The sequence below is a fragment of the Cuculus canorus genome, chromosome 1, assembly GCF_017976375.1.
Source record: "Cuculus canorus isolate bCucCan1 chromosome 1, bCucCan1.pri, whole genome shotgun sequence".
Lineage (NCBI taxonomy): Eukaryota > Metazoa > Chordata > Aves > Cuculiformes > Cuculidae > Cuculus > Cuculus canorus.
In genome coordinates, this window is record NC_071401.1 from 174572022 (window position 1) to 174716200 (window position 144179).

Consider the following 144179-nt stretch of genomic DNA (forward strand, 5'->3'; position numbering starts at 1 on the left):
AGAATCGCTTCTTTACATCTCAAAAAACATCATTACATTATACAACAGGAACATGTAGGAAATTTCTATGTAAAAAAAATAATTATTCGAAGGGCTAGATACAGTCTAACCAAATAATTGTTACCCCATGGGACATACTTAACAGTTTAGACTCACCAGACACTGGAAATTAGAAGTCACTTAATAAATATTGAATTATATATTTAACCAGTGAATGTCAATCACCAATTATGTGTCTCTTGTTAATACACTATATATATACCACTTTTTTTCCCCTTTGGCTTATGATTCTGATTATATATTCATACGATAAACTTAGTATCTCCAGGGGAATGTCTTACCTCAATTCAAGAACACGAACTAAAGCATAATGTGCTATGGCAAATTCATGCATATCAGGACATATGAAGAAGATGCATGAGAAAAAAATACATATACACATTCATATTATTAGGGATATAATTATATGTATTATATTATATTCATATTATGAATTAGGAAATTTATTTAATGGCAATGCTTTTAAGTCTTGATCAGAGGAGTAAAACTGTGGAAGCAATTACTGCTGAGCTGTAGAGGTAAATGTAACCTATTAACTTGATTTGGGACAAACAGTAGAGTTAAATGGGGTCATTACTAGAACAAAATACCATTTGTGGGAAAACAAAGTAACAGCTGACCTTAGAGACAAACTACAGATTGAGGTCTCTAACTGTCTTGCCACTGAACTATCAAAATCTCAGGAACCAATATGATAGCTCTGATTTCCCTGTCCAACAATCAGCAATGTATTTTAGTCATGCAAAGAAATTCAGCAAGGCAACATATCTTTAGGCATGCAAGTGATATCAACAGTGCTTTGAGCGGGGTTAAATATCATATCTGGTTCATTGTGCCAAAGGGACAATTTTACCACTATGCATTTTTAACTTTATTTTTATGTTTTGCTCAGTCAATGCCTGAAAATGAATTATTTATGAAAATTACAAATACTCAAATATGCTAATTTTACAAGGGGCTAGAATCTAAACAAAATCTACACGTATTCCAGCAGCTGAATCAACACTTCTATATCAAAAAATTATAGATAACATTCTTTGAAAATAGATTTTAGTTATTACAAATCTAAAAATAAAGACCATTTGCTTTCATAGACAAAGTTATCTCTTATTCAATAATTTATATCTTATGCTTCCTAGTAGCTTATTGTGCTTCTGTGTAAAGGTGTGTAGGCAGCATGGAAAGCATGTTACCGTCTCTAATATTAATATTATCCCTAATATCTCCTTAATTGCTCTAGTTTCAAATATTTAATCACATTCTATAAACACCAATTTAACTGGGGCAAGCAATTATAACTTTAAGTCAATTGATAAATACATAGCATCTGGGAATGCTTAGAAAGATTAGAAGAAATAAAATTAACTAATCTACTATTTCAAACCATATGGATAAATGAGTCTTAGTGATAAATGAATGATATTGCATACGAAACACAGAAAAACATCCCAATCAGAGTGACAGGGAAAAATCTTGGATTTTGAGAAGATATCTCAGTAATGTATGAGATTAAATCATAATTAAGGTGGAACTAAGGAATAGCAAGGGGTTGGTAGCACATTCTCTTGTTGGTAATATCTGTCCTACACAGCAAATCTTCCAGGTCTGTTTCTGTATGCAAGGAGAAGTCATTTTGAGATCTTAGCTACATTTGAATAACAAATCAATGAATATATCTATGAATATTTGCCTACTTTAAAAGTTTAAATAAGTTACTATTAAAGAGTCTAAATAAAGCAGCATTTACATCTTTTCAGAAACTTTACAGGGAAATTTTATTTTCATTTTTCCTTTTCGACCAGTTGTTTATCATACACCTTTTTCATTGTAATTTTCCATAAATATATATGGACAAACTTGACATATTAGATACTAGTAAAAGCCTGGAATAGAAGTTAATGAGCAAATATGCATTTAAATACAATGTAATGCAGTGCATAAGTGTTTTACAGGATTAGTACACATTATAAAGAAATAATTTTTGTTAGGTCAAAAAAAACAATTTGGCATCTGGAAAGAGAATGTTATCATTCACCTAGATTTCTTTGGAACATGAATAGCACCTCTAGCTAATAAATGATTGTCAAAAAAAAAACCATCTAGCCAATATATTCAAGTAAAAACAGTACAGTATTGCAAAATACAAAAAGGAAGAAAAATATTGTTAGTCGGCAACAATGGCTACTGCACATTCAATTATTGCATAGCAATACCAATTTCTGTTGGTAGACTGCAGATATGGTGAAATTTCCAAGGAGACGATAAGTGGAAAATGCACCTACGACACACTTCAGGAAGGGTATTCATGTAAGTGCTTTATGTACCACTATGAAAAAAATCCCTCAATAACTTTAAGGTAAAACTTTTAAAGAGTCAGAGACAAATGTTGACTTTTCACTGGCTTGCCTATTTGCAGACAAAATAAAAACCCCAGGACTTGGAAAAGGTATGAAAAGTTCTCAGTTTAGAGTTCAGAGTTTCCATAATATAGAGAGTTTCCATAATATAAAGAGTTCCCATAATAATTTAACAGGAATACTGTTTACAGGGTCTTGAGCATCCTCATTCTCCACATTTTTTTGCAAGAATATCATGTCCCTCAATACCACTCATGATCTTGTCGAATATACATACTACACTAGATGAAAACCCAATCTACATATTGCAGTCTGTTCAGAGATCATCTAGTTAACACTTCCACAGCAAAAACAATGCACCAACACCTCCACCAACAATGTAGGTTTTACAGTCTAACAACAATGAAAATTCTCAGCAATCTTAGGCCATTTTGATCTGAGTAATGATTGAAATACCAGTGTTATGTAATATTGTTCTTTTCTGAATGAATTTTTAATATAAATAAAACCAGTAGAAACTGAAAAATAATAAAATATACTCTTGTAGAAATTTTTTAATCTTTTCTGTCATTTGCTGAAGTAATTTATCTGCTTACAAATATGCTTCATTTATCAGGCACAGTATGCAACTTACTCTAAGACATTATATATATTTTATATATACATAAATATATATAATATATATAAATTAGAGTTTGATATATAGGGGAATACATATATATACAAACATATATGCATGTATATTCCCTTATATATAAATATAAATATACATTCCCAAAAGACAAACCATTTTCCCTGGAAAGAACAAAAATGAAGATTATAAACTGCTGAAGGAAGGCTTGAAAGGAAACAGATGATTTCCTTTGAGGTTAAACAGATTTGTTCAGATATTTATTTCAATATATCCTCTACATATTATAATTTACATTCAGAGTTTGTGTTTGACTTTTTTATTTACATAGGCTATTAAAACAATACATATTGTGCGTTAATTTAGGGACTGATTCATTAGGAATATTATACAGTCATAGCTAAATTTGCCAGCTGCAACAAATCCTGCATTTGCTGTGTTACATTTGATGCTCCTGAGACTTGATATGGAGAAAATAAGGCTGGAGCCTCCACTGAAGCCAAATCACCTCCAATGTTTGATAAAGCTCTTTGACTTTGAAAGGGGTTTTTTATGTTGGCTTCAGTGGACTTTGTACTAGGTCCTAGAAGGCAGAATGGTTTGCAGACTAAAAAAAATATCTTTGAATAAACAATCATCTCTGGTTTTGTAAAGAGCATATGAAGAACAATCATTATTTCCAACATTTTGCGACTATCTGCCTCAAATGCCCCACAAAAATGCAAAGCAAGCTAAAATTATATATTATTTCTAAACTAAAGATTTTTTTTTTCCAGGGATGCAAAACACAAAATCTTCAGCAGTATTTTTTTTTTTAAATCACATATATTAACTATGATATATTTCCATTAATCTACTTCCACTAACTTGGAAAGAAAACAAACAAAAAAAAAGAGGAGGGCCAGCATCTCACAGAAAGGGCATTAGAGTCTGGATATCTAAATGATACATTGAGTTTTTATGCCAATTCAGTGACGTAAAAGTTACACCAGTATGAGTTAAATCTTTATATTTAATAAAACTATGCCAATTGAAAGAAGAATTTGGTCATAAATATGCATTGTCTTAAGAACTGTAGGTAGATTCAAAATATTTGGGAGACTTTCTAATAGTCAGTACAGGTTTTATCATGATACTTTTTGTTAACTGTATTCTTCTAAGGTCATGAAAGTCTCCAAACTTCAGTTGAGAGGTAGATGATGAGAAAGATTTGAACTGCAGAACAACAACATGTAAATTATGTTGAAATTACATCGCAATGCTTATCCAAATTGTGATCAAAAAGGTGATAACACATGCAGTTTCTACATATATATGCACAAATATCAGAAAAGCACCCACCCCCCAAAAAATCCACAGAGCCTTGTTAAAACTGATGTCACCTCAGAAAATAATTGTTTAAAAGTTCCCTTTATATTCCTCTCTATGAGTAGAAAAATAGTAATTTATAGAGAAACTAACAAAAATTGCCTAGATTCAGTTTTGTTATAGGCAAAAATAGTCAGCATCAGTTAAAGCATGTTTGTCTATAGAAGTGGTCACCGGCTTTGTTTAGTGGAATTCTGATGGCCCTAAATCTGGCTACATGTAGTACCTGCTGCTTATTATGTATCTGAATAACATCTCCCCACTAATATTCACAACCATTCAGAACTGAAATTAACAACTAAAAATGTTGGTTAGGCATTTGAGAAAAAAGAATGACATGAGAGCATTTAAGAAAAGTCACTACCTGCCAATGCCAAACTCTTTGTGTTCCATCAAAATGGAGAACAGGGTGGCAGGGTGGAAGTGGGGAACCTTCTAGAGCAACAAGAGTAGTCCGGAAGGAATAACTATGTACACACTGCCAAATGTTTTTTTTTTAAGCACATGGGATGCTGATATGTAAACAAAAACATTACAATTCATGTGAATTTTGAATCATGATGTCAGTGAAATTGCAACCATTCACTTCAGCAGTAAGTAAAAGTTGAACTTCCTCTCATAAGGACAGCATCATTAAAAAAGAACTATTTGAAGATAAAATAAGACCTTCCCTAACTCTGTCAAAACAGTTAACAAATCACACTCCTAAAATAAAAAGATTGCAGTCTGACTACCTGTGCTACAGGATTTCATATAAAACGTTGCTTTTTCTGACTTATTGGAAATATAGAACTGACAATGTATGCAATCACAGCTCAATGATAAGAAGTGGGAGAGGTGAACTTTTGATTTGTTCCTGAAAAGTACTGATAATTATTGGTTAGAATTCCTTCTCTGGAGTTGGAAATACAGAAGAACCTTCCAACTATTAGCAAGATGATGACAAAAAGCCCTAAAACTGCTTGAAATTTAACTTTGATGTTAAATAGGAAAAATATTACCGATGTTATCACCTTTCCTACTAATTTTTACATTTTGGTATTTTTCTTGATTGATGAAATAAGAGCAAGATGATAATTAGGCACAGTGATATTCTGGCAGAGAAAGAAGATGAAGTATACGAGAGTATATATGAGATTAAGAGAAATTAAGTATTTGCTACTACTAACTGCCAGAGACTTCAGACTCCATAGTGCATAACAGATGCATCTAGTATGTGATGAAGTTTAAGGGCATATTTCTTGACTGTAGACCAGGGCTACCTCTTAGTTCTAACCCTGCTGTGGTACAGACTAGGGACGAGGTAATTAGGAGAAGCCAGGGAGATGTAAGGAGATAGTATACTCATACACCCAGGTCTTCTCCTGGAAGAAGAAATATAATGATGAAATTATTTGCAGTACAAATTACAGCTCATTGCAAGGAAGAGTGACATTCAGGGATTTGAAAGCAAGTTATACTCATTTTGCCACTTTGCTGCTCAGTGTAGAATTGATTCAAGGCAATTTATTATTACTTTTAGGAATAAGAGCTACATAAACAAGACAATTCCCCCTTTAGGACCTGTTATTTGGAAGACACAGTTTTTTTAATTCCAGGCAGTTTTTGCATAGATATGGTTTAAATTTTCTTCATTCATCTCTGGATTTTGACTTCCTTAATACTCAGAAATATCAAGGGTATCCTGATTTTTTTTATTTTGTTGCTAGTATTATCAAGAAAAGTAATGAAAGAAGTCTAAGGAAATGTTTCACTTGAATCAGTTCATATTTTATAGTGCTCCGGCTGCCTGCTGGCAACCCCATGGGATTAAAAATTACACATCGGTGAGTGGTGGTTAAGCAGCATTTTCTATTTTTTTTTAATATAATTGACAAAAGAGGAAAGAATAGTAGGTCTGCAGAGGGTTGTATTTATATAAATTTTTATTTTGTCTGCGATATTAATATAGTTTTTGTTACTGGTGGTCAGGTGTGTCTATGGCTCAAGGAAACTTGTTTTTCCCTTGTTTCCAATGCCATGTTGTATTGCATTCTGTGATCCAGCATACAACATCTAAGTTGCCTTCATGTTTCCTGGGAGCCTTTTTGTATCTTTCCTGAGTCTTTTATTTACTCAACAGCAACTTTTGACAGATTTAAGTCAAACCTTGGCACTTGTCTTCTACTCTATATTCTTAATCATGCTGGTTTTTGCAAAGAGATAATAAGCACCTAGAATTTTGCCTCAGTCGTTTTGATTCAGACTCTATAATTCATCTCTTTTCAAATAATCTCTGCCTTTCTACCACTTGCTGTCAAGAGCAGATGTTCCCGATGACTCCTCTTTAGCTAAAATTTCAGTTCATCTTTTAAAATCCAGTATTTATAACTGAAATTCCTGACTCTATGAAAGCTTTATGTGTGTGAAACTCCTCATCACTTTCTGGATCGGAGCACATCGGGCTTTCACAGATCCTGGAATTCACCCTGTATGTTTGTATAGCCAAAAACAGAGAAACTGTTTTACCTAATGGGGTTCTGGCAGGGCTATGGTTCTGAAGGAGGTGCTCTGTATTTATTTCTTCTCTGAAGTTGGAGGCTGAGACAGTAACTAATTTTACTGGGACTAAGCAATTCTCCTTTACAGAGTTGACTGCTCAGATCTGAGCATGAAACCCATTATTTCTCCCAAAACTCTGAAATGCACATATTTTGTTGCTGATGTGCCTATAAAACTACAGGACTTTTAAGTGTCTGTTTTTCCTGCATACAATTAGGCAAAAAGTAGGTATTAATTTCTGCAACATGCTGTCAGTAGATTCATTATGATTTTCCCCCAAAACTCTGCTGACATAATGAAAAAAATCAGCATTACTGTGGAAGGTCATGGCATATAAGATGATAATCCAGCAAAACAGAAGCAAGCACTACCAAAATTTTTAAAATAATGAAAATAATAACATTATACACTACTGTTAAGGCATGGCTTTCTTGAAAGCATTCATGTACCTGCTAGATTTTATCTTTTTTTTTAATACTGGCACTTAAAAATGTGCTTAACACAACTAGCTGTCTGTCCGATATATTTGCAACTTTAAGATTTAAAAGAGAGCTAAAATGAATTATATTCTTTTCCCTGAATTGAACGTATGTATATCCTGCATGAACAGTACATAAATGTTTTATGAATCAGACCCTTAATTTTCACAACTTCTGAGGCATTCAAATGCATCTCTCCAAAACAAATAGCACCTTTTCTCACCTACAAATAGAACAGAAATACTTAATAACTTCAGAAGCTTGCACTTTTAGCTTTCAAGTGCAATGCTGAATAGTAAATTGTAAAGTAAAATTGTAGTCTTACGATTTCTTTCGCCCAAAGGAAGAGGAACAATTGTGTACATTTTAATCTATATGAGTGTCTGTGTGAAACTGTAGACACAAGGCCAAATATCCTGCAGAAAAATAATATGTCAATACAAAGCTTTCAGACCGGCACTGTCAACGTGCCTTGCAGCATTTTTGGTTGAACTGGAATTATGAAAATGAAGTAGCTTTTCACTAAGTACATGGGACAGGGAGGTGAGAACTGGTATGGAGTTATCGGTCTGCAAAGACCTAAAGTTAGACCTTAACTCTCCTCTCAGAGGACCACCAAACAACCAATGACTTGCCAATAAACCCAAGCATCTACTTTGAAGTCTTTATGTGGAACTGATTCAGGCTACAAAAGCCAAGGGCAAATATCCTCTTAACATCGGTGGATTCAGAATTCAGACCCTTTACAAGGCTTCACAGTCCAACCCAGTGCCTTCAGCCCAAAAGGAACACAAAGATGAACAAACTAATTGCCACTCTACTTAGCGTTCTAAATCTTGGTTTTAAATCCTTTCATGAACAGGCAGATTTTAGTTTAGTTTGAGTCAGTGAGGTCTGAATGTACTTTGTGTTCAAATGTATATGTTGAAACACAATGCAGTCAGCTATCACAGGAGGAAACAATTTCTGGAATATATTTCAATTCATCTGTTCATTACATTTTAGAGATGGTGCCCACCAACTGTTATCTTCCAGCCTTAATTTTTACATTCGTAGTATAATTGTTTATACAGACATAATGCATCTTTTTGATCTAGTGAGCATACAAAAAAGTTTCAATGTGCTTCACTCAGGTGCTCTGTCTCTTTTGAAATAAATCTTTGAGCTTATGTTGCTTTTAGTATTAGTAGTAAGTACAGTTTGGGCAGATTATTTCAGCAGACTTTAACAATACTCTAAAGATGAACACAAAGTATCTTCCTGAGTAAGAGATACTTTTGTACTAGGTATACTTTTGAAACTAAACTATATATCATTGGAAGGCTTTATTGTCTGCTTTACCTGACTCCTAATTATCCAGAGTCATAGTTTGATGGCTTCATTTGTACAGAGTCGCTACCTCTGTAATCTCAATTTTTTATCACTGAAATAAATAAACTGTAGATAGTAATTTAACTTAGAGTCTTGCCGTGGGGCAAAAAAATCTGTTCCCATCTAATATTGTGACTGATCATTATTACCACAAAACCTGGACTGTCCCCTGGAGACATTTTTCTAATGAAAGTCATAAATGTTGCCTTCTGAGCTATATTGCAGATTAAATATTGGTTTCTCTTTCTGAAGGATCTTCAAGAGCTTTATCATCTCTGTTGGCAGCATCTTCATTCTCATTGTTTGTTAATGGCTCTGCCTCCTTCAAGTCAGTGTTCTTTTGTGCTTTCTGCTTCTCATCCTCTAGCTTCTTTTCTTTTGCCAGAAGTCTGTAGTTAATGGCATTGCCAATGAACAACCAGATACTGGACACAACCACAATCACTCCGCAGACAAAATACATGTACTGATATTCACCAGTAACGTCCACTAACCAACCTGGAATACAAAGACAAGAAGAGAGAAAAAAAATTCTTAAGAATAGAATACCTAATACATTCCAGAAATTTCTAATGGAGAAATATCTATATATTGCCTGGTTTTGAAGTTGGAGCAGAAAAGCATTTTGAAAATGTTCAAATCGTTTAACATATACAGTGGAACTCTAACAAAACCCGTATTAGTCAAGCTAGCAATTGTCATTGGAATCACTGATGATAAAATATTGAAGAACTAAGTAAGTAAAGCTTAATGAATAATGACAGACAGTTTTTTAGTTCTTTCATTTTCATTCTTTTATTGCCCTATTATTTTATTCATCTCCTAATTTTATTTCCTATTGTTTTGGAGTGACTGACGCTCACGGAGGCTGCATACAGACAATAGGATGAAGACGTATGCACCTTTTTAGGCTGCTGTCACCGTGCATCAGCTGCATGCTTTTAATTTTTACTTTGCTTTTACTGATGAGAGAGATAGAAAGGCTTGTGCCTTCAGCTATCATGCTCAACTGCAGCCTGTACCTAAAAATTACATCCACACCTCTGAGATTAATTTGGTTGTGACAAGGAAAGTAAAATATAACTGCTCTTCCACTTTATAAGCCATTCTTCCTAAATTTTCCCAACTCCCAAATCAACATTTGTAGTACTCAAGAATTTAGCTCTGAAAGCTGCTACATTGCTATTGAAATTCACAGGATAACCTGCATGCTTCAATTTAGTATGTATTTAGATGCTTTTACTGGGTTGAAGCCATAATTCCACCCTATTCACCTGATACACATTCACAAGCCATCATATTATTTTAGTCTTTTCTTTATTTCACAAGCATAGTATTAGGAAAATCTCAAACAGCACTACTAGTGCATAATTCACCTATTAGTGTAAATAGTACAATTTACTATTTTTATTGGATGACCACTCCCCTACAACTGATGATTAAAAATAAAATTCTGCATTCACATTTCTTCAGCATAAAATTTTAAAGGGTATGAACTAGTCAAAGCTGGAATTTAGCTTTTCAGTGTGTTCATCTCCCTTGTTGTCTCTATTTAATGAGATAAATCAATTATTCATATTTATAGCTCAAATACCTGCTTTTCAAAACTCCTTCAAAGATAATATACTGAAATATAAACAGTTGCATGTGCTATTGCTCCATAAATATTAGATTTAATATCTTTAAAGTTAATATCGATTTCAGAACCCAACTGAAAAGGCTGGACTGCAGCAGTCATAGGCTCAGTCCCCCCACTAGGTGGCATAGGAAGAGTCTCTGTGAGAATATATTTTGTCCTACCACTACCAAAATGAGTTTGTGTGTTAAAAGATGAGGAAAATATGGAATATCATGTGGAGTATTAAATATTTACTTGTACAAATATTATTGTACTGCAGTGAGTGGAATTGTTTGGGCATATTTAAAATTTCACTCAACAATGCCGTTTTCATTCAAGTAGCATTATAGATGGTTTTTGGCACATATAATCTTGCTGACTTTTATGGCTCCATTTATGTTGGTATATTGTATGTTCACAAGGCTGCTAATCTTGGTGTCTTTATATTTTTACACTGTTGGGCTTACACTGCAACACACGCATATATAATGGATACTTTTTAATAACATTTCAGAGTTTTTTCTATTATATCATCAGAAACCTTAAGATTATAAAACTTAGTAAAAGCATCGCTAAATAGTAACTAAAAAGCTAGCAATCAGAAATAGGATTCTTCATCATTTTTAGTGCTAGAAGCCCCAGAGTGACAAATATAGTCACAGCTATATACCTTTAAACTACCCTTACACTCAAAAGACAGAAGCTGGCAACATTAACATCTTTTAGTCAATGCAGAATGATTCACACTCTAAATTACTTTACACATACTTCTTTGCTATAGAAACAGGCTAAAGTGCTGGCTGAGAGTGAGGCTGCAGTGTGAAATCACGCCAGGGTGCAACGCTCCACAGCACTGCTCTGGAATCCCACCAGGAATGAGCCCTGCCAAGGCTGCTGACCATGTCCCTGTCCTCTCTGGCACCTCCCTACTGACTTTTTCTCTCTAGAAATGCCATTCCTCTCTGTTTAGGCAAACTGAAGTTGATATTTAAAATTTACACGGATGTTCCTTCAGATGCACTTAGGTTACATGAACTTTAAGTCACTGAGAGATCTTCACAAAAACCGACCACCGGATCCAACAAATTCAAGAAAACATGAACTCTATTAGGAAAGAGCAAAGTGGAGCTGAATACATGTAAATCAAGGCTGCAAAGTTAACACTCCATGCTATCAGGAAAACCTAGATTTATCACGTGGATTTATGGGCCAGTAGAGATATGCTCACATGCACACAATGTACGCCTTTAGATTCTCATGTGCATCTGCAGCTATAAAGTGCAAAGATAATTGATGCAGTTCACTGATGTTACATTACAGTCCTAGTCACACATCACACATCATATAACATTAAGAATAATGTTTATATTAATTCAATACTAAATGGCAAAATTATGCTGTAATGTCTGAAAAAAAAAAATGGAATAAAAGAGATTCTTACCTCCTAGAGGAGGGCCTATGAGCACAGGGCAACATTCCACAATGGTGACAAGTCCAACCGCACTAGAAAACCTGGCAGCCCCAACGAGGTCCATCAATGTCTCAAAAAGAACACTGCTAACCATTCCAAATGCAAACCCAAAAAATACAGCATATATCACCAGGCCTGTGTAATTTGTTGCCAGAGGGCATAAAATATGACAGACGCCGTTGTAGAAGACAGCAAAACTAAAAAAGTACTGAATTTTTGGCCGGATAAACTTGGAGTTTGCTACAAGTCCCATTGAAGGCCTAGCAAACATGTCTACAAAGGCTAAGATAGATAGCAAAAAAGCAGCAGAATATTCATCAATTCCCTTGTGCTTGGCATAAGGAGCCAAGAATACTATTGGAGCGAAGAAACCGATAAACATAATGACATTTCCTGACAAATAGATCAGAAACCCCCTGTGTTTGAAGAGGGACAGATCTAGATATTTATTTATAGTTTGCCAAAAAGACTTCTTGTTGTTTTTGTGCAAGGCAGAATCTCCTGTGCCTTTTTCAACATCTTTTTTCACAGGAGGGACTGTTCTCGGTCCAACAGGTCTCATAAGTGACCCAGCCACACAGCAGTTCAAAAGAAGTCCTCCCAGAATGAGAAAGCTTCCTTTCCAGCCAAATGCATTAAAAAGGAATTGATTGAGAGGTGCCAAAGTGCTCAGAAAAACTGGACTTCCAGCCATGGCCAATCCATTAGCAATGGGACGCTTCTTATAGAAATACTTCCCAATCATGGTCAAGGCAGGCTGTAGGTTGAACGCTAACCCCAGACCTAAACAAACATAAAAGACAACATTATTGAAGATCATGCACTAAAAACCATATCAGAGCTCTTTTAGGCTATTTTTAAAATGACCGGTATCTTAATCCAGTGATCCCCAATGGAGACAGAAACCAGCTAGCTTCAGAAAACAAAATACAGCTTCATTGCTGTCCATGTGTGTTCAAGCCAAGACTGTCATGGTGGCATTCTGCCATTTCCCCTGTAGCACTGCAATAAAAGCCAGAACTCCTTGTTGTGTTTCAGCAATGACAGAGATGGGGGAATCACAGAGGAATGATGGTATCATCATCTTGACTCACCAGTTTCGTATTTACTAAGCTATAATGCAATTCTCTCTTGGCTCATTTCACAAAAGTTATTAAAAGTCACCTCAGTTACAATGAACACAAGATGTGTTTAGATGCATTACTTATTTCCAACCTTATTTAAAATCAAACTTGTGTACAAAAGTGGAGTTTAAAATGGCTGATTATTTTGGAGCATTCAGCTCCACTTCCTTAAGGTATGGAAGTCACTACTAAAGGTGAAAGAGTTATGGAGACATGCATGGGAATAGACCACCCATACACATCATCCGACAGTATAAACTGAACCTCTAGGCCCTCTCTCTGTATTGAGACGTCTGGGCAAGAAGGTTTAAGTACCTATGTTTCTTATGAGTGCCACAGGAGAGAAGTTTTCGTCTCTGATTAGTTTACTCCTGGACCTTGACTTCACTCTTTCAGTGAGGCCCAGGTTTAGAATATAAAAAATTAGAGCATCAAGAAATAATCACCAAAAATAGAACAACTCCGTTAGTCCCAACATAAAAATGAACTTAAATGTAGGAACAAGTATTATCTCATTCATTTGCTACCTATCAATATTTCAGCTCAATTGCCTTCCTTATCTAGAAGAGGCAGTTTAAAAAAAACTCACAACTTTTGCCAAGGACGTTATTTGATTTACTGCCTTTATGATCACTTTAGTTCATTGTCTTAGGCAATATCCAGACCTTTGATGATATAGGAATAATTTCATTGGGGAATTGGCCCTGGGGAATTTTAAACAGAAACCTATTGAACTGAAAGTTTTCATATCTCTGTGAGTATATGTATGTACACACCTACAGAAAGCTGGTACTAGCTTTCACATTTTTACTAGAATTCTGGTAACCTCTGCCACCTCCTTCGAAGTGCAACATGATTGAAAGCCAGAAGAATGAACATGAAATGCTACACAAATGACTGTAATAAGTGCTGTCATGAACCAATCAATTTTTATACCATAATTACAGTGCAGTGTGGAACAGTACATACATACAGCATTTATCGAATAAAATCATCAGTTGTTCCTGAAATGTCCTAAGAAATAATTTAACATCATACCAGCTAATTTAAAGGATTAGATAGTTCAGGTACCTGAAATTAACTGAGCTTGCTACCTTCTTGGTTTGCACTTGTACAATGCCTTGCACAGTCGGTTCTTAATCAGTAAGGATCATTGGTAGAACAGTATTAGAAATATGATAACCTATGATAATATGATGTGATGTGAGATATGATATGATATGATATGATATGATATGATATGATGTGATGTGATGTGATGTGATGTCACGTAACGTAACGTAACGTAATGTAACATAACGTAACATAACGTAACAATTCCCTTTAAATAGGACTCTTACCTCCTACGACACCAATACATATATAGAGCTCCAGGACACTGTTGCAGAAAGAGGAAGCAATCATACCAAATGAACACAGGATGCCTCCTGCTATCATCACAGGCCGGCTGCCATACTTATTCACCAGAATGCTGCTTATGGGACCTGTTGGTAGAAAGAAAATAAACTAACAGGAAAGAGGTAACTCCATCATACATGTCTTTGTGTTTAGGATATGTTGGAATGCCTTATTCTCCCATCACAGAAAATGTCTAGCCATTTCTGTACCGATTTGTCTTAAAAACACACTCTGCAAGTTTGCAGACACATGAGCCTGGATGAGGATATATTGCCTCCATGACAATATAAATATTGATTAGTCATGGAGATGGATCAAAAGATTAAAGACATCGGACCAGCAAGAAGGATTGTTACAGTTCACAAGCAATCAATACTGAGATCGGTCAATGGAAGTTCTGAAAGTGCAAGGACTGAAGAATTTCAAGTATGAGACAGATATCAAAACTCCACAGAGCAGGAGGAAAATCCAAGCAAGCAAATTGATAACTGATTTTAATATCGTAACGTGTCCTTCACCCCTACTTAAAACTACACACAGACTTAAAAAAAATTGTCAAATCAGAATATAGAACTCTGGCCCCGAGGCTCATTTTCCCTTACCTCTTCCAGAAAGGAGTGTTAATGGGAAGTAAGATGTCTATAGGTTGTCTGAGAAAATCTAAGATGTGGTTTAGCATAAAGACCTATAAACTTTGAAAATATCACTACAGGTCCATTTTTCAGTTTCAACTGCAGTTCAGTTTATGGTGTAATTACATCCATACTAAACAAATAGCTAGTGTGCAATTTAGCATGACATGCATTATATGGTTTTTAAACGACCATGACTAGAATAGATGGTGTGCTACATATCAAGATTAAGAGGTTGTCAAAGCTCTTTAGGTAAACCTGCATACCATCTGATTGCACTATATTTGGCCTAAACCATTACGAATAGTCTTGCTTTTGCAATAACTAATCTTATCCAATTCAAAATTAAAAAAAAACTATAATAAAAAGCAATAAATTTCAAACTGAAGATAAAGCAGACACCTGGCATAAAATAGAATGCCAAGCTCTGCATCTGATTTCACTGCACATCATTCACTGTACTAGTAATAGTTTTAAGTCTCTTTATAAATATCTAAAGGAATAAATGCCAGAAAGTCCATGATTTAAAAAAGCCAAATCTAACCAAACTTAAAAGTATATTTTCATTGCTACAGTGTTATTTTAGACTCCATTGTTTGAATTACCTTAAATGCATTAAAATGTTATGGATGTACTGTAAATTTTAGTTACTACTTGCTTATCAACAACAAAAACCTTAAGCATATGCCAGACAATCAATATTTAGCTTACTTCCTTACGGAAATAAGCTTTTTACAATAATGTTGCCCAGAGCATGTCCATCTTTTGCAGCAGCTCGTGGATTCAGAGATCAGTTTTAAATTAACTTGATTGAAAAGCAAAGATTTGAGTGATGTTTAGATCTTATGGTTTGTATATTCATTGAATTGCTTGGGTCACAAGGAATCTTAGGTGGTATCTGTTGAAAGAAGGTGGTCCCTGTTCAGGCAGCACAGACACTGTCCAACACACTCAGCTTTCCACCAGTAAAAGTAACCTTTCTTGCCCAGGCAGCTCTACTGTTCAAGACAGCGGATGAAGATGTTTTACTTGGAAGGTAAAGGATGCTCAGACTGAAGGTATTAGGATTGATCTTATAGACACATAAACATAGGAGACCAAGCTCTGCTGCTCGCTGAACTGCAGTTTAAGTATAATCATATATTGAAACCAACAGACTCGAAAATCCACAGCATGGAGTGGCTCATCAAATACAGCGTAGCCCGGAGATTTATTTAAAAAACTCTAAATCACATATGAAGCACTAAAACATTTCACTGACAGCTTTTATTATGAGATACTTAATGCTTCTTTATTTCCATTTGGGGGCAACCACTGAGCAGAACAGTGACAAGGTGGAGTTTCTCCTTTGAGGTCATATGGAAAAAGTAGTGAAACATGAAGGACGGACAAATTATGCTCCAAATCCTTCCAAATATATCATGCTTACTTCTCCTGTCTTAATAAACTTGTGCTATCACAGCTATGAAGATGCATAACTGTAATCACAGTGGTCTTTTTATTTATAGAGTTATGTTTGGAGTAGAAGTTTGGCTCATGTTTGATTTAGAAAGTAAGTCCTTTTGAAATACGTGAACAATACAAACATTTCCTCTGGGTCAAAGTGACCCTTTTTAACTTGAATTCTTTGTTTAACTCAAAGTAGAAAGTTTCAGTCCTATATCAATTAATATTTATAGTTTTTCAAAATAAATTAAACACAATTTTCTCAAAAAAAAGTTTTAATTGTTATGATTGCTGAAAGCAGTAACAGTATTTCACTCCAAACATGTCAAAATAATGATTTTTAAATTTATTTTCAGTTTCTTTTTCTTGTGATAAGAAGGAAGTATTCACAACATTGTAAATGAAAATTTTATGTAGTTAACAGAATGTTAACATTCTGACCTCCCCCTGAATTTACTGCTGTTACAAATATTACCTTGCTGTAGTCTTACCTAAAATGTTCCTCACCTGATCCTTAGAAAAAGATGTAGGAAAGAGGCATCATAGCAGGTAAATATTTGACTATATTATTTACAGATTTAGTAACTTCAGGCAGCACCTTGAATTCTACCCTTACATAAATACTTCAGTTATGATGTCGATAGCCCTCTTAACAGTCTGTTTCTTTTCTCATTAAACAAAGACTGCATGGAGAGACAGAAAAATAGGTGTGAGACCAGATCAAGTAAAACCACACATAGCAGACTATCAAGTGTTGGAAAGAGAGGAATGTAATTAAAAAAGATTGTTGTGCACTATTGCTATACGTTAGCACTTTAAATAAAACCATAAGTAAAAAGACAGCACTGCACAGCACTGACAAAGTTTTCCAATTATAATCAAGGAAAAAGACGACCTCTGCTGTAATATTCACCCCATAAGAGTATTTACTAGAATAATCATATTCTCTAATATTGTTCTATCAATCCATCCCTCCTTCTCCTATAGAACAGGAAAATGAACTAGGTTCTTGTTTGTTTATGAATGTGATGAAAAGGTTTGGTTTTAGTGTTTGGTTGGTTGGGTTTTTAGGGGGGTGTCCAGAAACTCTCAGTTTTGTAGTATAGTCCTTGAGAGAGATCATTCTACAAACAGTTCCTCATTAGAAACAAGAAAACTGGACCTCTTTGGATCTTAACTGTGGCATTTAGGCCAGGATAGTAAATTACAGATCAAAGCATGCAATGCTAGCTGCACCTACAAGATCTGTTGGGTAGAAGTCAAATATGGAAATATTAATTTAGGTAGAGAGCAGATGAAGACGTTAGAGGAAAGACAAAGCTGTCTGATGGATGTGAGCTCTGTAATTTCAAATTACCTAAATTTGGAATGTATTATGAATTTAAAATTCCTTTAAAAAAATTATTCCCTTTGAGATGTTTTCCTGAATTTAATGGTATATATTTACCATTACAGTTTCATTTAATTTGGGAGTTTTTTTGTTATTTTCCTGTATTTTGATTTAAAACTAGTTCATGTGGGAAATATTAATTGTTCTATAAACTATAAAGTTAATTTAAGCTTACTTCTTTAGTTATCTCGGAATCCTTCCAATCTAATAAGTAGTTTAAACATTTTCCTGTGACATCTGTGTATACCTCATTTTGGAGTCTCATAAAACGATGCATATTCATACCTTAACATATATGAATCTATATAAATCCCAGCTGTTTGCCTGCCATGATACATTTGATAGCCATACACAAATTTCATTTAACATCTAACAGCTTCTACAATTATTTAAGCAATGCTCACATACCAGCATGTGTGTATATTCCTTGCATATTTGTTCTTTTTAGCAGAAGGAAGATTAAGCTGTTTAAGTACTGTAACACTGCCAAAACGATGCTATATATTAATGCACGTTAATGCACTAAAGGACTGCTGTATTTCTGAGTCTATATTCCCAAAGCCTGAAGTAACTATTATAGCAGATGTTAAGCCAGGAAGCCCACAAGAATATTTACTCTGATCTGTCCCTTAGCACCTACAAAGCATCATCCACCAAAGACTATACATTACCTAAACCAAATTTAAGGCCATTATCATAATATGCTAACAATCTCCTGGCTGTATGTTTGGTTTATTCCTTTCTATTTGAAGCAAATGACCAGACTATGAGAAGGAATAAGGCAGCAACCATAACCAGTGCCACTAAACAACAGTTTCAAGAAGGGCTGTGCGGCAGGATACAAATTATTTGGAAGACAACAAAGGAAAATAGCAGCTTTTCACATTCTTCATTATTTGCCAAGGGAGAGATGGTAAAAGTAATTTCAGCTATGTGAGCAAAGACTGGATCATGCATGTGGGAGCTATTTATGATGTTTTATATGAAGCTTATAATAATGTGACACCTATGTCCAGCTTTGATGGCTCAGCAGAACATTCACTTGCACATCCATATTGTGCAAAATGTGAGGGCAAAGCTGCTTTTGCTGGTCTCCAGTGAATACCAGGACCTCTCAGTAGAAATATATTGCTTAAAAATGAGATTATTTCTTATAATAACAAAGGTAGCAATAATCCATATTTACCTCTCACTTCCAAGTTTAACTTTTCAATCACCATTCAAATATTCCTTCTTCTGCTAAGCCATACTTATGTAAATGAAAAGCAACAAAAAAGATTACACAAGTGAATAATAACTAGAACTAAGAAGCAGATGTTTGAAAAAATAATCACTTTTTTTCTCTTAAAAGATGCTTATTGTGCTAATATGGTTTAAAAATAAACACTAAGGTTTTTATTTAAATAAATGTACTGCTGCTATTTTTGTAGAAATGAATAGCAGGCTCAAACTATGAACTGTAAATTTAAAGTTCTTTCTCATATAGCTACATTCTCAGAGTTATACACACACACATATACACACATTTATCCATTTACTCACTTTTTCAGCCCTGAGAAAACATACACTTCAAAAAATGATCTGATTCTGGATACAACATAACAATTTTATATCTAGTATGTCTAAAACCAGATGACAATATTTCCATTTGAAAATACCTTGAGGTAATAGTACAGGCAGATCAGTTTTAAGGCCATGAAGTAGAATAAAGGAAGATTTATTTGGCATAAAATTTATATCTTGCTCAGCTTTCAGGTAGAATAACATTTAGAAATCTAAATGTATTAGGTACACTCCATTAATTTAAAAGAAGAAGAGAATTGAGGACACTAGAATTCCTGCTGTGTTTTGTCTTTCACATCAATTTTTTTTCTTACAAAAATGAAAAAAAAAATATATTTACTTTACACGGCTCTCCCATGAACAGACGCCACTTTCTGTGAGGTTTTCTGCAGCTTAAACGTACAACAACTAGTTAGAATGCACCTTTAGCAAGTTTGTGGATGACATTAAGCTGGGTGGAAGCGTGGATCTGCTGGAGGGTAGGGAGGCTCTGCAAAGGGATCTGAACAGGCTGGACCACTGGGCTGAGACCAATGGCATGAGGTTTAACAGGACCAAATGCTGGGTCCTGCACTTGGGGCATAACAACCCTATGCAGTGCTACAGACCAGGGGAAGAGTGGCTAGAAAGCTGCCTAGAGAAGGACCTGGGGGTGTTGGTTGAACATGAGCCAGTAGTGTGCCCAGGGGGCCAAGAAGGCCAATGGCATCTTGGCTTGTATCAGAAACGGTGTGACCAGCAGGTCCAGGGAAGTTATTCTCCCTCTGTACTTGGCACTGGTGAGACTGCACCTTGAGTACTGTGTTCAGTTCTGGGCCCCTTGCTCCAAGAAGGATGTTGAGGCTCTGGAGCGTGTCCAGAGAAGAGCAATGAAGCTGGTGAAGGGGCTGGAGAACAAGTCTTATGAGGAACCTGAGGGAACTGGTGTTGTTTAGCCTGGAGAGGAGGAGGCTGAGAGGAGACCTTATTGCTCTCCACAACTGCCTGAAAGGAGGTTGTGGAGAGGAGGGAGCTGGCCTCTTCTCCCAAGTGGCAGGGGACAGGACAAGGGGGAATGGCCTCAAGCTCTGCCAGGGAAAGTTGAGGCTGGACATAAGGAAAAAATTTTTCACTGGGCACTGGCAGAGGCTGCCCAGGGAGGTGGTGGAGTCACCATCCCTGGAGGTGTTTAAGGGATGGGTGGATGAGGTGCTGAGGGGCATGGTTTAGGGATTGTTAGGAATGGTTGGATTCAATGATCCAATGGGCCCTTTCCAACCTAGTGATTCTATGATTCTATGATTCCATGATTTGTTTGTTGTCATAGTTGTCTTTAATGTCCATAATGAGGTCATCTTTGGGTCTATTGTATATTTATATTCACTGTAGGAATTCAATTTTCTTTAAATTATGTATAATCCAGTGTTTAGTATTTAATTTATTTGTCCTGGTTTTACTTCTCATTGCTATAATACGGTGATGTAATTAAAGATAATTCACATGTGTAATTTGTTTCACGTATAGTCATTGTGTTCATACTTATTATTTTGCTAGTCATATTATTTTTATTATGGAAGTAGAGATGAACCTTCTTGATATAAAGTTAAGTTTTAAAACATACATTGACAAAGTCATACAGTGTTTGTAGTGTCATTGATCCAAAGAAACCTGAAATGACTCAATCTGAAAAATACGACATTTTTTTAAATAAAGTGAATTACTGAAAGGAGTTGAAAATAAGTGCAATAACAATATTTCAAGTTGCAGTAATGCAATATTGTAGATTGCATCCTGTCAAGTCAAGTGATTTAAAAACAAGTATATTTTCAGCCATCTGCTCTGCAGAGTCAATGCAGCTATATTTCCAGTTCAGCTTTATTTTTTTATTTCTCTTTCCTACAAGCTTTTTGGAAAAGCCCTAATAGCTCCAAAAATTAATATTAGGATAAACTACTTGCTAATACCACTGAGATTTTTTTTATTTCTTCTTCTTTTTTCTATTTTGTCTTTCTTTCTCCTTTTCATTTGTCCTTTTTCTCTTTTTTACTTTTTCTTCCTTTCTCTTTTTTCCCTTTCTTTTTAAACAAGTACTGATATTGGAGTGTCATCTCTGGCATCCAGAGGAAAAAGCAGCTCAAAACTGATTCTGATCATGCTTACAACCTGTTTCTTGAGTTGGAAAATGCTTTGAAAAATATGCTGCTTTTCTCCAGCAGGACTAAGTCAATATACTGAGCGTTTTGTGACAGTCTTATCTCTAGTTCAAAAACCTTTCACTAAATACTTCTAGTACTCTTGCACAGGCATTAAGAGAGGACAGACAGAAAGAAATCCAAAAAAGTATTGATTAATTTGAAAATTCAAATGTCATGCAAGTATTTTTGTGTTAGATTCTCTATCACATTTCTGGGAATGTTAACCTGTGTTTCTGATACACAAACCTGTGTGTTTGTGTAACAGCAATGAAGGTAACATAGTTAAACAGTCTTTGGAAAGCTTTCTCTGCATTTTATGCATGTGGCGGTATTTTTTCTCCATTTTATATAACATTTACAACTGGCTGCACTGATTTCATAAATCTAGATAATAAACTAAACTTGACAGAAAACAAAGAGAAAAAATATTCTTGGAATAAATACCACCAAAAAGAAATGGCTAACATTGAATTAAGGTGCTGAACTATGAGTTAAGATAGCTCAGCAGCTGAAAGCTCAGCATGCAGTGGAATAAGCAGTCAGTCGTTGAACCATCCATCACACTTTGCTCACCAGTTCTCCTCCTCTAACCGCATTTCCTCAGTGTCATTACCCTGAAAGCACACATTCTCACTTGTGTCCTGAAGGATCCTTGAATTCTATTACATGTCTATCGTTTGATTATTACTGATTAATTTGCCCTTCAGATATTCCTTAGGACTTCTGTAAGAAATACAGTAATTATGTGTGTGGCAAGTCATAGGAGCTGGCTGATGGTAGAACACCTCAGCACATTGGCTGCCTCTTCATAGTTGCTCCTTCAAAAATAGTTCCTCCTGATAATTTAGAACTGCTGTGCTCAAGTCAGAAACATGTATGTTTGTCTGCAAATATGAGCTATTCTTTTCCTGAAATGCTCAGAAGAAACAAAATACATGATCAGTGGTGCTGGTGCTTGCTCTAAATGTATTTATTTTATGTAGAAATTAGAGAACCTTGATCCTTTTGGGTATTTTGAGGATTTAACCAGTGATACATGAGAGGCATGAACCAAGGGCTTTATGTATTTTGATTAAAGCTGTTCTTTGTCTTACAGGCTTTATTCTTGTTTGCTAGGGTGTGAATGTGTACGAAGCAATGGACCATGTAATTTAGAAAACACCTTCAAGTCAGCAAATTAATCTATACTCATGAATTTAAAAAAGTTCAAAGATTGCTCACTTTTCAACCAAAGAATAGCCATGCTGATTATTTACATGGATACATATCAATGCTCTGTGTTAATTACCTTTTGCATGCTCTGATACAGAATTTGTTTCATGAAAGACTAAAACACTTGATCACAAAGCAGAAGACTTTAAGATGATTTATGACATTTCTTCGGAAATTAGTAATATGAAACCTCATATTATTTATTAGGAAATCAGTGTAATTCCGTGAGCTGCTGAACACAGCAGTTTTCAGAAACATTTATGATTCTGAAAAAGAATTCTATTCTAACATTAATACCCTAAATTTCACTTTGATATATTTATTGTGAAATGAAGTCAGAGGCAGAAAAATGTTCCAGCATTTTTTCAAACTTTCCTTTTATTTGTATTCCTGCCACCTTCAGTATCACCAAGCAAAGTAAAGCCCATGCGTGGATATTTGCAAAAAACTAATCTTTCAACTTGGAAAAAGGCAAGAAACAAGAAAGAACAAAGGAGGGAACAAGCTAATGGTGAAGTGGAACCAAAGCACCTGTAAGAGAGATGCATATAAATAGAGACATTGTACCATCAGGCACATATTTTTCATGCCTCTGTAATGAGGATAGCTGGAAATAGCATCAGCACATGATATGTGCATCACAAATGGACTTCTCAGAAAAACATCCTTTTCTTCTCAGAAAAGTAATGCGACTAACTTGTAACTTAAACAGTAAATGTCACGTAGTGTATCAACATGAACATAAGAAAATTCAGTGGCAGATGTGAGGTACTTCATATGAAAGATTCCTGCAGAAGAGACAGCAATAAGTATTTAAAGGTTACTATTTAACTGTAATCAACTCCTCAGGAATTCATAGACTTGCATGAATATAAATTTCAAACAGCTTTTCAGATCCAAAAAAAGTGTTTGGGATTCCGATTAAAAAATGTTACTGTTGACACATACAATGAAGCTATGCCATTAAAGGTTACTTCTTCAAATGAAAAACAAAACAAGGACTTACTCATTTTTCCTCTCCAGAAATACAGTAAATATAATAATATTAATATGTAAATATTATTGAGTATAATACTCTATAGCAGTAGTTAATACGAAGGTATTAATAATAAACTTTACTAAATTTAAATCCTCTTCAAGGTTTCATGAGGGATTTCAGGAGAAATAACTCAAAGCACAGAAATGTTCCAATGAAAACATTTAAAGGTTTTCTTCCAGAGGTCTCATCCTTGAAGTTTTATCTATTTATCTCAGTGGCTGCTCCTCTCTTTGTGGATGGTTGCAAATGAAAGATTTAGTTCAATTTGGTAATATCTGTGCTTGAGCACTTATACTTAAAGAAGTATCACATTTCTGAAAAGATTAAAATAAATCCTATCTAACATGTCTGCTTTTAGGGAACAAAGGAAAACTAATACTAATCTAAAGCTAGAGGTTCCTTACAGCTATTCAGTATTTTTACCGTTTTTTTTGTCTCAAAAATAGTCTTTAAAAATATCTACTATACCCAGAGACAGAGAATACGTATTCCCATACACACATGCGCACACAAACTCTGACACTTTTCCTCATCTGATTGCTGTATTCCTAATGATATACATAAGGGGGAAGGGAGGAAGGAGTTTACTGGGATAATAGAAAGTACTCGTCCCATTTTTTCACCTGGAAACTTCTGAGCTCAGCCTTTCAGTTTCAAAAAATTTGAAAATTTCTAACTGAAGGAGACTAAGTTCTTAGTATCTTGTGCTTTGCCAAAGTAGATTACAATTTCTAGCTATAAAACTTGTCTTTACGGCTTACTGACATTGTGAACCACATTGACAAGAAATTGTTTTCTGTTGATACAAAGGGAGAAAAAAACCCTGTATTGATCTGCAAAATCATAAAAATGAAAACAAAGACAGATATTACAGTATACCATTATCACAACTACAATTGTAACAACCTCAAAATAAGAGTTACGTTGTTAATATCAGCACTAACCACTGGGAAGAAAAAAAAATTCCAAACAAACAGGGCTTGCAAATATTTACTTTAATTCTCCAAAGATATTTTCCTAAACCATGTTGTTAGGTAGTTACAAATATTCCTTTTTTTAATGTCTTCCTCTTTGAGGAATGACTGCTTTTCTACAAATCTCTGTGTGCACATGTAAACACAATATCTATAAATTTTCATTACTTGCCACTTCCTATTACCTTTTATTATTTGTGATTTTTATACACCTTCTTAAAAATCTCTGTCTACTTTTTCTGGAAGCAGAATAATATTTTGTCACTTGGAAGCCTAGCAGGCATCACAGAGAGCACAAAGTCATAGCAAACAGATTCAGAAGATCTTGCACAGGCTATTTAGCAGTTCTTACAAGTGTAGGATATATTCTCTGCAAGTCAAATAATTACACTTTTCAGATAATGCATTTACTGTGAAAAATTCAGCCAACTTCAGTTAAGATTAACATTATCATTTGGATTTCTCTGTCTTCTACAAATTGCCCATCATATTAATCTTCATAGAATATCCCGTTTTTACCCTGTGCATCATCCTACAGTTTATTTTCTTCCGGCATAACTTAACTAACAGCATTAGTATAGCTAATTCAGCTTGGAAATGATTCCTTATATATTGTTACTTGCAATAATATACAAGTTTAGAGAAAGCGTAAGATACATATTGCTTTCTAGTTGCTCCATCATCATATTCCTTTCTGGTCTCAATTTTGCAGTGTATAAATTGAAAATACTCAATCTACTCCCTACGATGTTTCTGCGAACCACTTACTGTGAATTATGGATCATGAGTGGATCGTTAAATCTCATCTACATATTCAGAATACATGTAACAAGAAGTATAAATCCAGATGTATTTATAATTTGGAAATGTCCTGAGAAGTCGTCATAGTTAGTTCATTGTCAACAACATTGTAAGATTATTTCCAAATGTATTTGCATTTAACATATAAGTATCAATTAAGCTTAAAATGTACTTAAAACATTATTTTACCACTATTTTCATTATAATTGCATTTTTAATAATATCCAATAAAATGCACATGATGACTTTCAGTAGTAAATGTTAGACGCTTAAGAGTGGGAATTTCCCAAATTCCTTTACAGGCCATAAATCAGATCATGATGAAGAACTTCGTAAGGTAAATATATGTGAAGAACATTTAACTCACAACACACTGGGGGAATTGGAAGAAGGAGGGAAGAGGGAAGAGGGAAGAGGGAAGGGAAAGAAAAGGAAAGGAAAAGGAAAGAGGTGGGGGAATGGAATTTATTTGTAATTCAAAGACATACAAAATGGGAACTCAGAATTTTTACTAGGTTTTGGCACCTAAGGTACTTGCAGACATTGGTAGTATATTAATCGGATCACACCAGGTACAAAGTTCACATTTTTCCAAGTATTTTGCAAAAGTGGAGCCTGAAAAGCTAGGGTGAGAGGTGGAAGGAGGCACAACTACATTCAATCGTCAACTGAAAGTGAAGCTCTTTGGGGTGGGGGGGGCTCTCCCTGTTTTCAGACAAGTGAAAAAATAACATAATAATATGTTTCAATAACATATTAAAAATGTTAAATTATAGAATGATACGTAAAGACAACACTGAATACTTCGTCTTCCAGGTCAAAAAGATCAAAATGAACTTAAATTCTTAAATGGTTAGAAACATGAAGGAAAACAAATCAAAACTAGAATAACAAAAATCCAAAAGTTGTCACAACACTGTCTTCTTGATCAATAGCAGTAGCAAGATTTATGTGACATTTTCCATATTTCAATCCATTTGTTTATTTCAGCAGTCCCAGAATCAGTAGCCTTTATTACACCCCAGAGGAAGCAAAATCTTTGGAGACAATTTAGTGAACAGAATTTTGAAAGTGTCCCACAGGTTCAGAACACAACATTTTCCAATTTACTTAAACTTCAGACCACCCACATTTTAACTGCTTTTTAAAAATAATAATCTTCAGGAAAATATCTACTAACTAATCAATAATCTAGGAATGAGTTCTAATCTCTTCTCTCCTTGTTCTTTTTTCCCTTGATTGTCCCTAGTACTTTACAGCAAAATACACATGCCCCCACACAACACATGAGGTTGTGAATTCCCCATCCCTGGAGGTGTTCAAGGCCAGGTTGGATGGGGCCTTGGGTAATCCGATCTAGTTGGATGCGTCCCTGCCCATGGCAGGGGGGTTGGAACTAGATGATCTTTAAGGTCCCTTCCAATCCAAACTATTCTATTCTATGAAATTATCTAGAATAAATTCTATGATATAAATTTCTTCTTGTCTTAATCCCAAATGCCACTTCAGCTCTGTTTCTCTGAGCACAGGGTCAAGTGCTTTACACTCAGGTTATTGTTTACATTTGAGTAAGTAAATATGAAAAGCTTCTAAATCAGAATGGCAATGGTTTGTATAACCTTGCACATTCTTTGCACAGGTATAAACTATGGTGTTATGTGAAAGACAAAAGAATCACTCCCACATGTACTATCTTTGCGACATGCTATTTGAATTTTAATGAATGATACATAAAATTAGAACCAGCATTGCATGAAACGCTCTTATGCTTTATCATTCATTTTTTTCCCAAGCTGAAATAAAAACTTCAAGTCCCAGAATATTCAGTTGGATTAAAGCTCTTCAAGTAAGTCACTCTGAATTACCTCAAACATCTTCCATCATAGAAATAAACAAATTAGAAACATAACTAAGTGGCATTCCCATGATCTAATTTTTCCTCTTAGCTTTTCAAAATACTTGCAAACATTTTCTTTCAGGTCATTTAGAACTACATTGCATTAATTACCAAAACATCCTAAAAAAATGCAGTTCTACAGTTTGTTACTTTAGTGTAACCTCAACTGTTAGTCTGTGTTTCTCATTGTATATGCAGTACAGAACACACATTGGACCTCACTGAGATTATTTCCAGCAGCACATTCTGGAAAGTATAGAATCATAGGATCATAGAATAGTTAAGGTGGAAGGGACCTTAAAGATCGTCTAGTTCCGACCTCCCTGCCATGGGCAAGGACATCCCCCTAAAGCAGACTGCCCAAGGCCCCATCCAACCTGGCCTTGAACATCTCCAGGGATGGGGCAGCCACAGCTTCCCTGGGCAACCTGTGTTAGTGTCTCACCACCCTCATGGTGAAGGAATTCTTCCTAATGTCTAGTCTAAATCTCTCCCTCTCCAGATTATACCCATTCCCCCTTGTCCTATCACCAACTTATTAATAGCCCCTCTCCAGCTTTCCTGTAGGCGCCCTTCAGGTACTGGGAGGTCGCCATAAGGTCTCCTCTGAGCCTTCTCCTCTCCACGCTGAACAACCCCAACTCTCTCAGCCTGTCCTCATAGGGAAGGCGCTCCAGCCCTCCGATCATCTTTGCAGCCCTCCTCTGGATCCATTCCAACAGCTCCATATCCTTCTCACATTAAGGATTCCAGAACTGGACACAGTATTCCAGATGAGGTCTCACAAGAGAGGAACAGAGGGGCAGAATCACCTCCCTCGATCTGCTGGCCACGCTTCTTTTGATGCAGCCCAGGATACGGTTGGCCTTCTAGGCTGGGAGTGCACATTGCTGGCTCATGTCGAGCTTCTCATCAACCAGCACTCTCAAGTCCTTCTCTGCAGGGCAGCTCTCAATCACGACATCTCCCATTGTGTACTGAAAACAGGGATTGCCTCAACCCAGGTGTAAGACCTTACACTTGGCCTTGTTGAACCTTATGAGGTTCTCAGAGGCCCACTTTTCCAGCTTGTGCAGGTCCCTCTGGATGACATCCTGTCCTTCCAGTGTGGCAACTACATCGCTCAGCTTGGTGTCATCCACAAACTTGCTGAGGGTGCACTCAATCTCGCAGTCAATATAATTGATAAAGATCCTGAACAGCACTGATCCCAGTACGGACCCCTGCGGGACACCATTTGCCATGGACCTCCATCTGGAGCTTGAGCTATTGACGACTACTCTTCGAATACGACCATCCAACCAATTTCTTACCCATCTAACAGTCCACCCATCAAATCCATATCTCTCCAATTTAGAGAGAAGGATGTTGAGGGGGACTGTGTCAAAGGCTTTATAGATCAAAGGATCTATATAAAATCTAGATAGATCACATCCGTCGGTTTACCTGTGTCCACTGCTGCAGTTACCCCATCATAGAAAGCCACTAAGGTGGTCAGACAGGACTTGCCCCTGGTGAAGCCATGCTGGCTGCCATTAATCACCTCCCTGCCCTCCATGTGCTTTAGCATAGCTTCTAGGAGGATCTGTTCCACGATCTTCCCAGGCACAGAGGTGAGGCTGACAGGTCGGTAGTTCTCAGGATCGTCTTTTCTACCCTTTTTAAAAATGGGCACAACGTTACCCTTCTTCCAGTCACCAGGGACTTCTCCTGACTGCCATGACTTTTCAAATATCATGGAGAGTGGCTTGGCAACCACATCAGCCAATTCCCTCAGGACTCTGGGTATAGTCCTTCTGCAAGTCCAGCCCATAGGAGAGAGAAGTTTGGGGAGGGTTTTTTTGTCAAACTTTATTTTATATTTAGATTTTCTGTAACTTCTTATGACAATAAAAATGTGTTAAATGAAAATGGTTATGCAAGCCATCAGCCCCCTACTACCATCTCTAGCATTGTCTACTTCCCTTCTCATGTGAGAATCGTACAATTTCAGGTCATTACCTGAAAGTATTTCGTTACATAGTCTGTTTCTTCAATGAATGATCAGAGCAATCCTTAGAGTCATGGTGCCTGATTCTGCACCCCTCAGTGCACTTTGCAGCACTGGAACTTTATGGAATCCAATAAATTAAAATTGAAGGTAGGAGACTTGTGCTTAAGGTCAAATTGTACCGTGTCCTTAGATTTACTTTTTTTTATTTATGAAGCAGAGACAAGCTTACTGAAAAATAAGTCAAAAGTTTAATCAAATAAGTACTTTAATAAAGTGAATACTGCCAGTTTTGCTTAAATGCTATAAATCCTCAAAGCTAATCTTCTATATTTATTTATATTTTATTTGAGAGAAAAGGCATGAATCATTTATGGATAATGTCTTTTTACAGTTGATACAAATAAAAATGAGATTTTAATTAGTGCCTCTGGGAGCACTTAACTCATTGAAGGTACACTGTCAAGAGATCTTGATGTTACAAACACCTACGGATGAACATATTTGCATAAATATATAAACATGTTTATACACTGACTTTAAGCAGGTGAAAAATTAATTTTAACTTTGAACTTCATGAAATCACTAAAGTATTTAAAATTAAACACGTATTGCAGGATTAGCACTGCGGTGCCCATACTTGGAATGGAGTCTCAGGCAGTTATACATGTCTGCTAAAAGCATAACATCAGTGAAAACTGTCACTCATCACTATGTGTATCAATGGATTTGTTTCAAGTTTTCCTACTGTCATTTTCTACTTTTCCAGTGTCACTTGCCAAACTGTGACTCTAGAATATTTGGCTATAAATTCAAATAAGACTTACAGATTGACCATACGTAGCATATGACATAACATTCTTTATCAATAATATAGCTATTTTGTTTTACTGCATTTTGCTGGGCACATATCCAGGTAAACTAACTAAAAACTCATACTACACCATAAGTAGTGTCATGCTGCTTCTCACCAGCTTTAAAGCCCTACATTCCTTAACTAAACATTTATTATTAATAGTTACAGAGTCTTGGTTTCTTATGGATTGAATAGTCCCTGGAAAGAGTTTTCAAGTAGCAAGAAGCAAAACCTCCTGCACTTTGTTTATTTACTTGCTGCTCTGGAAATTACAACTATTCTGGTTAGGCAAATGACACGAGTCAGCTATTTAATTACAAACAGTTGAAGCTTAGCAATGTCAAGATAAAGAGGGATTAATTCTGCCATTTGGGTATATGCCAGTAATTCAAAGTATTTAGAACAGAACTGCTGCTGAAGTTTTTCTGAGTGAAATTTGACTTCCAAGGACACACAATTACTCCCCTTTCTAGGGAAGGCCAAACAGGACACCTGCTGTCTTCTCCTGTGCCAGTCTTACCCTGAAAGCCATTGCAGAGTCCTTGGGACGTCCTAACATAAGCTATATTCTACATTGTAGAAAATAATAAGAAGATAAAAGCCAGGATACTGCCAGCTGATACCGATAGGGAGATGTTTGGGAATCTCATGACAAAGAGGCAGGAGTGTACTCAATTTTTAAATCATTTACAGAACAGAGGAAAACATAACAGATCCATAGATTACTGTGAGGTTATAATCAACTACAAAAGATTGTAAACTTGGTTAATTGTGAGATAAACCAACTGGTCTCCAAGCTGTGTTTTCCTCTTGGCTGATGACGGAAATAAGGGAATTATCGGTATCAGGAAAGTCATTGCAAGATTAGAGAAGATTTACAAGTTAAGAGGTAATCTTAAAATTACCAGGTAGTTTTAGCAGTATCAAAACTAATACAACTGAGTTAGTGTCACTGAAATGTGGGAGAATTACCACCCATGCACAAGAAGAAAATTCAAGAAGAAAATTAAACCTCAACTAGACCAAACTCAAAAATCACTATCCATCAAGCAGATCTCTAACAAGTAGGAACATTCTTAGATTTCAACATTTGTAAGGAGTGAAACATAATGTATTAGAATAGGGCAACAATCACATAGTGTGGCAACACCTGTTTTGTGTGAAATGGCCTTCTGAACTCTTCCTCTAGATTCATTTAGCACTCAAAAGACAAAGAAGTGTTTCTAAATCGTGATTTATTTGATGTGCTTCAGACATATATCTTAGAAAGAGACAAATCAGGAATTCCCAGTTTGATTGACTGACAACCGAAGATGTCCAGACAACTGGTTCAGATGTAGGCGCCATGCTAAACACATGAATCCTGTCCACATAACCTCTAGTTACTATTGTTAAAAAGCTATAATGGTAGCACTACTTCCTTCAAAGCTTTCTAACAGTCGACACAGTTTATGGTAAGCATTTCAAAGCAACAAACATAGAAAACCAAACAGGGCATATGTTCCCACCATCAGTGGGAAAGTGCTCAAAGAAATGTTTGAACTAGATGAAGAAATCAACATCTAATTTCACAATATGTTCTCCTATTTTAATCACATTTTTACATTTGATTGCCATAGTACATATTCAAACATAAGTCAAATAAAACTGCAGTGAAAAGGCTTAACTGTCTCCTGATAATTGAAAAAAAAAAACAAAATCTGCTGAAATTTATGGAAGAGATAGGTAAGATTTTCTTTTGCTTGTATGTAGCAATGAAACAAGTATTACCTGCTAAAGCTGCAGTAGTTTATGATCTTTTATTTACATGATCTTAGTACAGTATCACTGTTAAATCAATTAAAAGACTATTTGAAGTAACCATAAAAGACAATTTAAAACCTCCTCAATCTTGGATTTCTGTAGCCCCCCTGACATCGGAATAAACCCATCATTAAATCCCTGGTCCATTTCCCTCTGTTAATGACTGCAGAGAAAAAAAAAAAAAAAAAAAATTTGGACTTGGTCAGCCTTTAGAAGCGAAGGCTCCTGTGAGACCTTACAGCGACCTTCCAGTACCTGAAGGGGGCCTACAGGAAAGCTGTGGTCACAGGACAAGGGGGAATGGCTTTAAATTGAAAAGGGTAAAATTCAGATTAGACATTCCTCATGATGACCATGGTGATACACCAGAACATTTTGCCCAGGGAAGTTTCGGATGTCCACTCCCTTGAGGTGTTCAAGGCCAGGTTGGATGGCCCCTTGGGCAGCCTGGTCTAGTGGGAGATGTCCCAGAACTAGATGTTCTTTAAGGTCCCTTGCAACTCAAATCATTGTATGATCTTTGTGGATCACAGCAAAACTCTCAGCTGTTGCCACTTGATACTGACTTAGAATATCTTCTAAATATATCGGCAAAACTCTGTTTCCCTTGAATATACCCTTCAAAATAAACAAGGGAATAGTTCTTAGACATTCCACAACAATGGGCCAGTAAAATTCTATAATAAGTTCTTTTTAAAGTGCTGCGTTTATTATTTTATTTGAAGTGCTGGTGTGACTACAAAGGTATACACAGCATGAGCAGATAGACTTTTCCTTCCCCAAAGTGCTTCTCTAACATCTGCTTAAATACCTCATGATTCCCAGTTGTGCTAGGCCATTGTTTCATTACCTTTGAATTATGTGACACACATCACAAATACAACCATTGTATGATCCAGTGATATGAAAAACTGTATGGGAACTAATCCAACATTATTAGTACACACAAAATAAGCATTCTTCGTCAAAGTTTTACAAAGTTTCACAAGCTCAGTGAACATATCAAAGGCCTAAGTTTGTCCCTTGATATCTTTCTTAAACAAACTCGAAGTTTTAGTCCCTTAGAAATTGTATTTTGTGATGCATGTTATTTATTATTGTTTGACTTTGAGCTGTTACTTGAACTGAGACAGAAAAAAGAATCTTTTTTTGCAGATAAAAACAGCTGTCAGTATTGATTACTTGACTTATAGAAATGCCTGGCTATAAACACAAATAAAGATCAAGGCAAATACAATATCTTAACTACAAAAAGAGTGCCTAACTAACATTCATTATGTAATCCACATTGCTTGCTTATATGTAAGTGAGAACTGTTTTAGTAAAGGGCATGAGTTCGTTAAATTTACCACAAATATTTCTATGATATGCATAAAATCACTACTAATAACCTATGGTTTGGATGCTGCAAGAGCTTGGTAGAAGCACAGAGGGAATTCTTTGTCATGTAATGTCTCTCTGACAGTTATTAAAAATTAACATAAGTGTACAAAAAAAGAAAAGAAACATCTTCTTTCTCCCAGTGGCAGACTGGCTTCCTGAGTATGGCTTACGAGATCCCAGTAAAAGCTACGTTTCATTAATATCTGAGATAATTGGATTCCCAAAAGGCACTGAATACTTAACAATTAGATCTTATCTGTTCAGTCAAACACAACAAGTTGCATAGTAAAAAGCCAGCTTGTTCTTGTAGATAGGAAGATAAACCTGTTTGAAAAAAAAAGATATGTGTAAAATCCTTTTCAACAGATCTGCCTTTTTTCATCTTTCTTCTCATGACCATTTTAAAGAGCATTTTTGAAGATTTAGGGGACACCTCTCTTTAATGAAGCCCTCGCTATCACAGAACGCTGCCTTACATGGTACAGTTTTACTAAAGCTCAAAGCCTTCCAAGAAATATAAGAAATGGCTGTATTACCCTTCAGAGGCTTTATCAGGCTTCCTTAGCATTCAGGTCTTAAAACTTAACTACTATAAATTTATATTTTTGTTACTCCTCTTACTTCTTTTTTGCACTTATCTCCCTTTATTAGTAAGCTTCAAAATGCTCTGCTCTCGTCCCACCTCATTGTGAGTTCTTTTCCCTTATCTAGGAGTCTCAAATAAAATTGACATAGATGTTTTCCATATATTTTAGGCTAAATGTGAAGTATTCCCTCATGCCCATGAGGCATTTGGAAACTTGATAAGTTTTGCTTTCAAGGGCACTCTAAATGAGGTTATTAAAATTCAACACTTTGCATTTTCTGATGGAGAAAAACACTTGTCCATGACAACAAAGGACACAGGTCAATTTAAGAAAGCTTCTCAATCTCCTTATATATGGCCACTGACTGTCTTGTGCCAGTATGTGTAAAACCAAAATAAAAAAATGTTACCAGGGAGGAAGAAAAGTGTAGGAGCCCAGGTTCTGTCCAAAACTAAAAATCTATAGCCATCTGTTGTTTGTGTTACATGGATTTTGCAACTGTCATCTCCACTAAGCATGCCATTTCATCTTCACAGCAATATCACCAAAACACCTACTGAGAAAAAAATCACAAATATTTTGAACATACCATATGATAAGTTATTTTCCAAATTAATATTTGACAAAATCAAAATAAAAACTTGTCTAAGGGTTACTTTTGTGTTGCCACCTAAAATATCCTTCAAGTGTTTACTACTGTTTGGAAATACTTAAATTCAAACTTGAATAACTTAAAGAAACAAAGAAAAGAGAGGAAGCTATTAAATGCTAGATTTTTTAATTGTAAGAATGTTTTGTAAAATTTTAATGGCCACTACTCACATTCATACAGCATCTTCCTTCAAAAGGAGTCCAAAGATGCTTTTAAAACTATTTACTTTGAAATACTATCTAAAATTTAAATGGACCTTTCTTTTTTCTGAACTTCAGCAAGACTATCCCACATTTCACAGTTAAACATGGCTTGAAGGATTTATCAGCTTTCAATCTAATTGCTATAACCCAATGTCACACTCAAAAAGATATTTTGGAAAAAATACCAAACAAACAAAATGAAGAAACAAAAGATCCAAACTGCAATTGTCCTCAGAAAAAATGACAGAAAAAAAGAGTTAAAGACAAGTAAGTAAACCAACTGCTTTTTCCCTGAGGAAATCTAAAACTCAAGGTCAGCTGAAATCACCAGATCTGTCACATGGCTTTCATAGCTGCCACTAAGGTTCCTATCAAACCTACACTAAAAGCAATGAAAACATTTTTACCGGAAAAAGATTGAGCTCTGATAAGAAGCTCTCTAATCACCTTTGGCTGTTAACGCTGAACAAAGTGAGAAGTGAAATTATGAAAAAGAGAAGAAGGAACTGGAAGAACTTGAGGTCAAACATATTTGATCTTTTTCATGGATTCCTTAATGTTTGTGTCTGTTAGAGCACAAATATGTCTCTATAAGTATATGAATACATATATAGTTTATGTATATAAGAACAAATACACGCACACACATTTTATATACATGTGTTCGTACACATACAGAAACACGTTTCCCTGTCAAAGTAACTCAGCTAATTCCATTTTATCCCAGCTCGTGTCCTCCAGTAACAAAAATTTGGTGGTCTCAGTCACAGTCTCTTGGGTGCAGGAGTCCATCACAAATCCAACACCCTTAATTCAATACAACTGACAGACTCGGCTCAAGAGAGGCGGAAGGAGGAGTTGCCATGGAGACTGAACTATTGCTCTTCTCCAGAGGATACTTTTTTCAAGTACAGGTTGAACAGTAGAGGCTGTGCAATACGTGTAACCTTGATAACATCACAAGATCTTGCTTTTTGGGATGCCTTTTTAGTAAACTCTAACAAACTTCCAGGAGAAGGGGGGAGGCAGAAAGAGAGAGCTTAAAAAAACGAAACAAACCAACAACAGAAAAATAAACAAAAATCCAGCTAAAACCAGTATAAAAATGCATATTATGCCAGATTAAGCTGAGAGAGAAGTTTCATTTTGATTTGATTTATCAAATTTGTCACCTCTGCTTAGTGCTTTCCTAACGGGGTGAGTGCCGTGCTTGACCTATTTGCTGGAATTAACCAGGACTGCAGGAGACCATATGGATTGCCAGATGGTCTGCTATAATTTAATGCCATTTATTCTAAGTATGAAGTAAGTGATAAACATAATTAACATTCTTTTAGCTCCTTACTGGATGCCTTTTATTAGTTTCTTTTTTTTTTCCTCAGGCATTGAAAGGTAAGTTAATACCTTGTTACCGAAACACAGATGCCAGCTAATTACAGCAAGAGGCTGCAGCCTCCAAAGCGAAGAGTGTCTGCACAGACTCCAACTTATTCACTGACCCCACTGTGATGATTAATACGTTGAATGCTAAGCACTAATGAGGATAACAGATCTTAGATGTTTTCACATTGCCTTAATTAGCAGTATGATGAACAAACTGCTCATTGCAGACATACACATCACACTTCATAGTAAACAATACACCTTCTACTCATGGTCTGAACATGTATTTCACATCACAACACATCAAATGCTAAGGAATCAAATCACCTTCAGACAGTAAAAACAATGGAGTGACTTCCTTCAGAAATGTTTTTCCTGACTCCTATTTCATATTCTGCCAGTGATTGTCTAAATGGCCTATTTTTTAGGAAGTGGTTCTAGAGAAGCTATGGCTTCAAAGAGTGTTTATATCAGGCAAGGTCGTCATTCTCAGCATTTTAAAACCACAGGTCTGTAACAAGATATCCAAACAACTTTGCTTACTTTTCCTGTGCAACTTCATAGCGACTCAGGTAGGCGTTAGCAGAATGAATAGTAAACCATTTTGTAATGTTTAATGTCAATGTACAGATGAAGTTCGTATCCAGATACTCAGAACAGTAAAAGTATTAGAGAAAAAGCAGAAGTACTGAACACTTCGTATTTTACTTTAAAAGTTGTGTGTGTTGAACTTGCAGATAAAAATGACCACATCTAAGTATCCTGATATTTGCCTCTGTATGGTTAATAAAGCTTGGGTGAACTCAGAGATGACAGAAATAGCATAAATTAGGTATTATTCAAAAGTTAAGACAAAAGAAAAGCACCTGCACTACAAAGAAAGTCTGCCCTTGGAAAACTTAGCTCCTATTAGAAAGCACGATGAAAGAGTCCAGGTGAAAAATCAGACCACAGGGAAAGCAGAAGCAAAATTCTGGCTTTTCAATACCTGTTCTTTTCTCTTCATACAGATGGATCCAGCATTTGTTCAGGGGCCTCCGCAGTTACCAATGTGCACTCTGCAGTGGAAGTGCTGATGCGTCTTTAAGAAGCAACTATGTTAGAGGGGACACAAATGTGATGGGATAAACCTACTCTTCTACTCTGTTCTTGGTTGCATTAGTTACTTTTTCATCTCATGAATTTTGGTGAATCACTTGGTTATAGTTGCTGACTCTATAAAACCCTTTATGATTCTTTGATAGGATATGAATAAAAATGGGATCAAAATATCTGAACAGCAAGTTTTTGTTGAAATTGACACCACTTGCCAAGATATCATTATAAGGTTTTTGTGTCTGCCAGAGCTTGAAAGAAAGGATCTTTTTTTTCCATGCCATTACCTTAAAAATATTTACCTGAGGTGCTTCAGGCAATGCTATGCTGTCTGCAGGTTCATTTTTATAGTCAGAGAGGACTAACAGCTATTTAGAGGGAACAACTTGTGTAGCTTGTAGTAGGCACCTAGCCCTCTTCCCTGACTGCTAAAGGAGCTAGGTTCATTCAGGTGCCAAAGCTTGTGTAGGTTAAAATAAGAGATAAAAAAATTACCATGCTAAAACCAAGACTTCATGTTTCCTTCAACAAGCTGTTTCCAGGGCTTGATAACACCGTAACTTACTATCACACAGATACCACTTCTGAAAAATATTGGAATGATGCTCTTCAGTGATTCAGTTTCTATGTATATACATTTATACATATGTATACATACAACAATAGATGTATGCATTTCATTGCTCCATATTTGCAACCAGTCTGAGATCTTCCAATTGGTTACCTCACAACATCCAAAGAAAGAGCAATGCCAGATCTATCGCCTGATAAAAGCTTTTGTTCAGACCTCTGGACTGCCTGAAAAAGTGTTTTGCCTAAGTAGCAGCTAGCTCACAGCAATATTTAAAAAGAAATATTCTGAAGGAATGAAGAAATTAAGCAGAATTTAACAGTCTTTGAGGTTGATAGACAGAAAACCTTCCAATGAGGTCAGAAGTACACTTAGTACTTAATCATGGCTTTAAACTTTAAAATGCTTCTTCATCTGTCTTGTTCTTTACTTGTTTGCTCACAAGAAAAAAGATATCAGAGAATTTATGGTCACTGTTCATTTCAGTCCTGAGAATAAGATCGTCTGTATATTAGCTATCACACAGATGTCATGTATGAAAGATAGCTCTCAGTATAAGCGGAAAGTAGGATTGTATTTTAGGATAAACAGCGACAAGATATAAAACCCTTGTCTTAAGACGAATACCTGTGCCTGACTAATGAACCCTCATTGCCGTAATAATTCTCTGTGTTTAAGCTTCATCATCTGATCTACTGAGATCTCACTGAGGCAGTGGAAACTGAGAAAATGCATTCCCAGTGTAAGGAAAAGTTACTGGGCATTTCTTTGTTGGAAAACATGGCTCTCAGAAACTGTGAATTTAGGGCAACTTTGCAAAGCAGAATTGGGAAGAAAAACAAACAAAAGGCCATAAAAGGAAAACAAAAAAGAAGAGAATGTAACATATGTTTAAAGGGAAAGTAAACAGTACTCAAATGATGATATGGCTACCAATACACTCTGATAAGGTATCGTACAAAAAGAAGTAAGTGTTTTGGTAAATTCTTTAGGTAATAACTATAAATCAGGTAGCAATTAACTTTAAATGCTTTAAGATCATAGAAAAAGAACCCAAACTATGATATTTGTGAATTTCATAAATGTCTTACCTCCTGCATACATGACAGCCAACATTATCGATGATATCCAAGCTATCTCACTGTATGATGTGTGGAAGATTTCTTGTATTTCTTTGAAGAATACTGTGATGGCTTTAGGGAATGCATAAGAAAATCCAATGGAGATAAAAGCCCCGAAGACCACAACCCATCCCCAACCTCCATCTGGAGGTGGGTACTGTGGTGTTCCTGTTGCTGGTGGCATTTTTGGTTTTCGTCTCTTCTCCAACTAGGCTGAAAAAGAAGAGAAGAAACAATATTTCAAACAGTTTTCCTTTTTTCCTTTGTCAAATTGCAGCATTTAGTCATTATCTGCAGGGATTATAAGGTATCCTTAGAGAAGAGACCAGTTTCCAGCTTTCATGGGACCACGGAGTGTGAGTACCTGGCTTTACAAGCAAAATCTACTCTGCAGAAAATTACACGGCAAGAATATTTGTAAAATCCTATTCAGTATGTGGTGACTGTTATGAAACACTTGATCTCAGGCACTGAAGTTGTATTTGCCATCAGTCACTTATCAGAAAGTGACATGTTTGTGTGGGTTAATTTATATTGCTCTTCTATCTATAGTGTGGATTTAGTACAGGAATGAAACAGGAAAAAATAGAAACTGGAAACTGGACTTACAGGAAACAATGGAAAAAAGTTACAGTAAATTATCACTAAAGGCCATTTTTCAGCAAGATTTACTGGTCTCAGCAAAATAATCAGCAACAACAGCAAAGAATAAATAAATTACGTTTTTTTATCATACACTGTCATTATCAAATTTTTTACAGTTGTGGATGTCTCTTGCTTATCTCCCGATTTAAAATTCCCTGTGTCTCTATAAAATAATTACAAAATTTTACCATTCCATATTGTACACTTATTTTCAAAATTTTCATCTTCATATTAGGTGGTGTTGATATTACTTGCAGGAACAAGGTGGAGCTTGATGGTAGGATTTTTACTTTGTCTCCACATCAAGAGACTTCAGGAAGTTTTTCACTAATAAACTCAGAAACTTTCCAAAGCTATTTAGAATTCTAATTTAGAATTTACTATCATAGATGCCACCACAGTGATAACTTACAGAGGTTCTGAGAGGTGTAACCAATACATACAGGTAGCTCAAGAAATTATAGATAATCCATACAAAATTCCTAAAGCCTGCAATAAAATTTTATACTGATATAAATACTGATTTTAGATATCATCCTGATATCTAAAAACATAAGCTTTCTACATGCTTCATAATCTTTTCAGAAAGCATGTAGCAGCATGAATCCATTTTGTGACTCTCAGATTTTTTCCAATATAAAATTCCCTAATTATTAAACAGAGAGATGGAGTTTGTGTTTTCTTCAGTGTAACCCAGCCTACACAGGCAGCACAAACTGAAAATTCTTCCTTCCTCCCTGTATCTTTCTTAGGCATTTAAGCAACTTACTACTCTTGACTGGTCTCCTGCCACACCAGTATCAAAAGCTGTGGATGATAACAGTGTGTAGGTTGTTGTTACGATTACCAGTGAGTCTCTACGTGATTTCTTTTGTGCCACTTACGGCATATTTCAATTTCTTGTAGCAAACTGCATTAGCAGTGGGAGTGATATGATTATCTTCACAAAAACTAAAAATTAACTGTCAGCTTATATTAATCTCGGGATAGTGCCTGGAGTATTTTCAGGGTAAATGCCATGTAGCACCAAGTGCAAAATATGCCCCAAAACTAGCAAGGTGTTGCTTTTAACATTACCCAGTACTAGGCTAGCCCTCTGATAGAACCACTGTACTTCTGATTTTCCACTTTACCGAGGCTGATTGTAGACATTACCATGATATCAGCAAACCTTTGACAGAAGCTAAATCAAACACCTGACTTCCATGCAAAGTTGCAAAGCCCAGGAAGGTTGGCTTCTGCATCATATCATACAGATGTGCTGCTGGCAGCAACAGATACCTATTTCTCTGTTCACAGTGCATGTAGTTCTTTTTGTATGCATGTCCAGAAAGAAGTGTGTCCCCTATCACTCGCTTTGTTTTGTGCTTCTCCTAGTCTCAGCTTGGTATCAGTTCACTGACATATGTCACTGAGGAAAATCAGGGCCTGCCACTAGAAGAAGTTGGGCAAGTGGAAACTATGGACTTGGAAACAAGTCCAGTTACTGAGCCCTAAATTTGGCAGAGCAATTAAATACCAATTTTTGCTGAACCAGGGCCCATTAGAAGGAACAGTATGTCAGAATGCCCATTATAACTTATAACACACATAGTGATGATTAGCTACCTTCAAAAGCACAAGCACTCATATTGGCATGAAAAGTAGAACCTTATTTCTGCAAATTGAGTGATAGTAAACACCAGAGGTTGCTATCTGTCCCGGAATTGTCCTGCTCATCTGAGAAAACTTTTGCTTATTTTCTAAAAAAAGATTAGCTACTGTTTTATTACACATCAAAGGTTTGAGTTTATTTGTTTTCATATTTCATATTCATCTGACAACATTTCTAACTCTATTATAAATTTTAGTAACGTCACACAATATGAGGGCTTTGCTCTCCACAAGAATAGAAAGGGATTATCAATTTCTTAAGGAAGCACTCCTTTTCCTAAAAATAATACACAACCACTTTGAGAAATCACTGCTACCACATTAGTCAGAAGAATGCTGAAGGCTCCTGAATGTCACTAAGACATCAAGGCTTTGGAAACATCCCATTATCTTTGGCTCTTTAGGGCAGCAGAACAGTTTCTGACAGTCCAGTGCTTTCTTCCCTTCAAAAGCTTCACAGTGAACTAAGAGGTCATTAGGGGGAAGAGCAAACGGGCAGTGGGTTCTTATATGTCCCAGCCTAGAGGCAAACTGCTGCAAAGTCCACTGCATGGCCAGCTTATAGCACTGATGCAGTAAATGTCTGCTGCCATACACTACACATTACGCTGTCACAAAGAGGAGTCTGGATCACTTTATCTCACAACTCCCATTCATCCCACAGAGTAGAGTTTATGGTAGCTTCCCTGATGTTCCTTTATGATCATCACAGCAAATTTTAGCTCCAGTTAGTTAAAAGTGAAAAGCAAAAATAAAAAAAAAATAATAAATACATGTGTGCACCAAGAGGAAAAAAGTATTCATTTTGTCAAAAACATTAAATCCAGCAAATCTCAAACATCCCACACCTGCTAAGGAGCTAAAGCAACTTTCTCCTGTAAAATTTGCAGTTAATATTCCAGAAACTGAACCCCTCCTAAAGCTGTCTGGCACATTAATCTATGTTCCTCTAATCTAAGCCTGACTGGTAAGATTTGAGTATTATACAGACAAGAACACAATACATTGGCGACCAAAACACAACAGTAATTTAGATGAGTGGATATAAATGCTGACAAGGGAAGAGGTAGAAGAGGGAAGAATGAAGCAGTGACAAGCAAAATGCCTTTTCAGAGCTCTCACAGCTTATTATGGGCTGTGAAGAATAAAAAGACATGATAGAAATCACAAAAGCAGATATGTGTGACAATGTTCATATAAAGGGCAGTATTAGAAAAAAAAAAGTACAAAAATATGCAACATAAACAGCTCTTGAGTAAATAAAGGTCACCACCAGTGGTTTCAGTCAGTCATGTGAATTCCATCATGTGATTAATGCCAGCAAGTAAGCACTGCTCATACCTATGCTTTTATAGGCAAGCCGCGGGTTGGGAACACTGCCTGCCCTCCGCCCAGGGAAGCAGCAGGGGGAGAGTGACTGAAGCGTGTCCTGAGTGAAGCCATCAGTCTCACTTCTCTCTGTCAGATGCAGAGAGGTTGCTCTGTCTTTCTGTACCCTGAGACAGACTGCGCACAAGGATTTCCTCCTAAGCTCCTTCAAGTTTCCCTGTATAAATCCTATTTATGTAAGCAGTGAACAAGAACGTAGCTTGCTGTAATAAGAGCTGCATATGTCTACTTAGAAATAATAGGAGGGAAACAGAGTAAGAAGACACTTTTAAAACATCTCATATGCAGCATTTATTATTATATAGGTTTCAGCACATTTGAACTTAATTGGACAAATGAACTAGTAAATGAAAGAGAAAGAGAGGGACAGAAGGAGGAAAGGAGAAAGGAAGGGAAACAAAGAAACAAAATATTCAGAAGAGAGAAAGCAGCAAGCAAGCAACAAGGTCAAACGAAGAGCAAATGCTATAGACAAATAATGTATCTTGATATCATGCACCATAGACTTCAGTCAGTCATGATCAACCTTTTCAGAATGCTCTTGTACCGATGTTTCATTAATATTCTGCAGTTGCCAGCTGCCAGAATCATTGTATTGCTATCAATACAACACCTTGTCAGACTCTTCTGAGAAGGGGTTATGTTGTTCTCTTGTTTACAGAGACTCTGATTTTACTGAGAGTTTTAGTGTTGTTTTTCTGTAGCATTAGAGTAACTGTTTTCATTCCTGCTTGCATTTTGTCTGTATTTTCCTCAATGTGCTCTGCCACCACTTGACTCATCAGCCACTTGTCCCAGAGCATAAGAGCTAGTATGTGAAAAATCTGTAACCAGTTGTGGTAGGATAGTAGAAATATTTGACACGTGTGTAGTGCATTGCCAGTTCCACACAGTAAACCAAGAATGGCAAAAATCTTTGCAAACTTGAGCAAATTCAGTCTCATAACATCCCTGTGGGGTGACTCAGAAGTATCATCCACTTTCAGACACGGGAAATAATAACAGGCTAAATAACCCTACTAAGGCTTGTCCCAAATCAGTGGCAGAGCTGGGATGTGAACTAATATCCAAGTAAGCTGAGTTACAACTGACACTTTTAATACATGTGTTTTAGAAGCTCATTAAGCAGCAAATGCAAATTAATTGTACTGCTTAAGACTTGAGTTAGGAGCACAGGTGGGCTACAATATTTACTTTATACGTTTGAATAATTTGCTGCTCTAGCTTACTAACGTTAATTACATTGCTAGATTTGAAATAAATTACTTTGTAGTACCATTAGCAAAATAATAAGCTACACAGGAATTATGCTGTTATAAAAGTTCCTTGCTTAAAAGCTGCAAACATACCAATTTTCTTCTTATCTTATTTTTATTAACAGCTCTTTGTTGAGTTCCAAGCAGGATGGCAGGTATCGTCTCATCAAATGATATTGTCTCACAAGCTTCTACAAGCTATTGTCACTACCTTTTGAGCAATATTCAGTATTTGGAGGAGAAAAAAAAAAAAAAAAGTCTTATTAGTTTTGTGAGATGATTTTGCTCTGACTTGGGATTTTTTCGTTCCGACAGGGAGGAATTGGAAAGATATTGATTGAAGGAATCAAGAGAGCTTGTTCTCTGTTTTTAGCTTTCTCAGTTCTGGAGGCAAAGTAGCTCCTAATGAGCTCTGGTACCCAGCCTTAAAGAAGTAGCTAATTGCCCTGAAAGAAGAAAACAGTTTACATTTTGTATGAATGTTTGTATTCAGAGACTGAGGGATATGTGATAAATGAAACCCACGTACATGAAAGATTCACTTAGAATCCGACTTTGCTGTATTGTTTCCACTAGGGTCTAACCTGAAGAACAAATACAACCTGTGTAAAATCAAAACTGCTAAAATGTGCCTAAGCTATCTAGCATTTTAGAAAATTGCTGTGTTTTGTAATGGTTCTCCAATAGGCTTGAATCAAAGGGCCATGTCTTTTATGTGACAATAAAGTAAATTTTACATATATGGTATATTATATTAAATTGTATTTAAGGGGGCTTATGTTAGAATTTCTTTTTTTTCCTAAAACTCTAAGCAAATCTTTCAAAAAAGAAACCCAAATCAACAGGCTTGCTTAATTTAAAAAGTCTATTTCACTTCAGTCTTCAACTGCACAATATTCAAAAATATTCAAATATATTACTAAAGGCATTTTAACTATAAAGCTATATCTTATTGAGAAGAAAAACACCTTTTTTTCTTGAAGAAGAGATGCAGGAACTAGTTCTGAATATTCACATCTATGAAACAAACATATTATTCAATCAATCCATAATTTACAGTGAAGAATCAATATTGTAATATACTTTCCGTCCCACCGAAGCAGTCACAAGACAAGTATGTGCTTGAAGGTAGTGTGGAAAAGTAATAGCTGCTCGCACATCCCAAGCAGGGATAGTAATCTCATTCTTTAAAATGCCAAGGAGGTTATCAGAAGCAGACTCCATGGAGGAAAGCAGAAGGGAGGGAAAGGCACATGTTGTAAGTTAAAAATAAATTAACAATAAGAAAAAACTTCCTTTCTTCTTAGGGCGTGACTTTGTAATGGGCTGATTCTTAGTAACTGCATCAGCTAAGCAGGTAATTGGATGTAAAAGCAAAAACTGTTTTCTGAGTTAAACAGGATGATTGTAGATGCGAATTCCTGATGGCTGTGGGAATAATGGAAAGCCTAATTCACTTTTACCAAGATGAGTGAAATAAAGGCACATGGGATATAATTCCTTCTTCCTGTTTGAGGACTCAAAATGAGGTTGCTGAGGCAGAAGTGAGGCCTGTAAGACATTGCCCTATAAAAAGCAAAAGTGTATAAATTACACTGTGAGACTGTGATTAAAATCCCATTTGCACTAAGGCCCTACTCCATCCTGGTTTAAACAGAGGCTTAGGCCAAAAAGCTATTAGTAAGTCACTTAAGTCAGGTTTTTACAGAACTAGAATCCCTATCTGAAAAAAAAAACGTTGAAACTATATTTGAATTGTTAGATTATTTGGATCGTTAGATTATTGGGATCGTTAGATTATTGGAATCAGATTTTGAGCACTGCTGAGTCAGTAGAGAGATGTCAAAACTAGTATTAATACAGCATCTATAATTCAGTGGAGTTTTGGTGCGGGGCGGGGAGGGCTGTTTGAGTTTTTTCTTTTCTTTAACCTCATATGTTGTGCTGCCACATTGTTCTAGAAAACTATAATCTGCATTCAGAATCACAGTCACAGGTTGGACTTCCATTCATTATGTCTTCTGTTATTACCTTTTTCCATTGAATTTAAGAGAAATTTAAATGACTGGCTTACTCTGGATGACTAAATGCCTGGATGACTAAAGTTAAGTGAAATGAATTCCAACCAAAGTGACTGCAATTCTGTTTTAATTACTTCAAAAGAGCAGTCAATAGAATATCTAGCCTAAAGAGGTTGGCACTCCACTGAAATTGAAGTGCACTGAAATGAAATGTTGATGGCTAAATTGAAAATGCCAGTGATCCAGTCTAAAGAATTAATCAGTTTTAACAATAACTTGATTAAGTTTGATGAAATATTCTGCATATCTGGAAAAAAATAAACCATCACATTAATCAACCCTTCAAAAAAACTGAAACCAAAACTTTGTTGTGCTGTTAAAGAACTTGTTTTAATAAGCTAAGATGAATCTGTCATTTGCAACTCAAAGCGCTGGCTTCCCGCACCACAAGAATATTTATCCACTTATTAATGCATTTCTAACCACTCAAACCATCCTTTAAATTCTAGTACTACTCCTTCATATTTAACTATGGTAGTTACCAGATTCACAGATTTATTCGTTGTACGATCTTATTATTTTAACTCTGTATAGACCAATTTTGAACCTTTTTTTAAGCCTTTTCAGTACATCAGCACATGCATCTTCTTTAAAATTCACATTGAGTGAATGTTATAAAAAAGAATACCCAGAATCATGGAAGTATAAATCTGGAACTGTATGTTTGATACATATTTTCAAGAGTTCTGATTTTGGAAGATGGGGAGTTATGTTTTGAATCATTTGTAATATTTATAAATGGAAGAACTAAGGTTTCAAGTCAGTGTTAATGGAGATGTCTACACAGCTGCTATGCATTGCTTAAAAAATAAATTGCATAATCTTTCCAAAGCAGCAGATTTTCCATTATAAATAATAACAGATATTTATTTTAAATCCATTCTCTCAATTCTAAACTGCAGGAAAAAAATCAATAATGGGAAGGCTGTGCTATTAGTTAAGGTTTTCAAAATCAAAATTCACATCTTTTCACATAAACATATAATTTGAAAGTGGCAGTATTTAATTCATTTATTGCTGAAGATAATATTTGCATCCATCTATCAGCTTAATATTTGACACTGTGAAGATGCAATGAATTCAAATTCTGTTGACACTACTTTCTATAAACTTTATAGGAGTTACTCTGTACTCTTCAGAGATTAAAATCCAATCTCTGGCTATATTCTCTACTTCAATATTACAGCCCAGAGTATTTTCTGTATATGTCCTGCCACTTGCCTAAATCCTGACCTGGAAGCATCATGTAACATATACTGGGAAAATATTTTTCTTCTATGCTCGTGCAGCACATGATTCCCATGGGTAGAAATAGTTACTAATGCTTAAGTCTCAGTGACAACTATTTAGATTATGTAATAGGAAGTAAATTGATCTGGATTCTGTTCCCAAGAGCATATGACTGGAAACACATAACAGTTCCAGGCTGGAAAATAACTCCAGACTGCAAAAGCATATACAGGCTTCACATTTCATTTATTCCTGCCAGTTTGGAAATTGTTACTAGTTCAAGAAATCTTTTCTATATTATTGCTAAAATGGAAAAAAGTTAGGTACATTTATGTTAACATAGAGACTTTTAGAAGTGTGAAAGGGGAAATCTAATGAATTATGAATGATCTGTTAGCAAAGCTACTGCTATCTTACATTAGCATAAATAAGGCAAAAAGGAAATAGGCAGAACCACCAAAACATTCAATAAGGAAAATATCTTTTACAAGGGAACCATTGTATCTTGGAAAAGCCAGAATAGTTTCTGGAAATGTAAGTATCCAGTCTAAAAAAAACCCCAGGAATTAGGTCATACGTAAGAAGTTATTTGGCCAATGTAGATTTTAAAAGCTGTGTGAGAGTAGAGAAAATAGGCCATCTATTTATATGAAATAAAATTAAAAACATACAGATAATTGAAACTGAAAAATCCAGTTGATATAGCTGTGGTCATAACAGCTTGATATGTGAGCTCTTTCTACCATTGAGGGCGTAAAATGTGAGCCATTGACTCCAGGCACAACATTGCCAAAAGAGAAATTAATCCAAAAGTACTAAAACATATTAAGTCAGAAGGGCAGGGCAGCAGGAAGGGCGGGAGGGCAGAAGGAAGGAAGGAAGGAAGGAAGGAAGGAAGGAAGGAAGGAAGGAAGGAAGGAAGGAAGGAAGGAAGGAAGGAAGGAAGGAAGGAAGGAAGGAAGGAAGGAAACTTCACCTGCATTAGCAGAATTTATCAGAGATGAAAACTTTATAGATTTATTAAAAAAAAAGACATTTTTAGAACTGAATCAGTATGACTTCATAAAATGAAGTGGAAAAATTCCAAAAACATCAAGATTTTTTTTCATAGAAGTAGTCTATCTGAGAGTTTTCTCAAGCTGGAGACATTAATTAACATTTTATTAATCTCACAACCAGTGATACCCAGGGCTCTGAAAAAGCAAAACATGATAGCAAGTTATGCTCCTCACTCCAGCTGTCTCTGGCTCCAGGCAGATAGATAATCATGCAGATATGGTAACACAGTGCTCATGTTCAGGGCCATGCAGAGGCCATCCTTGAAAATGTACTTGCCATTTCTTAAGTACAGAAATCAGATTTTAATAGCACCTTAAGGGCTGTGCAGGTTGAGGTAACATCTCTAACCAGCTAGTATTAAAGTAGACAGCTATGTCCAGTGCACTAAACTTTCAGCCTTTCTTATGCTGATATTTACGCTAGTAAACATTGTATTTGACAGCCTGTAACTTTGAGCAGGCATCTAAACAAATAGAGAGGTGTGTGTTTGCATGGGACAGTGCAGTACTATGCAGAAATTCATGCTGTCTTTTGATGGCTAAAGATGGCAAGTAGAAGCAGAACAGCTATGTTAGCTCAGTATCCCATTGAGGAAACTTTGCTCTACTCAGGGATCATGGCATTGTGCTATATAAAATAAGTACATGTATGATGATTATTTGTCCAATCTGGAACATGATGATAAAAAATCATTTGAAGTATGTACCAAAATTAATATAATTTAGGCAATGGCAATGTTTTAGAGTAAATAAATACCGGAAAGGAAGAAGTTATGGTTCTATTTGATTTCCATGGGAAGGAAGAGGATGTTTCATTACAAACTTACTATGTACTTTGTCCAAGCGTTAATGAGGTGACCTGCAGATATATATACAAAACAACTTTAAAGACCAGGATGGTTTAATCAAATTCTGATGTGTACTCCTCCACCCATTGTGAGACATTGGACGTGGAGAGATCAAAAAGGACACTTTTTCCTAACACAGTATACAACACCCAAAGAGTACATCATACTGCTGTACCTCTCAGAGAGTAGTTTATAGTGCTAGATCTAAACCAATCTTTGACTAGTTTGCAACAAACTTACAAATTGATCAAGAGCCTAATATGAATCATATTGTTTACACATGTATCATTGGCAAACATTTATTCTGCCATTTACTAACTTCTCATAGAATGTCTAGAACAGATATGTGAAGCCTGTGGTTCTGCTCTGGCACATATCCACTGCAAAGTTATTTAGTGCATCTCAATACACTCAAATACATGAAGAGATGACCATCCACTGAAGGATGCAGAAGACTTGCTGCCTAATTCTCGACCCACCCCAGCCCCATACTAATATTAGGAATTTCTGAAGAATTTGGAAATCCAATTTATTTTTCTGGTTTTTATATTCTCCATATTTGAAAAGCAGACCTGAAAACTGAAGTCCTGAAGTCCTGAAGTAAACATATAATTATGTGATATAAACTTGCTATTGCAGTACTTCTGTTTTAGCTATTAAATTACTCATTTTTGACAGAGAATATAGGATACTATTTGTTAATCACTCAAAAGCAACCTGATAAATCCACAACGAGGTGCACTTCTTTGATATATGCCAGACTAACTGTAAAATCTTATGTACCAAAGTGCTTTGCTGTATATAACCCTTCTTTGCCAAAACCACATCAAAGTATCATAGAATCATAGAATTGTATAATAGTTAGGGTTGGAAGGGACCTTAAAGATCGTCTAGTTCCAGCCCTACTGTCCAGCTTGGACATCCCACTAAAGCAGGCTGCCCAACGCGCCATCCAACCTGGCCTTGAACACCTCCAGGGATGGAGCATCCACAACTTCAGATGGGGCATCCACAACTTCCCTGTGTAACCTGTGCCAGTGTGTCACTACTCTCATGGTGAAGAAACTCTTCCTAATGTCTAATCTAAATCTGCCTCTCTCCAGATTATACCCATTCCCCCTCATCCTATCACCAACTTATGAATAGCCCCTCTCCAGCTTTCCTGTAGCCCCCCTTCAGGTACTGGAAGGTCGCCATAAGGTCTCCTCTGAGCCTTCTCTTCTCCAGGCTGAACAACCCCAACCTTCTCAGCCTGTCCTCGTAGGGAAGGTGCTCCAGCCCTCCAATCATCATATCTTTCTCACATTAAGGATTCCAGAACTGGACACAGTATTCCAGATGAGGTCTCACAAGAGAGAAATAGAGGGGCAGAATCACCTCCCTCGATCTGCTGGCCACGCTTCTTTTGCGTGGATACCAAAATATCCACGCTGTGGATATCTTTTGCTGTGGAACCAGGATATGGTTGGCCTTCTGGGCTGTGAGTGCACATTGCCAGCTCATGTCGAGCTTCTCATCAACCAGCACACCCAGGTCCTTCTCTGCAGGGCTGCTCTCAATCACATCATCTCTAACCATGTACTGAAAATGGGGATTGCCCCGACCCAGGTGTAGGACCTTACACTTGGCCTTGTTGAACCTCATGAGGTTCTCACAAGCCCACTTCTCCAGCCTGTCCACGTCCCTCTGGATGACATCCCATGATAGACTCAAAAGCCTTATCTTTTACATTTCTGTATCATTACAAAAAAGCTTTACACTTCAGATTGTTCTTCTTTGAACTAAAATGTTATAAAAATCATTATTCTTTTTACTGAGAATCTTGATCAAAATAATTCATATTCTCAAAATTTCCCTATAATAGCTGCAATAGAAACAGCAGTACAGTTTACATAAATATAGAGCAAATGAGACAAGAAATATAAAGATCTCTGTGGCATTTGCATATTTCCAATTATCAAAAGGGCACAGTAAAAATATTCACAGAAGAGACTAGTTAAAGTATATTTACCTGGAAGCTTAATAAACCAAGAGCAAGTCATATCAAATTTAGGGTAGTGAGTCCATCAGTCTAAGCAATGATTCTGTTATCCCTTTCAGGATGGAAGTTTAATCAATTCAGAGACAAAAAAACGTGGTTGTTTTTTGCCTCCTGAGAAGTAGATATATAGACACATTTGATTGTTATCATATAATTTCTACAGAAGGCAAACTTACATATAAAACTAAGAGTTTAGCCAAACTTTTTACATGTAAAATTGTTCATAACTTGTGAAGACATGTACAACACACCCCACATATCTAGTCATTTTGTCTTGATAATGAGACAAGGAAATAGCTGTGGAGTTTTCTAAATCCAAAGGATTTTCTTTTTTCCTTATACTGGGATTCACAGGCTGTGTTACAGTCCACTGAAAATTACTCTTACAGTTTCCAAGACAATAATATTTCTCAATGTGTAAAAAATACACAGCTGTGAAGTTTATATATAGCTTTTCTAAAAGTTTTAAAGGTATCTCTTCCACTCAATTCTTAAACTATTATCCTATATATACATAGATATGCATAGACTATGCATAGGCTGCTGATACACAGACTTAGTTTCACATATAGTCCAACAGATTTCAAAGGGGCTTAGATGGATTTGAACTACAAATCCATATTTCTAATTGTCATTTAACTAGATCCTTTCTCAGTCAGTAGCTACAGATGAAACAGCAGCTACCTTCTGGGATGACTGGATTTAAGTAAGCGGTTTTTTCTTGACATCTTCTCCAAACACACTTTACAATATTCCACTTATCTCTCAAAATATCACTGGCTGTACTGCCTGATGATCCTGTGGGGAGGTTGCACTTGTTTGATTCAAGCTCAAATCTGTGTTCTGCTCAGCCTGCTATCATTCCCTTTTCATGATCTTTTGCATTTCGTATATTAGGAATGGAATTGGGGTTTTGTCTTTCTTTTTTTCCCCTGTAGGTTATGTAGGGTGAGATGCAACTCTTCAGTCACAGAATCACAGAATCACTAGGCCAATTGGAAAAGACCTCCAGGATCATCAAGTCCAACCATTCCTATCAACCACTAAACCATGCCCCTGAGCATCTCATCCACTTGTCTTTTAAATACCTCCAGGGATGGTGACTCCACCACCTCCCTGGGCAGCCTCTGCCAGTGCCCAATGACCCTTTCTGTGAAATTTTTTTTTCTGATGTCCAGCTTGAACTTCCCCTGGTGGAGCTTGAGGCCATTCTGTCTTCTCCGGTCCCCTGTCATCTGGGAGAAGAGGCCAAATCCCTCCTCTCTACAATCTCCTTTCAGGTAGTTGTGAAGAGCAATGACGTCTCCCCTCAGCCTCCTCTACTCAAGGCTAAACAACTCCAGTTCCCTCAACCGCTCCTCGTAAGACTTGTTCTCCAGCCCCTTCACCAGCTTTGATGCTCTTCTCTGGACACGCTCCAGAGCCTCAACATCATTCTTGGAGCAAAGGGCCCAGAACTGAACACAGTACTCAAGGTGTGGTCTCACCAGTGCCGAGTACAGAGGGAGAATAACTTCCCTGGACCTGCTGGTCACACCGTTTCTGATACAAGCCAAGATGCCATTGGCCTTCTTGGCCACCTGGGCACACTGCTGGCTCATGTTCAGTCAGCTCATGTTCAACCAACACCCCCAGGTCCTTCTCCTCCGGGCAGCTTTCTAGCCACTCTTCCCCCAGTCTGTAGCACTGCACAGGGTTGTTGTGCCCCAAGTGCATAATCCGGCATTTGGCCTTGTTAAACCTCATCCCATTGGCCTCAGCCCAGCGGTCCAGCCTGTTCAGATCCCTTTGTAGAGCCTCCCTACCCTCCAGCAGATCGACACTTCCACCCAGCTTAGTGTCATCCGCAAACTTGCTAAGGGTGCATTCGATCCCCTCATCCAGGTCAGTGATAAAGACACTGAACAGAGCTGGACCCACACTGAGCCCTGAGGAACCCCACTTGTGACTGGCCTCCAGCTGAAGTTAACTCCATTTACCACCACTCTCTGGGCCCGGCCATCCAACCAGTTTTCAACCCTGGAGAGTGTGCGCCTGTCCAGGCCAGAGGCTGACAGTTTCTGAAGCAGAATGCTGTGAGAAACTGTGTCAAAGGCTTTACTGAAGTCCAAGAAGACTATATCCACAGCCTTTCCCTCATCCAGTAGTTGAGTCGCTTTGTCACAGAAGGCGATCAGGTTAGTTTGGCAAGACCTGCCTTTCATGAACCTGTGTTGACTAGGCCTGATCACCCGGTTCTCTTGCATGTGCTTCATGATAGCACTCAAGATCACCTTTTCCATGACTTTCCCCGGCACTGAGGTCAGACTGACAGGCAACAATATGTTTATGCTGAGACAAAGGCTGGATAAAATGAGTTCTGCCCTAACTTGTATGGCTTTCATATGTTGAAAGAGCATGGATTGTTCCTGTCTTTTCTCCCTAGTATAATTTACTGATTAAAAAAACTGTGTCTGTAAAACGCTGCATACATTTATTGCACCATTTACATTACAAAAGAAGCACGTGATGGAAAAATATACGTACGTTGCATTCTTGTGTAGCTTAAAAAATGTAACAATGTATGAAACAAAACTTGTATGCACAGACTTTTTCATTTACTCTTTGTGGGGAAGCGTGTGATTGGCCCCTGCGGCATAAAGCTAACTGCTAAAAGATGCAGCACTAATAAAACCTGAATTTTTAGAAGTAAAAAAGGACAGTAACGGAAGGTACATATTCAGTTTTTCTCAGTAAATATTAGAGCGCAAGAGAATGAAGAAAATAATATTATTTTCATCTCCAAAAAGTGAGTAAAGCTAGGACTCATCTCTGTTGTAAAACAAAATAGAAAATTGAGGAGGAGTACATGAGATGCCCTCTAACTCTGGCTATTTAGATTTTCAATTAGCGTTATCTTCTAGCTGTTACGCCTCAAACCTAAACCAGCCTTGTAAAGTTAGCTGCATTCTATAAAGCCATGCATAGACTTGCAGTACATATGCATTAAAAAATAGCTATTATTATTACCTATAATAGCTGTGCATATTTTAAATACTAAATAAACACAAAGTACTGTTTAATTTTCCATCAAAGGAAAATCTTAATCTTTTCTAGCACCATCCCTAAATAAGACTATTGTAGGATTTTTTTCACATGCTAGTTCATAGACATTCTACAATTATTTAAATAAAATCAACATAGTAATGCAAAGATGATGTACAGATTTTGTCTGTAAAAGAAGAAAATATTTTCTAATTTACATTCCTTCATTCATATTTCTGGAAGAGACAGAGTGGGGATTCCATGCATTACAAAAACAGCAGAAAGGCAATAGAATAGAACATAAAAGTCTGATTTTCAATGATAGCAAACTTTTATGTATTTTTGACACTTTTCACACCCCACATTTGAACACGCAGCTGGTGGTTTCTAAAAAGTGGATTTTTATATAACTATCTCCCGCAAATCTAAGCATGAGTGCTCACTGAAGTAAAAAGAAAAAGCTCCCTCAAAATTTGGATTTCACAAATAATTCTGACTTGGAAAGTCGGCACAAAACATCATTTCCACAAAAATAAAAGATTAAACCCTTCTTGAACAGAACAGGTACTATAATTCTTGAATTATTCTTGCATATAAAAGAAACAGATGGAACTCTGTAACAAGAGTACTTTTTCAACTATACTTAATTTGTGCTATTAGAGCAGCAAAACATAGAGATACAAAATACTTTTTCATAAGATAGTTTAACCAAAATTGTGACCAGCACTGTAAGAAAAGAAAACATTAACAAACAAATAAACAAACATTGCTTTCATATGAAGTTGCATGCCTTCTATGATCAAGGTTCACTAGGCCAATACTTTACTACAGCTACTCTATAAATATTTATTTTTTAAAAAAGCATATTTATAATAAAAGCATAATTAATTACAGGTTAACTTGGTTGGAAAGAAAAACTTTACAAACAGTATCTTTCTGTAAAAAGTAAGGAACTGAAATAGGACAGTATCTTTTGTGAATGATTATATAACGCCAAAAAAATAATTCAAAACTGAAAATTACCTAGAAATAGCAATGATGTTGACATGAACTAGACACTGAGGTTGTACTTCTGCCTCCTTCATAACTACATAAGGTAAAAATAACAGTTACATATTTCACATGCACTATATATCTACAAGTCTTTATGATGAAGTTATGCATGGGTGCACTTTAAGAAAATTATTTTTGTCTGTTAACAGAGCAAAGTGCTGGGTTTTTTGCTCTAATATATCATACATACCTGCTCTAATGTAAAAGAATGTAGTATTACTGGACCATGTGCTGCCAAATAACTACAAAATCGTTGTTAATTGCCAATAAAGCACTTGAAATACAGTACTTATTTAAGCAAAGAAAGCAAAGATGGCTCTAGGGCATATTTGCTCCATGACACTGACATAAAATGGCTACTATACAATTCAGGGTGGAGTATTTATCCTTATTAATTACAAAGAAAGGCATATTTTGTCAACAAACCACTATATAAAGTAGTACTAAGTGCATTCCAAAATACACTTCACAGAAGAATGCTACATATGGATGAATTTAAATATAATAAATGGCTGTAGATTTTTATTTCGTCTGGATAATAATGCAGTTTGATTAGTTGATTGTGAAAAATATGCAGCCTTTCTGAAGTGTGATGTTTATTTTATAAATAGGTTGGCATACCCAGAACAGGAAACATGAAGCAGAGAGATGTATTAAGTCTTTCAGAGCATACATTATCTCTTTCACCCTGAAGCCTACTTCCACTCCAGTACGAGTTGATTGGTATGTGTCAAGTGGATTGACATATTTAATTCCTCCTTTTTTTCAATTTCTTGGTTTTAGTAGATTCCACCACATTTATACTTTCATCTTAAAGATGAATTTTTCATGATCTGTATTTATCCTATGAGTGTAGCACTAATATTAAGTATTTACACTTGACTGGTTTTAAGTCCTTGCCCAACAGGGAAACATGGTCTTCCAGTCAAGACAACAACTTAGGTTTCCAGTGCCCTGGACCCATTCTTTCATTCTCTCATTCTGCATCAAACTTTTCTTGTAATTATAGGCAAGTCTTACCTGTCTCAGTTCAACAAAGAGCTTAAGAACATGCATACATCCATATTAATTTCAAACAAAGCATTTATGATCTAGAGCTTTGCAAACTGGTTGTTGGTTACAAGTGTCCACCATGCCTGTAGTAGAAAGACAATCACTTCAGGACAGGTTGGATGAGGCTTTGAACAACCTGGTCTAGTGAAAGATGTCCCTGTCCTTGGCAAGGGGTTGGAACTGGGTGATATTTGAGGTCCCTTCTAATCCAAACCATTCCATGCTTCTGTACTTCTATGCTTCTATGATTCAGGAAAACCTAAAGTCCACATATCCACCTCCAGTGCAGCAAATGCCTAAAAAGAATGTGCCAGTGTCACCTAACACGAGCAACAGTCTGTCACCTTATTGACTGGGTATATTCTAAAAATGCAGAACAGTCCAGACCTATCAAATGACCTCATGTTGTTTACTTAATAGACCCAACAGGAGTACAACATCCAGCACAATCAAGGCTGGGACATTTCTGACCATGAGAAGAAACCATGAATTAACTAGGAAGGGAAATTTAAGGTCCTTCACTCTCACAGAGCAGGTCTTTGAGGTTTTGATAACTGAAGTTCATACATAAGCTTGTATTTATAATCAAGCATGTATGAAGCTTCTATATCAAGCTTATATCTGAAGCTTATACTCATTTTGGTATCAAACTTTATTTTAGTGAATTGAGAGATGATAAGTACTGGCCAAATACATGTCTCCAATGCAAATAGCAATCAAGAACATTTTATCCAGCCATGAAAAGCAATTTGTGTAAGTGCCTATATATGACTAGTTCTGTTATCTTTATTTTGTCCATTAAGTGAACTCAGTGACGAGTGGAGCTGTTGTAGAATATACTGTCTATCAGCTGCTTTTTCCTCTTTCAGTCTTCAGTGTGAGAGAATATGTGTGTCTCAATGGCAAGGTCTTTAACACTGTAGTATTTTTGCCCTTTAAAACTATCTTTTCCACAAGCCAGTGCTAAAATCTGTTTAATCTATCTGCATTTTCGAAGTGTTTACCACTGTGGCACTGCCCTCAGGGTGGTGATTAAAAAACAACATGGAGGCAACCTGAAGGTAGGTAGTGGAATCTGTGTGTTTGGAGTGCTGTGATACTATGAAGTTTCTCTGGAACAATCAAAGAAGACAAAATTATTAGGCTCTGCACAAAGCTTTCCAAAATGAGAGTGGCAGTGTGGAATCTCAAACATAAAATATTTTTCTTAATATTTTTATTTATTGAATTATTTATTTTCCCATATTCATGGAGAAGCATTAAAGGTTTATTTATGCAAATAATCTGAACACAAAGGGAAAAAAGTTTTTTTCAGAAACATTCTTAAAAAAACCCAATAACAACATACAAGAAACTTTTAAATGCAACTTTTATATTTGTCTAGCACACTTGCTCAGTATTTATGGATGCATATATTTTGCAGGGTGAACAACAGCAAGTCTTTTTTTAGCTGAAAAAGAGACAAAAAGCATTAAAGTCAACATTTCAGATAGAATTTTTACTCATATGAGAAATCACAAAAGATAAAAGCTAGTGTTTCAGACATTGCAAAAATATCCCCCTTTGTGTTCAGTATAAACTTGACAATTTCAATGCCAATCACATTTTTATTTGAGAGTGAATGAAGCCTAGTAGCTGTGTTAATTTGTTGATTATATATAGCAACGGTCTCTCTACAGTTCAGCCTACATTATTTCTCTCACCTAAGCAAAGAAATGTATATTTTTGTATTATTCTGTATTCGTTATTATTTATCTTATTTAAATTGTCTTTTATTTCTCCAATATTTTAATATCTGTGCTCACCTCAAGGAAACTGCAGAAGGACTCAGCTGAGGTTTCAGATGAAATGTATGGCATCACAGCAGAACAAGGTCACCTTTTAGCCTCATGACTAAAGGTTTTGGTTCACCCTCATTGACCCTGCCCGTACTATATTCTGAGTTAAGTCATGCAAGGGAGTGGGAAGGATTATGTAAGAAAATGTGGGCAGGCTCAGTCCCATGTATAACCATATGCATCTGTTACAAAAGGAGCTCTCAGCTCTCCTCTCTCTGTAGAGTTTGCTTCTCTCTGTGGTCTCTCAGTTCCTTGTTTCTTTCTATTCTTTTCTAGTCAAGCCAGAGAAAAAAGATCTGTGATTCCACAGAAATAATTAAGATATCCTTCTTTTGTACAGTATAGTACAATCATAGGTATTTTAAAAAATTGCTTGTGGCTTGCTATCACCCTGCAGCACTTTTTCCGATAGCTGTTCTTGCCTCAGCTGACCAGTGCAGAATGCCACAGTGTTTCTGGAGAAGAACCAGCATGCCAAGCAGCTTTCAACTGTGAAATCATTGAACACATTAGGAAACAATGTAGATCTCGGCCAAACTGCTGGATTTTACTGGACAGAATTTATCAACGGAGAATATCATGGAAATTTAACATCTTATATATTCTCCATCAAGTGGGCTGATTAAACACTATTTTTAGGAATAAAAATAAAATAATTTATTTTCTCTGTAACTGCTTTGTTACTTTTCAGCTTGTTTCCTGGCATCTGGTGTACATACAGTTGTTTCTTTGCAATTATCAGATCCATCATTTCCTGCTAGAAATACAGATGCGTGGGTTCAATCTTCTTTACCAAAATACTGCTGGCCAACACAGTAGTGTAAGCACAGCAAAGATCAGCTACAATGAAGAAAACTCAGCAGCAAAATCGTTCTTTATCTTTGAACAATCAGATTCTGAATCAAATTAGAGAGAAAAGACAGAGGAGTTTAAAACTAGGCTCAAAGGATAGGAACATCTATCATAACCTTTCTTCTTCCCTCAGTTTCAGAGGTCTTACACACAAGAGAGGGGGAAAAAAAGAGGGGGGGGAAAAGCAATTGGTCTTTATTATTGGAACAAAATTACATAGATTGTTTTCACAGAACCCTTTAATATGACTTTCCAAAAATTAAATCTATATGAAATTAAGGTTGTTGGTTGTTTTTTCCTCCAACACATCTCTGAGACAGAAGTCATATGAAATGTTAACTTTGATGCCAACGTAGTTGAAGAAAGAGAGACTGATTGAAATAGGTAAACAAACAAAATCAATATTATTCTAAACTCCTAGGAATTAATTCTCCAGACTTATGTTCTATTTGAAGCATGTCTGTCTCACCTTTGCGTGCAAATAATAAAAAAGTGTTCTAGAAGAAAAAATGCTCTCAACAGTTAGGGTTTAAACAGGGTCTCAGAGAGGGTGATTTTTAAATTTGACTAGTTATTTCATGAATCACAGTTCCTGAGAAATAATCATGTCATGATGAAAAAAAGGACTCATTTTCAGAAACTATAAAATATTTGCACTGTGCAAAGTAACATGGTACAATAGTTAGGGTGTAAGGCAATAGGAACCTGCTTCTGATATGCAAGCCACTGACCAAGTTTCTCATAAAGAAACTAACAAAGGCTTAAAGAAGATTTTTGGACTGTTTATGGGTTAAATAACCAGACTTCAGAGTAACACTGCCTAGGCCTGGCATGTTTCTTCCTGAGATCTTCTGTGTAAAAATATGAGCATCTGTTTTATATGATGAAGAAGCAGAGAGTCTTCAGTACTGAGCTGCAGGAGACCACTGTGCATCCACAGCAGACATACCTTAGATTTCTGGATAGTTGCCAAAAGTCGTAACATTCTGACTTAAAAAGACTTCCAAATGAGAAACAAGGATCTGCACATCAGGGTGTAAATATCTTCTAGATGTACTCCACCAAGCCATAACCAAATCACAATGAAATACATAGATGCACCTTCCCTCTGTCTAATCTGATAGTAATATTTATTATAATATTTACACATCTCATATTATCATCTTTGTTTTAACTTGCTTTTGACAATCTCATTTCCTGTCATTCATCCTTTCTTCATAAGTAAAATAAATAGTGTTTAAAATAATTTTTTTTGGACATATACCTGTTTAAATTTATTATTGTTTCTTTCTATGGAGAGGCAAAATAATCTTATTTAAAAATTATCTACTAATTCAGAGTTCATCAAGCAACAATGGAGTATATTTTCCACAGACATTCCAAATCCTAGTGGCAAATATTTTTTTATATTTTTTAAACGAAAGTTTCAGCTGTACTAGCAATGAATGGAACTGACTGAGAACAGTCTGATTGTCAGCTGACAGTCTAGAAAAATAAACACACAATGATTTAAAAGTTTACCCTCTCAAACCTTACAGCTCTAAGAACTAAACAGTACTTACTTAAACCAAAGGAAAAATTCCCAAGTTAAACTAACAGGATGAGGACTCCAAATTATTCCACTTCACTTTCCAATTTGAAAACTAATTTTCTTTTTTTCTAGGGAGATATATGAAACTTCACCTTGAAAATGCAAATTAAGAATAAGATTTGAGTATTTCATACTCAAGACATTAATTTATATGTAGCAAAACCAATTAATCATGTCATGTGATATGCAATATTTTATGAAATGTGAGCAATAAGGCAATTAAACCATAGTGAGAAACATTGGAAATGATGTCAAGAGGAACAAAACCAAGCCAGACCAAAACAAAACCAGCCTTATTTTAGTTTTATGCCACACACTGCACCTCAGAAATAACCCTACATTTTACAAAACTTTTTGCAGGACTCAAACTACACAAACTTTTACTGATACGTGACAGGCATAATTAATGATGCATCAGAAATGACAAGGAAGTAAATTTTATACTCACAGGCTAACATGCTGAACCACCCTCAGCTGGCTGGATCCAGATAAATGTACCAAGTCATGCCACACTATGTCAAGGCTTAAGTGCAATTTTCCTACTTGCATAGTAGGCCTGTAACAAATACAGCCTGAGGTTTCTATCAACAGACACGCTGTTATTATGGCAACTGCACAGGGTAATAAAAGAAACCTTGTGAAAATCACACGTGACAAAAGTTGAAATGAAAGTCACGGTAAATAATGGCTTCGCTGAACCTAGACCTACAGCTACTCTTTCTGGTATTTCTATGACTGTTAGTCTTTACAGTACAATAATTCCTCAATAAAATAATTTTTACCAATATTACAGGTATGCACACAATATTAGAAGCTGAAACGAGTATTTTGTGAAGTAGTCTTTCGGCTAGATGATCGTATTGATATTTGATTCTTACATCATGATAGCATCTATCCATTATCTTTAATGGACTTAATCTTCAATTGCAGAGCATAAGAAAGAATTAAAGTTGGTTCTGTATTCATAAAGGTGTTTGGCAATTCAAAAACAAGAAAAGGCTGATGTGTCTCTGACATTTCCATGAAACAAAATTGCATTTTATCCCAATGCCAATAAGTAAGGCACTTCTAGTTATTAACATATAGATGTGTGAATTTGATGGAAGAAAGAGAAACCAAGGTGATTTTTTTTAAATAAACAAACAACCAAAAATCAACCAAACAACTAAAAACAAACAAACAAAAAAAAGTTTTTGACAACTTTTGTCAAAAACAAACAAACAAACAAACAAACAAACAACCTAGGAGTTTAATATATGAAATTCAGCATAAAAACCTTAGAGGAAACATGCTAATATAACCACAGATAAATTTGAGACAACATTAAAATAATGCAAACTAGTTTTTATAACTTGTAATGCTGTCAGATTTTCTCTTGACATATCCTCCCAGGATCTTCTGGAAACCTAGTGCTTTAAATGTTGGATAAAACTTTATCTGTTCTTAGCAGGCAGAATCGCATTTGTACTGTTCATATTGAGCAACAAAAGATCAAGAAGTGGCTAAGTGTTGGTAGCTAGGCACTTCTGACTCATGGTACACATGCAGAAAACCCTCTTTCCAGTTTATTACGAAGTCAATGTATTGCAGAAATTGTAGTATTCACAATGAATAAATACTCTGCAAGCAAATTCAGATGCTGTCCTCATAAGAAATGCAGAAATAGTGGAATTACATCTCTCTCACACCTGCCATTTTGAGATACCACATTGAGAAAATTCTGAGGCCAAGATAAGAATTTAAAACAACCCCCAGACTCATCAGCAACACTTTTTTGTCTGATGTGTCTGGTACATGTGGCCATCAGGATACAGACATCAAGATAATCTGTACTTTATGTGGACATTCTATGTTTCATATAAAAAGCCAACACATACATTTCTTCATGACACTACCTTCTGTTACTGGGTACCCACACACTGGGCTGTGTGGCATCTAGAAAAACAGCTTTAGTAGTATCTCTATTGGATAAGGACAATGCTAATGTGTGTATTTAGCTGAAGAAAGAGGGAAAAAAAGGAGGGAGAGGGACAGAAAACCTGCAAGAAAGACTGACTGAGAGAAAGAAAGATGGATAAAGTAACGCCTGAGGGAGAAAAAAAATTAATTACTCTTCATTGAGTATTAGCAGGTAAGGAAAAGCAGTTTCAACTTCTGCCCTATTATGGTTAGCAGGGAAAGAGAGATTAGGAATTTATATTTAGCTAAAGAACTATATTTCCCTAGTGAGATAAGGAAATTAAGGTATACCTACTTTTCTATGATTTTAAGGTTAAATTGCCCTTCAGACACTTCTCTGTTAGAAACTAGGTGCTCCTCAAGAATAGATATCAACTGTTACCCCAGTCTTTAGAAGTAATTTTGTGACTCAGCTGATAGGATAGATGCAGTAATTAATGAAGCTGCACTTCCATCATTGATGTATTTCATTGTGTCACATATAATAACTTCTATTTGTGATGGATTCACTTCTGTAAGTTCTCTTCGAATCTTTTATTTCAACTATACAATACCTATGCCTTACAGCATGATTTGATGACACACGGGGCTAGCACTATTCTCCTCAGTTTATATCTATTGCTTGAATTATAGCAACTCTTATTTTGGAACTAATTGCATTTTCCCATATTAACACATCTCAAACTGTGTCTGCTTTGTCACTCTATTTAACCAGCACTGCACAAGAATACTTGAGGCTTGAGTCTTTTGTGAAGGATGCAATGCATTCCAGGAGGCTTTATAGAAATTGTAATTAACTCTTTAATGTTTTCATACATTATAGAATCTTTCTCATAAATGAAAGATTAATTACTAAGCAAAAAATGTTAATGTTTTTTCCAATGGTGTATTTAATACTGAGTGATACAAATTAGTTTCCTAATAATATGTGAAAAGAGTGTTCATTACTAAAGCAAAAATTCCTACTCTATTGAGTAACATTCTCATTCACCTCTTTTCTTATTCCCAAGTTCAAAATGACTTACTTGGAATATAAAATTTAGGACATATGAGTAATTTTATGTATCACAGCAATACTAAAACTTAATTCATACTCTCTGAAAAGTCTTACAAAATATAAATAAAGAAAAAAATAATTCTAGCCAGTTAAGATACAGAAATAGAGCGCTGGAAGTACTTAAAGGGTTGTTTCATTATACCAGTGTTTTAGTATAGTTATAGTTTACTTCTGACTAGTGATTTAAAGTGTCCGTAACACCAGATTTGATTAAAACACTTTTTAAAGACTCCTGACTTGTCATTAGGTGGGATTTCTTCTCCCTTTCCTGTTTTTCTTTATTTAGCTATTCAATATACTTATTTTAACTGCCCATTTTGTGGGAATAAAGGTGTATAAAATGGAAAATTGCTTCCTCCTCACACTATATATACACAGACTTCTGATTTGCAGAAGGTGTAGCTTTGCCCTCATTCAAACAGCTCTTTTCAAATGTTAACTCCTACTCTTAAGATGAGTGGTTGTTATAATCTATGTGAGGAGCTCTCAGAGCCTAAAGATTTCTCCATTTGAGGAACTAAGCTCAGAAAACTGTGCCCCAAACAGCTGTTTCTCTTGCTTGTTGCCCCATCTCCTTTGTCCTAACTCAAAAAACACCAAATGAAGGGAATTTTGGCTCCCCTTCATGGAGTCTTCTCCACGTAGTACAGTCATGTACATCATATTATCTTCATACCAGATACTCCCTCAGATCTTTTGCCTTTCTAAAGCACGTTTCAAAGTCTCACCTCCCTTCATTCCTGTCTTCATTCCTTTTCTGCAAAGGAAATAAAAAAAGGGACTCGAAAAGACTTACTTTCCTAGTTTTGCTTTTCTACCCCCTCCTTTCACCTAGCTTTTCTACCTCACTGCTGTCCTCCTAGAACACTACCAGCAAAGAATGGTTGAGTTGCACATGACATCAGGCTATCAGTTGAAGTTATAACGACCTCAGTCTGAAGTTACATCAAGCTTCCATTGACAATGTAGATTAAGTTTTGCTCCTCCTGGTGCCCTAATCCAGATACCTTCAGGCAAGGGCAGCCAGCAGTGTGGGCATGTGCATGAGTTATCTGCTAACTCTGGAAGCGCTGGCTGCTGCATGCAGCCTGCCGGGGGCTTCCTTTCCACCAGTAATCTGGGTACCCAGGCTGTACCAGAATGTCTCCTTGTCTGCATTTCCAAGGAAGTGCAGGCTGCAAATCAAACCAAAAGACCAAGCCAAAAATGTTCACACTGTGTTACCTAAGGAGTACTGGGTTTTGTTTTGTTTTGTTTTTTGCAAGATCTATTTCTCTCATACTCTTCTTTCACAAATACCTAAGTCTTAGTGTCAACCAGGGCAAGTGCTTCAGCTTTAATGAATCTGGTGGCAACGGGAAAGAATGAAACAATGAAGTAACATTTCAAACAGCCACCACAGACACTTGCCCAGAATAAAGTAGAATACATGAGAAGGCTCTTACCAGTCAGTCTAAAGATGATCTAATGACATCAATCACATACTCTTGCTGCTCTGTGTCTGTGACACTATAAAAACTGAACACTGTAGAGAAGGACAGTAGGTAACAACTATTTGGTATTTCTCACAATAAAAGCTACTCGAAGAAATGTTCAGGTAGATTCTTTAATGATGCATGGTTTTAAGGAAAATCCACAAAAAGTGAATTGTATTCCATTCTACTTTCCTAAATAAACTTTGAAAATTGCCTTGAACCTAGGGGAAGAAAAACAAAAACCTGCCACCCTTCTCTTAGAAAACCTACTCTTCAAACAATCCTAACAGCTGTGTCACCATCCTGTTCTCTCAGAACAGATGTTAAAGAGGTGTATTCTTGGTGTTTTATCTTTCTCCCACAGGTCTAGATTTCAGAAGATGCTATGTGGACAGCCACATTTTGCAGTCACTGTCAAGGTATTTCCTGAAGATGTTGCAAATTTAATAATTCTGAAAAGGAGAATGTAATAATTACTCCCAAATGTGGGAGTTAATCCTTAAAGACAATGATGAGAGGTCTCTTGGCACAAAGCAATGGTAAATTTAACGAAATATAAAATGGGTTGTTAATTACTAAGCATTGGAAACCAGTAGCTACCAGAAAAGAACTCATGTCTTCCAGCAATATTCCATGCAACAAACCTCAACCACATGCCAAGTATTTTTTCTGAATGGGAGCTACAAAGCCCAATACACCCTGGGACTGAATTCTAGACAGGCAAATGACTGCTAAAATGTGCACCTTCCCCTTTTGATTAATATCTGCAGTTCAGCTGCATGATGGCTCAAGAGCATAACTACTGCTACCAGGCTGATCTCATTGAAAGGAGGGGGATATACAGGACAGCTGGCCAGCAACAGATGGGGATATGCTGTTCCATCTCACAGGCTGGTGGAGCTCCTGTTGCAGCACATGCTGTCCGGAAGGAATTCTAACTCTAATGCAAGCACCAGTCTTCCAAAGGAGGCCTGGCTTTAAGCCACAGTCAAGTCCCAGAATTCAAAAAACTTCTTAAATTGTCTATCTAGTCCCTAAATAGTCCAGTCATTTATAGTTGAGATCAGTTTTTTCCACAGAAAATGAATTAGCCAGTTCTTTAAATTCTTTTTTGTTGAAGATAAAGTGAAAGAATTCTGTAGCCTTCTCTGTTTTTCTGAACAGAACTTTATATACCTATTAACAGCTTAAGATTTCCTGTCCTTGAAGGAGAAAATTCTTTGCTTTTCTAATCACATGATAAATGCAAAAAGGTCATCATCAGTTCCAGTCACCATAAGGATGATTGCTTTCACGCATTCTGCTTTACAATAACATTGGCCTTGACCATCAGCTGACTTCTAAAATAGTTAAGCTGCATTAAAATTAGACTGCTGTTATTGAAATTTACAATGAACTGAATTTATCTTTAATTCATTCTCTTAACTTTTTATAGACACCTAGAATTCAATTTCGTTCTTCTGATATTTCAAATTAAATATTACTTGAAAACCCAAAAGTAAATCTCATTTGAAAACTTATAGAAGCAGAAATGAAGATACCAGTTCATTTTGACCTTCTGAGTGGAAAGAAATGAATAAATTAAACATTTATGCCACTTCTCATTATAAAGGTGACTGGATGCAATTATAGGGAGCTCATCCCACTATGCAAACTCACCCTGACCCAAGCAGTCTTTGCGTGTCAATAAAAAGAATTATGATCTCATCTCTTTAAAACAGAGATACTGTCTATTATGTATGAAGTTATCTATACCATGTCATATAGAGAATATCAAAGGACAGTATTCACTAGTAGTGCTAGATTCACACCAGGATTTAAATTACAAGCACTAATACAAATTAATGGAAAAGCTGGACCAGTAACTGAATATAAAAAAAATGTAACAAGCAGGCTAAAGGGGAACACAAAATAAGGTGTAGCTGAGAAATACTGTTTCTTTGTATTGTCATCTATGGTACTCTGTACAGAAGTGTCACAACTTAACAGGGTATGACAAGACACCTTGCACTCATACTTGGCAGATTATTAGAAATTTTACACAAAAGACACCTGTACAATCTCATACAGAGCCAAAAGTATTCAGTAGGACATTTTTTTCCTAGATGTATTTTTTCTATTTTAAAATGGCTTTCAATAAAAAAATCTATTATAATGGTGTTGTATAAACACAACTCTGTAATCCTTCTAAAACATACAAATTACAAATGAGAAAAACAGATATGGTGTAACATTCCTTAAATGTTATTATTTTATTAAGTATTTCTTTTTTCTCTTTATCTGAAGGATCAGTTTAAATAAATACCAATACAGTCTGACCCTTCTGAAATGCCTACTGACTCCAAAGAAAATCTGTCTAATAACAGAAATTCATGTTTTACACCTTCCTCCTCATTATCAAAAAATACTTCAGTATTCAAACTAAAGGAGCAATTCCTGTGAATGCTCACACACAGCATTTTAGTATTTGTCCATATTCTTGCTAGACCTTACAACAGTTTCTTTCATTCTAATGAGCATCTTAAAGGGAGCCTTGATGAAAAAAACCACAACTTTGCATAATATACTCTATAAAAAAACCTCAGAGTATTCATAATAAAATTAATATTCAGACTAAATGTTTACAGATGTGAGCCTTTAAACAAAAGGCAGTGAGCTTGAACTGAGTTTACCTTACTGTTAGCTACTAATTCACCCTCACCACAAACCAGAACACAAATTAGATACAGTTCTACACAAAAAATAATTGAACTTGCTGAATATTCACATTTTTGTGTCTTCTCTTTCTCTGCAAAATCACAGCCTACCTTTTTCCTTTTCTATGATCTTTCTGTTCTTAAATATGAGTTGTATCATCAGATTATCAACTACCAGAGTTTTTTAACTTATTAAAATCATTAAGAGCCGTTATTCTAACCTATTGTTGTTTCTCTAGCTTTTTCATACATCAGACATTATTACTGTTTTACACACAGAATGTGCTATATAATATCCATGTAAATCACAGTCTTTATATTAAAATCTAATGCACAAGGACAAATACAGTTTATAATTTTCATAATTTATATGATTGGCATATATATGGTATATAGCTTTTGTATCAGCACACATCACACATACTGACATTTTTGTGATTACAGAAATGTAGGAATTACAATTTACTGCTGCTAAACATATGCTATTAATTTGCTGTAGTATAATGGAAAAATAGTATTTTAAGTGGAAATCTGATGAAGATAGTTGAGTGTTTTGTCTGTTTTCAGGATCTTCAGGACCTAATATCACATATGGCAATTTTATTTGAGGCTGATGACCAATTCCATTTGTCATCTACAAGAAATTTATTCATCAGTTTTGTGATGGTTTGAATGACCAGATGGCTCTTTTCCCTGCTCCAAAGACTTACCATATGAATGTGTAGGAGTTAGATCTGGGAGAAACATTGCCAGCTGAACTGAGATGCTGCATATATGTTGAGTGCTTTACCAATAAAGAAACGCTTGTCTCGCTTCAATCTCTATCTTTAGCTGGAAATATTCTATATCTCAAATTAACTTTTGTAGACAAGCTATGTCTACAGAAGTGGGAAAAAAAAAAAGAGTTCAACCCCCCTCCCCCCTCTTTTGTCAACACATATGCACTGCCTGGGGACTTTTTTAAAAGGCATTTTTTCGCATTGCTCACAAGAATATATTTAAAGCTACACTTCTAATTTGAAAAACACAATATTGACAAAATGAAATAAAACTCTGTTGAAAAGTTTATTCACTTCTAAGTACCACTTTAATTTTGTTGCTTTTATTCTGGTTATGTTCTTCAAGTAATTTCTCTCCCTTTTTTTCACGTGCAATATACAGGAATTAAAAAAAAATCAGAAAAGTACACAGTCATGGGAAGAGCTCTCAGTGAAGTACAATCATGATTCATTATCATCACATACTAATGGAATATCTCAGTAGAAACACCACAAAGCGATTTTTAAACATCATGCAGTGATTGTTTTATAACGTCTATAACTACACTGCACACACATCTTTTACTCTCCTGCTTTCTTCTCCTATCTGGGTCAAGTACAGTGCCTCCTTTCTCTGTGACTTTGGGGAGAAGAGAGAGGTTGATGGGGTGGGGGGAGGAGGTCCTCCCTCAATTACTTTCCATCTTCAGGATATGGAGTTGTACTAGTAAATCATTTTCTGTGACAGTCTGAAATAACGGGTTTTTAGGAGGTAAGTTAAAGCAAAATAAATTTTCCTCATATTGAAACTCCACTAAGACTGCATGCAGCGTCACAAAATAATGCTTGTTCAGGCATGAGTCCTTTATGTAAGGATCTAGGGACCTCTCTACCACTGCCCTGCAGGAATACCTTTGCTGTTATCTCTTTCTATTTTTACCAACAGTGACTGGTTTCACTCTTGGAGAGTTACAAAACATGAGTTCTACATAAGGATAGGATCATGTGAATTAACACTATGGCTGCAGTCACTGTTGAAAAACAAACTATTGCTTATTTTTTTATCTCTCCAATATTTTCTTTTTTAATAAATAATTTATGGATAGCATTTGATGTAGAATTATTGATAATAATATATGAGCAAATACAATTTTAAAAATATGAAGAAAGTTATAAGTATATCTCTTGGGAAAGAAGCATGAAAACTGTCACCATTGACTGGTTTTTCATTTTTGTTTTGCAATTTGACCCATTTAAGTCCATAGCTTTATTATGTCGTAAGCTATCACAGTGCTTTTGATGTGAGAAGAGTTCTGAAGATGACAGTCAAAATTCTGGCTTGTATGCCATCACCCAGCTCTAGTAAAATCCAAGACAGCTTTACAATCAGTTTTAGGCTCAGTAAGCAAAGAATTAGACCTTGAGGCTTTAAACTTTGACAGTAGAGATGACAAAAAGAGCACCAAAAATCACTAGATTATCTGCATGAAATAAAACCTGTAAACTTTAGTCCAAAAATTATGTATAAGCACCCATTATAAACCTGCTAGCACATTAACTATTGGCAAAACTGTTTAGGTTGGTTGGAGGTTTTGGGGGGGTTCTTATGTATGAGAAACAGAATTGGAAATTACTTCTGCTCTTGCTTCAGTTAGAGGAATCTAATAATTTTAAAATGCCTACAGCTAAAACTACATATATGACACTGAGTTTTGAGGTTGCAAAACACTGAAATAAGGTTACTTGTCTGAGTGAAACATACACTCACATGCTGGCTTTAAAGCCATCCCTCATTCTCTATTACAAAAATCTCTGGCACTGCAGGAGAACCAACTGTGTAAGTGTCCAGTGAGGCTGAATAGCCTTCATTCCATCTCTCCATTTCATGCAAGGGATTATGTTATTGCTACCCTCCAAATTCCTTATGAAAATAAGATGTTCATAATGATGACTAGTCTTGTAAGTAAAACTGATAGTGAATTTATAAATTATGTGAACACATGGGATTAATTCTCCCTGTCAGCCCAGGCTCTAGTCTTCATTCCATACGTGCCGCCACAGCAATCAACTGTCTTGCCTGTTGCTTCAGCTACATCAAACTTGTCTTCAAATCTTCCTCCTGCCTTCATTCACCTTTTTCCACACTAGCTGTGAGCTTCTTAGGCTTCTTCAAAGCCGTATTTCTGCCAGACATTTTGCTTGCGCTCTTTACCACTGTTCTGTCATCAAGTCTGATCTTTGAACGCTTTATTTTCTTAGAAATTTTGGCAAAATATATGAGAAAAAAATGTTAATCAAATCTGTAAAGCCTGACAAGACATAGGAGTGTCACCATTCAGTCGTTAATGCTTGCTATAACTTTTTAGGAGTCAATAGAGTGTAAGAATATTTCTTGTTTAAAGTGCTTCACACTCCTTCGTCAACATATCCTAGATAATCATTAAAAAGCCAATAGCAAATATGGTGTAACATGCACTGGTGCATTGACTTGTCTTGCATTTAATTAGCCAATTAGTTTTGCATGGATTACCACAGTAATCTGAAACCACCTTCTGCCTCAAAGTAAAGCTAAAAGGAAATAGAAAATCAGCGCATTACCTGGCAGGGAGCTGCTGTCCAAGACAATAATCTGAACTTGGTAGATACAGAGCCTTTGTTCAGTTTGAACCTTTAAAGACTCTTTGGAGACCTGATTGGCTGATTATCACACATTATGTTTGGACAGTTTATTTTGTGTGACCAATTGCCAAACCACCAAGCATCGCAAATTACTGAGGTATAAGAGGTTATGGTGGAGCTCAACAATCAGAGCACAACCCCACAGAAGAGCACCCTTGGTTTCTTTTAGAAGTTTCTCTTTAGGGTTTCTTTCACATTTCCTTTGTCTGACATACAGAATTTTTCTTTTTCACCCTCTGTGTACATTCAAAACTGTATTTAGATTCTATAACCTTTAAACTGGGTGCTAATGACAGGGGGCACCTGAACATAGTTTGTTCCTAATGCTACAGGAGCTCAGCATGTATTGAGATGCTGGGTATGAACCTGCCTTTTAAAACATATGGTAAGTTAAGATCAGCATTAATATTATTTTGTTCAACAAGCCAACAAACTAAAAATGTAATAAAAATGCTGTAAAGATTATCAGCAGAAGCTTAAAAGCAAAATTGTAGGCACTCAACGTAGACTACATGTTGCAAAACCTGTTTGTTTTTTCTCACTTGTATAAAATTGTCCAGCAATTAACAGTAAATATGCAATTCACTTAGATTTTTTTTAGACTGCTCCATTTATAGGCATAGTAAAATACCACACTAGACTTTATAGAGCAATTCGAAAATTCTTTGTATTAATAAGCAATGCTAGCCACTATGTTATTTAAAAGGCTCAATTTCACTGGAGATGATGCAGAACTTGCTTCAGAGCTCCAACAGTTATTTTCCATTGTTTCTTAAGTTTTACAAAAACTCACTATTTTTGTGTAGGAAAAAAATTGAATAATCTGCAATATTGATAATGAAATAAAGTTATACATAGAAGGCAAGTTGTACCTTAAAACTGATTATAACTTCACTCAAGAATTCTGGGCAAAATGCTTTTACAAGTTCACATCAAAAGCCCTTCCTTTTTAGCTGCAAAAAGTTAACTGTTTTGTTGGAGAAGCAAACAAAAAGCTGTATTGTGTAATTACAACTGCTTTTTTTCACCAGTCTCACACACCCTACTTGACTTGACCCAATAAATGCTGGAAAGGATGAAACTGCATGGCCAGACGAAGTGGAAAAACATTCTGACAAGTAAGCTTAAAAAAAATGAAACTTTTTCTTGTCTTATATATTCACTGTGTCTCTGATACTGAAGTCCCAATGCTCTTAGACGTGGGAATTTTAGCAGTCTTAGAGACAACTTTTATGAGAAAACTGCTGTTACTTCCACTGCCCACCACTTTGAATATGCAGAGAAAGAAGCAATTCTCTCAATGAATTTCTTAATTTACCTGAAAATAATTATGCTAATGTTGATCTGCATTTCTGAGACCTGTGGCAATTTTGCATGAAAAGTGAGACAAGTTCTAGCACTACTGGAAGCACATAACAGCTTGCTAAAGAAAAAGACCAGCCTAATAATGAGAAAATATTATCATTTAATTGATCTCTGTACTGTCTAAAACTTTAATCTGAATCTGAAATGGTTCCTTTGGGAAGTATGAGAAATACTGGAGACAATATGTGGCCGTGATAGGTATGCCTCTAATGCCAGGCTGAAGGAGGACTACTCACAAGGGGTGTTGGTTTCAGCTCTGAGGACAACAGCAGGAAGAGAATGTGTTTGCTGACACAAGCACACAAGAAGAGGACAAAAAAGGAAGTGAACATGTGTTGCTGAACTCTTGACTGAGACCTTGCAGTGACAACAATACTGTGTTTCCTATTATTGGAGAGAAATAGGAAGCATAGCATTGTCATGCTGGACATCCTCTGTTAGATTTTGACAATTTATGTTTAGTCCCAGGTACAGCTTCTCACTTGTGTCAGCAAAGCCACTCCCCACCCTGCCGTGCCTTTCGGTGGCAGGCCCTTCCTTCCACAGGATTTCCATCCCATCCTGGGGCAGGGGAAAAGAAAATCACCCCCAGCCTCAAGATTTCTGCACCCATGAAAAGCAGTCACAAAAAGCAGGTACCACTGCTATATCCCTAGAAGGTGAGCCCACAGCTCTCCTCTAGTGATGCTGACAGCGAGCACAGCACCACATCATTTTGGCATCACAGTGGTGGAACATAGCTGCCTTTCACTCCTCCACTCCAGAGAGCAAAGAGAAGGGCTTAAATCTGTGCCTGCACTGAGGCTGATCTTCTAAATTCAGGGAGCTGAGCATGAGATTGAAGGTCAGAGCTAAAGCTAAAGACTGCTTCTGAGTGACAGAGCTAATTGGCGCAGGGCACGCCAGTGGCAGGCAGTTGGCCTGCAGTTCACCGTCAGCTTGAACTTGGCAAAATAAAAGATAACACTGTATTGGACCATTGTCTATAAAAACTTACACATACCAAGAGAGCTACTACTTTACTTACCATATGAGACCAACCTGGTGGTGCATTTTGTGAATAATAATGGCAGTGGGGTTTTTTTTAACTATAATACAAATCCAGCTACTCAAGAGCTCCTCTGAGATAGGTGCCTAGATGTAGTTGCTTTAGTGCACCTTGCTGCCCACTCACACAGAGGTGCATACTTATTAAATTTAACAGTTCCTTCCTGGAAAAAAGAGCCAGACACCAGGAAAAGGCTGATATTTTCTTTCAAGATCATGAGCTTGAACTGTTAAAATTGAAGTAAGTTCACCATAACCCCTTAGTCTGGATGTCAATCTGAACTTCAGCTCAGTTTTGCTATATACTAATATCTGTTCAAGTACAATATCTATTAAAAAAAAATCTTTATTACAAAATAACCTCTTTTGCACAGAGCCATTGATATTACAGCACATTTTTTCCTTTAGTCACAATCCAAGGATGCTGGGTTTCTTGAAAGAATGCTTTACATTAGCAGTGGTCGTAGTACTTAAAGCTATATAGAGGAATGTTCTAGTAATGGAGGTTTGATCACAAACCACATTCAGTTGGTGTGAATTTTTTTTTAGTCTAATTTCCTGCAAGACCTAAAATATTGGGTGACAATCTGAACTTCTGTTACTTCACTAGTATATAGTTTTAACTTTTCACATTTTAGAGGAGATTTAAGTTTCTAATAAAGTTCTGCAAGATATTCTTTGGCTTACACACAATTTGGGACTCTGATTTAAAGGTGGGATTAATCACAGCCACCATTAGATAGTGCTGACATTTACATGTGATCTGGATACCTAGATTTCAGATTGATTTATAGTCAATGAGCAGAAACTAACTTTGGGGACATATCTCACTGACCTATTTTAGGCATCTAAGCTATAATGAAATGATACTTGGCCTACAAATGCCTATATCTCTCCATTATATAAGGTGAGTCTAGATAACTAGCTGAATTATAGATATCTGTGCTACTGAACCCTGCATTTGGATGAACCCAGCCCTATATGCTCATAATACAGTTTCTTAGTATTCCAGGGAACTGGAAATAATGAAGCAGTTCCTTTTCCTAATCCAATGTTTTTAAATCTTAAATGTTTTGGGGTAGGTAGGAGGAAGGTTTCCTTATATGTTTATTTAACTCTGATGAAATAAGAAAGTGAAAAATACATGTTCTAGATTCTAAAAATGTTGTTTCCATCTTCTTTGAAATAGATCCACAGCTTAACAGTATAGTGTTATATTACAATCTGAAATTTTGTGATCCTTTACTTATTGCTGAGGAAAATACATTGTTTGGCTAAGTAATGAGTCTCTAAAAAGCATGTGCTGCAATATCCATATTTTGTTGCTGTGTTTGTAAAAAGTGTAACTCAGAAATATTGTATTACAAACATTTTTGTGGCTATCATGGCTACATAGAAGACAATTTATGTAAGGTACAGGTAAAGTATCTCATGTTTTACGTACATACCATAGACAACTAATACTATCCTTTTTGAAAGTAAATCTTCAAATCAAGTCTTATACAGCAAAAGCAAATCTCTAACCATCTTCTTAGACACAAAAAAAAAAGCAGTGACAAATTTCGTATGCATGATTTTAATTCACAATTTAGTCAACTAAGTTATTACATCAACCATCTCTTTAAAACTTGAAACAATGTTCAATGCCTTACAAACAACATAGAGGACAGCTTACCTAACATAAAGACTGCACAGTTACCTAGAGCTGCAGAATTGGAGGGGCAACATTTTTAGAGCCAATTTGTGACTGCGCTGATTAAATTGTTAGTAACATATTAATTTTTATAATTTATAAATACTTTGTATCATATTTTTCCAGAATTTCATGAGTCTGTATTTCATGATAGCTGAATATGTGGCATTTTAAAATTCCATAAAAATGCCTGGTACAAAGAATGATTTCATGTGAACACTGGAGTAGAGGCAGCATTTTACTCAAGGTAACTAACTAAATAGTTAGGGCTGTCTCTGACGACACAGATACTGATTATGCATCAGCTACTGCTTACAACTGACCACAAAAACAGTAACTGTTTCCTAGAGATACTACCAAATAATAAGCTCAAGAATTCAATATTAGATACATTTGCAGGAAAAAAAAAATATTAATTTAAAATTACTTTCTGTGGATTATTTAAAAAGCAGTATCATCCAGGCCAGAAATTTTGTTAGCTTAGATAACCACAGATACACAAGTCCTTGAGTGATAAGATAAGCCATATAGTATGACCACGCACAAGTTTGAGTGTGTTAGGCATGAAAAAATGCAAATCTGCAAGGTATGTTACACATCACATTACCCAACATTGTGTGAATATGCAGCCTTTTGGGCTGGTTCTCCTGTAAGCACACTTTGGCAGCAGTTAGCATCTAGGGATACCATGGAATGAATGTAGAAGACCACAAGGAACCATGAAGGGACAACAGCAGGACCAGATAGAGTTTCTGTATCCAGGTAATAAGAAACACAAGAGATTTTCTGTCTCCAGTATGTCTCCCTTCCTGCATGCCACCCTTGAGAATGAGCCATACACGCTGGCAGTTTAAAAATTGCAGCACACAGAGGGCGGCGCATGCCTGTGCACAAGCTGCAAACACACAGTCTGAAGAGAGATTTCAGTAGGTTCCTTCTCACCACCTGTACTTTCGTGCTCCTTGCAATGGCACTGCAGCAAAAACACACACTCCTCCACCAGCCCCTTAGGCTCCTAGACCTCCTCAAGGGTGATTGCTACTTAAGCCTGCTCCACCTGAACACTCACTGCCCTCCCTCCACCATTCCACCCTAATTCTCCAGTCTCAAAGGCTGGCAGTCTCACTCTCCTTGCTCTAACAGCTCTACTAACTCAAAAACTTACCAACATACAAAGTCCAGGGTAGGGAAATCTACTCTATGGCTGAGTGAAGGCTTATTCACCACAAAGCTGATACTTTATGTTTCCCCTGGTGTCTTGATTCCCCTACAGTCATCCTCACTATCTCATATTTAAATGTATCTGTATGAATAAGGCAAATTTATTAGGACTGAGTTAAGCCATGATTATTTGAATATCACTTAATGCCTTAAGGAAGGAAAAACTTGGCCACTAACTTGGTTACATTTTTAAAACACTGCAATTGCTCATGAAAACAAAATATGTTCAAAACACTAAGATGTTTGCAATTTTTCTATTTTACACGGATCACTATAGATTCTTATACCAATTAACTACCTTTGTCTTTCATAAATTATTTGTGGGTAAGTGTATTTTTCAAAGTAGAAAAAATATTTTCTTTTTCTAGTCAGATCAGATAATGTGTGTGAATCTAATTCAGTGTAATTGAGTGTGTAAACAAGACAGTGAATTTGAAAAGAAAGGGTATTTTTCAGAGGGAAGAAGACGCAGTAAGGACACAGCAAGGACAAGGAAAATGAGCTTGAATGGAGTGATACTACTGCCTTTACTGGCATCTTAATTTTTAATGGTACGCATCTTATGGAAACCTGCAAATCTTTGTAGTTGCATAATTATTATGTTGAGCAAAAAAATATTTGTTTCCAACTTGTAGAAAATGCAAGATGGTCTCCAGCTTGAAAGTTTATGATTTACACGCAGATACATCAATTGCCAAGTACATGTTATGTTAGTTGGGAGTACACTCATATTTTCAGCCAAATTACTAAGGGAGGTATTTAAAACAAATAAGCAATAAATGTAGGTGTATATTATAGTCGGAAGATGGCAGTTGTACTCAGGTATATATTACTTTAACATATAAGCATAGTGATAAAAATATTCAGCATTTGCTGAAGTAATTTGTTTAAAGACAAGGAGATATAACCCATGGTTATTGAAGGGTGCAGTACAACATATTTCTATTTTGCCTAGAGGGGCAGCTGTGCTGGCAGAACCTTTCACCCTGGAGGGATCAACTCTTCACTGTAGATCCTACCAGGATAAAGCAGGTTTCTTTTTATGGGCAGAAATCCACACAAGTCCTGCCAACTAAGGCTCCTCAAGAGACAGATAAATTTTATGCAACTCCCAGCTGGCCCAAACACCAAAACAACAGCACCTTTCCCTTACAACTCAATTTTTTGCTTTCTGGACTGATAGGCTTCTTTCAAGCTATCTTCAGTATGCCTGTTTGAGATAAATACAACACTTCTAGCTACCACAGGTAAAAGATTCAGATTCATGTACAGGTTCGCTGTAGCTCTAGAGCAGTTATTTTATGCATGTGTGGGTTTTTTTCAAAGATGGTAACCCTAGAGGTAACAAACCAACTCTCAGAAGTCAGCACATGGTCCACAATAAAACTGCTCAATCTGATCTAATCCTTATGCTGCTGCATTTTAGGACTGAAATTAAAGCCAGTGCTCCAACAGTCCTCTGTATTCACTCCACTTCGAGGCACAGTGGGATTTTTTAGGTAGCTCATGCTACTATGGCTTTCCTCAAAAGCAGGACAGAAAATGACTCAATGCACTGCTGGACTGCCTGAGAATTAAAGCCCAGAAGCCTGATAGTTTATATCATGTATCTTTCCTTCTTTTGCCACCTTCAAAGAATTTCAATTATCTCACAGCTCTCACCAGCCTTCCTAGTCCTGCTTGAAGAACCACTGCAACACCCTCCCAGACAAGAAATTCCAAATTCCTTAAAGGAAAGAAAAAAAAAAAGAAAAAGAAATCAACAAAACTTCTTGCATAAAATCTTCTCTTTCTAAGACAAGAAAGAGCTTCTCACAGTTCCCATCTGCAGCAGAAAGTAAGCGCCCATCTCTATCCTCAGCAGGGCCCAGATAAACAGTTCTACCACATGAAGAAATAAACAGGGATTCCCTCTGGCAAGGTCAGAGGAGCAGATGAAAATGACCCTGGGAGCATGAGTTCAACCAAATACAAAAGGTTCTGTGCTCAGTGGGGACTGGTTAAATAATTCAGCTCCAACCTTTTAGGAACACAAATACAAACCATTCTCTTCTCAATGGGGCAACAGAAACAAACACACAAAGTTAATGAGCCCAGCAGGGATTGACCAAACAGTTCAAACTCCCCCTTGGAGCAGTGAGAACAGCTATGAAGCAAACAACCTTAGCCACTTGGCACTGGAAAACAGAACCTGCTCAGCTTTGGTTGGATGAGTAAAAACTTCCTCGATTACAGTAGTTCTTCATTCTTCAGGGGGCTAAATTAACTATTAAATGCTGACTAAAGAGTCATCTGTTCAGCTCTGTCAGTTCATGTGCTAAGTCAAAGCAACGACAGTGGAATGCCTTCTCTAAGCATTTGACCCCTTTGTTTTCTTACTGGGTCCAGATTCTACATCTCCTCACTCCTGTACTGCCAACATGCAGGTCGACCTCTTTCAGTCCCATGCTTTCTTTCATGTTGTTCTCCTGGTGTGAAACACTGGTTTTTTTCTACCATAAGTATCCACTGCTTCTTCTATATACCTGGTCATAGAATTGTTCAAAAGAAGGCAAAAGGATCATATGGAAAACACATTCATATGTATATATGGTACTTATGGCAGATAAATATAGGCAGTAAATAACATACTGCAACACCAGAACTTTCTGAAACATCAAAATAATATATTCATATTTCTTCTGCCAGTGTTTTCTTCATTTCCCAATTTATCTCCTAGTATGCAGCATGTCGCATATTTCTTCCTATTTTTGTATCAGCTTGTGTATTTGTATATATACACGCTATTATTTATATTGGAAAACTACGTCCTCACTTATGTATATTCAGTTACCATAATGAGAAGCAAGTAGATGCTTCCTTGAAAAGACACCAGAATGCAAGATTCTCTGCTTACAAAACAACTATAACTGCTGTTCAAAGTACTTATAAAATAGGCTGTTCAGCATACAGTTGTAACTTCCGATTTTATCCTGTACAATTGCTAGTGAGAAGAGAGGTTTGATTTAAAAGTAGGATTTAATCTTTCATTATTAAGAGATAACAACCTACCTACCCAAGACCCAGTAACACTGAAATTCCAGATCCTAATTTATGTGGCTAATTTAGGTTTCACAAGACTGTTGTGCTGCATACAAACCCTGTTGTATTTATATAACTGGGATAAAACTGGTAAATGTAGGAGGAAGAAAAAAAAGAAGGAAAGAAAAAATTTGTAACTACCTTGTTAAAGTTAGAAACATCTTCTAGATCTTCAATAAACACAACATTTAGTATTCTGTCAGAATCCTATTCTATTAGACTAGCAATTCAAGTATAATAATTTAAAAGTAAGCTTGGCCGTGGCAGCTACAATAGCTTTGCTAATTTTTCAGGAAATAGCCACAAGAAAAAGAAATAGCATAGCCACGTGACTAAAATACATTTGCATTGAGAACAATATCATTTAAGTCATCATTTTAGGTATATATCAGCAATGCTAAAGCATATCCAGAAGTACAAGCTGATTACCTAGTTAAGTAAGAACATCTTGTTTCATTAACACTTTTCTACGCTATCACATTCAGAAGCAGAACCTATTTGAATCACGGAAAGGACAATCCTATTGTCTTATTTTGTACCCTATTTCATTACTAATGTAATACGACTGTATTTTCCAGGCTGCATAAAACAATCAGTTTCAGTATTAAGCATAACAATGGAAGCCACTATTATTATTTTAATCACAAAAGTACTTCTGAGCTGGAAACCATCAACTGGATCAACACTCCCTTATGCATGTGGGCGCTGGTGGATGTACACGACACATTCGCATTCCATATGACAGAGCTCCTTTTTCACGGCACACATAAGAGGGAGTTGCCTGCACATAGCAGATCAATTTAATAAACATGCACAGTGGGATGCATTTGCAGGCTGCGTGCTGGCATGTGGCTTCCCTGTGCTGCACAAGCCATAAGTCAGAAACAATCCCCTTTTCACCCACCCACTGCTGAAGGATCTGAACAAATCCATACCACAGAGTCCATGTTGGCTCCCACTGAGGTCACAGGCCATCATTGCTCAAGTAAATCTGAATTATGGTTCTAGTTTTTATTAGATTTTACAGTCCTAAGCATAATGGGTTTTAATGTGTTTTACATTATTTGCAAAGTGCTTCTGAAAGTCAAGAGATTCTCAACCACCAGACTAAACAAAGACTACAGAACTCAATACTCGCCTTTTATTTTCAAGGTTGCAATATTAATGTTTGAGAATTGTATTGTTCAATTGTTTGTTATTTTTCTCATATCATATTTCATATCAATTTCTTTATTAACATCTTGTTTGATGGATATGCCAATATACACAACAGCACTGCCAGAAGTGCACACCTATTTGATAATTAGACAATAAAACTATTCATCAACAACATAAACCTTGCTGCAGCATACAATTAGCATACAGAAATAATAAAAGCAAAGGTCAACGCTGCCTCTACGCCTTTCCCAAAAATAAAAAATTAAAAAACCTGAAGACAACTAAAAACCACTGTGACTGAAAATAAGATACATTATTCCACTTCTGCTAGCTGGAATATATTTGTCTCTGTGAAGTTCCTTAAAATAATGTTTCCTCGGATTAATGTCTTTTTCTCTTCTACTCTGTTTTCACCTTCTGCATTTGCCATTTGTCCAAGGCTACATTTTTTCTTTACCCTAAATGTAGCACCTGAAAGGAAGAATTAAAAAACAGAAGGGTAAAGTATGTAAACATTTGTAACTCTAAAGATTAAAATAGCATTAAGAAAAATAAATACTGGTTATTATAGAGGAACATCATCTATGCTATATATAAACTATCCAACAAGTAAGCATGTCTGACGGTTTCCAGTTTTAGCGTGGAAGACCCAGTATGCTACTAGGATGAGCAAAGAAGAACAGTGACTTGATCTTTTACCTTTTTTCATTCTAATAAATGGAGAGAAGGAAAATGCTCTCACAGAAAGAAGGAGCGGAAGAGAAGGACAGAGAAGATGGACACAAGAAAGTACCCATCTGGAAACAGAGAAATCATTTTGAGAATCACAGAACCATAGTTTGGGTTGGAAAGGATCATCTACCACAGCACCCCCCAACTACAAGCAGGAACACCTTCCACTAGATCAAATTGCTCAAAGCTTCATCTAGCCTGGCCTTGTACACCTCCACAATTTCTCTGCACAACCTGTTCCAGTACCTCATCATCTTCACAGTAAAAAATGTATTCCTAATATCTAATCTAAGTCTCTTTCACCTTAAAACCATTACCCCTTGTCCTATTACTGCACTCCCTGATAAAGAGTCCCTCCCCATCTTTCCTGTAGGCTCCCTTTAAGTACTGGAAGGCTGCTGTAAGGTGTTCCCAGTGCCTTCTATCCTCTAGGCTAAATCAAGCCCAACTCTCTCAGCCTGTCCTCATACAGAAGGTACTCCAGCCCTCTGATATCTTTGTGGCCTCCCCCTGGACTCAGTCTACAGATCCATGTCCTCCCTGTCCTGAGAACTCCACAACTGAACACAGCACTCCAGGTGAGATCTCACAAGAGCAGAATAGAGAGGGCGAATTAACTCCTGTGACCTGCTGGTCACACTTCCTTTGATGCATCCCAGGATATGTTTGGCTTTCCAGACTGCAAGCACACTTTACTGGCTCATGTTGAGTTTCTCACCCATCAGTATCCCCAAGTCCCTCTCTTCAGGGTTACTCTCCATCCATTTTCTGCTCAGCCTGTATCTGTGCTTGGGATTGCCCTGACCCAGGTGCAGGATCTTGCACTTGGCCTTGTTGAACTTCGTAAGGTTTGCAAAGGCCATCTCTCAAGCCTGTCAAGGTCCCTCTAGGACAGTCTTATAATCATTATAAGAAATAGCTTTCACTTAAACTAACCAGACAAATGATCCAAAAGACACAAGAAGTCTTTAGAAGCAGCGGAAAGAATCTCTTCAGCCATTACTGGGTGTAAACCACCAGTAAAACTTTTTAATTCAGTGGAACTGCACAAGAAGAAGGGAGACCAAGTTTGGACCTGGAGTCACAGGAACAGAGGAAATGCCAATCAAGCAATGCTTATATATTCTTTGACTGAGGGAAAATACCACAATGTTTTTAGATTTCAGTTGCAAGTGCCCTTCCTGGATTTTTCTATCTCATGTGAGTTTGGCCCTTATGTTCATTAGCTTTGCTTATAAACCTCTATTGTAAACCACTATTATAATATAGATTAAACTGACACAGGCCATGTACGGATCTCATAATGCTCTAGTATTGTTATATATGAATGAGGAAATAAGCTAAATTGAAATAAAGCACCTTCATATCCGACATAACCACATCAAAACATCTCTTTTTGGCTAACTACATCAGAAAAACATGGGAACAAAAACTGCTTTATGCCTCTAGCCAATATAATTATACCTGCACAAGAACAAGAAAACAGGTTCTCCTTTTTTCTTATTCTTCACAAACACAATGCATACTTCATGCTTTGTAAATACAGGCTATTATGGCATATTCTTTTCTACCTATTTTACTTAAATATACAACCCGGAGGTCTCAAAATACACACGCTTTTCTCACTGCTTGCTGAAGTCTGGTGTTCTGGCTTATAATTGTGGGCTATTGAGTTTGTAGTGTCGGTGAGAAGAAAGGAAAGGGGCTGCCTAATAGAAGACAGAGAGTTAGGACCTCTGTGTGACACAATGAGCAGAGATGTCAAAAATTGCTCAGGGCAGAAAGGAAGCCTTTAGTTTAACACTATGTATAAATCATTATAAAAATGTATGTCTTAAAAGGGTTTGGTAATGGGATGATAGGCCCATTGCCTTCTTCAGCTTCCAGCACCAATTTCCCTCCACAGACTATTCTGTTCTCTCCACCGGCTCCCAGATGCAACTCCCTTGATCAGCCAGCTTGAGTCTCTATCTTCGACACATTTTTTCTGACTCTGAAAGCAGTCTTCAGTTCCAGTTTACAGTTTGCAGCTCACCAGTTTCCATTTTTAACATCATCAGGAGGCCGTGCTGAGGATACAGGGTGCAGTACTCAATTTCAGACCCAAATCCATCCCTGGCATAGCATGCAAAAGCAGTTAACTTCTGGAAAAATATTTACTCAGTGGCAGAAGTAGAATTGTCAAGGAATTTACTACATAAAATTCCAATTGATAAGAAATCATACACCTACACTCCCATAGGTTTTATCATCATAGACTTTATATCATTAGATTTTTCTTTTTTTCTTTGTCTTTCAACTCACCCTTAGGGCCAAATTAAGAATGCATACTATAGGAGCTCAATTTATTAATCACAATTCCTTTGGCATTTTAATTCAGTAGCATGGCAAACTATTGAGATGGCCTACATTTTAAGTTTTCCAATTTCCATCTCTCAGTAAGATCAGCAGAGAAAAGAAGCTATGTCTCTCAGAAGCAAAGTTGTTAGAGTTGGTAGTTTGAGCATAGTCCTGTGTGACTTCATACATTCTAACCCTCATCACCAAATATTTATATCATTGTTCTAGAGATTTGGAAAAAGAAAAAAAAACCAAACAAACATAGAAACATAGAAAGGTTTGGGTTAGAAGGGACCTTAAAGATTATCCAGTTCCAGTCCCCCTGCCATGAGCCCAGACACCTTCCACTAAATCAGGTTTCCAGTAGCCCAATAGCCTCATCCAATCTGTTCTTGAGCAACTTCAGGGAGGGGGCATCTACAACTTCTCTGGGCAAATGCTACAAAGCACTTAATTTCTGATGATAAAAAAGAAAAATCTAATACAACTAATTTCAAAAGCATACACTGAAATTTCTCTTTCTGCAATACTAATCAAATTTGTTATAGCAGGAATTGATTTTGTTTAAAAAATCAAATACGCATTTTGCATGTTTGCTTTTGCCACTTTTGTCAGCAGAGAAGCTCTTTTTGGTTTATTTCTTCACGTGTTTTTAGTACTGTAAAATATAAATATGCTCTCAGTATTTCTTGAAATCATTAAACAAGCACTGAGAAATACAAGTCTGAAATTGAAAGAATGAGTTTGATTCTTCAACAAGAGAGAAATTGACATACCTTTTTTATTTCCTTTTTGCTTGTACTACAGACTGCAAGAGTGTCTAAATGATGACTGACAAGCATGAATACTAAATTCTTAATTAATCTATTTATATGAAAATAAAATCATTTCTATCTTTTGCAATGATGCAGTGGTGGATTGTGACTGATTTTACTGATTTCTATTGCACAAAACACACGCAAAAGGAAACATACATCATTGCACTGTCATTACCACCACTGGAGTGACAGCAAATGGCTGAAGTTCTTTGACGTCAAATCCACTTATAACACCATTACAACTCTTTGTCATATGCACTATCCCTAAGTGCCAGACCTGGGAGGGCTGACAACAGTTTGCTGTCACTGAGGCCGTATAATGGAAGGGCACTACACAATGATCATGCCTGGAGCTACAGCAGGAGCCTGTTCGCAGGTGTGGGAAGATGAGCTATTTTAAAGGCCCAGAACTTTTAAAAATATGTAACAATAAGAAAAGGCATGAAATACAAGATGCGTTCTGAGCCATCTTTTGGGCAATGGGCTTTCTGAATGTTTCCACTGCACCTCGATCATCATCTATAGATGAGTCCTCCACTGGAAAACCTTAAAGAGAGATAAAAGTGAAATAACTACCAAGCTTGCTGTCAAAACAACTGGAAAGTGTTCTTTGGGGAAATATAAATGTTCAGGCTGGAAGAAAGCAAACACTGTTTAAACAATTCTGCGTGTTTGGACAACTCCAATCAATAGAGTTTCATGCTTTGCCCATTTAAATCAGGTGCTGTCATTACCTTTCATGGTAACCATATGAAAATAATATCAAATCCATCTACACCTTCTAAAATGTTTGGGCTTTCTGCAGTTTGTCAATAGCTGACTCAAAAGTATAAGTTGCCTGCAGTCTGAAGTTATTAGCCAATTCTATACAATTAATACTGTTATTCAGAGTACTGCTTTCTTGTTGGGTGAAGCAGAGAAAAAAAATGATACTTCACATTCAATAATCATGACATCAAATTAAAACATTAACAGCTAACTTAAAAAACTAATCAGGCTTAAGTTTGGTCTCTAGTGCTTCCTGACTTTGTGAATTAACATTAATTCCATTTCTTAAGATCTTAAGTCATACAGTCACAGAGGAAAATAATATAACATACTAAGGTCCCATTCTTTTCCATTAGTTTTCCTCCTTTATTTTAAAGAACATTTTAATTGCCCTAGTTATGTTAATATCCGTTTCAAAATGCTTACTTTTTTTATTGTCAAATACTCTTAATGTGCACCTCTGATTACATATTACTGCAAGTGTCATGAAACAGGAAAGCACCATGTCCCCCAAAAAAATATTAGCATGTATTATAACTGGTAGCTTGACCCTGAATATAACAAATAAATGAACTACTTAAAGACACTACATAAACTAAAATTAAAAATACAATCAACAGAAGACTGAGCTGGTGATGATGAGTCATCTCCCAGACACAAATATTATGAATTAAAAATATTGAGATTGCAAGGAAAAAAAACAAACTTAGATTCGTATCTAGTGTGTCAGCCACTGTGATCTGGTCGGCGAAACATTTGCTCTTCAATAAAAGCTTAATATTATTTTGTTTGCTTGACAACAAGAGTAAGACCTCTAAGAAACATCAGAAATATGTGATAGTTTGTAAAGCCAAGTAGCGTTTCCCAGTCATTTAGTTCAACATCCTCTGTTCCTCAAGTCATGCAATATTATCCCTTTACACCTATATCCCCGTTACTTTTGTTTGAATACATCAAACATTTCTTCAAATGTTCCAAGATTCACAATAAAATTATGAAAGTTGGCACAACAGCTCACAAATACATGCAAGTCAAGGAATGCGGGTTTGGACCGAGATGTATGTGTGGAACACAGCCTGTCGCTCATTTTCCTTTGATACATAAAACAACTGGTCAATGAGGTTCTGTTTTCCTTTCCATCCTCCTCCTCAGTGCTGTGTAAACATTAGCCCATATATATTATATGGACAGATACAGAAAATGGTAACGTTCTTTATCAACGATTAACATCTATGACCTAACCCCTTTTTTAAAAAATCAAAAGATAATTACTTTTTCATAGTCATATTGACATTGAAACTTAAGAGTCAGCATAGATCCTCACATAATGAAATGGACAGCTTTGACTCCATCAAATGGTGTAAAGGATATGATTAATTGAGGACTATACTCAGACACCATCTTTGCTAAAGCAAACATCTACTCAAGAAAAAGTCAATTCTTCACAAGCATCCTGTCATGTTGCAATTGGAAAAAAAGCAGGTGAGCTGTAGTCTCTTTTCATGAACTGGAAAGGCCCCAACAATAACCAGAGTTACTGGAACTACAACCACCTGCTCATCGTAAAGAAGAGGACAAGATAATTTACTTCAGAAACAAGGCATACCAAAGAGGATATATTTTCTAAAATGAAGAAAAATTAATTAAAAAAAGGGTACCAGTTATATATCTATATGTGTATAAATATATAAAGAAATAAACAAAAAGTATGAATTAGTGAACAAAATAGAAGAAAGACGAGTAGTGAAAGAAAAACATCTTTTGAACCATCAGCTTGTGATTCAAGGACCAGTGCTCTTTTCTCTCCCTTAACTTGCCAGTCCATAAAAAAAACATCATCTCGTTTAAGGCCGCCCACAAAATCTCCTGACTCCATACAACTTAGACTCTAGAATGAAGATTTTGCCATAGCAGGAGCTGAGTGAGCTGAATAACATAGAATTAGGTTAAAGAGCTGGAACTAGACTATTTTTGTATACTGTTAATGATGCATTAATTTACACTGAAATTTGCTGCAACAGAATTCCACCTCTCTGCTCTGCAGTTGCAGAGCTGCAATGTTTAAGTACTGGGTTTTTTTTTGGTATTTGAGTTTGTAATATTTCAAAGTCTCTTCCTTTACATGTAAAATACCTGTTCAGATCAGTTGTATTGCTGCAAAATCCAAAGAGTTTTCCTACCCATAAAACATGTGAAATTATTTTTCTGTGATCCATGGTGACCTTCCATGGAGATCACAGCTGATATTTAGGCTATTCCACATCGCCATCAAAGAAATAAAACAAGGCAGGCTTCATTAAGCAAAATCAGTTACTGCTGCCATAGAAGAAAATCCATAACCTCCAGCCACGGCTTGCCTATTCAAAATGATGAGCAGTTTTGCTCTGAAGCCACTTACATTGTAAACGCTATGTCGCAAACTAAGCTAGCTGGGGCCTTACAGATACATGGAATCATAGTTCTTCCATGATTTGCACAAATACTAGAAACATCTGGAGTATCATCTTCTCCAAATTTCTTTCCCCATGTGGAAAGAATAGATATTCAGCACTCATTCTCAAGTATGATATTCAAAGTTAGCAGACAACAACAGAAAGAGGACAGTGCTGCCTTTAAAAATAAGAATCGAATCATTTGTACATTATTCCCAGATAAATTTGCCACTTTTATTGAATAGTCTGTCAGTTTTCTGTTTATTTTGAAGGAATTCTCCTGTCTTAAAGACTAATTTTTGTTCACAATTCATCTAGACAGAGCTGAGGCAATATGTTCTTGGCTCAGCTGGTGTGCTGTTAAGTTTATGGCCCCATTCCTGCAATGGAAGCTACAAGCACCTATTTCAGTACTATTTGATAAGTAATTTGAGAGTCACAGTTGGATGTCACTATGGGTCATTATTATATATGGGTGATTATTATGTCACACGAGTGATTATTATAAAGACTAATGAAACAAGAATGGATACTTCCTTGAGGCACCAGCTTCCTTCAGTTTCTTTTTCCCAAAACAGCTTTCAGTAATAATTTCAGTAGATTGCTTTACTGAAAGCTGAGGCTGGCATCTGAAAAAAACAACCAGCCATCTCTAAATGTTACTCTTTTGTTTGTTTGTTTACTTTGCTATCCAATTGACTGGAAAAGCAGCTGAGAACCCACGTGAGCTCTGCATCACGGCAGGAATGAGCAGTGCCCTCTCTCCCAGGAGCACCAGGGGACCCTGTGGTCTCTGAAATGGGAACAAAACAACTTCTTGGTCTCTTCTAAGATTGCTTCAGTGCCTTGTGGGGGCCACTTCGACAGACACAATCCCGGGGCACAGGGGCACAAAGAAATCCTTTTCTCTTGGAATGACTGCCCCTTGCCAGCGAAACTCTCCAGACCATTCCCTTCGAGGACCTTGAGTCCACTGCGCGATAGTAGAGGTCAAATAAAGAGAACAGCGATGAAGGAGTATTTTCCCAGCTCTGATACCAGTTATGCCGGGAGTGTACACAAACACTAAGTAAAGCCAGTAATGTTCGGAGACAGCAGTGCCAGCGGTGGCGAGTCCAGCGCTGCCCGGAGCAGGGCAGCTGGCGCTGCAGCTGACACGTGCAGCAGAGGGTCCAGGCAGACCCCCTTCCCCGTGGCCCCCCCGAGCACAGGGCACTGACACCCGCTCTTCTTGCAGGCCCGTTTCTGGTGACGGCAGGCAAGGCAGAGCGTTTCGTCCTTCGCCGCCGTCGCCGCCCACATTTCCAGCGGGGGCGAGAGCTCCGGGGGCCGCGGCTCGGGGCGGGGCGGCGCCGCAGCGCCCGGGGATGCGGCAGGAGGCCGGGAACGAGCTCTCCCAGCTCCTCGCGGCCTCCGCCCCGCCGCCCTGCCCCGCGTAAGCGCCCGCGGAGCAGCGGATGCTTGGAGAGCGGCGCCGCGCGTCCGCGCATCCCTTCATCCCTCCCTTCATCCCTCCATCCCTCCCTCCATTCTCCCACCCATCCCTCCCTCCCTCCCTCCATCCCTGCGTTGGGGGCGGCTCGGGTGGGTGTGTGCGTGTGACTGTCGGTGCGGCGCGCACAGCGAGGGGGCAGCCCCGGCTGCGGCAGCCCTTTCTCGATCCCCCGGAGCGACCTCGCCGCTCCTCCTCCCTCCTGGCGGGTAGGTTACGTTACCTGATCTCTAGCTCGGGCTGGATCTAATCCCGCAGCCTCCGCCGGCTCCTCTCCCTGCCGCGCGGGGGGTTGAGTGGGGGGCAATGAGTTTATTTATTTCCCATGAGGTGTCCTCGGCGGCGGAGCAGCGGCGGGAGAGGCGGGGAGGCACCCCCGGTGCTGCTGCGGGGCTCGGCTGTCCCGGGGGCGCTGCCGGGGAGCGGCCGAGACGCAGGGGGGAGGAAGGCGGGGGCTGCGGAGGAGACGCCTCCCGGGCTGCCCAACCCCGGGGAGACGGAGCCGGCTCGGGAGGCGTGAGCCCTCCCTGCCCGCCGCCTACCTGGCCGCCCGGGGCCGCCGGAGCCCCTCGGCTCGGAGGAGCGGGCGGGGCGGCGTTCGATGGCCGCGGAACGGGAGAGCGCGGAGAAGCCCTGCCGGCCGCGCGCCTCGCTTGGCTTCTGGCGGCACGAGACGTGTCCGCGCATCCCCACCCCCGGCCCCACCCTCCGCGGGAGCAGGGGTGCCGCAGATGTCACTCTGTTTCACTGTATTCACCTCTGTTCCAGCTAAAGGTTGCGAAAAGGCTCGTGGAATTAACACGAGGAATTAACAGAGATCTTGATGCGTGCAGGAACTTCGGAAGCAGGAACTGAAATTTGGGCAGTCAGCAATGAGTTGTTGTTGGTTAAAATCTTGATCACCTCTTCCTTCGCTCCCTTTCTCTGTCCCTTAAAAGAAAAAAAAAAAGTTTATAAAAACTGTTTTGCATATATCATTTACATATTTCTACAAGAAAGCTTGAGAGGGACTATTCATAAGGGCTTGTGGGGATAGGATGAGGGGGAATGGGTATAAACTGGAGAGGGGCAGGTTTAGACTGGACATTAGAAAGAATTTCTTCACTGTGAGAGTGGTGAGACACTGGCACAGGTTGCCCAGGGAAGGTGTGGCTGCCCCATCCCTGGAGGTGTTCAAGGCCAGGTTGGATGGGGCTCTGGGCAGCCTCATTTAGTGGGATGTCCCTGCCCATAGCAAGTGGATTGGAACTGGGTGATCTTTAAGGACCCTTCCAACCCAAACCATTCTATGATTCTATATTTGTAATAGTGATCACTAAATTACCCCCCAAAAAATCTGCCCTTAAGACTAAAATCCTGTAGGGAAAGAGGTAGAATGCAATCGTGTAATTGCATAACTAAAGCCTTTACCGTAATGCCTTTTCTCATGGGTAAAGTTTGCGCATTCCATGCAACATTTAGATTAGTGTGAGGAGGCCAAAGTAATTACAACTGTTGACATTATGACACTATGTTGCAAAGTGTGTACAAAAGTAAATGTGGTTATCGTGTGATGGTGTTTTTCTAACTTTATTGCGTGTTCTTTGTTTAGTGAGAGCTTTATTAATAGGATTTTCAAAGATGTAATAGGACCTGAGACTGACCATTTAGGGACAGAAAGAGAAAACTCATGTTGTAGTTGGGGATATTCCAGTTTGCTGAGCCAGTTAGCGAGAAGGGAAGGACTTGATAGGGTTGTCTGTTTATTTTCTATTAACAAAATTTGAAACTCTTAACTAGCATCAGCCACGATGAACGAAAAAATAATCTGGAAAGGAGCATGGCACCCACAAAAAAGGCTGCAGCACAAGTGGCAATACCTATAACACATCAAAGAACCCACCCACAAAGGACCAGCACCTTGAAGGACAAATTCCATTGCCTATGAATCTGTTTGCTTTGTGCGCGAAGCCTTAGGGATTATTCTACGTTTACAAACTTCAGTCATTAAACCAGAAGATACAGACCTACAAATCTCAGTAGTGTTACATTTTATCATTCCTTCTTTCTCTGGGATACTGTTGTTATACTTTGTGTATCATCTGCTTCCACTGCAAGTTTTTCAGATCCAGGCATGAGTAGTTTTTCACCTGTTTGTAAAGCAGCCAGGTCTCTGCGGTCTCTGGGCAGATCCTGGCCCCTTAGTTGGAAGAAGCAGTAAGTAGTTCACTGGTAGACACAGCAAACACTTTTATTCCTGAAAAATACTGAAGAGTTTAGAGTTATTTTTGCGACACCACATAAGCTAAGTAATGCTTGAATTATGTATCTGAATCCAGGGACATTTATAGGAGCAAACACCCATGGTCACTGCCAGGGTAGCTCATGGAAGCCACAGCTGCATTAATTTAGGTAGCAGTGTCAGGCATTTCTTGCGCAAGTTTGTGCAGGGAAGCTGTGCCCAGCATTCCTACAGTCGTGCTGTCTGTCCTGGCAGCAGGTTGCACTGCAGGCTTTGGAAGACCAAAAAGCATCCAAGAGGGGCCCACTGAGCCAAGCAGAGGGAAGAGCAAACGTTAAGCAGTGACTCTGGCATACAAGCAAAGACAGCCCGGGTACAGATGTCAATGGTAAAACTCACTGTCACTTCCAGCCAGCCCCACAATAACAGGATTAAAACCATGTTAATTAGGATGGAATCTGTTGTGAGACCTTTCATAGAAAGGCTGGTACTGCTGAAATCAAAGTTGATTGGCCTTACACCCATGTTAAGCTCTCTTCCATATGCAAACTATTTTTTATGTCCTGAAGAAAACCATAGGCCGTATAGTACCCCAGAAAGTTCCTGTAAAATGCAGAGCATGGCTACATTGTCTTTTATAGTGAAATATTAAAGTTCACATACTGTTTTATAGACTGCTTGGAAAGCGATTTTCAAAGGGAGCTGAAAAATAAATACATGAATATATAAATAGTCCCTGTTTTCTATGGTTCTGCTTCCTCCACTAATGTACCTTGACTTGAATAAACACGTAGTTATATAGATATAAGTATAGGGCTTTTTTATGTATTTATACAATATATTTTACAGACAATAGATTTTAAACAGTGATATATGTAATAAGGTATATCATGTACGTAGTATTTGCTACGGTACATAGTACTGCACAGTATATATATTACAGTGCTTACATACAGTACAGTTGGATGTATTTGCTGTTTATACGTTAAATTTGCTTTTCTATTTTTACTGTATATATTAACATAGCTATATAGAAATAGTAGGTTACATTAACATATGTTAAACATTACATAGACATATATTTTTTCTGTATGTACGTATGTATCTTGAGTAGTTCTTTCTATATCTCTTTCCAGAACACCCTCTCTAGGAAAGGCATCTGCGTCTTAACTGAGCTCATGTTGCTGTGTGCTTCGTCACATTTTACATTTTCTGTTCCGAGGCAGAGACTGAGCATATGCTAGATGCTGTTATAACAGCATGTGATTTGGGCCTACAGTTGGCACAAATTTAGATACAGCTTAGTGTCTGCATCCTGCTTAAAGTCACAAAAATTACCATGAGCCCTCAGACTAAAAGTTGATTTATGGTTTTATTTTTTATATTGACCTTGATAAGAGTGGCATCAGGTTTTTAAAGTGAATGCACTTTTCTGCAGCTACTACAGAATGAAGGCTCTGAAATTATTTGGGTCCCTGTTGCAGATTAAAAAAAAAAACCCTGTCAGCATTTTACATCTTTCCAATCTCAAAGCACCTTCAGTGTAGGAAGCCCGTTACTCAAAGTAAGAATGTTCATATCCACCCTCCTAGGGTAAGAATTAAAGATTTATTAGTGATAGTAATTAATTATTTATGTGTGAATTTCAAGAAGCTTGCTAAGGTGCGGATGTGTATGCAAGTGTGTCTTTATATGGGAGTGTGGGATATTGTATTTTTCAGTGATCTAACTGTAAAGAAGGAATTAAACAAACATTTCTATATTGCATATGTGTGAAAAGAAGTCACATTTCTGGTTATTCATTCTGTGTCCCTTCAATAGTGAAACAGACTTCTAGGAGGTTTCATGTTATACACTCTCCACTCTCCTGTTTCTTTTTTTAACAGCTTGAGGTTTTTTTAGTGATATTAACAGGAAAAGCATTTAAGAGTTGTTTTTCATCAAGGAAAATACTGTAGATGTTGAATACTTGATGCTATTTTTTGTGAGTCTATCCACTAATCATTTGGATACATCTCCTACTGGAATAGTTCGTTTCCCTCATAGGCCACTTGTCATGCAGTTTCATTTGAATCCAAAATTTTACAGGTCCCCTTCTAAGATTCAAATCCTCTGCTACATCACAGGTTACGCTTTCTAGTCACAGAGTCTGGATCTGAAGCGTTCATGTGTATAATCGTGTGCCTGGTCTACATAGGATTACATTCTGAGTATAGGTTTGTTTGGTTTGGAGTTTTTTTTTCTGAACTGATTTCTGTTCCATAAATATGCAACACAAACTTCTCTCATGTACCCATGCAAGCTGGTGTGGTGTGCATGCTCCTTGTCTCCAGCAGATACACAGGGTATTATCATTGAGATTCTATTGGTAAATCATCTAGGCAATCTTCTGTAAGCTTTGTATCAACAACTAATTATTTTTAGCTTTTGTCTCACTCCACCCTCATTAATACATACAGATAACTCTGTCACTAGCATAAAACTTTAATCCTAGTTCTGTAAGTGAGAGATATGTATACTTTAAATTTTGTGATAAAATTCGTATCAATATGATTAGACTGTAGAATTCTAATGACAAAATATATCCAAAACATTTCTCTATAATCATCAACCATGTCCATTCCAGGCTCAATAAAACTCTTTTCTTTTACAGCTCCTGCAGACACAGAACGCTTCATGTTGTAACTACAGCAATAGACTCAACTGCAAAAGATCTCTATCGGGCATCACAGAGAATTTGAGGCAGCTGGCAGTTATCAGCTGAAGCAGGTAGTTGGTAGAAGTGTACAAGATAAATAGATAATAGAAAAGCAATCTGGAAACCTGGGAGAGATAATAAACCTCCCTTCTAGAGGGGAGGTAGCAGCTCAGGTAGGTCACTGATGAGCTCAACTCCCAGATCAGTGCTGTGTCTAATACTGCTGAAAATACAGTAGCAGATCATGCCTGTCAGCTATGAAGTAGCATTCAAGATGCTGTTGGAAATACAGTTTGACATATTCAGTTGTAGAAATCACTATTGCAGTAAAGTGAAGAAGGATCATGCTGAAAGACAACTGACCAGAATCCAAGGGACACAGTGACCCTCTCTTAAATTACAGTTGATGTGTTTATACTGCCAGTGCAACCATTACATACTATTGCTGCCATACTGACCGTGGTCTTCTGTGGGGTACATAATTTCTTTTTTCTGAAATTTCTATTTGTCTTAAAATAACCGTATCATTCTGGTTTTCCTGCTGTGAGCGCAGAGAAGAGAGGGAAAGGCCCATGTCTATGAGTAAAAGAATGTGTTGTTCTTAGTAGCTGTATATTAGAAAAATCCTACTAACATCTTCCCTTTCAAGCCACTTATAATTCTCAAATTTCTGTCTATGGAAAGTGTGAAATCTCGCATGAACATGCAAGGAAACTGATACCATTTAATAACTCTTCTTGCTTGGTTCTGGACATGAATTAATGGTGTGCCTCTGTAAATACTACTTTAAGTAGTGACCTATCTCGTTCTATGACTGCTAAAATAAGATAAGGCCAAAATCTCAATGCTTACATACATTCAAAGTTTAAAATGACCTTATGCTATTTTGAGGCCTGATTCATCTTTCCATTGTGCCAGTATAATCCTAGTGATAGACTCTGGGCCAGTTATATCCATTGTTTATATCAGTTTCTTAGTTTAGATGTTATACAACTGTAAATTACTACTATTGTCTTATAAGATATGCCTATTTCTATGAGATTACAAAAGTATTTAGGGAATAGGAGAATTTTCTTCCTGACTTAAATATTTTTATTAGGGTTTAAATGAAGATGAAAGAGAAATAGCCAAAAAATTCCTTATTCTAGAATGTTCTTAAATATATATTACATAAGAGTCCAGTATATTAGTAATTATCGGCTAACAAGATGTTGATAATATGTTGTCCTAAACAGTGCAAATAATACTGAGGGTAATATACAGAGATAGAAGTAACAAAGCATCGCTCCCAGGAAAGCATCCTTGTAATTAGGATAGAAATACGTATTTTTTTACCTTTTTCTCTTGCTCATGAATCCTTTATACTCTGCCCCAAGTTCAAGAGGAAAAGCAGGGAATAAATAGCTCTACTCAGTCTCAGGTTACATAACAGTCTGAGATTCAAGTACTGCTATAAGCTTTGTGAACAGAGGGAGGTGTTGACATCTCTTTCTGGTCAAGTTCTCTAAATGTACATAAGAGGAGTGCATCTTTCATCCTCCATTATCTGTGCTCAAAAATTAATTCAGTGCTCTGTATCTCAGGGAGTGAAGGCGTCTGTTCTACGTAGGTACATGAGTTAAATAACTCTTCAGACAAACTTAATAGGTGAATGTTCCCAAAGATATTTTCTGTACTGCCAGTTGAAAGGAAAAGGTTTCCGGCCTAAGTTTCCTTGTGGAGGCCCTGATTGTATGAGAGCTGGAGTGCCTAAGGAACTACCGCTGGATTGTCCTGCAGTTATGACAGTTAGAACAGGGCATTTAAGAGAAGATTGATCTGCGGAAACATTAACCATCAATATGTACACTCTGATGTGATCACATTCTGCACTCAAGATAATGTGAAAACCCAACTCTTGAGTTGGTCTACAGAATATCACAAACATCTTGAATACTGTGAGTATATTAAATGTGCATTTAATCTGCAGTACTTTTCATTTTTTTTCTCATTGTGTTGAGACCATTGGACTGTATGATCAAAATCATACGTAAAGAGCTTGTACTTCTTGCCCTGATGTCTTTTTATTAAAATCATGGTTTACAACTCTTCTCTGCAGTAGTCACATTTTTCCAAAGTGAGTAAAACCTAAGAAACGAAAGTGTGTTTTGATTGCTAGTGCTTTGTTTGCCTCAAAACTGTAAAAATCCTCAGTATGCATTTATCTACTTTACCGATTATGTAAAAAATGCAGTTTTGCAACATAAAGTTATTACTTTTAAAAAAGAAACCATACAATAATTGTGTGTGATTCTACAGGGAAGTATGAGGAAGCAGAAGTCAAGTCTCTTTTTGAACAAGGACTCAGACTGTTTTCCAAATCCTGTTTTCCCCAGCTGATGTGCGGCAGGGCAGCTGTGTGTTTGCAGGTATTCGCATGCGTGCTTTTACTTCTTTTGTGTGACTGTCATTCTGTAACTATTAGGCCTGCTTGAACTTCTGATGGCATCCTGGGATCACACTGTTCTGTTTTGAGTATTCTACAAAGTCAGTAATAAAAAAATATTTCTTCATGTTTCTGTTTTATTGTCAGTTATTGCTTCTTTACCAGTGATATCTTTGGATGTACAAGTATGATATCTTGTATTGAAATATCTGCTTCTCATCAAATGGCTTGAATTCTGCAGGAGTTTATTGTGGGCCAGGGTGAGACTTTAGTGGAGATTAAGATGCCTTAGACATCTATATCGAAGTGCTCAAGCGTAAGTTGTATGTGTAAACTCCTGTTTGAGACCGCAGGGTCAATGCAATCTGTGGAGCTTACTCAATGCCTTGTCAGCTGATGAACTGCTTTGCACATTTCAGGGTGAACTGTCTTGTTCTCTAAGCCCCATCAGAACACAGAGAAACTCCATCTGAACATAGAGAAAAAACATGGCGTCTTGTAAAATGTACTGCCAGTTTCTGTGTCTTGTAGTTCTCTAAAAAAAAAAAAAAACCTGGAAAAATATTCTACCATAATAATTTCTGACAAAAGTAGTGAAAAGAACTTCTCTGAGTTTTCCCTAAAGATAAATTAGGATTCCATGAAAGTGTCCAATTTCTTGTCTTCTGCTGTGACTTGTGCACATCGTATACTCTGAACTGGTAATACATAGCTGATCAAGTAAAGCAATCTAGGATAATCTTCATGTGCCTTTATCCCAAAAATGTATCAATGTAATGATGTCAGTTATTGAATCTCTTGGGCTTATTTAACACATTTAAGGCATTAACAGGATTATTTGAGTTGATACCCTGTTACAATGGGAGACTGCATGTGTTGATGCAAAAGGTTACTCTGTATTCAGTGTCTGAGTGTCATACTTACCTGTTGCACATAAATAAAATATATACTTTCCTGTAAACATAGTTTTCATTTCCTTTGTAGTGATTGTATATATCGAGGGAAGGGAAGTCATTTGTCCCTTGTCTTTAAGATTTTTATTTTTCACAGGACCAAAGCCCGGTTTTGTTTTAGAGCATTGGGTTAATCTGAAGATCAGCAGCTAATGTACCACAGAGCGGGTTTGAATCCAACCACCAAATAAAACTGAAAAGCAATAGCAAAGGACACAATCTAAGTTATGATTGGACTAAGGTTACATAGGGTGGCTACTGACCCAGGGCAGCTAGAAAGACAGAGCCTAGACAGCTGCAAAGCAATGGCAGCCAGCCAGTGTTCCTGAACAGATGAGATGAGGCCAAAAGGAGAAAGGCTTACATCTCAGATATTTGCTGCTCTAATATAGAACAAACAAGCTATATAAGAACCTTACTTACTGTGACAAGAATTGTAACAGCTAGTTGGAAACAAAGTCCTTGAATCTTGTTGTTCAGACTTTCAAACAGAAATTCTCATAACCAAAGTATTTAAAAAATATTAGCTTTTAAGACATATTTTGTTCTAAAAATTATATACACTAGGTACATCATAAACAATCTTTTACTTCAAACAGGTCAAACATTGAGTCATTAAAGAGAGGCCATGACTTCACAGACATGTCTCAATTTATGCAAGGATAATCTTAGTTATCCTTCTTTGGCTAGGAATTAGCATCTATGAGCCCACTCCTCCTGACGGTATACTGTGTCTTGTGTACTGAAATTGTTCTTTGAACAAATAAAAACTATTCACAGAAGCCGTTTCTCTCGAAATACATTTTTCAATATAATCTATAAGCTGTTTGCATCTCCGCTGGCCGAAAAGGATACTTTTCCTGTTCTGTTTATAAAGCGTATCAACATTCTACTAAATAGTTGCAGACACTGACAGAAAGACCTGGAAATTGAAAACCAGACAATTAAACAGCTCAAAAAGGAGGAGAAGAAATGCAGTACAAAAAGATCTCTGCAGAGACTTTGTGGCTATCTGTGACCCTCCCTATTATTCTGAGTAGGATGCACTCACGTAGTTTGGATTAGCCATGGATACAGATGATGTCAGAACCAGTCTTCTAAATCTTTTCAATTTTCCATTATGAAAATATGCCTTGGAGCTGTGGTATCAGATCTGAAACAACCCCTTACATGTTTTTTTTAATATCAACAGAATTGTTTTTCATTAAGTTTTTTCACATATACTGTATTCTATGTACATTTTTTTCTATTAAATCCAAGAATCTTTCCTGATAAGGGCATCCTTTCTCAAAGTACTAGTTAAAATAGAATAGCTTGATGCTGTGGATAGTACTTTGACATTGAAGAGAACCAGGGAGACGCAAACAAATTCTAGTAGGTCTGGAAGTGGTGCCTGTATACTTTAGAAATGGTTTGACTCATTAGTAGATTAATGTGCTGCACAGAGAGCTGGATCTTTGAAAGAAGTTGGTGAATTAAGGGCAGACTATTAGTCTGTAGCTCTCTTTAACCTACACATTAACCAGATAGATCTACAGATATTTCTGTCTCATACAAATCATTGGAACAATGTATGTAGGTTTCATACAAAATCAGCATGGCCATAAAATGCAATGTAGGAAGATTTTACAATTACTGCAGTTAGAATATCCAAACGTTTTGAATACAGTTGTGTCAGGATTTTTATTCTTAAAAGCCTATCTACCAAAAAATCTTAGGTAGGTAAACATCACGCTTCTGGGTATGGTGGTTTTTATGGTCAGTAGTAATTCCTGAAATCGTTTAACAACTTTCATGTAAAAATATTCTTTGATGTATCTGATAGAAAACATATCTGATCTTGGTTGGAGGCAAAAGAATGGGTAAGATGAACTGTCATCTATAATTGCAAGCCACTGTTCCAATCCTTTATCTTTTAAACAGGGACCAGTTGTGATGACAGAGACGGTGAAATGCAGCAGCCCCTTCTAAAGCCCTCATAGAGCTCTGTGTGTGCAGAAAGGTCATAGGAAAGGTCAGCAAAGTCCCAAGCACTGCGTATTAAGGAGTTCAGTTGCAGGGCCTCTGTCCGTTACATTTTGAGTTTCAGTTACTTTATGTGAGATTCATATGACAAAAATGGAACTTTTTCAATGCAGCAGCTACATTGGAGCTAAGCATCTAGACTACCCTTACACTCAGTGGTTAGAAGTAGACATCCGAGAGACGCCATTAGTTTCATCAGTTCTAAAATGAGTCAGTGCAATCATATTCTGGAATTGCTCATTTGTCTCTATTGACTACAAAGACAACTCAGAATGTTAGTACAGGTATAAAGATCTGCAGTTTAAAAAGCTAAAGATAAGTGAAATTACTTACATTCTAACTTTTCCCTTGTTTGCATATTGCCATCCTTTTTCAGGGAAAAACTGCTCAGTGAGCTCAAACCAGATTTTTCATACTGCATTTAGCTGATTTTTAACTGCGCAATAATTCATTATATCCACTCTATTTGTGTCCTATAGTGTAATGACTTATCACAGGCTTCCACCCTTGGCTGATAGTTCTGCACTAGATAAGCACATTATTAGTTAAGCTGAAGAAAATAAAAACAAAAAGCCATTATGCTGTGAATGAGAATTTATGAATTTCGTGAGTAATGAACTTCCTCCTACTGTCTCCAACACTGAACAATTACAAGAAAGAATAGAACATGGATTATGTTTTCTTTCCCAAATTTACTTTAGATGTAGTAAGAGTAGTTTCATCTCGACTCTGCCTGCCTCTACCCTTCAATATAAAGACTTAAAACTTTATTGGTCAGTTTACTATATTTTTACTGCAGGTTACTACTTTTATGTATTCCATGCAGCCTATAACTTGAAAAGTATGTTTTGAGCAGATCCTGTAGCATGGATGTAATATCCAATAGGAAGGAAAAAATAGCACAATTTTGCTGCATTTGTATTTTGTGTAAGGTATAAAGAATCTACGTACAGATGGCTTGAACCCCCATAAAGCTCTGCAGGAGCGGGAGTGTTTTATGCATCGACAAGTCCAAAGCTACAACTAATGAACCCAGGCCAGCAAGGCAGCTACCACAGACCTGCGCGTAGCTGGCAGCTGATGTGTGATATTCATGGAGGAGATATTTTTCTACTGCATGCAACAGTTCTTTGCCAAGTATATTCATATTTGGCACAGGTAGAAAAATTTGATACTCAGCTCTTTTCTGCTTTGATAGGTAATACTGGTGTTTGGAGGGTTTTTTCTACCACATATGAAAACTATATTCTCTGTTTCTTGCAGCCCTCATAAAATACCTATCAAACCATAGTTACAAAATTACAGTAAGAGAAGTAATATTCATTAAAAAACCCTGGCTATGAGTCTTCTTGCAGTAGTACTAACCATTCAGAATTATCAAACAGAATAAGGCATGATTTTCAAAGGAAAACAAATTGGATGTATATATAATGAATTTAATTTCCATTTATTTCTCAGTGAGTATTTTTAAAGGAGAGGAAGATGGAAAAAATTACAGACGTTTGCTTTGAGCAAGCACAATGAGACTGATATGTTGTTTATAAACCAACACTCATGTTTTATTATGCATATTTGACTATAAAATTAATTTTGCATCTTAAATTAGTTCTTTGTCATACATTGCTGTCAATATCCTGAATGAAAAAGATGAAGATAGAATGACTTAAAGAATGTTAGAAAAAATCCGAACAGTGTCTTCCCCTCAAAATAACCCTGGAGCCACTAGAAGTTCTGATGGGAAAAAGTTCTCTTTATACTGGTGTAGCATTTAGGGTAATGTATCGGTGTTTGCCTGAGTGTTTGATTTCAGTGGTGTTATGGTAATGTTTTTACTGTGAATGAAGTTAGAAGTGCCCAGATTAGCAAATGAGTGCTTTTCTAAATCTTATTAATGAAAGATCAATAAGTGATTCTAAAATTACTTGTGACAGATCTCAGCAATAATAGAGGAATATAATTTCCCATTCACTTGTGTACTTCAGCACATTTATGTCAATGAGACTGATTGTGTTTTAAGACTGTGCAGAGAATCGATTTTTCAATTTAGCTTCTGAATTAAGCAATAGAAATATTTTTTATTTTGAGAAGCCAGTGTTTTGTGTTCCCTTTTTTTTTACTTTAGGTCCCAGACTGATGGAAAAAAAACAATTAGTTTGAGATGTAAGTATTGTGTGGCCTTGTACAAACAATTTTCTTGAAACACAGGTAGGAAAAAGCAAAGCAGAATGTGGACCAAATCCAGACAAAGCTGCTGGAGAATGCCACATATTTCTTTCTGATGAAGTACTAGAACAGATGGCTGTGTTGTGCAGCCTAGGTTTAGTTTTCGGTTCACTGTTGCAGAATTAAACTACTTTATTCCTAATTTCCAGGATGTGAATGGTTTTGTAAAGAAAGGAACAATTCTAGCAGAAGTAGCAGAAGTCTTATCCTCTCTCTTCTGCATTACTCTTAGAATATATATAACCATGGGAGAGGATTTTAATTTAAAATATGAAATACACAGTTTCCGAATCCTACCCTCAATCAGAAAAAGAAGAGATCTGACTTCAGACAAGTGCTGGAACAGGCAGTCTGTGGATCATGTGGACAATTGAAAATCTATGGACAAGATATCTGCATGGTGGAGATACTCCATTTTGTATAAGACATCACCACTGAGTTAGAGAGAACAATAGTTTGATACTAATGAGTTTAGGATACCTTTGAAAAGGCACTGGATTTAAAAGCACTAAATCAAAACAACTCTGTAGAAGGTAAATATGATCTCCCATTTCTGCTTTCTACTCTAAAGTTGGGATGCTAACCTAGGATCTGGGAGAAAGTTATGAATTCATGCAGAGTGCCAAATTTTGTATGAATGTCAGGAGCACTAGATTAAGCAAGCATAAAATAGTTCTACATTTGTGGGTAATGAAATTTTCAAAATTCTGGTAATGAGCCTATTTGGCTTGCATTTGGGTAATTTTGAAGTGACTGATAATACAATTTTTTAGATATTTATACTTTGTCAAATCATCATCAACATCATCGTCATTTCTACTCATCTCTGCTCATCTGACAACAGCATTTGCTGCAGTTCTTCACAATGGATTAATCTAAATTAAAGGACACCATTGGGAACCCTTGGCCTGATGATGGTGTTTGACATGAGGTAGGTTTCATTTTGCATCATGTTACTCCAGTTATAGGAAAGGGGAGAAGAACTGTTTCTGGTTTCTCCAATGTACCAAAAGCTGGAGTTCCATAATTAAATTGTTTGGCTTATTTGAAATGCATAAATGTAGATTTAGAAAAAGATGTCAAGATGTTGATGCATTGTGAATTTGCAACATGACTGTATGAACAAGGACAATTTGGCAGCACAGCAATCACTCCCTGTAGTCGTCTGCTCATGGGGTTTAGTCAACTCCGACTCCATTTTTGCCAGACTTGATTTTCTTCATCATGTCTCTCCCTGAGCTAAGGGACATCAGTCAGAACTACAACAGATTTTATTTCTTGCCTCATCGGTAGCTACTTTATAAAAAACTTTCCCTTCTCTGTCTCACCTACACATACCCAGAGAAAAGTAAGAATAAGTGGGTTTGCATAACCTGATGGTTTAAAAATTTACAGATGGAATTAGAGTCTATCTTAAATTACAAAGAATAAGAGGAAACAAGACGTCATTTTAGGCAATAAAGTTATATAAATTTGGATTTGAGAGAAGGATTATTAATGATGTGAATTATATTTGTGAATGATGTGTATCTAAAGGAACTCTTGCTAATGTGGATGCCCCCTCTCTGGAAGTGTTCAAGGCCAGTTTGGATGGGGTGTTGAGCAGCCTTGTCTAGTGGGAGATGTCCTTGCCCATGGCAGGGTGTTTGGAAATAGATGATCTTTAAAAATCACTCTATGATTCTATGATCTCTTTATATTCAAATGGATTGCAATATAAATCATATCCAAGGTTTCTATTCACTCTCTTTATTCATGTTTATACTTACCTTATTTTGAAAATGTTCTTTTCAAATTAAGCTCTGACTTACCTTTTTGCCTATATGCCTTCTTTTTCTTTTTTTCAAGCTGTAAGTTATTCACAGTAATTAATGGCCTATTAGCTACTTATTGACCCAAGAAAGGATAAAACTTATCTATTCAAAGAACTCAGGATGTAAATTTGAGAGAGAAATTCTTTCCTTCACATGGGCTTGTATCAACTTGACCATTGAGAATTGTGCTAATACAAGTATCTTTGCTAATTTGTGAAATTTATACTGGTTCTTGAGTGAGACCATTCACAACAGCAGTCAACTATTGATTTAATAATAGTCTTGAGATGACTCATGTGCAAAATTATTTTTGTAGCACATCATAAAAATTATACCTAATACCAAATAGCTATTCCTTCCAAAGCTGATAATCCTTTACTGCATTTGTAGATGCCAGGCAGATTCCCTCCCAGCACTTTTTTCCCTTCAGCTTCCTACATAAATAATCAAGAATATAATTCTGATCTTCAGGTCTGGGTTCCCTATTCCCCTGCAGCTATTATAATTCAGATAGTAGCTTTTATATTATCTTGATGGAGCAATGTCTTTCACTGAGACTTTTAGAAGTGATTTTCTATGATACTCACAGGTTGAATTTTGGGTTCCCTGCTTTCCACATCTGAAACAGATCAAGACAATTAAAACTCAGAAGGCACATAGTCTTCTGTGACTTCTGTCTCTGGAGATGCCTGTATTCAACTAACATCTGTCTTTCAGTCTAAAGCTCTGTACGTACCTATATGATTGTAGAATTATTTTGTCTTGAGCAGCATTGTCTTCTCCACATTTGAAGTGCATTACAATTTTGAAACCTAAAGACTGTTTGCCAAAGGATCCAAACCAGTAACTGTATATCAGACAGTCTCATGAACTGGCAACAGAGAGTCCAGCCTTTGCTAAGCCACAACTGCTTCCTTCAAAAACGGTGGTTGGGGAAAGAGATGCAATTACTGTGGTGTGTGCACTTGGCATATTGTTCAGAGGCTGGAGCACTCTGGTGGAAGGCAATACACATGGGTTTTGATCCTTACTCCATACATAATTTTTCCAAATTAAATGCAGTTTGGGATTCAGACAGAATATTAATAATATCAATAATAACAACAACCTAAACTATTTGTCCAGTATGGAGTAGATCCAAACCTAACCTTTCTAGCTGGATCCGTTGGTCTATCAGTGTCAGCTTCATGCTAAGCTATAGACTAGTTGTGAAGGCATTTGTTCAAGATATGAAAGCTGTGGATATAAGTTTGTTGGAATTGAAGTGAAATAAAAAATTCTCTGCAATATACTTTTAAAATGAACTACAATCAAAGAGTAGGCAGCATCAGGTATGTTTTAAAAAAAGTGAGCCATGCTTCAATGTTTATATGTTTAACCTAAGAAAAGGACTCAGCATCTGAATCTGAAATGCTTAGAGAATCCTCTTTAGATTGTTGTGGTTGTTTCCTTGGGTGGTTTTTTTTTTTTAAAGAGGAAACAAGACATACCTATTAACCTCCCACTAGACTCTCTTGACTCCTACAGACCTTCATCCTGAGGATGTGTGACCCATGAATAGCTAAACCTTGCCAAGGTCAATGACTTTCCCCATCATCAATATCACTAATCTGCATCCCCTACTCTTCAGCTCTAAGAGCAATGACACAGACTGGCCGCATCCACACAACATTCTTGACCTTGGGCCTGTGGCTAGGATGATATCCTTGGATCCATAGATACAATAATGACTTTTAATTTCCTTTATTTTTTTTCAGTTAATGTGTTTGAAATAATTAAAGAACATTGCAGCCCAGAACACTGGGTTCAGAGCGTATTTCTGGGGCATCTGTTACAAATTTTTGGGTGTTATAGGCAGGATTTGTGAGTTTATTCAAGGTACAAGACTTGCTGTATTGGGAGGGTTGGGTAGTAGGTTAGTAGGGAACACTGCGTGGAGAAATCTGTGGGTATGGGAGTGGTTCTTGACTCGTGCAATCCCAAACATTTTCTAGATGAGTGCTTGATGGTACAGGTGAAAACCACGCCAGAGAATGTGTTAATAATTAAGTAGTATGAGTCGTTGGGTTAAGGGTTTGAGCTTGCTCTCTAGCCCTAATTTATTTAGCACTGTAGACACAGACAACTGAGATAAGGTTTTACTGCTGGACTCATTTTCCTCTAATCCAAAAAAATGTTCAAACATGACTAGATAGCAAGACAGAGGCAGATAAAATCAGGCTGGTTTCAATAACACAGATTCAACAAAGGCTGCAGAAAATATTTACTTTTCCCATTCACAGCTGAAGTAAACTATAATTTTTTGCTAAACACGCACATTTAGCAGGCTTTATTAGAATGGGAACACCGCAAGAACACCAGAGCAGAAACAGAAGGTAAAGCAGAAAAAAGATCACAGAGTTGCAAAGACAGGATGATGAACGTGTTATACACCCAGAACTACAGAAATGGGTGAAGAGGAGACTTAAATAGAACAATAGAGTCATAAATACAACAAAGTTTGAAATGACGCCTTTATCCTAGTCCCACAATAGAACTTTAAGAAGGATTGTTGACGTTAATACTCTGATACTGTAGTTTATTCAGGTCTTTTTTTATGTAGAAGATCAAAGTAATACATGAGTCTAGAGATATGTCAACAAAAGAGAAATATGACTTTATTTTTAAAAATTAACTGATACATCTTTGGCCAACCCTGGTGTCCAAATCTATTTCTTTAAAAAATTATGAAAACAAAAGTCATCTTACATCTTTGAGAGGTCTTGAGGCAATGTGTCCATAAAGTACAACAAAATAGTAACTATCCAGATCTAAAATAATATAATATTATCTAAATATAATATATTCAGATCTATTCCAAATGTAAACAAGGAAATATGGCAGTTTAATTACTTCTCATTGAGTTTCTGGATTTTTATATTATCACTTTATTCTAAGTGATGATTTTGTAGACTGCCAAATTGTTTTCATTCTTATTCCTATGCTTACTATCAATATTATCTGTGTATAATATTTTGGTTGAAAAACTTTGTAGATGATGCACTGATTGTAACAGAAATGACGAGTGACTTTGCAGCCAGCAGATTTGCAAAAAAAATGTAACAATACATACTGGAAACATACTGTAAATAAAAGTAAAATACTTGTCATTTCACTAAAATTCAGTTTTAATACTTTTCTAAAAAATGCAGAACATTGTTGTTACTCCTTGAAAAAAATCTGTTTTCATGTCATTTGCCTCAAAACACTCCATGCTGTTGGTTTTGTGCTGTATTTATTTAAACGAATGTTAAATCACTTTTTAAAAAATTATAGGTGACTATCAATTACATGTTTATACTATCTCGTTCAATAAGACAGATTTAGTGTTGAGACTTCACCCTCAAGAAGGTGCATTGACTACAGTAGAAATGCAGATCTGTAAATGACTGAACTGGCAGATCATTCCCCATGCAGTTCTTTTACCTTTCAGTTCCATTATGATTTTTGAGAGTTAGTGTGAGAGGTACTTCACAGAATAATGGCCTGAAGTGAAGAAATGCTGGTCAAGCATTTGCCATTGCAAAGTAAATCATCAGCCTGCTGTTTTTAGAATCCCATGAACATGGCTTTATAGTGTGGCTCTCAGAAATATTCTTTCCAATTTTTTCTAGGCGATGAACAAATCTGTAAGAATGTTTGCTGAGAAATCGAGAACCCAAGTTGAGAAGGAGGAATAAGATAGAACTTTTAACACATTTAATTCCTTTGACTACCCCCACACTATAACTTTATGTACTCTGGCAGGGGCACTAGCCTGTTATTTTTCAGCGCATTGGCAGCCATATGAAGCTGCAAAGGTGCTGAATCAAGTACACTATTTACTAGCAAAGATCACATTGGGAAAGTCTTGAATGGCAGCTCTATGTTCTGCGTTAAAATCTAAAGATGAAGATCTGAGAACAAATCTATCATAAAGGCTTTGTAACATAAGGATCTTTCTTTCAGAATGTAGCCCAAAGGACTGCAATCACATACTGATGAACCCAAGAAATCCAGGTCTCCTTTGTGAGTAGGTGAAATGGTGTTGTACACCTTCTTCTGATGGCGAGTTGCTGACACAAATTTAGCAAATCTGACTTAAGTGCAGTGTGTGTATACTGTATTAAAAGGCTTTTGCACCATCTTGATTACAAGGATCTCTTATCTGAATAGATAAGATTATGGTGATGAACCTTAGTCACCCAGTCAAGTAATTTATTAAGATCATGGCTTTGTCCAGATTCTGCTTGTTACTGGTTTGTGCATTGTTGCCGTGGAGAACCTAAATCATAAGGAAAGACAATTTAAACAAATTTCCTCACCTATGTGCAGTTCTTCATTTCAATCAGCAAAGACAAATATTGGCCTTGCATGACTATAAAGGCATCTTTTTCAGTTTTATATAAAAATAAATCCATCTTGGAATGAAATACTTGCTGCCAAAACTGGGCTGATGTGGTATTTTGAGACAGCAAAAGAGACTAGTTTGTGGTGTAATCAGAAACTCTCCATGGGTGGTGTTATCTGATAGTGAAACCAGGAAAACCTTTCTCTGTCCTCACATCTTAAAAGGCAAAGAATATGCTCAGATGAAGTATACAAATATCACTGTGAATGAAGCGAGAAGGCCAAAATGCAATGACAAGGACTGGAAGGGCTCCCTGTGACACTTGGTGATGAAAAGCCCTTTGTATTAATCCTATCATCAAGGAAAGAATATATTTCACACAACAGATGCCTTGAGTCAAGGTGTTTGGGACACTGTGAATCCCCTGCCAGGACAAGTGTGAATAATTTTGGGGAGGAGAGAGCAAAAACAGATTAGTAAAAGGGAAAGGGATATCTCAACAGCGTAGAGATGTCTGTCTGAGAGGTAGAAAGCCACATTCCTGTGCCATGTGTTTTAGAACAGAAATTAAAACATTGGTCTCATTCAGAAGCAGAAATGTCAATTTAAGAAACTCTGATGAGGAGAAATTATTATGTGTAATTGTGTAAATAAGCTAGTCATGCTGTAACTGAATTTGTCCCAGGTTTTCATTTGAATAACTGTCACATTTCCAAGTAGCTGGGAATGAGTATTTGACTACAGATATTTTCCTTTATGATATAAATGCCTCGCGCCTTATTTGCAAGTACTTGTGGTAAACTTACTGGCATTCTTCTTGCTTATGTGGCTGTACACCCACAGCATTCTTTTGCTAGCTAATAAATCCTCTGAAGTAACATATATCATGGATTTTTTATACGTTATAGCCATTCCCAAGGAAAGCATTTCAACAGATGTCTCTCAGTAAACAAAGGAGTGGCTCTTTTGACTTCAGAAATGTAAAGCGAAGCCTATGATTCCTGTACAAGGTAACTGCACTCTAGAAATAGCTTTGACATTTCTCCTCATGGATAAATCTACCATTATTTTCCAGAACCTTCTTAATTCATAATTTGAGCTTGGATTTCATGTTTAAGGAAAAAAATTACAGGATCAGTAACTGTTGAACCTACATCTATTAAATAGAAAGTGAAAACTACAGAAACAGTAATTTGTAGCAAAGAAAAGGCTGATTTTTCTGGGTAACAAGTTGACACTTCCTATTCCTAAGGACTGAATTTGTGTCCCTATAACCTCTATAAACACAGTATTAGTATACCGCCAAAACTCTGAATGCAAAGTTTCATATTAAACATCAGCATATTTTACAACACAGCTTTTTATCCATAACTTTTCTAATTTGGTAATAGAGCCTAGTAATAGTAAAAGTAGCATTATGCCAGATGGGTAATAAAAGCAATAAAAAAACACCAAGGAACAGGTACTTGGATAGAAAAATCTGTGAAATAATGGCTTATATAGCAATGAATTTAAGCAAGCAATTCCAGAATCACTTTCTTTTCTTTCTGTTTGTGAATTATTCACACATCAAAAACTCAGAAGAACATCATATAAAGAAAAGGACAGATATGTGGATGCACTCATAAGCATTCTACCAAAATGTTTCTGAGGTTGATTGTGACCAGCTGCGGAATGATCTGCAAAATTGATTGTTAAAAAATGCAGATTAACTTAATGAGCAATAACTGCACACAAATGCACATGGAAGGAAAAACAATTGTAACCATAGATTCAGTGACATGCATCTGTGTAACTGCTTCCACTTGGAAAAGATCTTGGGAGCTTTTTGGTTATTTCTGACAATATGATCTTGATGATCGGTAGTGACCAGAAACCAGCAACAGTGATATTAGCAAAGGAATGTAGGTCAAAGCAGGAAACATAATTATATTAGTGTATACAAGTGTTATTTGCAGATTGTAAATATTCCATGAATTTCTGGAAATGCAAACACATACACCCCTCCAAATCTGCAGAAAGCATATAGAAGGATGTGTGAGATAAATTGTTAGGAGATAAATCGCTTAAGACAAGTGAAAAATGAAATAAAGACATTCAGACTTCCAAAATTCTGATTGCTTTCCCTTCAGATTTTCAGATAATTTTCAGAGTACATGCTTGGCATGTTTCATTATCAAAAGGATAAATAATTTAATATATTCCAGGATTATATGTATTTGCTATAAATTAAGTGCTTCAAAATGAGACACCTAAGTCTTAGCTATTCACCTTAGCTATGCTATATAATCAATAGGGGAAAATAGACACTATAGAAGAGTTTTATCTCATCTAAGCATAATAATCCAAAATTCCTCCAATTAATTGTCCTTATAATATTTATTTCTGTCCATTAGTTTTAAAACTGTCTTAGAGTGACTCCCTCAGTTACAGTAATCGAACAGTGGTACTTCTGACATATATATGTACCCCTGATTATTTTCTATATATACATCATACATATACATATAACATATGCATAACATCTATATAAAATTTACATATAACAACTCAAGAACTCTTTTGTTTTCAAAATATGCAGAGAGATGACATTGAAACAGCACAGACAACAGCCTTGCAAGCTTCCTCACCTTGTTGATCTCCAAGAAGAAGAAATCTTCTATAAAGATGAAAGTTCGATCAGTTTACACTATACCTTTGTGATGACTAACTTGTCATCAACATTGGCTATTGTTTTATTATACAAACCTCTAGCCAAGGAGAAACAAACTAGGTAGCAGTTTACCCAAGTAAAGCCTGAAAAACATAGTATCAGTTGTGGATACAAAATTCTTTCTAGTACTCATTGGCAATAACAATGGAGAGAGGAGGGTCTGCATATTGTATCTACTGCTCAGCTCTTTATGTCTGCTTATTTCAAAGAAGCTTCCACTGTTTGGAGATATTAGTAATTACAGGGGGAAACAGGTTTTTGGCAGAATGTGATGATCTGAAGTGATGATCTGAGTCGAATGCTGAGGACATGAAGTATTAATAATGGCCAACAGGTCACGAGCTAATGAATCAGTTTTTCAGTTTTCCTGCAAACGATATGTTTTTCTACTTTTGAAAAAAACATCAGTGTTAAAATCAGAGTGTAAAAACCTAGTTTTGAAGACTGCAATTAAAGTTCAAAGCCAGTTGTAGTAAGAGCTAGTTACAGCCAAAATATTGCATTGTATATGTGGCTAGGATTTTGCTGCAGGGATTTCTCAGCTGAAGGGTGTAGTATTTCCATTTTTATTGTTTCCTGAGAAATCCATTTCTAGCACAGCTTGTTCATGATGCTACTAACCCATTGTAAGTACACAAGATTTGTCCTTCAGACACTGCATAACCTTCCTGTCAGATTTTGAAATGATTTAATAAAATTAGTGTTGGCTTTAGCATGCTTAGTGGTCTGGAACCCTTTTGTGTTAACCAGTGTCACATTTCTAATGGACGAAGAAAAACTGTAAGTTATTTCTCTGCCAGCTGTCTGTCAGTCATAAATATCATCTTATAACGTTTAGACAGGAAGATTTTTTTTTCCATACTCCTTTATCACATGTTTTTGCTTATTCCCCTTCTTAGCTTTGCATTACCATATTTCTTAAACTGAATTTATGAAGTTGAAGTTATGAAGTTATGAAGTTATGAAGTTTAAGTTTAATTTATGATGTGAAATGAGGTGTGTGAATATTCCTTTCATTGTCAATTTATGCACAATGTGATAAGTTTGTGAACCTGAAACTTATACGTTCAGTAGGAAAAGCCCAACTTAAAAATACAGGAGTCTGATCGAGTCCAATGAAAGCACAGTATTACATTAAAGGAGGAAAATCAGGAGTGAGTGCAGATTTAGATATAGCAGAATATTCAGTAGAATTAATGAACATTATCCTTTTTATTCCTAAGCAGTGGATGTAAAATTTATTTTATACCGAGCCATTATTATTCTTTATATCCAGTAAGAACTGGGGAAAATGTAGAGTGATTTGTAGTGTAAAGAAATGAAGTTATGTTTATGCTAGAATCAGAAATATGAACTATGTGGTAATTTCATTCTTGAAGTGTCCCTTTTGTTACGGCATCTATTATGTTTGGTTTTTATTACATAAGAAAGATAATCTTTTGTCTTGACAAATGCCTTGCTCTTTTACTTGCTAATGAGAAAAAATGCCTTTCACGGCAAAATTACTTGTAATTGTTGTCAGTAGAAATCTGGCCTATTTAACATAGTTCTTCCCTTGATTTCTCTGTGTTCAGGTTATTACAGAATGCTGGTGGTATTTTTGTAACTTTTTTAATATTTTTAGCATGGTTTCAATATATACATGGAACATAAACACTGGAGTTAGCAAAAGAAAGCAAAAAAGAAAGCAAAAATGCTCTTCTCTTCCAAGAAGTTAGTAAACTCTCCTGAATTCAGAGTTAAAATTCTGGACTATAAGAGGAACAAGAGATGATCCTTCTGAGGGAAGTTTATTGAAAAGTTCAAATCAATCAAATATAATTCAAGACAACATGCATTCCAGATTTTTCCTCATGAAAATATTTTTCCTTTCCAAAGTGAGACCTGTCCGTCTTCTATTAAGTAATGTTTTTTGAACCTCACTGCTTCTTGTCTCAAATTAATATCTGAAACATGAGCCAGTTGTACAGTCAGAAAGGATCTGTCTCCACATCTCCCACTACTTTTCATTTTCTGCATATATAAATATTAACTGAAGAAGACATTTCAACTTCGCTATTGTCCTTCACAGGAATGAATTCTAGTTTCAGAATGGTTTCTCAGCTTCCTTCTCTCAGCCAAGAATATTTAATCATTTACATGAGAAGAAGCAGCTGCATACAAATACTAATATTTGAGACAATTGCCTGGCATGTACAAAAGACAGATGAGTTCAGGATACTCTCCAAATTTAAAATAAATATTAGACTTATTCTTAAATCTATCTGATCCTTTTCAGACAAGTTATCTGTGATCTCCCAAAGTTCAATACTTTGTCAAGAAGCCATAATGTGGTTGTATGCAACCAAAGTCATTGTGAAAGCATGGAAAAGTAACCTATACAGCAATGTACAATATGCTGTCAGATACTGAAAAATGTGGGATACATTTTAGAAGGAGGTAATAGTTTAGTTCTGAGTAAATGTGCAACTTAACTGAGATTTGGCATGTAACTTAGTAAGAAAGTTTTATGATATTCCATGAAATTTGGTCAATCAAGTTCAAACAAGAGACCATGTTAAACTGAACATAAAATAAAGACTGGCACAGCTTGTGCTGCCTTTCCTCATCTTATATGGTCAGGGTGCTTAAACCTTATCTGCAATCTTTACAGCTTTGTTTTCTACTTTTTAATTCTTATTTATTATTATTATTTTTATAACAGGAGTTTTCTTTGCACTCCTGATGTTCCCACTTCTTTTCCATGTATTTCATTTCATACCCATGTGGCCTATGCATTCTTCAACTTCCCATCATGCAAATTGCCTTGACATCCCTGTTAAAAAAGCTCGTATTTTCTCCCAAGCCCTGTCTTAAACAGACAATCAGCCTTATGAATTTATTCTTTTAATTTCTTTCCCTCCTTGATAGATTGATCCACCTCTACAACGTAATGAAATAGATGTGCTTCACAAACATGCCTGTGAACAAAAGCTGGTTCATAAATGTTCTCTTCCTTTTCCAAGGGAAAGGAAAAGGGAGAAGGATAATTTGTAATGCTTTTCTTCAGAAGAGAGTTTACAACTCCAGTCTCAAGGAAACCAACCATTTATGCTGAGGGACGTGTAGTCCAGTGCTTTGCCATCATTTTGTGTGTGTCCTTGTCTATTCTAAAAGAAGAGTGCCTGCTTTGAAAACCTTTGCTTCTGTTACCTATTTCCTAAATTGAACATACAGGTAGTCTCAACAAGAAATAATAGCTATTTTACAGATATTCAGTTCCCTAGCTTTTGATGAGTTACAATATCAATTTAACAATTTTTCTTCTATCTTCTGAAAAGCTATTATTAACAAAATTGAAAATGAAAAATAAGTTTGTGACAAATAAGGCCAGCCTTGCTCCTAAATATAATTTGCTCTTAGCATGCTGGTATTACTGTTACAGCTATTATGATATTTCTATGAATAAATACTTTATATTATAAAGAGATCTATTTCCATTCCAAGTAATGCTTTTTCATTTCTCACTAGAAATATTCAACCAGAATGTGATTTGCAAGTATTACCTAATTTTTATAATGCTTTTTTGCTGTTAGATACTCACATACACATTTGTACATATATAGGAATGAATCTGCCAATTTGAAGTCATATAACTGCTGCAAACGGAGCAAACAATTCTTGTTGCATCAAAAAAGATGCCATATACAAACTGTGATGATTATAATAAAATTGCATGACAGTGAAAACATTAACATTTCAAATACGGTATTAGAGCAACAAAATCCGCTTTGCAGTGTGTCTTTATATACTTCTTCAATCTTTGAGAATCTCATTTTTCTGTGAAAATGCTATCAAATAAATGAATGCAGTATGTTTTTAGGTACCCTGGAATCACTATGTTTAAAGCTCAGAAACAGACCAAAAGAGAGCTATAGACATTAGAGAGAAAGGAAATCCTTATGTTCTTTTCACTTATGAGACTCTAGGGAGCATATGGTTGAATGAATAAGAAAATAGAGCTGCAATTATTAGAATATGTAATGTTATTTTAGAACAGGTACTGCAGATGAATAGAATTTCTGTGAAAAGGGAGGACAGTCAACCAATTTAAGCTCAGAGGATAAATTATGCCTCACATAATATAGTCTTCTGCCGTCATGAAAGTACACTCTTCTGTTTTCTAGTTCTAGATGCTGAAAGCCATACTCTCATAGAAATTATGTACAATTGCAAAATTTCAAAGAAATATTTTTTTTGTCTTTATATGCCATTATGGAGAAATATGTACATTAGGTACCACAGCTGATAAGGTCTGGAGGGCATTTTTCTTTCTTGTTTTTTTTTCACAGAAAAAAATTGTATTTAATAGGATAATTGTAACGCATTTGTTTACACAGTTAAATAAATATTTTACAGGGAAAAAATGAAACAGTTTTCCAGTGAGGCATTCTGGGATAGTTAGAAGATATATTTACTGAAATTTATCTTGCTTTTGTAGTTTTTCAATTTGCTCCAGTGCATAAAATGAAATAAAGTTTTAGTTTGAGAAAGAGAATAATGGCTGCCTGCAAATACGCCTGAAATATATAATATAGTAACACCCAATCTGGGTCTTTGGACACCACTGCGTGTTTGCCTCCAGAAAACCTGGAGTGCATTATTTCCTTCCTATTTGTGACCTAGTTAGCATAAAAAGAAATTTGGAAGGGTGGCCAAGCCAGTAGCCATTGCATGTATCCCACCTCCCTAAATCAGAGAAACAAGTCAGCGGAACATGATGGTTACTTAAAAGAAGCCAAACTGTACTAAGCAAGTTCCAGTAGAAAAAAATTTATTTTAACTCCACATATTCCCATGTAGATGTTTCAAAACAAGTAATTAATGAAAAAAAGGATTCTGTTTTAGTAATAATGAACTTCTCTGAAGTTTAAATCCTTGAAAAATGAAAGTACATACCAAATAACAGCTGGACTGGAAATCAGTCCCTTTTTGTTGTGATTGCCTATTATATTATATCTCTAAGGGCTTTCTATAGGAAATGAAAGCTAATATGGGCATTTTCCAACTTCTTTTGAAGGATGGGTAGGTCCTTAATATTTTGCATTACTAGTTACTGTTGCAATATATAAGCTGCTAATTTAATGAAGGAGAACTCCTTATTACTTTCTCTGTTCCCAGGTAAACCTTTCAAGATCCATGTCTGATGAGAAACAGTCTGTATGAAAGTATGACCTGTTGGAGAAAAGACAGCCCATCTTACCAAGAAAAAGAAATATCGAACTAAGCAAGAATGACTTCAAATTTCTTGAACTTTTGTTTTCAAAAATGCCCTTAGTAACATATTAAAAATATATTTGGGGCCATTTCTTCTGTGGAGGAGGATTGTGAAACTGCTAGGATGGATACAAGTGTATAAGGCAGAGTATTTATAGGTACTTTTCATCTGATGAAACTGGAATTTCAAAGAGAAACACAATAAATGATGTATGTAGAATGTCATGCCATATTTTGTCATTATTCAGTGAACTTTTAGAGTGAAACACAAAATTGTAATGTCTGCTTTCAAGTTTTTCTAACTAGTTTTAAATTCATCTAGCCGAAATGCAGTATGTGCTGGAAGGAATATGTCTGGTGAATAATAAACACAGATCGTATAAGAATCTCAAAAACTCTGGACTTCCATGATGTCTGGAATTTATACGATTCAGTTCAAATTTTACTAAGCTACTTTTTCTTTAACTAGGTCTATAACACAATAACTTTAACAAAGTTAAAAAGAAAAACACAAAGCTTAATACATGTTTTAGCATCTCCACTGTTTTGAAAATCTTTACAACTGTATATTATTTCTTACAGAGCATTTGCACTATGACTACATTACTGAAATTCTGAGTTACCTCAGCACTAAAAAACATGTGAAGGACAATAATCTCTTTTCAGAACATTTTCTCAGGTGATAAAAGAAAGTTTTTATTCCTCTTCTAGTCAAGATAACTATTAAAAGATAACATGGACAGAAAGAGTTTTGTTCATCATTAACTTCATAGGAACTAAGAGTGGAATATGGTTTTAGAAACTTCTTTGCATTGTTGATAGGTTGTGTAGAGCCGTTGTTCAGCAGTGAATGTTGGAATCTTTATTTCTGGATTTGAATGCTACGCTAAGTGAGTAAAGCTGGAAAGTTTTCTGAGGAGAAGAAGAAGAAAATCATTCAAAAAAAAGTGATAAGTAACAGAAGGAACCAGGAGTCTGTGAGACTTTGGTTTTCGGAGCCACGGGTAAGGATGCGACAGAACTATATTTCCCCTCTCTTGGAAATAACATGACAAGAGGTCATTAATGTCAAACTCTTCACTGAAACGGAATTTTTAGACAAAAGGCAAGAACAGAGCAAAGAATCATCAGAGGTGGGAAGTTTTGAGACATAGAAATCTAAAGGCTTGGTTTGTTAATGCATTTGTATCATCTTTCTCTGGTGAGCGGAAGGAGTTGTAATAGCGTCAGATTACTGCTGAAAAAACTGTATTCCTTGACAGAACTCCATATACTTCACTAAAAGTGTATATATGGAGGAAAAAAGTAGCTCCAGAGAAACAAGATTTAGAGAATCTTTGTTTTGTAGTTTTGCTTTAGTTGTTTTTTTTAATAGTTTTTTTTCTCACTGAAATACATTAGCAATAGAAAGGGGAATTCTAGTAGTATTCCTCTAATGAGGATTTCTACACAGGCAACAGGTAATATAGAGGTATCAGAGTTTTTCCATTGTGAGTTTCCTAAAGGATCAGTAAGAAATTAACCTAGACAGCAGTCACTGCCAGTATGTGGCAGTCACCAAAAATTCTCTTTGCAATAAAGGAACCTCAACCGTTGGTGACATCATTGGGTTCATAGCAGATATGGAAGACCGACGCACTGAGAATTTTGTTGAAATAATTTCTGTTAATTTATTATTATTATTCTGTCTCATAAGACTAAGGCATCTTCAAATACCAAAGTATTCTATGCCATCTTGTATTCTATGTATTTTTTATGATAATTTAAAATTAAGAATTAAATCAAGGGTTTGACATACAATGAATCCATCCATCCTTCCTTCCTTCCTTCCTTCCTTCCTTCCTTCCTTCCTTCCTTCCTTCCTTCCTTCCTTCCTCCCTCCCTCCCTCCCTCCCTCCCTCCCTTTCTTCTGAGAATTTTAAGGCTGTAAGTGAGGTGAAGTGTGGGTCTCCTGTTGACCATACTGAAGGCTACAGGGACTTCATTAGACACAGTATGTGTAAAAAAATCAGATGTGTTTATAGATGGTATCTAGAGGGATGGTACAACAGGGAAACATTTCACTTATGCAGTGATCCTTTAGCAGGCCATCAAGATTATCAGGATAACAAGGTACATAGAAGAATGCTTTTATGTAACATTTTCCTTTTTTTTTTTTTCAAATTGATGAATTCCCTCAAGAAATTCAGCATATGGCTGTAGGTCATTCATGAACCAACATTTACAATCAACACCCTTACCTGAATGAAGCAAGGGAGCAAAGCAGAAAACAAGATTGTAGGCTTAAAATTGGGGAATCATATGAATTCTACAAGGCAAGCAACTTTTTTGATCTTTTGAACCCGGTACTTCCAAGTGAAATAAGTGAATTGCTTGAACTGTTCCTTGATCTTGAGTGACAGAACTTAGCTTAACAATAATGAAATTTTGGTGGCATATCTGCTGCGTCATCCAACATTACAATTTGGGACAAAATTCTGTTGAAGTTTGTGACTTAACAGTTCCTAATTCACAGTAAATTTTCTCTCCTAAATAGAGAGATTTCTATGTTAAACAGGGAGAAGTGTCATTAATTTTCCAAAGACAGTAAAAAATAATGAAATTGTCAGCTTGCATAAGCATAGTTTGTAGCATTCTATGGCTTGTTTCAAGGTGAATTTTGGAATAATCATTTTGGATTTCTTCTGGCCTTAGTTTTTGAAATTCACTCTTTGTCTACTTGATAATAGAGTTGATACTGGAAAGATTCAAAGTATCTCCATGGAGTGATAGACCATTAAGGAATGATTTCACATGGAATCATAAAGTTGACCAATCAGAGGCCTCCTCTCTACACTCCTTGTTGGAGCATTTGTATCTGACAGTCACATGGAATTTAGCTTTTCAAATACCAGATGATATGATTGCAATTGGAGATATGCAATACAACTTCTGTTATATGATGAAGAACATCAGTAAAGGGAAAGATTAATCAGTCATCAAGTCAACAAAATGATGTTTGGGAAAAAAATTAACTCACAGGAGAAATCAGATATTTTCTATAGAGACTGAGTGAACATTAAAGACACTGATGAAGTATTGTCTTACACACTAAATTGTTGCCTTTGATGATCAAGACAGCTGAGCTGCATAAATGTATAAATGACTAGAATGAGTTGAGTATAAGCTTCAGTATTACCAGCAGATACTGCAAGAGCAAAAGGATACCTGTGAAATAAAATTTTTATTTATAAATATATAAAAAAGTAAAAGCTATAAGAAAAAAACTGTATTAACCTGAAAGGACAGTGTTTGCATATGATTAATTACTATAAGTTTACCATGAATCTATTTAGACTGGAAATTTAAAAGCTGTCTTTATAAAGAAAAAAGAAACTTCCTTAGACTGATAAGCTTACGGTAACCAAAGATTTCTGTGAATCTTTCATCAGCTTTCAGTGAAGTTACCATCAAATGCCCTCTCTATAAGAACACTTTTGAGATTTATTGCAGATACAGAGTTTTGAAAATGAAAAAAAGGAAATGTAATGATATTGCCCTCCCTGATGGGAGAAACTTTAGTCTGCAACCATTTACTTCAGTAGTGATCTACAACATAGAACAAGAAACTGGGCTAACAATATAGAAATGAAATAGGGACTAAGTATAGATTACATATGAATTTGAGTGGTAAGAGTAAATGGAGTTTTGAGGGTTTGTCAGGTCAGAATTATGACAGCATGAAACTTACTTATCACATAAGTCTTCCATCAACTGCGAGTTTTTATTCCATATATCAAAGTTCTACGTATATCTTTACAAAAAGACAGGTGGAAGATAAACAGGAGTGTACTGAATAAAACAAGAATATTCACCAAGACGATTGTTCCATTTTTCCGTGGGTCCATTGCACTGGGCAATGTTCAGTGTTGACAGTTTACAATTTGAACAGGTAGATCAGAGAAAGTAAATTAATTTCACTGTTACTCTGCTTTTCATATACAGGGAAATTATATTAATATCAGTGGTCAGTATGGAAGGTAAGATGTTCTATACCTCTTAAATGATTATTTGGTTTGAGCAGTAGCTAACAGACAGTCTCTGACAAAAAAAAAGTGTTTCTTTAATGCTGATTTAACGTTGCCTGTGATTTTGTGCCCTACCTAAGAATTAGGTTCAGTTAAAAATTAACCTTTTAAGCCTGGAAAATTCTGAAATATAGGATGTGAGATTGTTAATCTGCCATCTTTCAGCAACGCCCTTCAAAGTCTATAACATAGAGTTTCATACTAGTCTTTGCCAGCAAGGTCATATTTCAGAGAAAATAGAGCCCTTGATAAATTTAGGACAATAACTAGCACAATTTTTTTTTTTTTAACTGTTTTAGAAGTATCCCTGTGTGAGTCACAGATTGGAAGGAACCCAAATCTCTTTGTGTACTTCCATAAATGAAGTTAATTTTTCTGCAAGATCTTCAGTCTCACAACACCGAATAATCCATGACAACATGACAAGAAGAGGCTTGAATTTCTTTGCACTGATATTGGATTAAGACACACATATACCTCTCTCTCCTTGAATACACCCAGTACTGGCTCAGACCCAGATTTCCTCATACTGCCAAGCTGCTCAAACTAATCCCTTCACCACTCAGTATCACTACACTTAGCACAGTGAATACAGCTGAAATGCTTATGGATTTTTGCCAGCTGGGGAGGAAGAGTAGAGCCACTTCTTCACTGATGCATTTTAGCATTATTTTTTTTTTTTATGTTCACAAGTTTAAGTTACTTACACATCAGTTCCCTGTTTCCTGGTCTTCAGGTATCTCAAAGTCACTGGATCAAACATTCTAAAAGTGGAAATGACTGTACCGGTATTTTAATTCCTGGCAAAAGCCTTTTTTTGTCAAGTATTTATTATGTACCATGCACTTCGGATCCAAACAAACATGGTTTTCCTGCATGCCAAGTTATGTTTCCAAGAAACATTTTACACAGAGTGTGGAGAAATGGGGAGGGGGATTATGTGACTGATAGGAGCTTCTGTATATACTTCGGAACATGCAAAACATTTGTGAAATAGAGCAAAGTGAAAAGAATACATGGGATTCAGTAAGAAAAATAAGGTAAGGTCAGAAAATGCTTTCATGTTTTAAAGCTCTGAGGTTGGGATCTGAAACAGGTGACAGACACAAATGTTTTCTCTGTAGTGCTGCTGGAGGAGAGATTATAGCTGTCCTGGGACTAAACAGTGGTAAAGAGAAACATTTTGAATACCAGAGGGAATGAGATCAAGAACAGAATCTGCAAGAAATTCAGCAGATGGTTTAGGCCAAAAATAAAATATAGTTTTACAGATTTCTTTTGAACTTGGAGATGTCTGTGTCATTGTTTTGTATCAGAAAAGCAAATAGTTTTGTTCTCTGTTTGTCTTAATAGAGAAGTTTGAGACTCAAGAGAGAAACATTTTGCTAAACCACCAGCCACCCAGGAAAATATTAAAAGAGCCTATAATAACTGATCAAGGATTTGGTAAGGCCTGTGGAAACAAAAATAAAATAACTGTTAAAGAAAATGCATCTTCCTCTCTTATGTGGCTACACTCATGCAATGATGTTGTACAAGGTGTGATTACTGATGAAGGAATAAAGGGCAGTAGGGAGCATAAGTAAAGACATCTAAGGATGTCATAAACGCATGATTCAGCAACAAAATAAGAATCCTTAGAAAGTTTTTGGGTTTCAAATTGTTGTGCAAGTCTTCCTTTTGGAAAAGGACTTTCCAGGCATGGAATTAATCAGTTCCTAGTTTTCTTCTGTTAACAATATAAATAATACATAGTGAAAAACAAGCAATTCCAAAAAATCCATCAATGACTTTGGTAAAGTTGTCAAACTTTATAATATTATTAAAATAAAATGCCAGACTACCACACAGTCCAGATCATAATATACAAAAAAGGTGTTTCCGTGCTGCAGGATAATTTCAAATATATCTCCAGTTTCTACCTGCAGAAATAGCTACTGAAATTGCACAACTGTAATTAACAGAATAACTCTATCTGATAAAACTTCTGGCTCTTTGGAGAAGAAAAAAGTGGAGAAAGCAAAGGAGAACACAAAAAAAATATACATGTCTTTTGGACGTTCATTTGACAGTGCACAAAAGTTTTACAGTTCTAGATTTTACCCAACAATCTTCTAAATAACATTTTGTCTCAATGTAGTTTTAGAAGTGTATGTTAGATAACAGTTTGAATCTGAAGAAGTAATAACAATACCCCAGTACAGGATTTTTTAATATTGCCTTTATTATTGTAACACAGAGATTGCGTGTGAACTGCTACAGCTGTTGTCGAGGAGCTGACTGTAAAGCTAGATTGCTGTTATCAGCATTTAACTGTGTGATAGGAATAGCAATGCTACACAGAAAAAGTATTACTGACTCCCAGTATCTGGGGATATCCAGGATTTCTGGGGATATCTGGGGATATCCAGGATTTCTGGATAATCCCGTTATTTCATATCTCGATAATACTGCGTATCTCCCAGATCGGTTCATTAAGTCTGGATCCTCGAAAATTTATGTTTTTGTAATGATATTTTCATAACATGGTCTAAGTGTTTATGCTTTCTCATTTAAAATATCCTTCCTATGAGCTCATTCATTATTTAGTATGATATTATCAACATCAATATTTAAATAACACCTTCTCGCCTGCAATAAAAGGATATGAAATTAACCCTAATACTGAGATTTTTTTATATCCAAGAGTCACTGTTCCTCAAATGTGTCATATGCAAAATATTAAAATAATTTATTTTTTATTTGTAATATCTTATCTCGTTTAAATTCTGAGAGAAACGAAGGCAGAACATGCACAAATTAAAACTCTGAGCTCCTGAATTCACAGTATCCATTTACTAAAATGCATACTTTGTGTTGCATGTTGAAATTGCAGTTTTATTTGTTTTTACCTTCTTTTAATCTGAGATAGATAACTCTGTAATGGTATTTTTCAGTGCTGCTAAGAAACCAATATGTGTTCTGTTTGCTTTTAGACAACAAGGAAAGCCCAAAATTTCATATAGGAATAAAGAGTCTTTGAGTTCATATCACTTATGTTACCTTTGGTTATTGTTCCATTTAGAAATCTCAGCCTGTACTTAATCGTCATTGAAGTATATAACAGATATGACTTACTGTAAAGTCATTAATGAATAAGGGCATTGTTAATTTTCCTAGCCATTAGCAGGTACAAGAAGAAGGAAGCAATTTTGACTTCATACATTTTATGAAGTATTTCTGTCTTAGGTTCTGAATTAACCTGTAACCAGCAACATAAAAATATGCACTAATTTCCATTCAGGCGTGTTTATATTTCATATGTATTATGATAACACCTAAAGAATAGCAGAATGAGACACTTATTGGAATTAAAAACCTTTTAATGATGACAAGTACAATTTATCATTAATATCAAAGAAAGAGATAGTCCTAGAGGTCCTAAATCTTGAAGAAGAAACAGAAACTAAAATCCAGGCATCTGCTGAGCTCAGCTTTTCACAATTACTCACACACAGCAGCCTTTGCAATTGAATGTATCATCATGGTTGTATAGGGATTTGTAAATAATCAAGAGTGCTTTAGAGGGAGTTAGTCTCACCTAACTGAGACTCATTGCTGGCATCTCCAGAGAAAAAGTGAATGATGAGAGAATGCGCAAGTTGCTCCTTTGAATTAGCTTCTTCTTCAGAAGTGTAGGAGTTATTTCTAGAGGTAATCAAAGCTCCACTGATCTATTTGGTCTGGTTGTGCATCATGCATGATTTGAATCAAGTAATCAAAATAAAATGTGAATAGCAGTGCATTAAAGAAGTGGATAGAAAGAGATCCACGCCCAGCCTACTTGATGAATCTTATTTATCTGTTTTGAAAAATGAAGGCTTTATTCTGAAAAGACTTTTCAGAGGATGGTATCTATGTTTTAGTGCTTATCTGCATTAACGCAAACAATCAGGATATGCTACACTACTACAAAGACATGTTAAAACAGAAGTAGTAGTGGAGCAAGAACCAAGACTTTGTCATGAAAATGAAAAGAAATAGACAAACTGATTTTAGCCAAAATGAGAGAATGATCTATTAGCATGTAAATCTTTTGGGTTCACTATCTCTTTCCACTCAGGGCAGTATACTAAAAGAGGCTTTTTTTCTCTGTCATGCTCTGTAAGATAATTTTACTTCTACTTTGACCAAATCAAATAAGCAGCTGATTTTTTAAACTTTCTTTATTAAGACAATCCACAAGAACTTATTAATTTTATCTCTGAATGTTTGAACTATCTTTTTCCAACTTCCTTGAGAGATTTCAGCTGTGTATTATCTTTACTCATTCATTACCCATCAACAGTTATCTAAGAGAAACTTTTGAACACTGCAAACCTGGTCACTCAAAAATTGGTGTCAGATCTGTTTGTCTGTGTAACATTATTTAGATTGCATATGGTTTTTGAGATAGTCTTCAATTGCTATCCTGTTTTCTCCTTTCCCAGTAAATATAAAAGGCTGTGTAAAAGCTCCCATATACACTGTTACAGTGATAAAATTAATATTTATATCTGGTATTCACTAAAGTGAGAGAAACACACCTGCAGAAAAGGTCTAGTTTACTGACAGTAGGGTATCCTATTATGGATAAGCTCATCTAAAATCATGCTTCCAGTTCTTCGACTGTACGTTCCATCTCCATTGTGGTGCTGGCATATTGGCTTTTGGGTAGGTTGGTTGGTTTTTTTACCCCAAAAGTTTATGGAATTAAAGTGATAGAAAGCTTTTCTCATTTTTGTGGGTTAGAATACTTTTTTCTGCTATTTTTCTCCTTGAATTGGTTTATTATAGTGCCTTGAAAACTGTGGAGTTTGCAGAAGGCATGCATAAGAATTGGGAGTTCCATACTGGAAGCTATGAGATCAAATTATCTTTAGCCACACTTTGAATCTTCATTTTTACTTTTTCTCTACCAAAACTTTTCCAGATGATGGTCCAGTCTTAAATCAGTCTCCTCCCTCCTCTTTTAAGGAGGGAAGAAATAATAATAAATAGTAGTAGGAAATAAAAGGGAATATCCAGTGCCTCTATTCCTTTGGGATTTAGTCCATCTAAGGAAATACAGACTGATGGTCATGTGGAATGAAATGCAGAGTATATCACCTTTGCAGCAGATTCTATGATCTCCTGGGTGAATGGATTCTTCATTCCTACTCTTAAAATTGAGCCATTCGACAGTCTGTGGACATAAGAGAGAAAGGGGAAGAGCAAGTCTGACTGTACTTCATTATAAGGAAACTCAGCTGGCAGTGACAGAAATTATTCTGATTCTGCCTAGCAGGCCTGATAGGAAGTCAGAGAGCCAGCTGGGAGTTACCCAAGTACTAGTGGAACACACCATGTGTCTACAAAACAACAAAACATACGTTTTCTGCACAGAAAGAGAGGCAGCGGTAGGAGAAACCGGCATATTTATTGATGGAGACTGTTTGGGAGGGCTTCATCTCCAAACTGAACATTGCATTGAACATAAATGATCACTGGAAAGCAACCAGTGTTATGTCTGGAGACACAGCAAGAAATGTGGTGAGCAATCCTACTTTTGTGCAACATGCTAAGATTCAGATCGGGAATTATTCCTACTTTGGGTGATTTCAGCTAGCTGCAAATTAAAATCAGATCTTGATGAGACAGATTTCATAATAATTTGGCCAAAAGAAACACCATGGCAAACAGGTTAGACATCCATTATTTTTTTTAAAGACTGCATGGAGGGCAGAAATCCTTAGAGATATAAAATATCTTCCCAAGACATGTTTCATAAAAGAAGTAGTATACAAGTAGAATATTAAAAAGATAAGAGAACCCAGTTATGGAGGAATACATATAATACGAATTGTCCTACCATGCTCAAAAGAAACCTCTCAATCTTAATGACAATTTAAGTAGGTTGATTACACTTGATATTCTAAAGCGTGATGAATTTACTCATTCTTCAGTAGGCAGATTTCAGTGGGAAGAGATAATCACAAAAAATTACAACTATAGCAAAAAAACCTCAGCAGCTATTAAAGAAGATATTGTGGCAAAATAATGTGTGTTCAATATTCTGCATTGATTGTAATTTTTTCTTCTTTGAAAAGAGGTTTGTAAACTTTTAATATTTTGTTTGGGGAAATATTGCTCTTCTGGCTTACATTTGGAGTTATGCTTTGTACTTGAAGTACAGTCCCAATACATATAAATAGTCAAAGCTATTCAGATTATTAAGGTATTACACGGAGAATAGTCTAATGCAAGATCAAACAATGGAGCAACATAACCAGACATTAAGATAAGCTCTGAAAATGCCTCATGTTACAGATTTAAAATACAACAAGTGTAAAGTCAAAGAATCCATAGAATGAGGACTAGAAGTGTCTTGTTACGGGATATATATTAGTCTCAATAGGACAGAGGTGTTTCCTCGACCCTTAGAAAGAAAGTGGTGTACAAAAATTCATGGCAGGAGTATGTTTTCTGAGAAGTTTTTACCTAGTCCTATTGCTTACTTAAAGGGTTTTCTTGATGAGTAAAAGTGCAGAACAGGCAAGAGATACCAATCAAAACATGGAGTTTGAAATATATACACAATTCAAGTAGGAAGCAACTGCCTGGATGTTTAAGCACAATAAGTGCCAGACAAAGCTGTCACCTGATGCTCATAAGCAGGGCTTTGGGGGCACGCTGGAACAGAGGCAAGGTGATCACTTGGGACTGGCAGCATATGTTCCCAGAGCTTGGACTGGATCTAATTGTCAATGTGCAGAAGCAGAAAAAGTATCCTTAGCTGTACTGTATACAAGGAAGGAAATGTGTTGTTTTCTTTTTCCCGAGTATTGAATGATGACTACAAAAAAAGAAGTTAGGAAAGGCTTCTGGATTTCAGAAGTTGTTTTAGTTTTTTTTTTCCATTTCAGTTGTATGATTTGCAAGCAGAGATGTAAAAGGAAAAGACTTTCTGTCTTTCTGTGTTAACAGAAAACTTCTTTTCGGCTTGGGATGGAAATGAAGCAGGAAGACATAGGAATCTGCTACTGGAACTAGGTGAGCCTGCTCAGAAAAACAGTTTCACAACGTATGACAGTCCTCTCTTAGAGGATATGGTCTGTTGCTGCAGAAGCCACAACACAGAATCAGTCTGCCAGAGACAGTCATGGCTATTAATATCTTGCCCTTATAACAGCTTGCAAGATCTTTGTGACGTAAATTTAAGAAAAACAGGCTTTAGTCTGTATTGACTTCAGATGGCTGATTGCTATTTTCCAGATGTGATAGTACCAGAAATAGAAATATTAAACATAAAATTAGGTCAGTTAAGTTTGTATTTAAGTTACAGTGCAGTATCCTTAAATCTGATCCTTTTGCCTGCTCCAGTGTTGTTCCACTGATATCAGAGTTAGGATCATTAGACTATTTAACCCAAAATAATGGTATTGTATGCTGTTGCAAACATTATAAAAGATTGGAAGGGAGGGGGTGTGTACATGTCAATATATAAATATATATACATACATATGGATGGAGCATAAAGGTGGACAGAGGCAGATATATGCAATGGATCAAATCTGTTGACACCGTAGAGCTGGATTTATGTGTATACTTTTCAAATTCAAATAAAATGTGAGAATATGGGCAAAAAAAATAGTGATCTTTGAGGATTTTTTCCTTATTCTGGGGAGCTAATATCTAAGAAAAAGAAATTGTATAAAGAATATAAAAAGTATTCTCAGAACCTTTAAGAGGAGTCCAAAAACAGGTGGGCTCTGTGTGCTGATCTTCTAAGAAAAGAACAAACTGTAGAGCGCAAAAGGATCAGAGGAAGTGCTGAGCAAACAAACAGGGCAAATATGTAGTAGTGTGTGTATTACGTCTTTGAAAAGGGTTGTTGAAGGACAAGTAATGTGTAACTTTGTGTTGCAAGACACCATCTCTGGAACATTCTTGTAAAACTGGTTTGACGTCTGTACACAAGGAGAGTCAATTTGGATACAAGGACAAGTACAGACCTTACCTCCTCTTTTTCAGATCTTAGAAAAATATTTGTAGCTTGCTTGATAAATAGCAAAGGTTTGCCTGAGAAATTAGTCTGGGCACAGAAAACTTGTTACCTGACAACATCTGCAAGTGCAGAGCTGGTTCCTAGATTGTCAAGGTCAAACAAAACTATCATGCCCACTGCAGCTCCTGTCCTGCCGAGATGGCTGGTGTTCCTGCTAAGGAGGCCAAGGTACATCCAGTGCACACCCAGGTCTTGTCTTTCTTCTGTATTGAGGGAAATAGAAAGCTGGAGTGAGCAATGGGGCACGCCAGCCCTTCATCAGCTATGTTCAGTTCTCAGACATTAACAGCCATCTAAAAACATTTGTTTGCCCCGGAGGCTACCCGGTTTCTGTTTGCTTAGCCTGATCCTTGATTTTTGGTCTAGTTCTACTGAACCTAGTCTGACTGTGTATGTATTCTTTCTCCTGTTTGGTTATCAAATATGTTCTTCTCAGATGAAACCCTACTAATTGCCAGTCCTTTTCTTCTTGTTCTCTTTCCCACCTAGGATATTTTTCAGTCCTGTTTTCCTCTGTACAAGATCTGTGCCATAATCTGTTTCACCATCCATTCATTTGTTCCCTTTGTTTCCTCACTAAGTCTTAGATTTGGATCTCTTTAGGTCGATGCTTAGGCTTCCTCCATATTTGTTTTGCACCCTGGAGAAGCAGGGTGTACCACAGACAGCTGTGAAGAGACAGATTCTGTCTTCTTTTTTTGCAGTTCTAGCACCTGAGCAGTCCCACTCCTACTTTTCCAACTGTGAAAATTGTTAGGTGAAAAGTCTTACTTTTCATATGATGACTCCATAGCTTTGGTTTACAGCCAGGTTATAGGTTATAGAGAAGCTATGACAGAACACATGATCTAAAAGCATTTGGAAGGCATGGGCACATTGAGCATCTTGAGCTTCCCTGCCTCTCTGGTGCCTTCACTGCCTGGTCTGGAGCTGTGAAAAACTGAAATGCATTAGGAAAGTTTTTTTCCCTGGCAAGCTTTTATTAAGCTTGTATTCAAGCTGAATGTTAGGACCCTGAGAGCACCAAAAGGCTGTAGCTGCCCTGACCACCATCACCTCGGGCCTCACACTTTGTTCATTGTTCTGGGATCTTCATTTCGGCTTAGTCTGGGACTAGCAGTCCCGGCTTAAGCTATGATGTAGCTGTACCTGTGTCAAGACCTGCTTCCAGCCCTGTTTCCTGGCTGAATCCCCTGGATAGACATCATCCCTGGTTCAACCCTTGCTCTGTCTGGGGTTATCTGTGTGCCCTACTAACAACCCTGCTTGAAGTGGTGGTCAACCCCAGTGGGACGGAAATCACCACAGCTGATGTCACTCCTGGCTCTCTGGCCCTGAGGGAGCAGCCGGCCTTTGGTGTGCCTTGGCACCAGTTTTGTACTACGTACGCTTTGACCAGTCTGAAAGCTAACCCCCCCCCCCCCCCCCATCTATACTACATTTCAGTGTTAAAACAGAGCACCAATACCAAGAGAACAGACTTATCTTCAGTTTTCCTTTCTCACCAGAGAGCTTCACAGTGGGTAGCTCCATGGCTTCTTTAATATCACGAGAAGTTATTGGGGGAACGCTCTGCAGGTGGGGAAAAACAAAACCAAGCCCTTGGAAGAATTGGCTGCTTAGGGAATTCTTATGTGAGATAGATAACTCTGGTAGGTATTTGTCTTCATGGCAGATTTCTGTCTCATGTTGTAGTACTTTCTGTAGTGCACTGACACTTCCAGCCCTTTTCTTGAGTTCTGACCTTAATTATACACTCCTTTTTGTGGGTAGTAAGTACAGACTGAAAAAACCACTACTGTTGCACTTATTAATTCCCTAGGCAGCTAAAGATCCTTCCTCTAGCAGAAAATGCTTAAGATTAGTGTGTAAGTTTTGGGTTTGCCAGAAAAAGTAATGAAGCATTTGGGCCTTTGGCTTGTGGGCCTTTTATTTCATTTATTCCTCCTTCACAGCTTGGATCAGGAAGCTGAAGCAGAGGGAGCAGGCGGGCATGGCTTCAAACTGTAATTTGCCTTCAGCTGTAGCTTTTCTTGGCGTATGAACGCAGTCCCTGAGTGTCACTGCTGAAGTGCTCCTGTTCACGCTGTTTCTGTAACTGAGCACTTATGGCATACTGATACAGAATCCTCTCTTTGTCTAAGAATGTGCACAGTATAGTTTTGTACAAAAGCTCTTACACTGGGTAACTGTGAATTGTCTGAGGGACTCAATGAGTTAATAGCTAAAGACACTTTTCTTCTTTCTGCTTTTCTTCTTTTCTGTTTTTCTTTTTTCTTCATACTCATTTTTTTTATTTTGCTGTTACTTGATTGTTTATTTTTGGTACGAGGCTATCAGTATATTGTTTGCAAATGATGAGTTTTCAATGAGGGAGGATTTTTTTCTTTTCATTTCTTCTGTTTGAAGTGTCTGTTTATCTCATTTTCTAATTATATCAGCTAATCTGTCCAACCATATGACTGTACTGAGTATCTGATCATATGACTGGATTAGTTGCTTATTTAATACACAATCACTTTCTCCTTAAAAATTAGAAAGGCAGTGTACAACTTCCAGTTATCATCTAGGGAACTGGATTTTTACTTAAACACATAGAGGGAGGGGTTCCCCTTTGTCTCTATACATTCTTTCTCCTTTTTAAAAGTTAAGCTTTTTTAAGAAAGGTTCTTTAGAAGTTTTCACACTGAAATAGCAACAGCTGTTGAAAGATAACTTCTCTTTCCAATTTTCTTCCCTTTATAATTAAAGTTGGCTTGAGCCTGCATTACTTATATCTGAATTTTCTTCTCTAGTGTGAGATTCCATCTCAGTATGGTCTCAGTCAGAAGACAGCAGCAATGGACATCTCACATGGTATAAAATCTACTTTGTATGTGTTAGGAGGGAGTGGTGTCAGCAGATCTCAGTGAAATACTTCCAGACAACAAATTGGAGGGGAGGGAGGGGGATGGGAATCTACACATGTTTTTTAATGTCTCTGCTTTTCTTACTTTACATTTTATTTTATGTACATTCAGTTTTACTTATGAGAATGATAGGAAAGCCACTAAGCCATTACACTTAGATATCCCAGTGACTCCCAAAGGTTTCTTTCCACTATGAGTCAGATCCCACTTCATATTCATGCTGTCTATACATTCAACTGCAAAGGAATATCTGATTTTTGGACAGGAAAGTTGAATGTGTCTCAATACAATGATAGCTACAACAGTTCCTTGAAGCCTGTTGGGTATGAAATCCAAATGTTCTTTCATCACACTGGGCTATTGCAGCATCATTACTAGCAGGCAGCATGTTGTACGGTATGTTATTCGCCCTCCCTCCCTGTTAACTCCATGTGGATATGTCACCCCAGTGCAGCAGATCACACAGCCTGGGAAAAGATTGGATAATGGGTCCCCAGTGAAGGATCACAGCGGATTCAGTGACGGTAGCTTTTAGAGAGACTGGGAACTTCAGACTTCAGTAGATTACTGGGGGAAAGTGAGTTACTAGGATTCTTGCATTGGCATCTGACCTGCCAAAAAATGTATATCCCAAACTGTTGACATTAATTTCACATATTTGCTCTTTGAATCGACCGATTTTCTACAGTACCTTTTTAGTGGCAGCTATATTGAGTGACTGGGAAGGTTTAAGTTATGTACATCAGACAGGAGACTCCAAGCTTTTATATTTACAGAGAAGCAAAGATTTAAAATTAGTTGCCCCCTTCCAGTTTCCTGTTTGTGTTTCCAGTATTTATTCTTATAGCATTATCTCCTTCTATTTCTATTTATACCCTCAGTTCTACAATTTCTGTTTCTCTGTAAAACTCCTGTAAGCCTGGCCAATGTCTTTGCCAAAGCTGCATGTAACGAGAGAGTTTATGAATCTGAAAGGCTACTGTGGCAATAGCAGTTTTCACTTGAATTTCACCAAATATCAGACAGTTTTGCAGAAGAGTCACGTTCAGCAAGGTGGGAAGGTGTACCTACGCTGTGTATTTGTAATTGTCTGCAAATACAGCCATATCTTTTCATTCATTTATTGAGCTGGGTTTTTTTTGTATGGAATGCACAAGTGAATCTGCTGTTCCCAGAACATATGGGAATAGCAACACAAAGTGGAAGAACTGATTTATGCCCTATTTTCACTAAGTTATGCAAACTGGAAAGCTTCAAAAGCCTTAGAAATCCACTGTAAATGGTGCAATCATTGTTGGAAGCTGTGCATTTCTATGTGCATATGTTGCACACATGCCTTCAGACAATATACAGCTATGTTCTGTTAGCAAAAGGAAGTAGTATGCATTCATTGAATGATTAAGGCCAACCTTGTTTTCAGAGGGAAAGTAAAGAAATAATTTTGTCACGAACAGGCACCGCTGGGGGGTTAAAGAAGAAAGGATGAATTGATCATTTACTGTAGGATATATTCATGAATTTTCAGAAATGAATCAAAATAAGGTATCTAACAAATACTGCATACAAAGCAGGATTAAAATTGACCTAGAAACTAATATTGAAAATATGTATTCAGTCACAGAGTCAGAAAGGGCCAATTTATATTAATGATGTCTATATAATCTCTTAAGTGTAAAACAATTGTTATGCTCATGTTAAGGTGGGGAGGAAGGTGCAAAATACTGTAAGAAATTACAAGGTTAAAAGATCGATAACTTGTAAAAGATGCAGTGGAGGAGAGCTCTAATTTTCTCTGTTAGCATCAGAGCTCCAGTACTGCATACAATAGTCCTTCTCTTTACCTTTATTACCTTGTTTAGTTCCTATGTTTGATCCTAATCTTATATTCTTTCTCCCGCGGTCCTCATATAACTATTGTTTCCCTTTCCTCATGTATTTTTTTACATATAAGTGTTTTAAAGACCAGCTTACATATAGTGTATATCCACGTACACTCTGTAGAGTGCAATCCCTACTGTAGCATAAGAATATTGTAAAATTAGCATAAAAGCATGACTAAATTGCAGCTCTACTCATTCTGCAATTTAATTACCTTTTTATGCTAAGTTTATAGTCCAGACTTAAGAATGCCTAGAAAAAAAGACTGCTTTCTAAGCACAGTCATCTGTGATAATCTGTAAAGTCAAGGAAAGAGGAGAAGCCTGTTTTGGGAAGCTGGTCACTGATTCACAAATAAAAGTTGAAGATTCCTTGGGAAAGATATGCATATGCAAACCAGAAGAGATAAGTAGTCAGACTTCAAGAAAAGTCTTCAGTGTGCTGAGAGGCTTTGCTCCTATCAGTAAATAAAACAGAATTACCTTGTGGAATCAAGCACTAGTGTTTGAATATATGTGCAATTTAATTGTTAGCACAATGACTAACTGTCTAGATTTTGAATCTAGTAGAAATATTTCAGAAAATTCACAGGTTTGCTTCTCTCTCCTTTAGGAATGAATATGAACTAGGGCATAACCTGGCCTCAGGGTTAGAAAATGGCTCCAGTCTCTTTTATTTACTTTTGTGGACATAATCCTGGGCCTCAGAAAGGGAACAGCATAGATGATCTGTGACAGGATCATAGCATGAGGAATGGGTAGTTAAAACAGTAGTCAGTCAAGATAAAGTGTTGATTAAAGACCTGATCCCAAGCTTATTTTGCATTTTCAGCACCTCTGTGAAATTCCCAGGGGACATTAGATATGCTTTCCTCTGCAGTCCCTAAGGGGAAGAAGCAGCTGCTTTCCCTTATAGGGCATCTCTTCTAGGAACTAATGGGATTTGCTGACAGGAGGGAAATAATTTGCACCTGTCTATACCATCTTCAGAACATCTGGTCAATTTAAAACAATTTACATCAATATTCAAAAAGTATGAATATTTATATAATATTACACATAGAAATTGGCCCATTCATTATTTATGATGGCTATTACTAAGTGTCAGTTTCTTTTTGGTCTGTCTATAAGAAGGATTACTTGTTCTTATTGACCAATAGTAGTGTGGAAATCCTGCGTTCTCTTACAAACATGCATGAAGAACACTTTCCCCCACTGAAGAAAAGCTGCTGATACATGGATAAGATAAAAATTCTGGTTCTAAATTGCTATTGTACCTACCAGCTTTTATTAGGACATAAAATATACTGGAAGCATTTTATGAAGTTAATTTTCCTCAAACATTGGAAAGCTTGCCTTCAATTTCCCACAAGTTCACCAGATTCTCTAAGCACTTGAGATGAAATGTTCCATCTGAGACATTTATTTTACCCTACCTTTCTCTCCAACGGTAAACAGGGTATGGCCATTTCCTAGCATAAAACTGAAGAAAACTACATTATTCTTTCAAGTTAAAAACAAGTAAAAGCATTATACTGGTGTTAATGTGAAGATTTAGTAACTCCATATGGACCGAGCAACTTGAGATTTGGCACTGGAGCAGTGTTAAGAGTGTGCTGTTTGACAGCAACTGTCTGTGAAACCTATTGGCATGACTTGAATCTGTAGGGTAGATCAGCATGAATCATAGGGTAGATGAAAAATCAGTGACAGTTTATATAATCTGTGCTACTTTGTCCAAGAGTGCCATGGATGAGTTTCCAGTCTTTTCTTTGATGGCCTTGAACATGAGGAGTATGTCTAATGGTTCTTTGATTTTTGTTTAATTTTTAAACCAGAAAATAAGTCCCTCATGAAGACAGCAAAGTCAGGTGCTGGAAAGTTAGGAAATGATAGGATTTGTGCGTTAGCCAGATGTGTATATATCAGGGTGTAATTTTGTTTTGTGTGTTTACAATGTTTTGTTTTGGTGGGACATTTCTTGAATTTGGTGCTTCTGGTAAGCCATGAGAATCATCAGGGTGTTTCAGAACTATAACATAGAGTAGGCAGCTCTTGCCTTATTACTGAACTTAGAAGATATTTAGTGACAAGACAGGGGACAGGGAAAATATTTAATGTTGCTGGCATTAAAACTGCAGGGTGATTTTAGACAAGTCAATGAAATCTTGGGGTTTTTTTTCGGTTGTGATCACAGCAAGTATGTGGACTTTCATTCAAGAACAAGTCTGAGCTAGCATTGAAGCCTACAGAGACTTACAGTATATTCTTCCTTCAGGCACCATTATCACTTCTTGGAATTTTAACAGAGAGAACTGCTGAAAATGCACTTGCGATTAAGTCTTGACTTACTCATTGTCTGGCTGTCCAGTTGCTTTCCTGCTATGAACGAAGAGTAGAAAAGAGTACAGTGAAGAACAGAGCAGTACATCTTTGAGAATTCTTCTCTTAAGTGGAGTCATTGCATGGAAGAGTATCATAATGTGTTTTTAGTAGGAGACTGACTGACATTTCTCAATGTGTCAGGGCTTAATTCTGCAACCCTTGTATTCTATTACCATTGTGAAATTGAGCAATAGTCTGGAATTTTTTAGTGAAAAGGTAGAACATACTTAAATGAATAATTTTCATAATAATTTACATTTTATAAAAGGGTTTTTTTAAAATTTTTTCATGCTTTTTGCAATAGCAGGAAAATATTTTTTTTCTCTTCTTTCACCTTCTTTTGCTTGTGTTCCCATTTAGCTCTGGATACTACATGGGATCTTCTTTACTCTATTTAATAGGTCCAATTCCCAGCTGGTTGTTCTGACTCTTTCTTCCTCCAAACCTTTCAACTATCCAACAGTGGCAGTAGTCACTTTCTGATTGAAATAACAGCTTCTGCTCTGCAATGTTAAGCAGCGTCATTGCAGAAAAATGTTAGAGAGAAGACTTCACTGGACTTCTAGTGAAGAATAATGAGGTGGAGAAGAGACAGGAAAATGAGGATGGAGGCAACTGATGTCTGCCACAGGCTGAGTCCTTCTCAGTGTGGCTGGTATGGACTGGAACTGAGCCAAGAAAGATGTGTTGGGCTCAGAGAAATACTGCAGTCTTAGTCAACACCCTAATTTCCCTAATTATTGTTGATTCTCTGAGTAAAACCAAAGACTTTTAGCTTAAAGTGCACTGTCCTTGCTACCTACTGACCTTGTCTCCCTTTGTGTGAACAACTGATTTGTTGCTTGTTATTTATCTGCATTTCAACTGATTCCCAAATTGCTTTGAATTTTTCCCATCACTAATTAGAAAGTGAACGCACTGAAGCATAAGCTGAAATCTCATCTTGGGCAGTTACTTTCAATAGTTCCCCTTAGTAGTTTTCTGTATTAGTATGATCAACCTGTCATAAAGAGCCTTGGCAGGTTACAATAGCTACTGTCTCTAATTCATGCCTGCCAAGCCTGTTCACTTAGCAGTAGGTGATGTTTCAATAAGAGTTTTAACAAGTCTCCCCATTAAACAGCATCTTGTTGATTTCCTCATTATATTAAGATATAATTTCCTTCATTAGCTAGAAGACTTCTACTTGTAATACAGATATCCCAGAACTGGTAATGACTTCAGACTTTCTAAACTAGCATCCAAGCTCAATTAGAGTTGGTTTGATTACTTACTGGGGGGGAGGGGAAGTGGAGGGAGGAGAAAAAGAAATTGTTTTAAAAAATAAAACAAACAAGCTAAACTCTCTCCAATTAATTTAATTCCAGGAGTTGATGGTTTCTAAGTGTTTTCCCATCAGTGCAGTAAAGAAAGTGTATGCTTACAGTCCTTTTATCCTGACAGAAGCTGTACGAAAATCACACTTACTTGTACGTGGAAAAAAATGCCATAAACTTTCTACTTACATGTGACAAGATGATTCCTATCTTATTGATCCAAATATAAACCAGGTTGCTGTCCCACCCTGAGCTTTCTTGTGGTGCTTTTTGCAGGTGTAATAAGCATTACAGATCCCTGGTTTATAGTTTCATATCCTGCTGCTTTTTGCTAGCATGAACACGGAATAAGTCGTAAATAACGTATTCAATAGGAGTTGATTTTTAGACGACAATCTATTTTTCAGCCAGGATCCTATGCTAGACTTAAGTATAGGATACCAGCTGTGGGCTTAGAACATCTTTAAGAAGGAAGAAATTATAGAGACATAAAAATTTTAATCTAGCATTTAAAAAAACATTTAAAAACATTTAAAACATTTAAAAAGAGTAAGTTCAATAACAGATTATCATCTTCAGGAAATCACTGCTTACAATCTGCCTCATACATACTGGAATTCAGTGACAGAATCCATGTGAACAAAGATTTACTGTTGAAAGGATCCCCAAGGCCTGTCAGGGTGAATTATATACCATGAGATGAATATATCTTGAGGTGCAATCAGCTGTGTAAATACACTCGTTGTCTGGCCACCATTCCAAGAATATCTCTGTATATGTTCAGAATACTGTGCTTTTGTTGCTCAGATGTCAGGGAAGGAGGAAATCTGGAAAGAACAGTGAATTCTGTAAATATTGCCTGTATGGAACTGGGCAAGTTTGCTCACCAGTTTCTTAAGAATCTCCCACACTCTATTGTGTGGTCTTATTGTGAAATTCACCAAAAGATCCAAAGGCAGTTTAGGAGGTTGTTGCATGTTTGAAAGTCTGTAATGTTAAGAAAAAATACCCTGAGTTGCATCACATTGCTGACTGATAGTTACCATGGAGATTTACTTCGGGGGGGGGGAAACCAGTACATTACCGTGTTTTAGTAGAAGCTCCATGGAGTGCCATTTGTGCAAATGCATTCATGTGATAGGAGAACTAGCAAAATTAGTAACTGTAAGAAATATTGGTAGATAGCGAGGATCACAAAAGTAGCATAAGATAATCGGATTTCATGTTGTTGAAAGCGGCTGACATAGTTCCAGTTAGTCAGTCTAAATCATGAGGTTGCATGGTAAATTTTGGCTTTTGATTAAAACACTGGTTTGGTTGTGTTGCATATCATCATATGCTTAAAAAATAAATGAGGAAAATGAAATTATTACCCTCTTTTTATTTATATGCATGGGTCTATTTTTGTTCATGGCTGTCAGCCATAACTGATAAATGTTCCTCTTGTCAGTGCAGTGGACTCTAGCTTCTTGCATCTCTCTTATGCAAATTATTGTGTGCAATTTAAAGAGCGCTTTTTGTGTTTTTTCTTGGAGACCTCAGGACAGGTTCTTGTAAACACATTCCTGTGTTTACTGGTCATTCTTTTTTTCATATCCACTCACATTCCAAGTGACCTAAGGAAGATGACATTTTCAGTTATATTCTTAATGGAGTATACTTCCTTGCTTACTCTTCTTTGGATTGGATTGTTTCTCACTTTGCTTCCTGAACAGAGAAATGGATGCTTAACTTTATATTAGAGGTTTAAGTTTTAACTTGAAATACTTTCTGATATGATACTTTCATTCTCATGACCAATTGCAGTGTCATAAATCTCCTAAACCAATTTGGGTACAGCTGGAAAGTCTTATGCCTTACCTAGGCTGGGTGCTGTAACATTAAATTACTATGTTCTAGTGCTCTGTGATTTGAAAGTGCTTTAATTTTCCTTCTAGCAGGGAACGATGACGGAAGGAATGTATGAAAAGCTCCTAGTTGCTTGTAATTAAGGTGCATTGATACAGCTGAGTAAATTAAAATGTCTCACGTCTCACAAGTAGAGCTCTCACTGTTGGAAAAATATAGTTACTGTTTTGACACATGATGTGATGAATGTCTCCCCTTTGATACAAACGTTAACATTATTCATAGTGTACTGAAGAACCAAATAAGGTAGCACTAAATAGCACCACAGAAATTACTGTTTATACCTACACACTGTCCTTTTGTGGACATACTTCCATTTCAATGTTAGTCACTTCTTGTCTTCTGTAATACTGTAGTCAATGTTAGTACAGTGAACCCTCAGAAATTATTTGTTATAGCTGAAAACTATGTAGCCTACTTTAGTTCTTGAAAGAGATTTTTATATAAAGGTTGTATAGAAGCACTTTGAAAATGGAATTTTTAGATTCTATGTTGTATCACTATGTTATTTTTTTTACCTACTTCTTCATCTTGGCACATCTTGGTGCAGGCTGCCCGTGGAGATGATTGAGTCACCACCGTCCCTGGAGGTATTTAAAAGATGGGTCAATGAAGTGCTTAGGGATATGATTTAGTAGTGGACAGGTATGGTTGGACTTGATGATCTCAAGGGTCTTTTCCAACCTAGAGATTCTGTAATTCAATGATCTCCCAATAAAAAGCTTGTACAGATATCAAACAGGATCTGCAGAGAATGACTGCATTCCACTCACTATAAACTAAAACATTGATACTTCGTATCTGCTGATCACATTTCCTCAAATAACGTTTAAAGTTATCAAAAACTTAACATGGATAGTTTGCTTCTTTATGAATATGTGTTAAGGTATGTCTCTTTGGAAATCTGATCTGAAATGTCTCATTTGCTCTATTTATAGGATAGTTTATGAGCTTGTTTACCACAGAGAATGATGAGGTTGCTTGTAAAGTTTGTCCTAATAAAATTCAGCTGACCGCTATTGATGAAAACTATATTATGCATGCCACAAAAACTTCTTTCTTTCATCAAGGATTGCGAAAATGAAGGAGTCGGGAAAAAAATTAGAAATCGACATGCAGCATGCAAAGGCTACGGCAGAAGACAATTCCTGGAATGCTATGGCTTCCCCAATTAACTACAATTTAAACTTCATAGTAATACGCTTCCGGTAATGTGATTGATCCCAGGATCTCAAAAGGATCTCCAGAGTAATAATTGTTTTCAACAAAGACATGAGTAGTATGATGTACTTGTTCATATTTCCAGAGAATTGTTTAAATTCTCAACAGTTCTCCAACTATTTAACATTTTTAATGACAAAATTCAATATGTGTCTTGGCTTTTAATTTGTCAGCATAATATACCATTTACTTGAGGGAAATGTGAATTTTCCTAAAAGAAAATAGAAGTAGCGTATAAATGTTAAATACTTTCAGTGCCACCTATTGGCTGATAAATTATTTGATTTAACAATAAACATCAACTTCATAATTTTGGACAAAACTGGAGATAGGGCTACTTACACTAATATTTCTAATTTGTACTGAAGGTAGAGCCAACTGCAGTGTCTATGACCACATTCAAAGACATTATCCCATCTCCAAAGAATTTGAACTCTAAATACATATTTGTTTTTTCTTTATAGAAAACTATACGTGAATACATCTTGTGGGAACTGCAGACTGCAGAGGGATTGAAAAGCATGTAGTGAATATGTAAAGTGATAGGAGGCGTAGGATGAGGTCAGGAGGTTATTTAAACTTGTCTTTTTAGCCTGACAATGGGGATTTCTTTTATTTTTTTCTGTCTGAACAAATGACTTAATCAGTTTAGATACAGTTAGATTCTCCTTCATAAAGTTTCAAATCAAAGATACTCTTCACTGCATCTCAGATTCCATTTCTAGACTATACCAAGCGCTATGGCATCTCTGAGCAGTTAAATATATTCTTAGCTTTCAATGCTTATTATTTCTCCAGGAACCTGAAGAATACCATTCAATTTCCTGGAAGTACACACATACTTAAAGGTAATATCATAATTGTTTTCTAGGACAAAGCTAAGCTTACCACCTTGCATGAATTAGGCTTATATATTTTATCACCTTTAACATGTTTATGCTTCTTAACTCTCCTAATGGCTTTGAGTTTAGGATTTTGGGTAAAGTATCCAAGGCATGTATTTATACAGGGAAGTCTTATTTGCTGCATATATAGTTACGAAGCTTAATATTTCATTGCAGAGATGATAATTGAAAAGTTACAATTATTTCTTAGGTCTAGGAATTCTACCCTTAAATATGATTTACACTTTTTTTTTCCTGCACCCTAAGGTTTTAGTTTGTCCCCTGCATAAATTTTGCCACAGTAAAGTGGTGAAACTATGCTTTGAAAATTGAGCTTTATTATAGTTCCCCATGTCAGAAAGGGACTTAGGGTCCCATATAGCTCTCTGTTCTTATGTTGCTGACACTTTTTTTAAGAAAGTGTCAGATGTTTGCTATTTAACTGAAGAGCATGTTCCAGGTAACATATCTTTTTAACAAGTGAAGCACAAAGGAAAAGCACTCGGGGTAACAGAGAGTTGGCTTATCTCTTGGATAAATTAGGTATTTTAGATTAGATGGTTAGAGATGAACAAAGCTGCACCAATGCCAAGCAAGTCCAACCACAGCAAACCGAGGATGGATCAGTTTCTGGCCAGTCCTATCCTGAGAAAGGGAATTTATCTTACGCCTCTTTAGCTACCAGAAAATTCAGAATCTACCTAAATTGGCTAAGTTCCTTCTACAGTCAAACACAACCTCTCTAGGCAACCTAGAGAGAAAACTTAGATACAGGTCAATGAACCAGAACAAGAAAATATCTTTATGAGGTGTCTGTCCCATATCAGGGACAGATAGGGAATATCAGGACTATACAGGGAATGAATATGACCTTAGATTTAACATGAAACCTTTTTAGAAGATTGAAATTTTGAGATGAGTCTTACTTTTACAGTGAAACATTTTGACTTTGACAATGAGTAGGTCCTTTGCAAGCATTACTAGTTGTGTCACTTTCTTTAAAAAAAAAGTCAGATTTATCTTACAAAATAATCTTGGAATCAATGTCTCCGACTGGGGTTAGGCAGGATAGGACATCTCCGGCTGAGGCCCTAGAGGTCATGGGACTGGCCCCAGGCATGGAAGTCCACACTGCCTCGTCCATGGGCAGCTTTCCACCATTCCTGTCCTTACAGTGCACTGACACTGCCAGCGATTTGGCACTGATTTAAACCCTCCTTTCAGGCCTTTTCTACTCCTGCATTAATTTTCACTTCTTTTTTCTCCTCACGACCATACTGAATCAGGCTTCCCTTTTCTGACACTGAAATGCAGCAAAACAGCCTGAAGGCTGTGAACTTTTGGCCACAGACAAAAGCCATGACAGAGGCTGAGGCAACAAAATTACTCAAGTCCTGAAGTACATTTGAAAAAAGGAAAATAATCTATCCCATGGGATTTGAAATAAATTAGGATTTCACCGAATGACAAGACAATCTTTGGCAGAAAGACAAAAGAAACTCCAGAATGGGAGGAGTGCTTTCTTTAGGCTAACACAGAGCAAAAAAACCCCATGAGCTCCAGTGCTAAACTATATCCTCTCAGTGAGAGAAGAATCTCACACAACAATAATTATGTAATGAGAAAAAAAGACATCTGCCTTAGACTACCTCTGAATCCCAGCTTTCAGACCATCTCCACCATAAGAGAAATGTTCCCAGTTTTGTCTAGTTTATTTTGAGGCTCTGAAAAATGTTGCACTTCTTACATTCATTAATCTGCAATTTATTCGTGACTCCATAGCATAGAAAATTATTATTGATGGTCCTATTTTAATTCATATATCCAAACCTGACATTATATAGGATGAGTCAGAAATGACCCTTAGCAGTGGAAGCTTATTTTCTGGCTTGAAGTAAAATCATATGACGAAATCTAATCTTGCAAAATGCTAACTACATAGGGGACTAGAAAAATAAGTATAGCAGCTGATGTGCAATTCTTCTGATGTTAGAGGATTTTGCTTACACAGGTCACAAGATTTTGGTGCTGTCACATCCAATGCAAAATTCCTGTTTTAGGATGTCTTATGGATAAAACCAAATGTGGATCTGGAATATAACCTGCTTTTTTAATGCTAAAAAGCCACTTATCACTCATGTAGCTTGTTTTTCCATAAATATTTTGATTTTTAAGGGATGAATTTGTTTAGCTTAGTCAGTCTAATTTCCCAAACAAGACAATTTTTCATATTAAATTCTCAAGCATTTGTCTCTGTGCAGATAAGCTTTTGTTACACAGTTGCCTATGGTATCATCCTAATTTCAGTACTTTCCTTTTCCAAGCAAACAGAAATCATGTAAGGCCTACCTTGCAGGCGAGTTGTTTAACATTTATACCATTTGGCTTAGAAACTCATCCTTCCTAGTCCATATTCAAATAATTTTTAATTAATTTTCTCAGCTAAAAATATGTCATTACCGTGATTAATCTCAACTGATAACAAGACAGTGCGCAACTAAATTGTCACTGTAGAATTAAAAGAACAGCAACCCTAATAGGGTTGCTTGAGTCATGATGCTTGTTCACAAGTATTGCAAAGTTCATCATAAATCATCTCCATGTGGTATTAACTACTTCCATGTCAAAGATCTAAGTCTCGAGTGTGATTATTTTAAGTTTTTACAAAGGAATATTTAGTAGAATCAGTTACTTGAGAACTCAATAGCAACGTAATTACAGCACTAACTTGCTATCAGCCAGAGTACATAAATGTATGTGCTGAGCTGCTACCTTCTTTAAAAGAAAGAGTGGTTCTGGGCTGTGTCTCTCCACAAATAGAGTATTTAAAGATAGAGTTCACTCAATTCTCTCTCAGACAATCAGTGTGCTACTCAGGAATATAGAAATTAAAATTGAGTAAGACTCTTTCTTACATGCCAAACTATTACATCTTTGTTCTCTCTGCAGTTCTTCAAAAGGTAATTGCTGCAAAATTAGGCTCAACTACAGTGGAATATAAACAGGAAAGAAAAAAATGTGGGCTTATATTGTTGAAAATTAATATCTGTAGGTAACCTTTGTCTGAATCCCATCATTCCATGTTTTTTAGTTGTCAATTAATTACTGAAATAATTCTGTGGCTCTTTTTACTCAACATTATGATTTTAAGGCAGAGCCAGGTACTTCTATTTTATCCAGGTCAGTTTTAAGATGACTATCACTGTTTCTTAAGTGGAAAAAAGTCATTTTATATTTGATCCTAAATGTTTTATAAGAGTTGTTTTGGAATTCCAAA

At 36.6% G+C, this 144179-nt stretch overlaps 1 protein-coding gene across 5 annotated transcripts; it reads right to left on the reverse strand.

Annotated features, from left to right (window-relative positions):
• Positions 1–2727: 2727 nt before the first annotated feature.
• On the reverse strand, positions 2728–94453 carry SLC16A7 (solute carrier family 16 member 7). Of its 5 annotated transcripts, none has more exons than XM_054056656.1 (5): positions 90116–94453; positions 39161–39403; positions 14361–14504; positions 11867–12679; positions 2728–9305 (listed from the first exon to the last, which is right to left on the reverse strand). In XM_054056656.1, the coding sequence occupies exons 2-5, from the start codon at positions 39372–39374 to the stop codon at positions 9034–9036; spliced, it is 1443 nt and encodes a 480-aa protein (XP_053912631.1). In that variant the 5' UTR covers positions 39375–39403; positions 90116–94453; the 3' UTR covers positions 2728–9033. The 5 variants fall into 5 exon arrangements, with proteins under 5 accessions (XP_053912631.1, XP_053912614.1, XP_053912639.1 ...); XM_054056639.1 differs by lacking the exon at positions 90116–94453 and adding an exon at positions 89797–90062; XM_054056664.1 differs by lacking the exon at positions 90116–94453 and adding an exon at positions 71346–71377.
• Between the last annotated feature and the right edge of the window lie 49726 nt (positions 94454–144179).

Excerpts from the sequence above, each read along its gene's own strand:
- SLC16A7 (XM_054056656.1), bottom strand. The coding sequence starts at position 39,374 with ATGCCACCAGCAACAGGAACACCACAGTACCCACCTCCAGATGGAGGT. Across the intron at positions 14,505-39,160 it reads GGCTGTCATGTATGCAGGAG|GTCCCATAAGCAGCATTCTG; the intron begins GTAAGACATTTA and ends TTCTACCAACAG. Across the intron at positions 9,306-11,866 it reads CATAGGCCCTCCTCTAGGAG|GTTGGTTAGTGGACGTTACT; the intron begins GTAAGAATCTCT and ends TTTGTATTCCAG.